General features: G+C 41.9%; 1 protein-coding gene across 1 annotated transcript; it reads left to right on the plus strand.

Moving 5' to 3' along the window:
• The first annotated feature begins 22,640 nt into the window (after positions 1-22,640).
• On the plus strand, positions 22,641-62,348 carry TNFSF11 (TNF superfamily member 11). The gene is made up of 5 exons (XM_082246314.1): positions 22,641-22,869; positions 49,305-49,400; positions 54,761-54,806; positions 54,889-54,975; positions 61,500-62,348. Exons 1-5 carry the CDS (start codon positions 22,714-22,716, stop codon positions 61,925-61,927), a joined length of 813 nt encoding a protein of 270 aa, XP_082102440.1. The 5' UTR covers positions 22,641-22,713; the 3' UTR covers positions 61,928-62,348.
• The last annotated feature ends 81,831 nt before the right edge of the window (positions 62,349-144,179 follow it).

Raw genomic sequence — 144,179 nt, forward strand, 5'->3', positions numbered from 1 at the left:
ATTATCAGGATCAGGCGTAATTTCTCAACTGAAGATTCGTTTGTGAAGGAATGCAAAATCATCACTTCAAGACTAAAAGAGAGACAATATAATGAACAGCGCATCAGTGGACCATTTCCCCTGGCTTCTGAAAGGGATAGAACATCCCTTTTAGGAAGTTCTGGTCGTGACCAACACAGAAAAAAGAAAAAAGACGAGTACTAAACAACTGCCAATGTCAAATGATAAAAGTACTGTCACTTTTGTTACTACTTATTCATTAGAATTTGGTTCAATCAAGAACATCATACTTATGTATTTATTTTGACTTTTTAATAGACCAAGATCTGGCCCTTTTAATCTCAGCAGGTTGCAGATTTTTCAGCCGACGTGCTAAAATATTGGGCAATATATTATCCCCCAATCTATATGACTCTAGACGCCAATATAAAACCTGAGCCAAGTCACAGCTCACTGTGTATATTCAGACATGATCTGGCCCCATCCCCTCTCTCTCCTGATTAGCTGACTGCTTTTTATTGACAGCAGCGGGAGCCTATCACGTCTCTCTGCTGTCTCCACCAATGAGGAGAGGATTCCCAGGTAGCTGAGACACTCCTGCAACATCCCTGGATAGAGATGGGTTCAGGTAATATTAGGGGGCTGAGGGGGGCTGCTGCACAAAGAAGGAAGAATACATAGAATGCATTAAGATAAAAAACCTTCTGCCTTTACAATTCCTTTAGCTAAAATAACAAGACCTGTAGCTTGACCACTACACACCTATAGTAGCACAGACCTAGCTATGTGGCACTGTGCATGAGAGGGAATAGCAATAGAACAGAGATACTTTGTCTGTCATAAGGATTCAGATACACATTCAAGAAGCTATAGACAGCTGCATTTATACTATTAGAACCTGCATAATACTTGCATAATAGTCCCTTCAGGCCTGGAGTTAGCAGCATGGACAGGATATATGGTTAAGACCTTCTTTCTCTCTCCCCCCCCCCCCCCCTTCCTCTCTCTAGGGTTTTTTAACTTCCGTAAGGTTTCACCCCCCCTTCATGGCCAGGGCATTTTTGCTATTCAGCTATGTGCTACTTTAACTGGCAATTGCTTGGTTACGGAACACTGTACACAAATTAAATGTATATACTGTATTCCCCCCCCCCCCTACAAACAGAGCTTTCCTTTGGTGGTATTTGATCACCAGTGGCTTTTTCTATTTTTTATTATATAAACAAAAAATACTGAAAATGTTTGAAACCCCCCCCCCCAAAAAAAAAACAACAACAATATTTTCTACTTTCAAAAACATATCCAGTAAAGTAACATTTAAACTTGCCCTGGAGACCAGCCTAGGTTGGTCTCCAGGCAAGAATTTGCTATTCATCATAGGGGAAACTGCATCCTAGAAAGGGTGACCACAGGACTGGTTGCAAAGAGGCTACCAGGACAATATTGAGTATGGTCACCCATGTAGAATGACTTGTTGAATTGTGATTTTGAATTAAGTTTTAAATGAAAATTTGATCAGTGGAGTAGTTACAGTGGTTCTAAAGCCCAAACATTTTTTACCTTAATGTATTCTTTGCATTAAGGTAGAAAATGTTCAGGCATCAGCCTCTCACTTCCCCCCACTTTTACTTACCTGAGCCCTCATTCGAGCTAGCGCTCTGCACATATGCAGTTCTCTACCCTCACTTCTGGGTCTTACTGGCTTTGCTAGGGGACAGGGAGCCATTGGCTCTTGGTGCTGTCAATCGACGCCAGTGATGAGGAAGCAGGGGGCGGACACAAGTCCCGCTGTCTGTGTCAAGGGACGCAGCAGCGGGGATGGTGAGCCTGCATGTACGACTCAAGTGCCCCATGAGAAGTCGCTTCCCTTGGGGGCACTGGACATAGAGGAGGGGCCAGGAGTGTCGGGGGGGGGGGACCCAAGAAAGGGAGGCTCATTGCCACTCTGTGCAATTCCATTGTTTGGTATTTTAAAAACAATTTAACTTTGCAATCGCTTTAAGTTATATATAAAAAAAAAAGATAAATATCTGTCCTTAAATCACTTATGGTGACTGATGTGAGTATACTATTTGCATTCATAGTTGACCTAATTAATCTTTCAAAATCATGTAGTAGAAAAGGACAGCTTGTTTTATCTTAGTTTCTTGTCAGCCCATAGGAAGTTCAGTTACAGTTTTCACTTGAGACATCCATAATTACAGCTGGCGCTCTGTTTACTTGACCCATTTTTAACAAGGCTGCTACAGGAGGCAATGACGTATCTGTAGGAATTGTTTGAAATTTAGATCATTGTGGTTTATGTAGGAGGACAGTAGTTGACACAGGAAGCTTGTGAAAATAATGTACGTTTACCAATTAATGAGATGAAGAGTGACAAATTAATAATGTTACTTTGAATACCCATTTTATATAGAAGAAATAAAAGACACATTTTGCCGAAGCATGAAAAAGACTGAAGGAAAAAGGTTGAATCATCTCTTATCTGATTGATGCATTTAACATATGTATCCGATAATTATCATAAATAGGAAATATATTTGTATTTTTTTCATTTCATATATTGGTTTTAACAAAAGTTTGAAACTCGCAGAAGTCAAGAGCAAACTCTTAGAAATGTGCAGGATATTTAGGTAGGTTTTAAAGTATCATTACAGATATGATTATGGTGAGTCATATGATGAGCATGGTTAGAATGTGCATCTGATGATAGCAAAATCAAAGGACAACAGGCCTACCAGCTCCTGAGATGAAGAAGCAACACAAAAAGTTTGTGTGCTGATAAGATTCATGCTAATGGGAAAAGAAAGCAGAGTGACAGAGAGATGAGCTCATCACTCTACTGCTTTTCTTTTCACTCACAGGTTAGTGCACATCTTGGATGACCTGGGCTCAGATGAAGTGGGTTGAATGCTAGCTACGCTCATACATAGCACGAAAATAATGAATTCAATAAAAATGTGTTTTTGGTTAACTGACAGTTTTTAATCTATAAGAAAGAGGATAACGGATGAAGCACAAAGTGAGAGAACAAAAAAGCATGACAGAAAAATATTCTTTCCATGGCCTTTGGTGAAGTGGACACTTTGCCAAAGACTGTGGTCACTATTCTTTATAATATATGTATCATGCAAATGGCTTTTTCATGACGCAGGCCAGGACTGGTACTTAGCTTCCAACTTCTATTAGAATATTTATTTTATTATATTTCATGTTTTAGGCTTTTAATGTTATACGATTTGACACATTGAAGGTTGATATAAATCCATATGAATATATTTAAATTAGATGTAGAAATAAGGATTTATATGTGTTTTAACATGGTTGTTGGTCTCAACTTGTACCTGTAAAGTCTGACCTTTAGAAAAAAATAGTTTTTCAACTATGGTTATTTGCAATTTTTTTTGTATTTGGATATGGTACATGGGTAGTTCTCCTCTAGAATTACTAGAAAACAAAAAAAGGAAAAGGAAAAAACATGCAAAGCCATTGAAATGAGTACTAAGCTAAAAGATAAGAGCCAGGGGTAGTTATGTAGGAAAAAGAAAGGTGTACATTAGGCTGGCACCCCTCTAGAGTTTGGTTGCTCCATTACCAATCAGGCCAGATTTTCTAATTTTTGACAATAGTATTTTGTAGTTGTGCTTACAGAAATTCCATAAACTTAACATATTTTCTCTTACCATAAAGTGTTGATTCTGAAGAGGATTTAGGATGCTTTAAAGCTATGAAATACCCTAACATTGTTGGAACATGAACATTTGATATTTCCTTTTGCAAAGATATAGAAGAACCTTAACCCAAGTAGGCAGGGCATTGAAATCCAGTAAAAACAAGTACTAAGATGCACACTTTCAGCAAAGGCTGAGTGTGTTGGGAAATATTACGTGCAATGGCTGTACTCAGTGTATGATACCAATAAAATAAGGGTTGCATTGGTTCTATTCTATATACGTTTTTATTTGCTTGTTAACATAAATATTTCCATTCCAAAATGGAAGATCCTCACCTAAAGTATCCTCTCTAACTGTCACACACTTTGTTCAGGGAGCTTTCTGTAGATAGGAAGTTTAGAACTTTGTATGATTTAGTAACCCTTTTTTTCCAGGATTTGCTATCCCTAAAAACTCTGTCAAAACATATATCAACTTTGAGACCTTATACTTTCGAGTCAGAGCAAAAAAATACACTCAAACAGTTTCTGAAAGAACAAAGTTTTACTAAAATGTAGTTTAAGGAACATTTAAACCTATAATGTAAACAAGCAATTGTAAAAGCAAGAGTTAAACAGTTTATTTAAATATAAATAAAGGTAAAACTTTGCCAAACCTTCTAAAAAAGAAAAAAAAAAGAAACCAAAAACAAAGGGCAAAATAAAGACCTATATAACACTAAGGCCTTATGCACACTGGATGTTTTTATAGCTGCTTCTAGGGGTGTCTGCCGTTTTTTTTCCTGCCTCTAAATGTCCCTCCATGTTAGCCTATGTGTCAATGCAAATGATTTATTCTGGCAAATGAAATTAAATAACGCTCAAGAGCCTGACGCCTGTAAAAGCTGCTAAAAGCTTGTTAAGCGTTTTAGGGCTCTTTCACACGGTCCGCCTCCGTAAGCGGATCCGTGCTGTTCAGCAGGGGATCGTAAACACAGATCCCTGCTGAGCAGGAAGGTGACAGCTCCCTCTCCGCTCTGTGTGCGGAGGTGTCAGAGCCCCATGCATCTCTATGGGGGAATCGGATGAGAGTGGACCGCCTGGATGCGGATGGCAGCGGGCGTCAGTAGACATGTCTCCGCTGACATCCGCTGCCCCATAGGGATGCATGGAGCATCCGATCAGATCCGTCTAAGCAACTGACAGGCGGATCTGATCGGAGCGCTCGTGTGAAAGGACCCTTAGTCACTTTTACAAGCGTCAGGCATTTTTTCTGCAAAAAACGCTGCTGGCTTCTAAGAGAGTTAAGAAAAACATCCTGTGTGCATGAGGGCTTACAATTCTGTTCTGCTCCTGAATGGACATTGCTGGAACCGGCAACAGAGGAGAGCTTTCCTTCTGTAAAGTCTGGAAATCATATGACCATCACATTGCCTCCACCTCCTTCCCTGATAAAACAAGGAAGGAGAAGATCCCATTGGAGGAGTTTTTTGTTTGGCTCGCATCCATCCATCCATCATGCAAAGTATGTTAGTTGTGCTCGTATGGCAGCACACTAATTTTGGTGAGTGTGCACTACATGAGGGGAAGGAACTCTTCACTATTGATGTTTGCTTTTCACCCGCTCATAGATTTACCTCATGAAGTGTGTAAGCTGCATATTCTATGGCAGCACATTCATTTAGGTGAGTGTGTACTGCATGAGGGGGTGGAATTTTGAATCACTAGCCCACTACTTTCTGCAGGGGTGTTTATTGTTATCTTTTTTTTTAAATAAGTATTTTTGCTTTTATGGTAATCTGCATACACAAAGCATGCTTGCTTTTCTCTTAATTGAGACAACATCTATTTCTGGTGAGCTGCCACTTCTCCTAGTAGTTACACGGGAGGAATTTTCAACAAACAACATACTAGAAACATTCATGAACTATTTAGTATCATTCGGACCTTCTTTTCGAGCGCTTTCATTGCAGTTGGCTGCCCTATGTGCATTAGTCGCCCAAAAGATCTTTAAAGGCTCATTTGCGACATTTTTCCACACAGAATCGCACAGGGGTGTCATTAAGAATGAATGGCACCCAAACTTGCAGCGAGCGCTTTACTGCTTGAGCAAAATTCTAGTGATTCTGCCAGCGATGCCAAATTGCCAAGTGTGAATGGGGCCTGAAGATTCAATGGAAAAAAGTAAAGTGTTAATGGTGGTACCATCATATTTTTTAAACAAGCTTATCTCCAATCAATTTTTCTTTTTCATTTTAGATAAAGTGGGAAAGGATTAGCATCTCTGCCAGGTGCTTCTGGCTTGAACTTATGGGGGAGATTTTCCCTCAGTACTTGTCCTGTGCTGTACAGGATATACAATCTTTCCCCATTGGAAAGATTTGCCATTACTTGTCCTTACTCACAGTAAGACAAATCTTCCCAATAGGGAAACATGCAGCAATAGAAACCTGACAAAAAATCTAAACAATCCATGCTACAGTATCTCACAAAAGTGAATACACCCCTCACATTTTTGTAAATATTTTGTTATATCTTTTCATTTGACAACACTGAAGAAATTACACTTTTCTACTATGTAAAATAGTGAGTGTACAGCTTGTATAACAGTGTAAATTTGCTGTCCCCTCAAAATAACTCAACACACAGCCATTAATGTCTAAACCGCAGGCAACAAAAGTGAGCACATCCCTAAGTAAAAATGTCCAAATTGGGTCCAAAGTGTTAATATTTTGTGTGGCCACCATTATTTTCTAGCACTGCCTTAACCCTGGGCATGGAGTTCACCAGAGCTTCACAGGTTGCCACTGGAATCCTTTTCCACTCCTCCATGACGACATCACGGAGCTGATAAATAAATGCTAACATGTACTGTGACATACTGAAGCAGAGCATGATCCCCTCCCTTCAGAGACTGACCCACAGGGCAGTATTCCAACATGATAACGACCCAAACACATCTTGGAGGTGTGTTTGGGGTTGTTATCATGTTGGAATACTGCCCTGTGGCTCAGTCTCTGAAGGGAGGGCATCATGCTCTGCTTCAGTATGTCACAGTACATGTTAGCATTTATGGTTCCCTCAATGAACTGTAGCTCCCCAGTGCCGGCAGCACTCATGCAGCCCCAGACCATGACACTCCCACCACCATTCTTGACTGTAGGCAAGACACACTTGTCTTTGTACTCCTCACCTGGTTGCCGCCACACACGCTTGACACCATCTGAACCAAAAAAGATATTTCTTGATCTCATCAGACCACAGGACATGGTTCCAGTAATCCATGTCCTTAGTCTGCTTGTCTTCAGCAAACTGTTTGCAGGCTTTCTTGTGCATCATCTTTAGAAGAGGCTTCCTTCTGGGACGGCAGCCATGCAGACCAGTTTGATGCAGGGTGTGGCATATGGTCTGAGCACAGACATGCTGACCCCCCACCCATTCAACCTCTGCAGCAATACTGGCAGCACTCATACATCTATTTCCCAAAGACAACCTCTGGATATGAAGCTGAGCACGTGCATTTAACTCCTTTGGTCGACCATGGCGAGGTCTGTTCTGATAGAACCTGTCCTGTTAAACCGTTGCATGGTCTTGGCCACCGTGCTGCAGCTCAGTTTCAGGGACTTGGCAATCTTCTTATAGCCTAGGCTATCTTTATGTAGAGCAAATATTTTTTTTTTCAGATCCTCAGAGAGTTCTTTGCAATGAGGTGCTATGTTGAATTTCCAGTGACCAGTATGAGAGAGTGAGAGCGATAACACCAAACGTAACACACCTGCTCCCCATTCACACCTAAGACCTTGTAACACTAATGAGTCACATGACACCGGGGAGGAACATGGCTAATTTTGCCCAATTTGGACATTTTAACTTAGGAGTGTATTCACTTTTTTATTGACAGCGGTTTAGACCATAATGGCTGTGTGTTTTGTCATATTGAGGGGACAGCAAATTTACACTGTTATACAGCTGTACACTCACTACTTTACATTGTAGCAAAGTGTCATTTCTTTAGTGTTGTCACATGAAAATATATATTAAAATATTTACAAAAATGTGAGGGGCGTACTCACTTTTGTGAGATACTGTATATCCAAAATTAAATACAGTGTTTTAAAAATAAAGTATATTTATGAATGTAGTCTTCATCCCATTTCAGAAAACCCTTTAGATGAGTGGATAAGAGAACAAACAGCTCTCTTAGCATAGAAGATGATCAAATCACATGTATATGTAAGTGTGAAACTGCTAAAGAAATGTGGGAAGGATCACAAAAGGTGCATAAAAGCGCTAATTTCAGCAATAAACTATATGTGATTTGAAAGTTATACCAAACCAAGCTGATGAAAGGCCAGGATATGCAGGTTTAAATAAGGCACACCTTGGAAATGTTTGGATGCCTGGGAGGTATAGGAGATGAAATTAAAAATGTTAATGTTGCAGCACTATTACTCAGTGGCTTACCAGAAAGTTATGAAATGCTTTTCACAGCACTTGATGCACGTCCAGAAGATGAGCTGACATTCTAATATGGTAAGGGCAAGATTGTGAATGAATATAAGCAGACATTAGAAAGCATAAACGGTGCTCCTGTCACAGAGCCTGCTTTAAAGACGAAAAATAGGAGTAAAAACAGTAACATGCAACAAGAAACATGTCAATGTTTTGTGTGCAAGAAACAAGGTCATTTAAAAGCAGATTGAAGAATCTGGAAAGCTAGAATTCAAAAACAAACCAAACTACAAAAGGCCAAAAGTGTGAACGAAGAAACCGATTTTTTTTCAGATAATGAATGTCCTTTTTAATCCAAAAGTGGAACCTCATCTTCGCAGGAGGATGTGTTGATTCAGGAGCTACGAGTTACATGACAAATTACAGAAATTTCCTTACTCACCTTGACCAGAGTAAAACAGAAAAAAATCACCACAGCTCAATGGGCACATAATGGAATCAGAAGGAATATGAGACGGTTTTCTTTACTGTCCTATTTTCTAGAGTGTCACCAGAAAGGTACCTGTGAAAAATATCCCTGCTCTTGAAACTAATCTTTTGTCAGTGAAGAAGCTCACAAAACAAGGTACTGATTGTATTGACCTTCTAAGATGACAGTTGTGCCATCAAAAAAGGGGATATCTTACTTTCAAAGGCTAAAATTACAGATGAACGGTATCAGCTAAACTGCAATGAGGTGGTTTATACTGCCAAGATGAAAAAACATTCAAACTGCATTCACACATGGCGCAGGTGACTTTGGCACAGAAGTCCTGGCATAATAACTTTTAGAATAACTGAGAACGACTATGCAAGTAGAAAAAAAATGAGCCCATGTGATCAAACAATGAAATGCACCAGCTGTATAAAAGGATAATGAGAAGAAATGTCTTTCCCAAAAAAAAGTAACATAAGAGCAAAGAAACCTCTGGACTTAATTCATTCAGATCTCTGCGGTTCAATGTAAAAATTGACTCCAGGAAAGAAGAGATCTTTTCTCACTTTTATAGATGATTACTCCTTGCAGGGCCGCTGATAGGGGGGGACCACCGTTCCTTCTGTAGGGGGCCCCAGGACACAGGGGGGCCCACACAGGGAGGGGGATTAGTGATGGACAACAAATACAGAAATCTTCCTGCAGCAGCTGAAAGCTGATCTCTCTCCTTCTCCCTGCTACAAGCTTTTATCTGCTGAGAAAGGTACAGTTGTCCTACACTAATTCCCCTCTCTGTGCGGGCCACCCCTCCTAGCACTGGCTCTGTTGTTATCTCTGCTACTGAGTTTGTTATCTCTGTCACTTTATCTCCCTCTGTCTCTCTGATCCTGGAGCTCCAACTGCCCAGCCTGTATATTTTTTTCATCTCATCTTCATTTTTATTTATTAACTCTGTTTTTTCTTTTAGATTTAGCAGGAATTATGTGAGTTATGTTGTATTAGTTTCTGCTAATAATGATTTTATCGTAATTTTAGCTAAATATATCTTTAATATTTTCCTGTGGGGGCCCTGTCAGGTAGTCTGTATGGGGCCCCGCGATTTCTATCAGCTGCCCTGACTCCTGGTATACTACACCACGTTTGTTACACAACAAAAGTAAAGTACCAGAGAAGCGTGAACAGTATTTGGCTCAAGTAAGGAATACATTTAGTAAAATGCCAAGTGAACAGACAATGGAACTTAATATACAGGTGATAGCACATAGGCGAATTCTCAGAAAGCATGGCATAATATTTCAAACTACTGTACCATACAACTCAGAACAAAACAAACGGGGTTACAGAAAGAATGAACCGTACTCTATGTGAGAGTAAAAGAGCCATGCTATTTGATGCAAATATGCCAACCACATACTGGGGAGAAGCAATTATGACCGCATGCTATCTCCAAAATTCACTGCCAGGAAAATCAAACTCCATATGAACTGTGGAATGGAAAAGCCCTAAATTTGAACCATCTAAAAACTTTTGAAAGCAAAGCCTATGTGCACATCCCCAAACAAACAAAACTGGATGCTTGCACAAAGGAAGGTGATCTTGTGGGGTACAGTAAATCTCAAAAGGGATACAGAATTCTACACCAAGACACCAAGAGTGAAAAAATTTGATTAGTACTATCTGTGATTAAAATTTTTACACATAAGAGTAATATAATTTCAGCAGTAGTAATATTATACTGGCGGTATCAGTAATAGCATTGTGGTGTAATGTACAAAGAGGGACGTCATAATTCTAGAATGGAGCCATAGTGATAGTAAATATAGGATCTGTGCTATGTTATGGGTGGGAAAATGATTGAATTGTTTTCTCTCATGGCAGGGCTGTCTTACCGAATGGGCGTGCTGGGCAGTTACCCGGGGGCCCCACCTTCCCAGGGGGCCCCACCTGCCCAGTGACCCAGCATTAGTCCCGACTCCCGCCGGCGTACTTAGCAGGTGGCAAGCGCCTGTCGGCCCTGCGCTGCTGTCGGGCCACTTTGGCCGTGGAGGGGGAACCCAGGACTCTAGGAATGCCTGTCGGCCTCCACAGAACAGTTGAGTCTGACTCCCATTCGTGTGTGTGTTCACCGGACCCAGCCGCCGAACTTGGGAGCTGTCATTAGCCTGGCACTGCCGTAGCAATAACTATAGCCTTATCGATAATTTTCATTTTTATTCTCGTGGGTGATTGTGTAGGCGGGGCCCCAGTGCACTGCATTGCCCAGGGGCCTATAATGCTCTTAAGATGACACTGTCTCATGGTTGTGCCTTGTGAGAAGAAAAAAGTGTCAGTTACCCTCCAAGTAAACTAGCTTTTTTGACTGTGAGTTCTGACATTTTTTGCCAAGTTATCATACATCATATTCAAGGCCTGTACTTTATTTCCACTCAAGCGTTTCCGGTATTTGCAGCAGCATCGGTGATACACATTTTCTATGAGTCCTGCACACACTCTGCTATTGTATGTTGCATTAGAAGCCTTCTATAATGGGAAATGCAGTTTTTTCTGTCTCTAAATTGGGGTTGGGGCAAGCGATTATACTGACAGCAGTAATTACAGTGGTCAGCTTTTATCCATATAGTTTAAACTTCTTTTTCAAATGGAAAAAACTGCTGCCATGACTGTTTTAATGTTAGCTGTAAAGAACTCATAAAAAGAAAAAAAAAAAAGATTGGTTGATGTTGGCCTTTGATTTGTTTGTTGCTTTTGTAAAGTCCATCTAACTAAATCTACTATTCCATCAAAACCTACACTGTCAACAGAATGACAATGCTGCAGTTATTTTACTACAGAATATACAGCGTAGTCTCCTCATTATAGGATGTGGATCTACTAGCAGGATCAGCAGGTAATGAAACTATATTACAACAGATTTAAAAAAACATAAACTGCTGTGTTAAAGTGTATGTAAACTCTAGCAATAAATTCCTTTTATTTGCTCCCCTTTGATCTGTTAAATATATATTTTAAAACACTTTTTTTTTATTATATCTGTTTCACAAGTGCAAAAAAAGCCATGTATGTCTGCCCTCATAGCAAACGGCTTACTATGGGGGCAGATGGAGAAGAGAAGGGGGGGGGGGGACTCCAGAAGAGGAGATTCAGGGCCGCTGTGTGCAAAACCATTGCACAGCAGTGTTCATTTTGACGTCAAATTTCCATTTAGTTTTAGTCATAGTCTTTTGATTAAAATGCCATTTTAGTTTTAGTCACATTTTAGTAATCTGCAATGGTTTTAGGTTTAGTCGTATTTAGTCTACTAAAATCTGCAATACATTTTAGCCTACTAAAATATCCACATTTTAGTAGACTTATATATCCAGTACATTTTAGTCGACTAAAATTGAATGGGTTTAGTTAAATTGTAATGCATTTTTTTTCTCTAGAATTTCCAAATTCATTATATACTCCTAGAGTAAAAAAAAAAAAAAAAACCTAATATCATGTTTTTTCTGGTTTTAATGTTTGAACAAACTACACACTCTGGATGGCCTGAGGAGGTTTGTAATGCACAGTGAGTGCTCTGGACGGTCTGAAGAGGCCTGTAATGCACAGTGCTCTGAATGTCTGGATGGCCTGAGGAGGTTTGTAATGCACAGTAAGTGCTCTGGATGGTCTGAAGAGACCTGTAATGCATAGTGCTCTGGATGTCTGGATGGTCTGAGGAGGCTTGTAATGCTGCACAGTGCTCTGGAGGTTGGTCTGAGGAGGCCTGTAATGCTGCACAGTACTTTCAACAGGGCAGGGGGGGGGGGGGTCTGAGGAGGCCTGCAATGCTGCACAGTGCTCTGGACGTTGGTCTGAGAAGGCCTGTAATGCTGCACAGTGCTCTGGACGTTGGTCTTAAGAGGCCTGTAATGCACAGTGCTCTGGATGTCTGGATGGCCTGAGGAGGTTTGTAATGCACAGTAAGTGCTCTGGATGGTCTGAAGAGACCTGTAATGCATAGTGCTCTGGATGTCTGGATGGTCTGAGGAGGCCTGAAATGCTGGGCAGTCCTCTGGAGGTTGGTCTGAGGAGGCCTGTAATGCTGCACAGTGCTCTGGACGTTGGTCTGAAGAGGCCTGTAATGCACAGTGCTCTGGATGTCTGGATGGCCTGAGGAGGTTTGTAATGCACAGTAAGTGCTCTGGATGGTCTGAAGAGACCTGTAATGCATAGTGCTCTGGATGTCTGGATGGTCTGAGGAGGCCTGTAATGCTGGGCAGTGCTCTGGAGGTTGGTCTGAGGAGGCCTGTAATGCTGCACAGTGCTCTGGACGTTGGTCTGAGAAGGCCTGTAATGCTGCACAGTGCTCTGGATGGTGGTCTGAGGAGGCCTGGAATGCACAATGGTCTGAGAGGCCTGTAATGCACACAGTGCTCTTGACGGTCTGAGGAGCAGAGGCCTGTTTGTGCACACGGTGCTCTGGGTGGTCGGGAGGCTTGTAAATGCTGCACAGTGCTCCTTGATAGTGGTCTGAGGAGGCTCATAATGCACACAACGCTCTGGATGTTTGGGAGGCCTGTAAATGCTGCACAGTTCTCTGGAGGGTCATCTGTCTGAGGAGGCCTGTAATACACACAGTGCTCTGGACAGTGGTCTGAGATGGCCTGTAATGCACACAGTGCTCTGGATGGTTGTCTGAGGGGGCCTGTAATGCTGCACTGTGCTAAGCATGCCACACCACTAAGCACGCTACAATCGCTACCATGCTTGCTGGGAGGGGAAACACTTTGCAGACGGAGCTCAGAGGAAAGCTAAAGTTCATGTGGGTAAATGTCCCTCCCTCACATTTTTGTGCGTTTTCATTTGTTGACGAAAACTGAATTGATTTTTGTCATCGTTTTAATCAATTGACAAAAATTTGGGGTAATTTTAGTTTAGTTTTCGTCACTGAGAAAATGCCACTGATGAAAATTATGCCAAAAATGTTTTTGTCTATGCATTTAACACTGTTGCACAGGAAAGTATAACATGTTTGATATTTTATAAAAAAAAATAAAATAAAAAAAATAAAAACTTCCGATCAACTTGGGTTCTGTTGACAGACTGTGGCATATACTGTATGTCATGTTTGCTGTTGCCTGTAGATCTACTTTAATAGAAATTTAGTTTTATTAGGCTAACACTTTTAAGCTGCTATAGTAGCAGTTTTTTTCTTTCCTGAACAAAAGCCATTTTTTAAAGTGGCATATGTCGTTAAGGTGTTAGCCACAAACCAAGGTGTTCGTTTTATGTTTCCAGGAAAAGGAAAATGTGGACAAACTTTTTTTTTTTTTTTATGTATTCAGAGAACAGCATTATTTATGTCAATTACACAGAAACATTGCAAGGCTTAGGACAACACTAGACTGTATAACCCAGCCGTTTCTTCAGGTTACTTCAGGGGTGCTTTAGCAAAATGCCTAAAAGATGCCCCCAAATTGTATACAAGCCAGCAGGTGTATCAAGCCTGTCTTTTAGCTACACAGGTTTTCATTGTACACCATCGCAACCTTCCAGCAACTGTTCCAACATCCTATGACATCATCAGTTGATAAGGAGGACGTTGGGAGCCTGCACAGCATTCTTGTTTGACCCTCCTGCGTCTCTACATCAGCTCTGGGATCACATTATCTGAGTGAGGGAGAGAAACTGTGGTGGGGGGGGGGAGAGAAACATCGGAATACTAGTCAGTACCAGTGTGCAAAGGTGTGTTTGCTTTGGAAGAATAAATCACCTCTACCATTGGGTGTCCCACATGTGTGGATATTGCTGTATTGTGTAAAACTATTAGTTTGGTTTGTTACATTTTAGAATAGGTGGCCTCAACATTGTCCATAATTTTAAAGGGTGCCTTGACTGAAACAAGGTTGAGATACGCTGGAACAATGTTTTACCCTTAAATGTAAAAGCTCGATTCCTGCCAAAATATTTTCAGTTTTAGCATGGAGAAGAGTTTAAACCTCTGTCAAGTTTGATTGCTGCCTATGATCTTATTGTAAAGAATCCTACCCAAATATAAAAAAGTGACACTGTGACATGACCATGGGAGTGATGTCTCTGCTTCCTCTGGGTTTTAGTGCCAGCTGAGGAAGAACAAAGAGCTTGAAGGGAGTGTAGGTGAGTATGAGGGGGGTTGTGGAATGCTCTTTGCAGAGAAATTATTGCTTTGCCCTGTATAGGCAAAATGATTGTGTCTCTTTATATCCACTCAGGAGCTGTTTGGGATAACAAGCTAAGTCACACTTTAGCAGCTTACATTGATGTTAGTGTAACAAGACCCATTGTAACTGAAATGCCCAGGTTTTATAATGCATTGTCATAGTTAACATTCTTGCAAGATGTTCCTTTTTACTACCACAAGATGGAGCTCTGTAGACTCAGACTCATTCTCAGTTAGAGCACTGAACTCTGATAATTGTAGTTTCAGCCAGAAAGGATGCCATTATTAATTCAGACATAGGAGACTACAAAACCCAGAATGCCTGAATTTAGGAGGGATCTGATTTATAAAAAAAATCTGGTAAAGTGCAGAAACTGCACCCAAGGTGTAAGGAGGAGTACTGCTGCAGCTGAGGGAGAACTAAAGAAATCGCTCTCTCCCTCAGCTACATCAGAATCAAGTCCAGAAAGTTCAAGAGTGCAAGAAGGTCTATAGCAGACCTGTCTCTTTGAACAGAGTCAGAGAGTCTCTGCTCGTCGCAGTTTGGTTTTGCACAGAGGCTTGCTGCTGGTAATGTTGGGGAATCCAGAGCGTTGCATGCAGACCTGCTAATCACTGTTGCAGCATTACAGAGTTTAACTAGAGACCCCCTCTGCATTGCAGAACCTGTCATTCAACTGATTATCACAAAGGTACACCTAGAGTCCTCTAAAACTTAAAGGGGACCCCTGTTCATGCAAGAAAGCCTGCTTCTACGAATCAGTGAAGTTGGTGAGTGAGATATTAACCCGTTGTGACACATAATTGACTTTATATCAAATCCACTTGAGGGCAATACTGCCCTACCCCTCTTAAAGTTGCCATTCATCGTCCATCTTCATTCATTAAAAGTCCTGCCACTCACAGTTTATACCTTGGGACATTATAGGAATACCTACTCCTCTAAATTCTTGAGTGTTAATCCCTAACCTAAGACTCCTCATTCAGTCCCCTGAGGGGACCAGTGTTCTGTGAACTAATTCACTGTGTGCAGAAACATTTCTTCTAGCGTGCCAACATCTTCAAGGGCCCCAATGTAGCCGGGAGAAGACTTAACTTAAGGATTGTGTTAGAGTACCTTTTCTGCATAATTAAGAGTTCACTGATATCTTGTAGCCTCAAAATACAGTCTATGCCTTGCTTCTTCCTTCTAAGTGACTCGAGGCAACATAACCAATATGCTATTTTTATTACATTCACGGTTGCCTCAGGCTGCTCATTTGGTGGGGACAGCTACAGCTTATGCTGACTTCATCAGGATTTAAGATAGCACTTCAACTTTGTCATTTGAAGTTTAAAACAGTTTTTTCCACAAAGTGTGTCTCATTGTGATATCTTTTTTTCTGAGTATCAATATTTTCAATATACTTTATTATCCCACTCCAAGATCTTGAGTCTCATTCCAGGGTGACTCTAAGGTACAAAAAGAAAATTATCAGTTTCTTTATCTATTAACGTGTATACCCAAGGTGTCAGTGGTACTGAGGTGAAGGTAAGAACAGAGGACCCAATACAACCAACGGCTTCTGCAGAGGTAGCACTACATTAGCAATAGCAAAATAGCTAGGTACATTTTCTATTGCATAATGAGTTCTGCTAGTATCTCAGGTGCACCCTTTGGGCAAACCCTGCTGTGCACTTAGTTACCAGCAAGAGCAAAGTGTTAGCAGTCTGTTTAGTAAACTTTAACGCTGGCTTCATGCTTATGTTTTGCAATAGTATGCTGAGTTGCATAGCCGTTTATTTGGACTGTTACCCTAATGTACACAAGCAGTATGTTAACGCAGGTGTGTTTTTTCATGCGTAAAGTGCGCTACCTGAGGATGAAACGCGAATAGTCCGCTTGCCGAATACATTAAAATATGTGTGCTAAAGCCAGAGCTTTACGGGATGCACAAGTGTGAAGGGGTCCTTACACCTGCAATTTGTTATGGAATTTGACAAAAAAAATGTGACAGAGGGCATTCAAAATGAGCAATTACCAATTTATGAGTTATCACTTAAAACCAAACACATATATTCTTGGAATAATAACCTATGGCTTTTTGTCTGAGTTTTTTTCTTGTGTTAAAATCTGATTTTTTCCTCTCGTGTTGCACTTATTTTTCTGTGCAGAGCCAAAAAAAGCGTCTTAAAAAAGGAACTTGCACAGAATGTAGAAAATTATTGTTTTTTTCCTCCCTATGTGAACAGAAAAATTGGACTGTTATGTAGAAAAAGAAGGCATCCCTGGCATCCCTTTACATGTGCACACTGCATACTGGTCATTTGCCCTGTTGACCAGTAGGTGGTGCAGTACATTTGCTAATTAGTTTATAGTTACATTGTATCATCAGAGCACTCAGTGTAATAAAATCTTAACAACCCAGACTACAAACCCAGAAAAAAATATATTTTTCCTACTGATATGAAAGTGGAAATCATTATCCCAGGGAATAGAAGGATTCACAGTCACATCTCAAAGGTAAAACTCCCATGACTGCCTAATCTGAAAGCATACTTTTCCTTTGTTTCAGAAAATTAATTATTTATTTGTTTTTTAACTTTTTTTTTTTTTTTTTTTTAATTATACATACTGTTCACTGCATAATTCTAGTAAAGTTACCTGTTGTAAAACCTTATGGGGGATATTTACTAAGACTCTTTTTTTTTGTTAACAACACAAGTGATCACTGCAGTTAAGAATTAAAGTATTTGTTACACCTGGAAATTAAAGAAGAATCATCACTTTCTTTTATTTATTTATTTATTTTTTCTATTTTACATAATCAGTTTCTGATGAGACAAAGTACATGCACTAACTGGTCCTATATTCTAAGTATCCTGGAACGCTAGTTGTGATGTTGGACAGGGAACCCCCATCCCTTGGTGCACAGCAGCTAAGAAGCATATGGGTTCATATATGTTCTAGTGCCTGTCTCTGGCTCCAAGCCCAACACACCTCAACTCCCTCTGCATTTTTCTTGTCTGTGCCCAGGTAAGTGCTGGGAGATAGGTGCTCACTATCAAAACAGCTATCTGCTTGCTAGCTGCTGCATTGGGCTGCCATATGCCAAGGTGGATTGACTGATTATCGGAAAAGCAGGGCATCCTACCTGCACAGCCGCCGGAGAGTAGACCCGATCAAAGCCGCATTCGGCTCTAATCGGGTCTCCATGTAAAAACCCAGAAGTGATGTCATGATATCACTTACGGGTACTGGCACCAGATTAAAAAAAATGACAGAATTCAAAACAGCCAAACTTGGGGGTCTTTTAGAGCCCCAGATCCCTCCACAAGAGTACCTGTCAAGTGTAAAAACAAAAAATAAAACATTTTTTAAATGTACAAAAATATCGGCCAATATCGGCCAATACCTATATTCAATGGCCAAAGTATCGGTATCGGCAACGAAAATCTGATATCGGTTGATCACTAGTGCACACCACAATTTCTAGATGCATTTCTGCATGTGTGTTTTTCATATGTTCCAGATTCGTTCCATACAGAATCTATGTTAAACACTGTCCATGCATTTTTGATGCAGAATAAAAACGCACTGGACTGCATCTGGCAATAAACAGCTCTAAAACTTTACATCCCAAGTCTTGGAATTTGGAAAAAACCTACACTTGCACCCCCCCCCCCCACACTACACTTAAGTTAGAACTATAGGCAAACATTTTTTTCCATTTTGTATAGAGTAAGGGAGGGTTATAACCCATGTCAAATTTTTTGTCCCATTGTGGAGATTTCCCTTCACTTCCTGTCCCATAGTGAAACAGGAAGTGAGAGGAAATCCCTGAAAATAAGGGAATTCCTTGGGGACCCCCGGGTTACCAGAACTAGTGTCCCCATTGGAAGATTTCCCCTCCATTACTTTTGTGTGGACAACCCAAAATTTGGGATTTTCTTTTACTTTCACTTGATAATGGTAAACAGGACACATAGAGAATGAGAATCTCCTGAACTGGGGCACAGACAGCAATAAAAAACTACAAACAAAAACAAAAAGAGGGCGCACTGGCCTAGTGCATTATCCTCAATAGGGCTTTATTAATATCAAGTAAAAATAGAAATACTCACAAACATAAGTTGTAAGCCAGCATATCAGATACATATGACACATTCCATCAAATTACAGTCCACAGTCAAGATAGTTGACTGCTAACGCGTTTCGAGGCTTCACCTCTTCATCAGAGCAATAAAAAACTGACAGGTGTTCTAATCCATCTTCGCTCTATCCAAAACTTAAAAAAAAAATACTTTAAATGTTGGTTCTAAGGGTGCCACAATATGGAATACATACTTACCTTGTTCTGTGCTACAATAGGGTCCTTGGCAGCTTCTTATTGCATGCTTGCCCTCAACACATACAATGTAGAATTAATAGCCCTGAAAGTGATAACGTTGAGGGACCTTCCACAGGTTTTAGGCTTACCAAGCCTAAAGGGAGTTATAGTTATGCTTAAAACCAGACAACACAGTACAATGTCCCTTTCCCTTAAAAAAAAAAATCAATACCTCTTAGTAAGTGTAAAATGTAAAGAAAAGTTAAGATGTATTCTTACCTTAAAGTGGTTATAAAGGCAGAAGGTTTGATGCATTCTATGCATTAAGATAAAAAACCTTCTGTGTGCAGCAGCCCCCCCAATACTTACCATTAGCACAAGGTGCTTCCTACCTGTTCCACCACCATTCTACTTGGAGAACTTTACCTCCATTCCTGCCCTGCAGACAGACGCACAGACTTTGGAATAGGTGTGGGCTCCTTTCAATATTTTTATACTGAATATCTTTTTCGCTTTTTTCAGGTGTCTTATGACATACATATTTTAAGGTATTGTGAGAACGAACCTGGAGCCGTTTGGACTGTATATGTCACGTTTTCCTGCTGGCCCAACTCAAACCTATGCATTTTTTGCTCAATTGTGAGAACAACTGAGCAATAAGGTCTGGTGAGTTACCACTTCTTCTGTTCTTTACCCCTGGCACTTGGTGGTGGATAAGGAGGTGATCCTGATAGAGTGCACGATTTTCATCGGCTGTTTATTTGACTGTCTACTATTCACCTGTGTAAAGATTTATGGGACGTTTTCAGTGATTTTAAGGACTTTTAAATGATTTTACATTTCTCACTGGTCGCTTGCTGATTAATAGTCCTATTTGAGACAACTTCTTGTTGGATCCTGCGCTACTATTATTTATGTTTTATACATATTTTATAGTTGCTCTTAGTACAAATAGCCTTTTATTTTATTCATGTTTATTTCACATTACGTGATTCTGGGTAGTGCACATTCATCTTTTCACAATTTAAATTTTTTATTTCTGTCCATATCCCTTCATATTTCCTTCATTTCCTGTCTGGTGTACTATTATTAGTGCTACTATAAAAAAGAAAAAAAAAAAAAAACGTTTTTGGCTTGTCATACACTTTAACTTGGGAAGCAGACAGTCAGAGGTTATTGCAGTAAAATAAAATGACAAATGCAGATGTTATACCCAATTTTCCCTAAATACGAGCTCCACCCAATTGATAAAGTTTATATTAGTGTCAAAAGCGTTCAATATGTGGTTTTGAAGCCTCACGAACGCCTATCAATGCTGTCAGTTATGTGCATTGCAGCTTACAGTGTTGCTCACACAGTCCTGTATAAGTTGTGTCTCACCAAAATGTATCTAACATGTGGCATTCGGTTAGCTTTAGGCGGGGATCACACATATTCGGCTGCAGTTTGCAGTGCGGTTTTGTTCACTTGTTCAGGTGTGATTCAGGTGCAAAATATTACTTGAATTCGCACCTAAACCGGACTCAAAGACGCACAGGACCCTTTTAAAAAAATGGACCACGGCCACCCCGGACATGTGTGAACTGGCTCTATTGAAAGCTGGTTCGATTCACATGTTATGTGAATCGGATGTGATTAAAAACTCATCCAATTCGCATAAATGTGAACTATGTTAACTGTGTGCCTAACAGTGTTTGGTGCAATCACTGTGGGTTTTTTTTTTATACTAAGGGATGCTTTGCAGGGAAACAAAAACTGAAATGTCCCCGCTGTCAGGACAGAACTCTGTGTTGTTTACATTCACAGAGCTCTGTCCTGCCATCCTCTTCCCCAATTAGCGAGTCCCAGCTGGAAATCAGCTGCTGGTCGGCTTTGCTGTGATTAATCACAGCACAGCCAGGGCAGCGCGCATACCTGTGCTTGCCCCCTATCCAGAAGTGCTGGATCACGTATTGCAGGGGTGTCAAACTCAATTTCATAGTGGGCCGCATCAGCATTATGGTTGCCCTCAAAGGGCCGGTTATATCTGTAAGATTCGATGTCCAGAGCACCCCACGCCCCCTTGCACCCTTATATGAGATGTCAAGAGCCCCCCCCAACATCAGAAGTCAAGAGTCACCCACCCTTCCTGGGATCTGGGAAGAAGAAAATGCAGGGTCTGGAGGAGAACCAGAGGAGGGCTGGAGTCAGCTTCCAGAGCTGCTGAATGCTGACACCAGGGGAAGCAGAGGCAAGGTGGTGTTGCGACTGCACAGAGAGGTGCAGGATCTGTAGGAGGAGTTATGCCCTCCTCTCTGCTGTGGACTGCTCAGAAGGGGGGCAAAGACAAGCCTTTCTGCAGCTGCACAGAGGCAAGCAGAATCTGGCAAATTAGTTCTGTCCTCTCTGCTGCCGACTACAGAGACAAGGCTGGGGCAGAGACAAGGGGGGTGCCGCAGCTGCAGGAGAGGTGCAAGGGCCACATGAAATGGCCTGGGGGGCGTATTGGATGCATGATCCAGCACAGGAGAGCCGCTCTGCCGCCATACTCCTACCTGAGGCGGTCAGCAAGCGGTTAAGGGATGGTTCACACCACAATTTCTGTGTTCCAGGTGCGTTTGTTATGCATTCCGGTGCATTTTTGATGCATTCCAGGAGATTTTCTCTTTTTTTTTTCTTCAACTCAATTGAGGACAATTGAAGATATGTGCGTTCCTGTGTGTATTTGATGCGTTTTGCCACGTTCCAGATGCTTTCAAAGCAGATTCCTTACTTACGGCTCCCCAAATGTCTCCATTCATGTCAATGTAAGCGCGCTGCAAACGCGCCACAAACACCTCACAAACGCCCCTGTGGCATTTACAGCACATTTAAGATGTGTTTAGAAAGTATTACTAGCCGAGATGATAGTACAAAAATCCATACGATAGTAGAACCAACACGGAGGAAGTGCTTGGAAAGTGTTAATTAATGTGACACTGAGGTGTCAAAAGCATACGTAAAATGCATCAATAACGCATTTTGATATTATTGGAGCATTTATAGGTGGCCGTGGTATCTAAAATTTTAAAGCACATCTAAATGAGCCCTTAAAAAGTTTTATATACATTTACATTTTCTTTTCAATAATGGTAGATGTACTAATCCTAAGTAACCACACAAGTCATAAGTAAACCAAATCTTATCTGTACATATAATAAACACATACACACATCAGCTGTCAAAGGGATATTGTTGAGAGGCAAATAAAAATACTTAACAAAATGGGAATTCTGTTGTTAATGATCAGTAAGCATCTTAGATTGTAAGCTCTAATGAGCAGGGCCCTCTGATTCCTACTGTATTAAAGTGTATTGTATTTGTACTGTCTACCCTCAAGTTGTAAAGCGCTGTGTAAACTGTCGATGCTATATAAATCCTGTATAAAATAATAATAATATACTATCCAGTGACCCACAGGGCAAGGAATGAGCTCATCTAAAGGGATGCAGGGGATGCCTTAGTTCATATAAGATTGGTAAAAACTTTCTGCGCTCTGTGTGATTGGTTGCTGCCAAGTCCATCCCACCGCAGGTACTCTTTATCATTGCTGGAGCTAGCCACAACTGTGCTCATCTGGTGACAGCTGTGCGCCCTGCAGAAGTTGTGTAGTGGGTCTCCTCCGGAGAGCGGCGCGGGGATGAGCCCCGGCGGGTACCTGAGGGGGGCAGCGGCACTTGAGGGTCCCCCGGAGATTGCACGACCGCCAAACTATCAAAAGTCTGTCTACGTAGCCCTGACCTTTCTGGCATTGCTGCAAGTTGGTTGTACTTTGGGGCTTTTTCTCTATGTTAAGGTAAGCAACATTGTCATATCTCCATTCACAAAGCTAACACACTAGGATAAGGGTCCTTATTTCCAAAAATTGAGACAGTATATTAGGATTGGAAAATGACACTTGGCTAGAATAATTATGCTACATCTTTGAAAATGGGTCTTATGTCATTGATAGCACTGCAAAGGGGTTTTAAGTTTATGTAAATTTTGGGTTTTACCTGTAGATGCCATTACATGGTAATCTATGAGAATGTATATCTGCCAGGTTTGTTCTCTCTAACATTTTTTATTATAACTTTTATTTTTATAGTGTGACTATAATAATATATAACACCCACAAAAGACAAAGGATTACTATGGTGACACACAGAATATGCCTTTTTATAGTGGGGGGTTAGCTGGGATTTTCCATAGTAATTCTTTGGCCTTTTCCAAAAGGGAAGTAAATGTGACTTTTTAAGTGAATGTGACACTTTTTATGTATAGCATATATTAGACAAGCATATACTATGTATAGGATATATTATACAAACACGTACTACACACATTTATTATACTATTCTCTTTTTTGTATGAGTAAGTCCAATTCAGACTTGGTTGACTATGAAGAATAAAGCAATTAAATAAGCCAAAGTGCAGATGTTCAAGAATAATCCATTCTGAATTTTATTTTAATATTTTGCATTTACAAACCTTGTTGTGGGTTATTGCACTTTTTATATGACTGTTTGACTTATTAAATATTAGCGCAAATACAAAAGTAAAGAGTGAAGTGTAATAATGAACATTTCAGTGATTCAACGTGAGTAATTAATTATGGATTGCTTTAGTGCCATTTGTACTCTTGTGGTGATAAAAAGAAACAATGTGGTAAAAGTACAACAAAATTATTATATAAGGAGTATTTTTTTTTTCTTTTAAGTGGTAACAGGAACACATCAGATTTCTGTTGTAGTCAGACCAATAGTAGTAGTCTAATACAAAATTGATTGGCTGGAATTGGTTACTACATAGTGAATAACGTTGATTTGTTGGTATATAAGTATGTATGTATGTAAGTATATATATATATATATATATATATATATATATATATATATATATATATATTTAATACAATAACCTGTATTTGAATGGACCACAGCATTCTCTTAGGATCCCATTCAGACTAACGCGACTTGTCAGGCGACTTGTCAGCCTGACAAGTCGCGCTCGGTAGCTCGCCATTGATTAGCACAGGACCCGTTCTAATAGGAGCGACACAAGTCGCTCCGACTTATAAAAAGGGTCCTGTACTACTTTGGGGCGACCTGGGAGCGACTTGCATTGACTTCCATTATGTGAAGTCCCTGCAAGTCGCGCCGAAGTCACGGTGCACGCTGTGCACCGCGACTTCACAGGTCGCCCATCGAAGTCGGATCGCGCCAGTCTGAATGGGCTGTAACAGTACTTCTAGTGCCACCTTTTATTATTATTATTATTATTGTTTTTTTTCCACTTACAATAATACTTGGACAAGTGCTGTACGGAGAGTGTCTTTGGCTGATAATTTTTTATTTTTTTTGCTAAAGAAAATTACCTACAGCCCATAATTTTATTATAATAGTGTCTGAGGTTAGGGGTCCTGAGTGCCCCCCTGAAACGCTTCATTGTCTGGCAATGAATGAAAGTCCTGCAGATTGCCTTTTGCTTACAATGGTGTGCTGGTGATACTTTTTACATTTCACAAGAGATCTGACTCATGCAGCAATTCTGCCTCACCGAAAACCATCAGAAGCAAACTTGTTGTGGAAAATGACACTCGGGGAATAAAAAAACTGAAAGCAAGTGCTTTGGAGTGATAAAGACTGTATGAGATAGAACTACTGTATTTCCTTCTCTTTTCTGGGAATTTTATTCTTTTTTTGGAAAGTTTGAAAAAGTACTGTGCTTCCTTGTATATACATGTCAAGCCAGCATGGGGTTTTTAGTAGAATATTGTGACCTATTATATGGGTTTATGCTGGAAATATGCAATAGATAAAAGTCCCCTTCTGTCGTGAATGGAATAAAGCAATACGTTGATTTTACTATGGATCGGGACTCTCATCTAGTGTATATTTCCTAAGCAGGAGCAGAGTTGGTTCATTGGAGTCAGCACCCTTATAGCCATGGATGATAAGTGGAGGAGGTTTGGAATGGTTCTACACATCATGGGTACATTTTGACTATTTGGGTTTTTGCTGATTTATAAAAACTTTTGCAAACAAAGTAGAGTTGTTGCCTATATTAGCAAGTCAGATTGTTTGATGTTACCAGTCAGGTTAGAGATGAAATGGTAAGCAATAGATCTATTCTTCCTTTGATACAGTTTTCATACCAAGGACCTTTGTCCTTAGAAGACATGCTGCTCCAGGTGCGATGTTTAAGCCTGATGGATGCCCAACCCCTGGCTTGCCTCCGTGAACTGTACAATTAATTAAATATTGGCTGCACACCATGGGTACTCCCAAATCTTTTATTGGAATTCCCAGCCTGACACACACAGGACACTGACAGGCTGCAATAGGTTGACGCGTTTCACAAAAAAATTTGCTTAATCATAACCTTGATAAAAAATTATTTAGCTCATTTTTATTGTGTGAAACCCGTCAACCCATTGCAGCCTGTCAGTGTCCTATGTGTGTCACACTAGGAATTCAAATAAAGGATTTGGGGCTAGCTGTGGTGTGCAGTAATTTCTTAATTCATTGTACACACGTGTGCTTTAAATGGACCTGTGTGTTTCTATACTGTTATCATACTGTAGGGACCCTTAGGAGGGTTCAATTAGCTTCCACTTGTACTTCAGTGGTCCCAACCCCCCCCCCCCCCAGGCTTGGAGAAATTTCCTGTATTTATGAATAAGGTGGAACATCTAGATAAAATTCTCTGATCCTAGGTGGTAATCACCAGGTCTGAGTGCTGTCTCAGGCTCAGTTCATACTGCTGCAACGTGGGATCCAACTTGAGACCCGAAGTTGCGTGATATATGAAATCCCATGTTAGTCAATGAGAGCGGTCTTAATTAGCACTACTGAAGTTGATCCAACTTGCGAAAAGGTTCCTGTACTACTTCAAGGCTACTTTGATAACTTCTATTCTATACTTCTATCAAAGTAGCACTCAAGTCATCAGGAATTCGCCTGGCAAAGTTGCACCGTAAGTCATGCGACTTTCAGTTCATGGCAGTGGAAACCCAGCCTTATAGGGGCAAGAGAAGTAACTAGAAACCTACACAGGACTCCAGGACAGCCTACGGTAGTAGTAAAAAAAAAAAAAAAAAAAAAAAGAAGCCACTAAAAGATAAGTAAATCCTCCTATTTCCTGTGTGGGAGAATTTCATTCATTTCCTGACCCATAGACACATCAGGAAGCAAGAGGTAATCCCTGAAGAGTGAAGGAAATCCTCTATAAATTGTCATTGCAACAAGTATTCACATAGAAAGATTTTCCTCTATTCCTGTGCAAGTGACAACTCCAACATTTTATTTTCTCTCATTTTCAATTCAGATGACAGTGGTCACTAGGACAATTAGTGAGGTTGAATCTCCCCAGCAGTAAAAGTAACTTGATAGGGTTTATAACCTTTACCTACTCTATACAAAATAAAATAAAGTTTGCCTTTTAGCTATAACCAGTAGAGCCTGTATAAGTGAATAGAGATGCACCTGTCCCTGTGTACCCGTCAAACTTATCTATGCAGGTGAGTCCGTACAGCCGCTGCATCTCCAATGAGTGATATAGGCCAGGGCTTGACAAATTTGCTTTGAATCTAGAAGCCAGCTAAAAAAGTTAGGAGCCAGCTTTTTTGTCCTGCCTTGTCATAGGGGGTGATCCCAACGCCCACCACAGGGGATTCCCCTGATTCCCCCTGCTCACCATGGGAGAACTCCGCTGATCCCTGCCTCATCATGGGGGTTCTGCTGATCCCTGCACTCTCCATAGGGGTTCTGCTGATACCCACACTCACCATGGCGGTTCTGCTGATCCCCACGCTCACTATGGCAGTTCTGCTGATCCCTGCATTTACATGGGGGTTCCCCTGATCTATGTGCTCACCATGGGGGCTCCGCTGATCCCCATGCTCATCATGGGGGTTGAGGGGATGATCCTGTACATGCCAGTTCCAGTATTCCCACCTGGACCTGCCTACAGCATTTTCTTTCAGCACAGTTTTATGGGGGGGGGGGGAGAATGACAGAGCAGCTGGGGCCCCTGAGCACTATACTGTACACTGTCTGCCCAGACCTCTGTAGTTCCATGGTGTAAATGGGTCCCAACAGAGGATGGGGGAGATGGGCAGAGGGTTCAGCCCTGAATACATGCAGTACAATGCAGAGCCTGAAGGAAGGAGCTCCCTGCACCCCATACAATAGAGGCTGGGCTGAGCTATCCTCACCTCACACAGGAGCCTCGCATTTAATGGCTACCCACGTGTGTCTATGTGCCTCTACTACACACTATACAGGAGACAAGTCACTAAACTGGCAGACGATGGCCACCTCTTTCTTCCTCTGCTGTCTTCCCAGAACCCCCTTTATGTTTCCACTTGCCAGTTTGACGGGCTGGAAGTCTGGCTTCGGAACTGAATAGCCTTGCTAGCTGCACCCGGACCTGAGGTCCAACAGTGCCCGCCCAGAGAAAGAAGGGGGAGCGGCCTGCAATAAACAGAAGTAAGAGAAGAAGAAATTCTTGGCTTTTGGCCTGTGGACGGAGAGATAATGGGCGTGACATTCATGGTGCTGGCATACGATAGGCTGTGGGATAGCGGCTTTAGGAATTACTCGTGCCTAGACCTAACAAGTGAATGGGCTGACTAAAGCTTAGGTGCCAGGAGGCCATTTCTAGTCACAATTGTGACCTGGCACCTGGGATTTGTCTAGCCCTGATTATAGTCTGCCTGCACGTAGCTACATGCCAGTACAAAAAGATAATCATACAGCTCCTCACACTTATGGGTCTCTGCGTCTGTGTGAATAAGCCCTAAGAGACCATATTTAATTGTCCACCATCTTTTAAAAAAACTCAAACACCTGTTTTCATGGTACTGAACCTCACAGCTTACTCTACATTTACATAATAAACATAATGAACTGTATTTAACCCCCGTTCACACTGATGGGACTTGTCATGCGATTTGACAGTTCCAAATTGCATGCAAGCCGCCCCCCCTATTGCTGTCCATGGAACCCTTCATATCGCCGCGACTCATGTCACAACGATTATGCAAAAGGTTCCTGCAATACATTTTGCTGATTAGATTGCAACATGCATAGATACTTCTGTTAAATGAAGTCGCAAGCCGCAATGAAATTGGCAGTACAAATCTCACTGATGTGCGATTTTAAATCATGTGTGAACAGGGGCCTGATGACAGGCGTGACAATCAGAGGAAATACAGGTGCTTGTGCTGATCTTAGCAGCTTGTCAGGTGTCTGTTTCACTTTCTGAGCGCAGTAGAGCAGTAGATTGGCTGGTGACCCTTTCAAACTGGTTTTAATGTTTCAGTTCATCGGGGGTTTTGAAGTTTTGGTTTTGTACATGTGTAGTAGGGAAGTTTAGTCTGACTGTTTTTGCTATTTTCAGTCTGGGGAATTTTTTTTGTTGTACTTGGAGCCAGGAGACTGTCTAGCCCAAGGAATTACAATCTATTAATGCTAATATTATGTATACAGATTATAATTATATAAAACTAGTGAAAATATAAGAATTGCATTCCTATCATTAGCTTTGTTCTATGTTGTATTTTGTCCGAATGGGTCAAAATTGGGCTTAAAGTGACTCTTTATGTAGCCTATGCAAATTCTTCATTTGGCTGTTGGGAGCAAGGAAAAAGCCCTTTGTAAATTTAGAGCTAACCTTGCAAGGATCAATTTTTTTTTATCCCAGATTCTTCTCTCTGTACAGTGCTGCAGCAGCAGCCAGGCACACAGCAACATTTACTCCTGTGGCTCAGTGAATAGTCTAGGTTCTAGTGGGTTGTCTTTTTATTTGTATTTATTGCTGAGTAACCTAGCCAAGGTAATGAGCTGTGGGATACTCCAGATTGCTGAACAGTAACAACAGGACACCTTTATCTTTATAGCTGCTTCCTAGAAAATAACTCTCAATTAGTTCTCAGGGAAATGGACAGCACTGAGGCACCATCGACCATGCCCCAGGCAAGCCTTTGCAACAATGCTCTAAGGCAGTGGTCTCCAAACTGCCGCCCGGGGGCCAGATGGAGGCCCTTTGTTTGCTTTTATCAGACCCTTGGGGCACTATTTCATCCACTGATACCAACAATGGGGCATAGTCTCCCCCCCACTGACACAAATGAACGGGGCACAATTCCTCCCAATGACACCAACGATGGGGCATAATTCCTCCCGATGACACCAACAATGGGGCTCAATGACATCAATGATGGGGCACAATTCCTCTCAGTGGCACCAGTGATGGGGTCCAATGACATCAACGATGGGGCACAATACCTCCCACTTACACTAATAATGAGGCGCAATTACTCTCAGTGAAACAAACAATGGGGCATTATTTTTTCCCACTGACTTTGGGACCTACTCCCACTGGCCACAGTCTGGCCCTCATAAAGTCTGAAGGACAGTAAACTGGCTCTTTGTTTAGAAAGTTTAGACACCCCTGCTCTGAGAGGTTAACAGCAGCACATTCACCCAGGTTCTGCTCTCAGGTCTGTACTCACAGTTCCACAAGTGGTTGCATGCCTCCTTCCTGCATCAGGCAGACATTTGAAAAATGGACCTTCTTAGTGATACCTGGATGAGATTCCACCTTCTTCCCTTCCCTCAGAGATTTCTTGGAATGGAGAAGCCCCCCAGCTTTGCGTCTGCTGGGACCTTGTAACACTTCTTGACAGGTGTCAGCTAAGTGGCCAGGGAGGGCAATAGCCCTCCAGGCTGGGTGTCTCTCCTCCTGGAACAGGAACCCTGCCTGATCCAGCCCCAGACTATTTATGTTCTCTTCAGCCACTCTCTGAGCACACCTCCCCAGGGATTACCTGGGATCTCATAAATTTTCAGACTGCTTACCCTGATTAGACAAAAACAATCAGAAACTGCTCCACTGATTACAGAGGAGCACAATCCAGCCTCAGACTATGTATGATCTCTTCAGCTACCTTCTGAGCATGCCGCCTCAGGGATTGGCTGGGACCTCATAAATATTCAGACTGCTTACCCTGATTAGACAAAAACAATCAGCAGCTGCTCAATTGATTTCAGAGGAGCACAAAAATAACTAAATTGAACTGATAGCCTAGCACCTGTAGGGGGCTATAAATACCCCAAACCAAGTTATTAGAAATGACAGAGGGCTTAAAGTATACATAAACTACATACATAAAAATAACATTTTGAACACCTTTTTTTCTTTTTCAATATGTGATCACATGACCTCTGTTCTCAGCATAAAGGGCTTAGAGAGCTTGACAGGAGGCAGAAAAATAGCATTAGACTGTGTAAGGGGGATGTGTCAGCACAAACCTTGGTCACTGAAGGTCAAGCAGGCTGTGCTCCAAGCACAGCTTGAAAACTGGCTGTGGTAGAATGGATGTGCTTTCATGCCTAGCGTGGTCAGTGTAAAATAGTAAAGCGGGAGGATTAGGATTTTCACACAAAGTAAGCGATGCATTGTTTACAGGATACTTTTTAGCACAAGTACATAGTACAGCAGACACATCAGAAATATGCACAGGTATCACTTTAATTTTCAAACCACCAGAATTGTTATCTCTTATATAAGCGCTGTCAAATCACCTGCCCCCTACTTTCATGCCTTGGAGACTCAATTGGTAAGATTTCCCTGCAGGAGTTTTTCTCTGCTGCTTTGACAAGATCATCACAAAGATGGCCCATTCTACTCTCTGGATTCCCCTTTCATTTATGAGAATCCATTAGGAGGAAGGGGTGTTATCTTATGGCTTTTTGATGGCTGCAGCTTCTATTTGAAATGTTTCTAAATTTACAAACAACATAAAACCAAATGATCGGTTTATGATAGAGGTGTTCTTTTAGTAAGATCAACATGAAGAATATTGATCCTTGAAATAGTAATTTAATTAATAGTAATAGATATTTGTTGTCACAATGTTATCAGGGGATATATTTTCTGAAAAAGTTAAACTGTCTTTTTTTAGAGTTTATAGGGTTCCTCTATGTATTCACCTGCTAATGTCTTTGCTCGCAAAATGTGTGAAGGAATATGAGAAAAGTATTTTTATAGGCTATAGCTTAGTTTGGCTAATTTTATTAATTATTTTTATTTTTGCTTGTTCCATAGCAGTCTGAGGACTGCTAGTAGTCCATAGATCATTTATTTAGCAAGTCCTCCTTAAAGCCAAATACCTGGTGATCCTGGCATGGAGGTCCCCTTTCTGGCACTTCCTGTTATGGAATGACCATGCTATGGTTCCTTCCACTCAATTGTTCTTCTGAATTGTTACCCTCTTTGATGCACTTCTAGAGGAGACTAGAAGCGGCTGTGCCAATGCTTATGGTGCAGGCATATTCCACTATGGTCATTATCAGGGAGCGCATCTTGAACAATGATGTGCAGCTGCTGTTGGAGTGTTTGCATGTAGATAACAACATACATACAACATACACGGCACTTAAAGTGGTTGTAAACCTCAGACATCCCTCTATAGTGTGTACTTGTCTCAATCCAGAGCACTACGTGTCCTTTCTGGCTGTTGCTTTTTTTTATCTTAATGCATTCTATGCATTAGGAGGAAAAACCTTCAGTGTGCAGCAGCCCTCCCCCTCAGCCCCCCTAATGCTTACCTAAGGTCCATCTAGATCCAACAATGTTGAACAAGAGTCTCAGCTGTCTGGGACTCTCCCTCCTGATTGGCTGAGATAAAGCAATGGGCTGCATTGGCTCCTGCTGCTATCAAAGTCAGTGAGCCAATGAGGAGAGAGACAGGGGGTGGGGCCGATCTATGGCTCCGGGTCTGAATGGACACACAGAGCAGCAGCTCGGTTCAGGTGCCCCCATAGCAAGCTGTTTGCTCTGGGGGCACTCAGCAGTAAGGAGGGATCAGGAGGGCTGGCAAGGGACCCAAACAGAGGAGGATCTTGACTGCTCTGTGCAAACTAAACAGAGCAGGTAAGTATAACATGTTTTTTATTTTTAAACAAAACAAAAAAAAAAAAGACTTTAATGCACTGCCCGGCCAAAAAAAAAAGACGCCATCTGGAATTAACTAAGCAACTAACTAAACTAAGCATGCAGTAACTATCCTAATGGATAGCTACTGCATGTGCCCAAAGAATGAGGTCAGCTGACTACCTGAATATACTGAATGACCAGGTTATTCCATCAATGGATTTTTTTTTTCCCTGATGGCACGGGCATATTCCAAGATGACAATGCCAGGATTCATTGGGCTCAAATTGTGAAAGAGTGCTTCAGGGAAGATGAGAAATCATTTTCACACATAGATTGGCCCCCACAGAGTCCAGAACTTAATCCCATTAAGAATCTTTGGGATTTGCTGGAGAAGGCTTTGCACAGTGGTCCGACTCTCCCATCATTTGGTAAAAATTGAATGGAACACTGGACGGAAATAAATCTTGTGACATTGCAGAAGCTTATCGAAACAATGCCACATCGAATACTTGCCGTAATCAAAGCTAAAGGTGGTCGAATGAAATATTAGAGTGTGTGACCTTTTTTTTCTTGGCGACTTTTTTTTTGGCCGGGCAGTGTATCACTTTAATGTCATCTAGTTAGGGCTTAGAGCTACTTTAAAATTACTTTCAGGATTTCATTTCTGTTTGTGGCCTCACTGGGGAGATTCTTCCTAACTTCCTGTCCCAATAATGATCATATAAGAAATTAGGAATGCAGTTGTCACAGGTTTCCAAGTTTAACAGAAAGTAGAAGTAATTCTCCAAATTAGGGACAAAGATGTCAATAAAAACTTTAAGAAAAGTTCCCCACCCTATACAAAATGAAACAAGTTTTTTTTTTTTTTTTATAATTTTAAATTTTAAAACCACCTCTTGTGGTAGAGAATTCCACAATCTTGTAGCCCTAACAGTAAAGAACCCCCCACGTTGCCTGAGGTTAAAACACTTCTCCTCTAATCGCATTGTATGCCCTTGAGTCCTCATGAAATCCCTTCGACTGAACAGCTTTTTTTCTAAGCTGAGATCCCCATTGCGATATTTAAAAATTGCTATCATGTCCCCCCTCAGGCGTCTCTTCTCCAGTGAGAATAAATCAAGCGATTGCAGACGCTCTTCATAATTAAGGTCCTCCAATCCCCTAATTAGTTTAGTTGCCCTTCTCTGGACTCTCTCCAGCTCCAACACATCCCTCCTGAGGACTGGCGACCAGAACTGGACAGAATACTCCAGATGCGTTCGGACCAGAGTATTATAAAGTGGAAGGATTATAGATTTATCTCTGGAATACATCCCCTTCTTTATGCATGCTAATATTCTGCTGGCTTTGGCAGCTGCCGCTTGACATTGCATGCTATTGCCTAGTCTATCATCAACCAAGACTCCCAGATCTTTCTCCATTTTTGATTCCCCCAAGGGTTCCCCTCCTAACGTGTATTGTGCTTTTATGTTTCTAGTCCCCAAGTGCAAAACCTTACACTTCTCCACATTTGATAGTCTCCTCTCTATATGTCTATATAATCATCCATACTGGGACAGAAAGTGATTGATGTAAAATTCACAGTAACCACCAGAACAAAGGTGAGAGGAAATCTTTCAATGGGGACACCTGGTCTGGTGACAACTGTCTGAGCAGATGTCCTCTCACTTCCTGTTGGGTCTCTGAGACAGGGAAAAACCAAAAAGAGATTTTCATTTTCCTAAAAACTATTGTAATTTCCTCCTTAATAAGCAACCATATTTTTATAGATAAAGCTTACCCAAAATCTTTATTTTTAGGTTTTCAATAGAGAAGGGTCAGCACATTTTCAGGCTTGTACTCCTGTCTTTGTCCTCTAAATATAATTTAAGAAATGAGGACAAATCACCCAAATGAGAACACAGGCAGTAAAAGCAACACCACATAGGTCCTAACCCTTCCCAAACCTATACATTTGTGTTTTGGCTGGAGTTGAACTTCAAGCTGGTTTTACTGTGAATATACTGTATTATGTATTATATTTGAAATTGAGGCTCACCACCAAGGCTCATGATACATAGTACTTCTCGTGTTTTCTTTTATGTAACCCTAGAAACCAAGTCTTATTTTTTCAAGCATGTTGATGGAAGAATTACTGTAAGACCAGTTAACACAATACCACTGTAGACTCATTTTTGAAGAGGCGCACGCTGGCTTATTTACTTTTGCATCATAATAAGAATCAATTGCCCTGGATAATCTAGCTGTGATAGCACCTAAGATTTACCCACCTTCCTGACCAGGCCATTTTTTGCGATACTGCACTGCTTTACTTTAACCGAAAATTGCGCGAATGTGCAACGCTGTATCCAAAAAAAACTTATGTCCTTTTTCCCCCACAAATAGAGCTTTTTTTGGTGGTATTTGATCACCATAAAAATACAGACATTTTTGAAAAAAAAAAAACAATATTTTTTACTTTCTGCTATAAAACGTACCCAATAAAAAATGGTAAAAAAATTGAATCTCTTTTTAAATTGTGACCAATGTGTATTCTGCTACATATTTTTTGGTTAAAAAAAAAAAGAAAAAAATTCCAATAAGCATATATTGATGGGTTTGCACAAAAATGATGACGTCTGCAAACTATGAGATATTTTTATTTGTTTTACTAGTAATGGCGACAAACAGTGACTTATAGCGGGACTGCGATACTGTGGTGGACATTCTGACACTAATTTACACTTTTGACACTTTTTGGGGACCAATGACACTAATACAGTGATCAGTGCTAAAAAATATGCACCGTCATTGTACTGATGACACTGGCTGGGAAGGGGTTAACATCAAGGGCGACCAAAGGGTTAACTGTGTGCCTAGCTAGTGTTTCTGTGTACTATGAGAGGTGCTTTTACAAGGAAAAGACATGTCCCTGCTTTGCACAGATACCATACTGTAGCAGTAAAACTGCTATGGGGCAGACAGCAAGTGGTTAAAAACCAGAGGCGTAACTAGAACCTTCAGGGCCCCGGTGCAAGAAACCATGAAGGGCCCCCCGGACCCCTGGCCGGGGCCCTTCCCTTCAAGCCTGGGGGGAGCACAGTGGGGGGGGCAGCACAGTGGGGGGGGGACCAGGGGAGCACGCAGGGGCCCAGAGACAGAAGAATACAAGTGAACTGGATAGGAGGGGCGGCGGGGGCAGCATACAGAGGAACCAATCTCCTCCATTTTCTCCTGCAGCTACAGGAGGAAAAAGGAGGACAGTGATTTCTCGACATGCTGCCCCCGCCACCCCTCCTATCCAGGTGTACAGGGGAGCCACACAGGCCCCCTTGGCCATGGGGCCCGGTAGCAATCGCAACCCCTGCAACCCCTGTAATTACGCCCCTGTTAAAAACAGAAAAGCAGCTGTATTTCTCACCTTTAAACTGGAAGTATCCCCTACGAAAATTCCTGTTTACCTAAAATGTAACTGTAACCAGGCTATGGTATGGAATTTCAAATGATGAGGCTGAATTACTCCACAGTGTTTGCAGCTACGGATGTCAGAGAGGGCTTGTTTTATATCTCATTAACCTAAAATGGAGAATACTTGCCATATACAGTAAGAATAACCTTCTTGATTCTACAAACATATTGACAAATTTCCTCTATCCGGATGTATACAAGCTCTGCTTTTAGATTGTATGGTAACAATATAAGACATTTTAAGATGTTCACATACACAAGGAGATTTAGTAAATGAATAAGTGGAATTCATCCTTAACGTGCACCTGTAAACAGAGTATGGACATTTAATTATTTACAGTGGGTATAGTAAAGAAACATCCCCTTTAAAATACTCACAGTTTGTTGCTTTGCAGCCTAAAATGAAGACTGACACAGTTTTTGTTTTATCCAGCTGTATTTATAACATCCAAGTGAAAGATATACGGTATCTCACAAAGTGAGTACACCCCTCACATTTTTGTAAATATTTTATTATATCTTTTCATGTGACAACACTAAAGAAATGACACTTTGCTGCAATGTAAAGTAGTGAGTGTACAGCTTGTATAACAGTGTAAATTTGCTATCCCCTCAAAATAACTCAACATACAGCCATTAATGTCTAAACCGCTGGCAACAAAAGTGAGAACACCCCTAAGTGAAAATGTCCAAATTGGGACCAATTAGCCATTTTCCCTCCCTGGTGTCATGTGACTCGTTAGTGTTACAAGGTCGCAGGTATGAATGGGGAGCAGGTGTGTTAAATTTGGTGTTATCGCTCTTACGCTCTCATACTGGTCACTGGATATTAAACATGGCACCTCATGGCAAAGAACTCTCTGAGGATCTGAAAAAAAAATTGTTGCTCTACATAAAGATGGCCTAGGCTATAAGATTGGCAAGACCCTGAAACTGAGCTGCAGCACGGTGGCCAAGACCATACAGAAGTCTAACAGGACAGGTTCCACTTAGAACAGACCTCGCCATGGTCGACCAAAGAAGTTGAGTGCACATGCTCAGCGTCATATCCAGAGGTTGTCTTTGGGAAATAGATGTATAAGTGCTGCCAGTATTGCTGTAGAGGTTGAAGGGGTGGGGGGTCAGCCTGTCAGTGATCAGACCATACGCCGCACAATGCATCAAAGTGGTCTGCATGGCTGTTGTCCCAGAAGGAAGCCTCTTCTAAAGATGATGCACAAGAAAGCCCGCAAACAGTTTGCTGAAGACAAGCAGACTAAGGACATGGATTACTGAAACTCTAAAGCCCCGTACACACGATCAGATTATCGAAGGATCTGTCGTCCGTTTTTTGTGGCATGCTAGTCTGATGTGGAAAGTGAAGAGGTTATTTTCATACGAATTTCCCCGTACGACAGAATTCTACTTCAGAAGTGATGTCATGTGTTGGATTGTTTTGTATGTGTTCTTTCGTCTCTGAGCATGCCTAGTCTTGCTCTTAAGATTTTTTTCCGTCGAAATCTGTAATAATGAGACGAAAATCGGACGTTGTTTTGACAGACGACAAAAATTATATAGCCTGCACAGCAGGATTTTGAAAGCACTATACTAACAATCTGAAAATCGGCAGATCTGTCATCAGACGAAATTTCCCTTCAGATTTTCTTATCGTGTGTACGGCCTTTAGTCTGATGAGACTAAGATAAACTTATTTGGTTCAGATGGTGTGAAGCGTGTGTCATGGCAACCAGGTGAGGAGTACAAAGACAAGTGTGTCTTGCCTACTGTCAAGCATGGTTGTTGGAGTGTCATGGTCTGGGGCTGCATGAGTGCTGCCGGCACTGGAGAGCTACATTTTATTGAGGGAACCATGAATGCCAACATGTACTGTGACATACTGAAGCAGAGCATGATCCCCCTCCCTTCAGAGACTGGACCGCAGGGCAGTATTCCAACATGATAATGACCCCCAAACACGCCTCCAAGACAAGGTGTGTTATATGAAAGATATAACACCAACATGTCAGAAAAAGTTAAAGTTAAAGAAATTCAAAACCAGAATCATTAAAGTGGAGTTCAACCTAAAACCAAAAAAAATACATAAAAATACCCCCCGGGACAGTCAGGGCTAGTGCATTCCACAATGGATAGCCTCTGAACTGTCCCGGGTTGCACTTACCTGCAAGAAGAAATACTTACCTTGAAAATGTCTTCTCCAGCGCTGCCATCTCAGGTGTGGGCAGCTTGAAGCCAGCGCGATCCTCTTCCGCGTCCTCTTCCGTCCTCTCCGGTCCCATGATGCACTGCGCCGGCCCCGCTGTCACTTCCAGGGCTGCAGCGTCATCCCTGCACAGCTTCTGGGCATGCCCAGAAGCTGAAAACAAGGTATGACGGCGCCTGCATCAGAACTGACGTCGGGGCCGGTGCAGGCGCATTGATTCCTGGGAGCAATGACGTTCAGCTCCCAGGAATCATTGCAAGCCAGGAAGTGACGACTCGCCGTGGCCGCCAAGGGGAGGAAGAGGAAGTAAGGTAAGTATATTCTCTTCTAAACACGGTGAGTAAAAAAAAAAAAAAATGGCGATTATCCATTTGTTTTTCAGGTGACCCGGAGCAAGAAGATGGACCGAACTTTCAATTTAGGGTGGAACTCCGCTTTAAGCTAGGAAAAGGATCACCCGCCTCCTAAAATGATTTGTAAACTTAATCAGGTGTAGCTAATCATCTTCTCAATGGCACACAAAGCCATTTGATCAGCTGTGGCCATTTTGGATAGCTCAGCATTAAAAGAGCTTTCCTGGAGCATTTAAGTTTCTGGTGCAATAGAAAGAGCAAGAATAAAACTTTTTAAGGGCCAGTTAACACCACATGTAGTACAGTGCGTTTTTTTTGTTGTTGCATCAAACGCATGGAAAGTTGGTTGTATAGTTTTTAATTGCATAGTCCACACCAGTGCTTGCAGTTCCAATGCATTCCAGTTCCAGAAAAAAAAGTAGAACATGCTGCATTTTTCTTGTACTGGACTGTACTGGAATGCTTTAAAACATATCAAAAGCACACTGGAATGCACCTGAACGCACCTAAACGCACATGTCCTTATTTAAGATTAAGAAAAAAGAGGGGGGAAAAATGCACTGGACTGCATCAGAAACGTGGCATAAACACGCATGCATGCAGAAAAGCATCTGGAACGCATCCGGACTGTGTTTCTATGGTGTGAACTGGTCCTCAAAGATTTCACTGCCCCTAAAGTAAATGAAAGTCTGAATAAGGCATAAGGCTACGAATGTGAAAAGGGTTTACTTTAAAATGTTTTACTGCGTGTTTAGAATATGTAAACACTTTAGGCATTATTCACACGCCCATAAAAAAATGCGGTTGCATCGCATACTAGCACATTAAGAAACACTTACCTGAAAATGAAACCCACCAGTGGTGTACCGTCATCGCTGAAAACGCTTCCGTCTTCACCCAGTCTTTCTTTTGGGTTTGCAGGCTTTGGCTATATGAATGGCCGAGCCGGTGATGATGTCACTCCAGTGCATGCGCGTGGAAGTCACCGTTTACAGCACGGCTCTGAAGCAACGGCACGGGTATGCCGTTCCTTCAGAGCGCATGAGCTGGTGACATCACCCACTGCATATAAAGTAAATATCTCCTAAATGGTGCACATTTAGGAGATATTGACTGTACCTATAGGTAAGCCTTTTTATAGACTTACCTGTAGGTAAAAATAATACACAGGAGTTTACTCCCACTTTAAAGTGGAGTTCCACCAAAAAGTGGAACTTCCGCTTTAGGTAGTCCTAAACCCCTGACATGCCACATTTGGCATGTCATTTTTTTGAGGGGGAGCGGGTACCTAGTTTTGACAGGTACCCGCTCCCACTTCTGCTCGGAGCACCACGGCGCCCTGAGCAGAAGTTCTCCTCTCCCCCTCCCTCCCTGCAATCTTCTGGGACATGTCAGAGGTCCCAGAAGATTGCCGGCCAATCAAGACGCGCAGCGCAACTCGCGCATGCGCAGTGCGTACCCGGCTGTGAAGCCGCAAGCTGTCAGACAGGTGCCCACACCAGTGATACCGGCGCCGCCGAGACCAGAGGGAGAGGATCGAGGCTTCGGGCGGCCGCATCGCTGGACCGTGGGACAGGTGGGACACTTTTTGTAGCTGCTGACTTTTAATAAACACAGAAAAGGCTGGAACTCTGCTTTAAGTAAGGGAAACCCGCAGTGAAGTCTTGTGGCTTCACAGCTGGTTTCCTACTGCGCATGTGCGAAGCTTTGTGCATTATCCTGTGATGTCCCAGAAGGAGGAGGGGAAAGGAGGAGGGGCAAAACTTTCGGCTCAGATTGCTGCGGGTGCCTTTGACTGGAAGTGGGAGCGTCTACCTGTGAAAACCAGGTACCCACTCCCCCAACCCCCAAAAAGTGCCAAATGAGTGGAGGGGGGAGGATGCAAACAAGCAGAACTTTCCCTTTTGTGTGAAGTTCCGCTTTAAGGATCTGAATGCAGCTGCATTGTTTCCAATGCAGACATTAACACAAGTGCAAAAACATGCACTACGTTCAGATCCCTAAGCAAAAATCCAGAAATCGCCATGGTACATGTATATTATTGAGAAAAAGAACAGGACAATTTTTACACATTCAAATATTGATCTATTTACTGATCATTTGTGCTAGAAATTTTGTTGCTTCCCTAATGATCAGTAACATTTTCATAGCTGCATTTGGGCCATGTGAATGTAGCCTTTGTATACATAGTCTAGACGCAAGTTCAGTTTAAAAGACAAATTTACTGTTAATTAACTGGTCCTTTAATAAATCTCTCTCCTGGTTAAATACTCACCTTTCTCCCTGTTCCATTGATCTTCATTGTGTGACCCTGCCCGCAATCGCACAGCTTTTCCCACAAAAAAAAGTTCAAAGCAGCTCCTCTTCTTAGTGCACATGTGTACCATGGCTCTATTCATTCCTATGGATGAGCCGTATTCTGCAGAACAGCTGGACTAATGCTGGCCATACACTATACAAAAGATTAACCAAAATTTGGTAATTTGGACAGTAATTTAGTTTTTCGGGCAGTTAATGGGCACAAATTGGTTATCGGTTGTGACTTTTGGAGCCGAAAAAACGAAGGACAAGTTTGGAAATTTTCTCCAGAACAAATGATAAATTGAAAGGTTAATGTGTTTCTCGTCCAAACTGTTTGCATTAGGTATATGTTGAAAACTAACAAAAAACTGAATCCTTTATGTCCATTGAGCGATTTATCTGTCATTATATGAGGCACGATTGTTTGCTCTAACGGCGAGTGTTTGTTTTTCGAAAATTAGTTTGAAGGTATAGTGTATGGCCAGCATAAGGCTCACCCAAAGGAATGAATGGCTTTCGCAGCACACATGCACACTAAGAAGAAGAGTCACTGGGAGGTTTTTGGAAGAAATGACTGTGCCTTATCATGCAGGGCTGCACAATGAAGATTGCTGAAATAGGGATTAAAGTATTTAACTTGACATTCTGCACCCAGGACAGGGGGTGGGGGATTTATTAAACCAAATCATTACTTTTATTGAACTCATCCTTCAAAGATTTCTAATTCATTATTGTTGATAGATGGGGATTCTGCATAAGACCCTGTTTGAAGCCTATAGTCAGGTCCAGATTTTCATTAATGCATTCTGTAGGCAAACTTTGGTACCCAAGTCAACACTTGTCCACTAGGATCACCTCTTATGCTTAGGACATGTTATGTTTTCTTTGTCCTAACTTGGTTTAGGATATTGTGACAGTGTGAAATCCGCTTATATGAAATGATTGTATTTCTACAAATGATGGGAAAAAAATGTGCGACCAAGAACTATACAATGACTTTGAATAAGTTTCAGCTTCTGCAGTATTGTTAAAAACCCATTCTTTGCAGCAAAATACAACGTTTTTTAGATTTTGTTTTCAGATCTTTTGAAAAGAATGCATTGGAAAGCCACAAAGAAATGAAAGAAGAGTGAAAGTTTACAAGATTTTGCAAGCTGCTACTATACTTGCTTATTCTTTTAACCACAAAAATCCGTCACAGGATGTGTGGAGCAGAAAGACTCAATGTTAATCTCAGGTTTTCAAGCTTTATTATTTTTGTATTGCAATTACTTTCATCTTGAGGAAATATTTCATTGTATTACATATGTTTTACAAATACAGTTACCTTTTTCAATATGTAAGGAGTGTGCACTTTACTCTGTGAAGTCGTGGTCATGCTCTTGTCTGAGGCAGGAATTTGCTGATTCCTGACTTCATTGGCTTTGCTTTGGTCCTATGGTTGATCCACTTACTGTTGTCTAATAGTAATGTCAGTGTGCCTCCACCTAGGAAGTAATAAGGCCACTTACCGGATTCCCAGACCCCTATACCATGGAATGCTAAGCGAGCTCTGCATTCCCCAGTTAACTCTAAATGGACAAATGCAACCTTCTATGTGCTCAACACTTCCTCCGACAATGGTTTACAGCAACAACAGAATTGGCACATAACAAAGTCCATAGTGTAGCAAAGTTGTGCCTCCTTTATTTTAAAAGCAGGGTAAAACTACTCACAAGACAGTGTAGGTATAAAGGTTTCAAAAAAACCACCACTCCTATCTCTCTGGCAGATATTATGACTCCTATGCCCGTGGCACACACCCATTAGGATGAAACACGCGTTCATGGTATTGGGGTCTGGGAATCATGTAAGCAGCCTTATTACTTCTTTGGTGGAGGCACACTGGAATTACTATTAAAGCACAGAAGACCCACATCAGGGGTGTCAAACTCCACTTCCATTGCAGGCCGCATCAGCATTATGGTTTCCCTCAAAGGGCCGGTTATATCTGTAAGATTAGATGTCCAGAGCACCCCACACCCCCTTACACCCTTACATCACAATGCACCCCCTTACCAGAGGGTGGATCTGGGAAGAAGTGCAGGGTCTGGAGGAGAACCAGAGAAGGGCTGTAGTCAACTTCCAGAGTCTTCTGAATGCTGAGACCTGGGGAGTCAGAGACAAGGTGGTGTTGCGGCTGCACAGAGAGGTGCAGGTTCTGTAGGAGGAGTTCTGCCCTCCTCGCTGATGCGGACTGCTGAAGAGGAGGGGGGGGCAAAGACAAGCCTTTCTGCAGCTGCACAGAGTACTGCAGGATCTGGCAATGGAGTTCTGCCCTCTCTGCTGCCGACTACAGAGAAATAGTGGGGGCAGAGATAAGGGGGCTGCCACAGCTGCATGAGAGGTGCCAGGGCCACATGAAATGGCCTGGGGGGCCGCATTCGGCCCTCTGGCCTTGTGTTTGACACCTGTGACCTACATGATTACACATCTATGGGACATTATTTGTGTGATTGTTCATCGACCTTAGTTTCATCTGTTGGATTTTCTGTTTCACAAATTTAAATATTTAATTCACATATGAAATATTGTTTTTTTTGTGAGCACTATTTATTGCATAATAATTTGATCTTTAAGGGATAGGATCATTTTTTATAACACATTGAGGCAGCATAACACAGTTTGTTTTACTATTTAAAGTGATTTTAAAGTCTCATTTAAAAAAAATAAAAATAAAATAACAAACATGTTATACTTACCTGCTCTATGCAGTGGTTTTGCACACAGCAGTCTGGATCTTCCTTTTCTCAGGTACCTCTTTGGCTCCTGGCCCCCTCCTCCCATTGAGTGCCCCCTCAGCAAGAAGCTTGCCAGTGTCCATTCAGACATGGAGTCTGAATCAGGAGACTTGCCCCTCTCTCCTGATTGGCTGAATTATTTTGATTGACAGCGGGTGGAGACAGTCGCTCCGTGCTGCTGTTTCAGCCAATGAGGAGGGGAGTTCCAGACAGCTTAGACATCCTGCAACATCGCTGGATAAACACGGGCTCAGGTAAGTAATAGGGGGCTGAGGGGCTGCTGTGCACACAAGGTTTTTATCGACATGCATAGAATACATTAAGATAAAAAACCTTCTGCCTTTACAATCCCTCTAAGTCGCTACACTAGTTTCCAGGTGTTGGTGAGTGCTGCTGTCTCTTTTTATGCAATTGAGTTAATTTGCCCTTTAACAACGTTTTTATTACTTGCTGTATATACTTTGCACACATGTCGCTGTCTTAGTACCTACAAAATACTACCTAAATACTGTGCTACAAGTAAGAGTCCCAGGCAGATAAACATCAACAAAAAGGATCATATGTAAAAAATGAAACTTTTCCATTATATACTGTATGTTTTCTGGCACATGGGCTATTGACATGGAGGTAAAGCTTTGTCTAAGCCTATCTTGGGAAAGAGTCTAAATAAAGTAGTACTTAGCAAACAGCAAATGATGAGACAATAAGCATGTTGTTCAGAATGATGTAACGTTCAACATAACATGTGCAGCAGTTAGGAAAATGCAACATACAACATAGTGTATAGAGTGAAGTGGCCAGGACTGTGTAAAGAAATGAGCATAAAGTGCAGGGGGTCAGAAGTATGTAACATAGTGCATTTACACTACTAGTTCACAGCAGTAGAGAAAATACCACACAAATCATTGGTAGTGAGATCCCCTTTAGAACCAGTATGATCATTGACAATTGGATTCCTTCTCCCAAAACATTATTGGTCAGTGGCAAATAGACCCCTAAAGCATAAGTGGTTAGTGGCAATTCGATTTTCCTCCCTTCAAGTTTTGAATTTTAGTTGATCACCACCCCCAAAGCCATTGATAACTAGTGGATTCTTCCCTTACCAAAGCAGTAGTTGCCTTTGAACCCCCCCCCCCCCCCCCCCAGAATATTAGTGACAAATGCTTACAGTACCTAACTGTGCTAGAGATTCTTGTCCCACCCTCTGCCTGTTTATTAATGCCACAGCAACTGCAGCTACTGTCAGGTTGGGCGTTTCTACACTCATCAATGCTGCTGTAAAGATCTAGAGCTGGGTGCTGAAACAAATGTTCCAGCATTCCAGTCTGGAACATGGGCCAGGGCTACAGGACCCTGGAACATGGGCCAGGGCTACAGGACCCACGGCACTTTAAACTTGGTGCAGTGAGATTCTGCCCTGTCCTTTAAGCATTCAATGGGTTTGTTCAAGAAAAATCCTGAGCTAAAATCCCCATTTACTTACCTACATCTATGTTCACATGGCATGTTGGATCCCAAGTCTTCTGACTTCACTGTAGAGGAGAAGGGTCCTTCTTCAAGTGTCCACATCACTGCCTTGGTGACCTAGACACATCCTATTGGCTGTCCAGTGGCAGGATCCTCTTAGGGTCCAGAATACTGCACAGTGTTATGACCGCACAGACTGCAGCTCTGGTTCACTGATTGTCACCTCTGGAACAAAATTGATGAGAGAGATGGGCGGCATAGTTAGAGGAGTTTTAAAGTGATTTAGAAAGTATTAGATTTTAAAAGGCCACTGAATGGGCAAGAGGTATAAGATGGGGGTTAAGCTCTACCTGGGGTGACAACACTCTGTCTATTACTCATTGGTGCTCTTCCCTTGTCACTCTGTCACATGTGCCTCTGATGGAGACTCTATGGGGGAGATTTACTAAAATTGAAGAGTGCAAAATCTGGTGCAGCTGTGCATGGTAGCCAATCAGCTTCTAACTTCAGCCTGTTCAATTAAAGAAGAGTTCCACCTGGGGAAAAAAAAAAACAATTTAAAAGTCAGCAGCTATAAAAACTGTAACTGCTGACTTTTAATATATAGACACTTATCTGTCCAGGGAGTCCATGATGTTTGCGCCCTAGCCGATTTTCGGATAACCTGTCAGGTACTGGTGCCGCCATTCGTTATAAGGGAAGCTGGCCGTGAATCCTTTCGGCTTTACAGCCGGTTCCCTACTGTGCATGCGCGAAGTGCGGCGCAATTTGTAATTGGCCGGCGGCGGGGGAAGGGGGGGGTTTCTTTTCTAAAGTAAGGGCATCTCGGAGCTGTTTCCCGGTAGTGGGGAAGCATACTTGTCAAAAACAGGTACCTGTTCCCCCATCCCAACTTGAAAGGTGCCAAATGTGTGACTGGAGGGGGGAAGGAAGCAGATCAGTAGAAGCTCCACTTTTGGGGGGAACTCCGCTTTAAGAATTGATAATAAAACTTGGAAGCTGATTGTTTTTTATGCAGAACTGCACAAGATTTTGCAGTTTTACTAAATCTCTCCCTACATGTGGCAATTTCAACTTTTTTCGTAGTTATTGTACACTGTTGTCCCCATGAGGAAAATGGATCTGATAAATACAATATAGCTATCAATGGAGTGCATGCATGTGGACAGGAAGTGGCTGCAAAGAGCTTGTATGACATCAGCAGCTCTGAAATGCAGCAAAGAAAAAATAAAATCTTCTTTTAAATATCCATTTAAATCTTCACTTAAAAATAATTTGTTTCTCTAAAAAATTAGACTGTGAATGACTGTTTTTTTTTTTTGTTTTGTTTTAATCTATTTTCAAACTATTTTTTCTTGTGTGCAGCTCTTCAGTCCTAATTTCCTACTTCTGTTATGTGTATGTACCATTTCAAAAATACGGATTAGGTTCAAACGCAATTTTTAAGAGAGGTTATAGCTTGTATATCTATTACTGTCATGTTTTTTAACATGTTGGGATAAGCTGAAACTTGGGTTGTGCTGATTATTGAAACAATTGAGTACTGTCCATTATACTTTTTTGACACTAACAGCAAGATGGAAGATACTGCTGATTCTTGCAATTCTTCAGTATCACACAATGATCTCTATTTAGAAAAAAATGTATAAACTTAGACAAATTATTATTGGCATGTTGCCGTTGATTTGGGTAGAGGCAACTTTAAGCCATAAACCGATATGACACTTTAATTTGGGGATGCATAAAAATGTTGTGCTTTCTTCTGCCATTGTTTAAGCCGTCATTACTGCTTCAGGATTGTTTGTCCCCCTCTAAAGAACAAAAGTTGGCAATTATCCTAGTCTTTTTTACATTTGTGGATAACACCAGACAATCAATAAGAAAATCATTAAATAAGGAAGAACAGGAGGTCCAAAGAGCAATGATAATGCCCAAGGTGTAGTATGCCATATTTTATTTTGGCATACTAGGCATTTATTCAGATCACGAAAAGGAGATTGATAGATGTAGGGGGTTCCTGCAATTCATACATTGTGGTTTGCCTTAAACAGATTTTAAGCCTCTTGCACACGGCAGTTTTTTGCTGATCCGAGTAGAGGTGCATTGTTGTCTATGGAACAGCTGCGTAAAGGTCAGTAATACAGCATTGAGTACAGAGCCATAAAATAAAAATAGACATTTTGTGCATTTCAGACGTATATTTACACACGTATATTGAAACACTGGCAATTAGAAGCGGATGAAGATTTTTCTGCATGTACAACACATACACATGTTTATGCGCCTTGATGCGCATTTACACAAGGTCTTTTTGGAACTTTTTACGCAGGATCTTTCTGTCAACAGGATCCTGAGTATAAACATAAGTAAATTATTACGTCCTTGTACAACTGTGTTATTCAAATGAAACAAACATTTAACAGCAGAAAGTGTTGTTACACAGGCAGTGGTTGTATTTATAAGTACAACTGAAAGAAAACTGTGCTCGCATCTTACCGGATATTATGGTTCGTGGAAACTCTAAATAGGCAAAACCAGGTTCCCATAGTGGGTTGTGGATTTTGCATCTTTTGGCTGGTTTCCTATGAGTTTATGAGGAGGAAGTGGTAACTTTTCCTTTTAAAGAATGATAACGTGATTCTACTCTTGTTTGAAAGTATAAATAGTATTTATTCATATACTTACTTTATATCTTTCCTCTCTTGTGTTTCTGGTATGTTTAAGGTATACTCTTGCTGATTTTATACAGTATATCAACCTAATCCATTACCTGTTAAGAAGTGATTAAGTATTTACCTCTTCTGCTGTCTGCATCTCTGGTCACTGCTTCGATCAGTAATAATACTTCCTCAAAATTCACTGGGAAAATAGACACTACCAGGAGTGTCAATGTATTAGGTCACCCACAAATGTCACTGGTTCCTTCTGTTCAGTAAAACTGCTTTCTCAAAATTCAATGGAAAAATAGACACTCTCAGGAGTGTCAATGTACTACATCAACCACAGCTTTCACTGGTTCCTCTTGTTCAGTAAAACTGTTTTCTCAAAAATTCAATGGAAAAATAGACACACAGGCGTGTCAATGTACTATGTCAACCACAGCTTTCGTTGGTTCCTCATGCTCAGTAAAAATGCTTTCTCAAAATAATTGTGAAAATAAACACTTCCAGTAGTGTCAATGTCTTGGGTCAACCAAAGTTTTTAATGGTTACTCCTACTGACCTTAAATCCTTGCAGTAGACAGTAGTGATGCAGAGATCAGCAGAAGAAATCAGTGAAAGTTCTGGTGGACTAAGAGATCAATACTCTTGGAAGTGTCAGCAGATTTTGGGGGACCATTTCTACTGGTCTGAGAGGAATAAAGTGCACTGAATTTCACTCTAAGAGTTCTTTGTGAGTTGTAAGCTCCTTGAAGGCAGGGACTAATGGGAATGTAAAATATATACAGTATCTCACAAAAGTGATTACACCCCTCACATTCTTTTAAATATTTTATTATATCTTTTCATATGACAACACTGAAGAAATTACACTTTGCTACAATGTAAAGTAGTGAGTGTACAGCTTGTATAACAGTGTGAATTGGCTGTCCCCTCAAAATAACGCAACACACAGCCATCAATGTCTAAACTGCTGGCAACAAAAGTGAGTACACCCCTAAGTGAAAATGTCCAAATTGGGCCCAAAGTGTCAATATTTTGTGTACCCACCATTATTTTTCTGCACTGCCTTACCCTCTTTGGGCATGGAGTTCACCAGAGCTTCACAGGTTGCCACTGGAGTCCTTTTTCTCTCCTCCATGATGACATCACAGAGCTGGTGGATGTTAGAGATCTTGCGCTTCTCCACCTTCCGTTTGTGGATGCCCCACAGCTGCTCAATAGGGTTTAGGTCTGGAGAGATGCTTGGCCAGTCCATCACCTTTACCCTCAGCTTCTTTAGCAAGGCAGTGGTAGTCTTGGAGGTGTGTACGGGGTCGTTATAATGTTGGAATACTGCTCTGCAGCCCAGTCCAAAACACACCTGCTTCCCATTCACACCTGAGACCTTGTAACACTAACGGGTCACATGACATCAGGAAGGGAAAATGGCTAATTGGCCCCAATTTGGACATTTTCACTTAGGGGTGTACTCACTTTTGTTACCAGCGGTTTAGACATTATTAGCTGTGTGTTGAGTTATTTTGAGGGGACAGCAAATTTACACTGTTATATAAGCTGTTCACTCACTCAAATTTAACACACCTGCTCCCCATTCACACCTGAGACCTTGTAACACTAATGAGTCACATGACACTGGGGAGGGAAAATTGCTAATTGGGCCCAATTTGGACATGTTCACATGTACTCACTTTTGTTGCCAGCGGTTTAGACATTAATGGCTGTGTGTTGAAGGGACAGCAAATTTACACTGTTTTACAAGCTGTACACTCACTACTTTACATTGTAGCGAAGTGTCATTTCTTCAGTGTTGTCACATGAAAAGATATAATGAAATATTTACAGAAATGTGAGGGGTGTACTCACTTTTTTGAGATACTGTATGTAAAGCGCTGAGTAAATTGATGGCGTTATATACGTACTTGTAATAAATAACAATAATAATGCTGTGCATTGCCAGAACTGTAGATTTACAGGCCAGCATATATATATATATGAAAATGAAGATTCATATACTTGATTACAGTCTACATATTTTCAAGCTGGTCAAAAGTATTTCTAATCCTTCTAATAATCTTTTTTTTTTTTTATATATATAGATGGAACCAAGATGTATGTGTGAGAAAGACTGTGATAAGGAAAGGTTAAAATCATGTGAAGAAATGAAAGAGGCATTAAGTGCAGCCGTTCAAAAGGTATTTTCATGTAAAAATGTAATGTATATTTTTACTTAAAGCGGTTGTAAACCCTAAAATAAAAAAAAAAAACCTGCAAGACAAAGGCATAATGAGCTAGTATGCATCGCATACTAGCCCATTATGTGTAACTTACCTTAGAACGAAGCCCGGACACGGACCCCCGGACATCGCTGCGGGCGCTACCATGATCCCTCGCCGTCTCTTCCGGGTTCGGCGGCTCTGGCGCGGTGATTGGCCGGAAGAGATGGCTCCGGCGCGATGATTGGCCTGAGCCGCGATGCGCGCGGGAGTGATTTTCCAGCAAGCTCCCAGCAAATAAATTGAAGGTCTCCCCGGACCTTCAGAGCGCATGCGCCGCTCGCGCGAGCGGCTGCATGCACTGTAAATATCTCCTAAACCATGCCGGTTTAGGAGATATTATTTTTACCTACAGGTAAGCCTTATTATAGGCTTACCTGTAGGTAAAAGTGTCAAAAAGCGGGATACTACCGCTTTAAGTGCTATTGCAATCAAAATAATTTAGTCTAATTCCAGTCAAAGTCAAAAAGCTTAGAAGCATAGTCAGATTGTTATGACCATGTCCCCATAGGGGAGATTTCTGTTTAAATCCTGTTGTGAGACAGCAAAAGAGTAGGGATGATCGAACGGTTCTGGTCGACCTTCGGTTCGACCCGAACATTGACTGTTCGAGGTTCGGCCAAATTTAGAACTTTTTGCTGAAAAAGTTCGGAATTCGGCAACCAGAACCGACCAAAATGCAATGGGACAGGAACTGGGCTTTAAAAGCCTGTGATTGGACCAGAACCATCAGTAAAAGCCAATTGAGGGGGCAGGAGAATGCTAGGAATGTGATTGGAGTGACTAGAGGGTCCAGAGGCCAATCATTAGTGAATACGCCCCCCAGTATATAAGATAGCCCGCCAAATTCCTAGCATTGTAATACAGGGACGTGGAAGAGAGTGGAAGCAGTTCTGTTACTTCTGCTTCAAAAGTGTCATTTAGCAATTATTAGTGTGAGGAAAGGGATATCTAGTGTAGTTAGGGTGCTATTTTCCACTTTAGTTAGATTCAAAAATCTAGTTTCTGTAGGGAAAGTGTTAAGTGCCAGGGTGACCGTAGTGTAGTGTAGGGTGAACTGACACTGATTGCTATGGCAGGGTGACCAAACCCTTCCATTTCAGGGTGACCGCTATAGAGAAAAAATTGTTTCTCTTAGGTGACTTATAGAACAGCGATATGGCTTCTCGCCTGTCAGCCTGCTTTTTGCTGCAGGCGTTTATAGGGTTTTTTTGAAGACATGTTTGGAGTCAGGCATGACATCTGAACTTCTGTGTAGGGGTATATATACACACACATGTCTGTATATATACACATACACATATATAGGTGTGAAAATAGCAGAACACTATGCTTGCGCTAATGAAATAATTAACAGGCATATGGCTCCGCTCCTATCACACCTATATGTGTGTATGCGTATAAATACATATAAGTGTGTGTGTATATATACCCCTATACAGAAGTTCAGATGTTTTGCCTGCCTTCAAAGACCCCAAAAAAATGCCCAAAAAAACGCCTGCGCCAAAAAAAAAACACCCAGGTGTGTTATTGCAGGCGTTTTTTTTGGGCATTTTTTTGGGGTCTTTGGAGGCAGGCAAAACTTTTGAACTTCTGTATAGGGGTATATATACACACACACTTATATGTATTTATACATATACACATATATAGGTGTGATAGGAGCGGAGCCATATGCCTGTTAATTATTTCATTAGCGCAATTATAGTGTTCTGCTACTTTCACACCTATATATGTATATGTGTATATATACATATAAGTGTGTGTGTATATATACCCCTATACAGAAGTTCAGATGTTTTGCCTGCCTCCAAAGACCCTAAAAAAATGCCCCAAAAAAACGCCTGCAATAACACACCTGGGCGTTTTTTTGGCGCAGGCGTTTTTTTGGGCATTTTTTGGGGTCTTTGGAGGCAGGCAAAACATCTGAACTTCTGTATAGGGGTATATATACACACACACTTATATGTATATATACTCATACACATATATAGGTGTGAAAGTAGCAGAACACTATGCTTGCGCTAATGAAATAATTAACAGGCATATGGCTCCGCTCCTATCACACCTATATATGTGTATAAATGCATATAAGTGTGTGATATGCCCCTATACAGAAGTTCAGATGTTTTGCCTGCCTCCAAAGACCCACAAAAAATGCCCAAAAAAACGCCTGCGCCAAAAAAAAAAACGCCCAGGTGTGTTATTGCAGGCGTTTTTTTGGGGCATTTTTTGTGGGTCTTTGGAGGCAGGCAAAACATCTGCACTTCTGTATAGGGGTATATATACACACACACTTATATGTATTTATACACATACACACATATAGGTGTGAAAGGAGAGAAGCCATATGGGTGTTAATTATTTCATTAGCGCAAGTATAGTGTTCTGCTACTTTCACACCTATATATGTGTATGTGTATATATACATATAAGTGTGTGTGTATATATACCCCTACACATAAGTTCTGATGTTATGCCTGCCTCCAATAACCCCCAAAAAATGCCCAAAAGAACGCTTGCTACAAAGCCGGCAAGGTGTGAAAATAGCGGAGCCATATCCCTGTTCTATAAGTGTTCTAATACAAATGATCTTTTTTTTTTCTGGTTCTGGACATGCTACAGAGCTGAAACTTCACAGGTACACTTTTTAGACCCCCCAGACACTAAATCCAAAGAAATCTCATTTTTTTTTCAATAATTTTTTCAATAATTGGCTCTCTATCAAAAATGACAATTTTTAAGAACTTTTTTTTGTGTGATTAATAGTCTCTGGGGCATGACCCAGAACCCTAGGGACTAGGGCTTTAAAATTGTTTTTTTTGATTACCGAAGTTCGGGTCCCATTGATTTCAATGGGGTTCTGAAATCTGGGCCGAACTTTCTGAAAGTTCTGGTGTTCTGGTCGAACCGAACTTTTGAAAAGTTTGATCATCCCTACAAAAGAGGACTCTGCCTCCTGAAGGGATACAGACATCAATAAAAACCTTCTTGGGGAACAGTTAGAACCTCTGTAAGGGTTTTTGTTGGTGTCTTTGTGTCCCCTTTGAGGAGACATCTTTTATATTTTGTCACTGGAACAGGAAGTGGTGGGTAATATTCCTAACAGGAAGACAAACAGCAAAAAAATCAGATATTAGGCCCTGTTCACACCTGAGCGTATTTCAGCTCGTAAAACGCTCATCTCTGAAGTCTAAAAACGCCCAACAAGTAAAATTCCATTCATTTCACTGCCCCCTGCTCACATCTGAGCGTTTTGTCTCCAGAAGAAAAAGGCCTGAAGCTCAAAAAAGTACATGAGCTTCTTTTTTGGCTGATTACAAGCGTTTTTGTTAGATGTCAATGCCTTCCTCCAAACACCTGCAAAAAACGCCTGAAAAAGGCCAGAAAAAATGCCTGTAAAAAAGCCAGAAAAAAACGCCTGTAAAAAAGCCAGAAAAAAACGCCTGTAAAAAAGCCCAAAAAAAGCCTGTAAAAAGCCCAAAAACGCCTGTAAAGAGCCCAGACAAAACACCTGAAAATGATACGTTCAGGTGTGAATGGAGCCTTAAAGACAGACATTGTAACTGTTATCTACCCCAAAAGTTTTGACCTGGATTCTACTTTACTCTTGTTAAACCTAAGGCTCTGTTCACATGTAGGCGTTTTGGGGGCGTTTTTCTGCTCTAGGATCAGCTCTCAAAACGCCCAACAAGACAAATCCTATTCATTTCAATGGCCCTTGTTCACATCTGAGCGTTTTGACGCCATGAGCAAAACACCCAACGCTCAAAAAAGTACATGAGCTTCTTTTTGGGCAGATTGCAGGTTTTCCACTGGTCTCTATTCAATCTAAAAACGCCTGCACAAAAAACGCCTGTAAAACGCCTGCAAAAACGCCCATAAATAACGCCTGAAAAAAACGCCCATAAAAACGCCTGTAATAGCAACGCCAAGATGTGAACGTAGCCTAAAACATGACAATAATAATAACAAATAATCATCCAAGTACAAGTTGTAATGCATTGAGAGCAGAGGCCACAATACAAGTTCTTTGAATCTATGAGGATGTTTTTCTGCCAGATAATTATAACAGCTTCAACTCTTCTGGGAAGGCTGTCCACAAGGTTTAGGAGTGTGTCTATGGGAATGTTTGACCATTCTTCCAGAAGCGCATTTGTGAGGTCAGGCACTGATGTTTTACGGGTAGGCCGGGCTTGCAGTCTCCACTCCAATTCATCCCAAAGATCTTCTGTCAGGGTTGAGATTAGGACTCTGTTCATGTACACATACATGAACTTTAATGGCATCCCAGTCTTAGTTGGTAGGGTTTAATATTGAGTGTGTCTGTGGGAATGTTTGACCATTCTTCCAGAAGTGCATATGAGGTCAGGCACTGATGTTGGACGAGAATACCTGGCTCGCAGTCTCCGCTCTAATTCATCCAAAAGGTGTTCAATTAGGTTGAGGTCAGGTCTCTGTGCAGGCCAGTCAAGTTCCTTCACCCCAAACTCGCTCATCCATTTGTTATGGTGTGGGGTTGTTCTTCAGGGGTTGGGCTTGGCCCTTTAGTTCCAGTAAAGGGAACTTTTAAGGTGTCAGCATACCAGGACATTCTGGACAATTTCATGCTCCCAACTTTGTGGGAACAGTTTGGGAATGGCCCCTTCCTGTTCCAACATGACTGCACACCAGTGCACATAGCAAGATCCATAAAGACATGGAAGAGTGAGTTTGGAATGGGGGAACCTGACTGGCCTGCACAGAGACCTGACCTCAACCTAATTGAACACCTTTTGGATGAATTAGAGCGGAGACTGCGAGCCAGGTATTCTCGTCCAACGTCAGTGCCTGACCTCACATGCACTTCTGGAAGAATGGTCAAACATTCCCACAGACACACTCAATATTAAACCCTACCAACTAAGACTGGGATGCCATTAACGTTCATGTATGTGTAAAGGCAGGCATCCTAATACCTTTGACAATTTGTTTATCTACACACACAGTATATAAACATAATTTTGTCTGCTTGATCACTGTATGGACACTTAGTTTAACCTTAAACAACAATGATTTATAATTATGTATAACTGGCTTAACCCAGTTAACTATGCAGTCATTATTTAGTGAACATTAAGCAGAGTGGATATGTCCTTTAAACTGTGAAATGTCCCAGCCTTTGTCAGTCTCTCCAGTGTTTTTTCTTTTTCCTTTTGATTGTTAGATGCAAATTGACCAGTGGATCAGTCAACTGAAATGTATTTCAAGTGTACATTTGTGTTTTTTTTAAACTTTAGGAGATACAAGCACTAAGTACACAGAAGCAGTTTCATGTAGGGAATGGTAAGTTGGATTCTATTAAAATTATTATTTATTTTTTTAACACATTTGACACTTTACTTATGCAGATTTTGCTCCTTCTAAGCTTTTACAGAGGTCTCAGGTCATCCCAGGAGCCGCAATCATCAGACTTGGCCAGTAGCTCATCTTACATTTGGCAACAGTACAGAGAGTAAGTGTTAAACTCTAGCTCTTGTAAGATATGCCATAGTAATGTGTAATGACCCAAGCTGTGACTTTTTTGATCTATATGTATGAAAAAAGAGAAAAGTCATTTTTTCACAAGAACCGTTGTATTGGTTTCTTTTTTTATTTGCATTACAATAATGAGAAATGTAGAAATTTAATTAATAAAGCAATGCCTCATTTCCCTTATTAGTTTTAAATCTAGTATGATCATTAGGGGCATTTTTCTCTAGTCTGGGGGTAGGGAACCTTGGCTCTCCAGCTGTGCTGAAACTACAAATCCCATCATGCCTCTGCCTTAGGAAGGCATGCCTGTGGCTGTCTGAGTTTTGCAGTGCCTCATGGGATTTGTAGTTTCAGCACAGCTGGAGAGCCAAGGTTCCCTACCCCTGCTCTAGCCCATTACGAGAGTGGTTTAGAATTGATGGCTTGGTGGTTAGCACTTCTGTCTCAGCATTGAGGTCATCGGTTTAAGTTCCCATCAGGACACTATGTCCGCTGAGTTTGTGTGTGCTTGCATGAGTTTTCTCCAACATATCAAAGACATTCAGGCCGGATAATTTGCTCCTCTCTAAAATTGCCTTAGTACAATATTTTACTAAGGGTCGTACACACGATGAGAAGATTGGACAATCACAATCGTCTGTTTTTTTTCCCCGCATGCTAGTCTCCATATCGAAAATGAAGAGGTTACACTATTTACGAAAATTCTCATAGGACAGAATTACATTTCAGAGATTATGTAATGTATCGTATTGTATTGGTATTGTATTTTCGGACAAAAACTGTTCTGATTGAACGAAAATTATACAAGAAAATTTATCGTGTTCGTCCCTTCGAATAATTTCTGATGAACGGTCGTGATTGGCTCGCGGAAGCTGTTTCATAACAATCAGATTATTGTACGATCACTTTGAAAGCAGTATTTTTTGTACTATTTACTGATAGTGTGTACTAGTCTTTATAAGTGTGCTCAAGATAACTGCCTCACTATCCGCATCAACAGCAGATAAAAGTGCTTTAAGTCCACAGGAAAAATAGCACTATAGAAATATAAATTAATGAAAAAAAAAATGTATAGAAAGTCGAGATGTTTTAAAACAGGGGTGCTCAACCTGTGGCCCGTGGAGCCCTCTGACGTGGCTCGTGACCTCATGCTCTGGGATGGCAGGTCAGCAAGCCCTGATCACAGTCAATGAGTTGCTAACCCACCATCCCAGGGCACCAGGGTGTATGGAGCTGGCAATAGCAGGGTTCCTAAACTGATTTCACACTGATCCACGGGTGCATTTCCTGTCTTTGTTTTTTTTCATTTCCTGTCTTTTTTTCTTTTTTTTTGTTTTCTTTTTCTTGAGTGACCTCTTTTTCTGTTTTTCTTCATTTCCTGTCTTTGGTTTTTTTCATTTCCTGTCTTTGTTTCTTTTTTTGTTTTTTCTTTCTTGAGTGACCCCTTTTTCTGTTTTTCTTAATTTCCTGTCTAATTTCCTGTCTTTTGTTTTTTTCATTTCCTGTCTTTAGTTTTTTTTTTTCCTTTCTCCTGTTCTTGTTTTGTTATTTATTATGTTTTTAATATAGAACGCATTTATATTATACATTGTGCATTGTTCCATTTTTGTCACAGGTGCGTTTTTTTTTTTTTTTACATTTTTTGTATACTTTGTACATTTTGTATATTGAAGCATTGCATTGGTGCAATTTGTCTGTGTTCTTTCTACTTGATTATAGGTTATTAAGTGGGGGGATGTATGGGGTGACATATGCGTGATTGTAGTCACCATCCCCGAAGGTTGTTGCTTAAATTTGCATAGATTTATATAGTGATATATTTATATATCGGATTCAGTGACACTTCTAGTGCCAATGCCATAGTTTTTATTTTTTACAAGAGAGGAAACAAAATACATTTTCTCTATCAACTGTTTTTATATGTTATATTGCATGTTTCTTTAACAGATTGGCTGTATATACCAATCTGATCATCTTTGCTGGGATGTTAGTAATTGGTTAATAGTTAACATCATTACTTACTCCCATATTGGGAACATATGTTACCATTACTATTTTAACATCAGATGCAAGGATGTATTGCCAGTTATGATTAAACAATCTTGAATCGTGAAACGCGTCAACTGTCTGTGGCTCGATTGTCATGTTTTGTTGGATTTACATTCTTAATAAAGGATCAGTGTATCTTCATCCACTGGAGTGCGGTCAAACCTCTTTTTGTTTACATTGCAGTGCAGTGCACCTGCGGCTTTCCTTCAGGTTAGCTGCACCTGTACTGAGCCAAAGACTTCTAATATAGCCTGTGGGTTGGGTCCACTTTTTTGATAGCACACCAAAACTTCTGAATGCATACATTTTGGTGCGCTTTTAGAAAGTCTATGGCAAAGCGCAGCTTACCTACAGGAAAATCGCAAGTGCACTGTACTGCACCTACGGTGTGGGTTAACTGCAGTGTATCAGTGTGAAAGCAACCTTAAATGGGGCTAAGGACAGTAGATAGCGACCCGGATCTGTGACCTGATTTCAAATCACTTAAGTGGTCCTTAAGTGATTAAAAGGTTGAGCATCCCTGTTTTAAAGTCTTCTTTTAAAGTAGAACTAAAGGCAAAACTTTTTATTTTTCATTTTATTTCCATCTGTTTCCCTTCACTTCCTGTCCATAACTAAATCTGCCTTGGGTACAGGCAGTCATGGGGGGGTCTCTAGGATGGCATCTTCAGGGCTATCTTACCGAATGGGCACACTGGGCATGTGCCCGAGGGCCCCACTTTCCCAGGGGTCCCCACCTGCTCAGTGACCCAGCCCCAGCCAAGCATTAGTCCCGACTCCCGTGTGCATCCTGCTGCCAAACTTAGCAGATGGCAAGCCCCTGTGGGCCCTGCACTGCTGTCAGGCCACTTGGGCCGTGGAGGGGGAGCCCACAACTGCAGGAATGCCTGTCCGCCTCCACGGGAACAGGCACACACAGGACAGTCCAGTCTGAATCCTGTCCGTGTGTGTGTTCACCAGACCTAGCCACCGAACTTGGAAGCTGTCATTAGCCTTGCACTGCTGTACCAATAAATATTGCTTTATCGATAATTTGTATTTTTATTCTCGTGGGTGATAGGTGTAGGCGGGGCCCCAGTGCACTGCATTGCCCGGCGCCCTTTAATGCTCTTAAGATGGCACTGGGCATCCTCCCTACAAAATGCTGCTTTACCAGACTCAGGAGTTCCTGAACATTTTTGGGTTGTGTTGCCTGCAATTCTGTGGAAACACCTGTATAATAGTAATACCTTTATATCCTGGTTCAGCAGGGACTGACCAAATTTCAATCCCCATCTATGGCTGTTCCCATTCAAGAGTCGTCAATCTAGTATTGACTCCTCTTGAACCGGACTGCTGGAAAATCATGTTTGATCAGCTGCAGCACTGATCAATGTATTCAGACAGCGGAGGAGTCCTGCTATCAGAATACAAAAGCGCAGTGGGGAGGATAATCCCCATCCACCTCAAATTTGTGGATGGGGCAATCTGTTCAGTTTTTTTTTTTTCCAATCAACCTGCTGGCTGAATAAAATCTGCATAATGTATGGCCAGCTTCAGACTCCAGACTGGTGCAGAGCCAAGGAAAGTTTCCCTGTCTCTTCCTTAGTCCTGATGTGCCACATTAGCATTATGTGGGGGTCCTTACAAAGTCAAGAGTTTTTTAGCCTCTTTTTGACTTTATTGGCAGCTGTCATAAACAAAAGCACCACAGAAAAGTTGTATCAGTGTATAGGGGTACTTTGCTTACATACTTTTTTAGCTGCATAGTTTATTTCAAATAAAGCAAGCATATAATATAAAATTTTCCTTTTGTTTTGGTAGTATTTATTTCACAAGAAGTCTATGACCAGGGCAATTAGCAGTATTTTGAGTGACCTCCATTTTACTTTCAGTGGTTCCCTCAGACAAATCCAACATCTTTCTCATCTGACCACCCAGGCATAGGGTCTCTGAATACACACAGTAATGCTTTTGACCATAACTTGGCTAAAATGATTCTGTGATTTTAACCAAACCATAGAACGCCTTGCCAAAAAACTGTTAAGATATTTTTATATTCCTCTTTAAATATATAATTTTTGCTGGATTCCATTCTCCTGTCCTAAAAAAATACAGACCACTCAATGGCCTGTCTAATTACCCAACAAAATATCCCCTAGCCTGATTTTCCTAATTATTTAACATTTCAGCAATGTTTTTTTTTATTATTTCAAAGTTGATTTTGTAAATACAGTGTGTACAGTCATACTGGGTAATTTTTACTGTATTTATGAACTGCTGCAAAAGTAATCATCAAGTTTCAAAATATATACATCCCCCGGACCATTGCTAAGCATGCATGGACTTAACAAATGATACAGAAACCTTGCTATTTTTCTGAGGTTTTAAGATAGAGACTGCTTTTATGTTATTTGTTTTATTAATTCATGGAATAGAGGCTTACCATATATTTTAAGACTTCTGTTGTTGAAATTTTTACATTATTGCAATAGTTTTCCTTGATGTGGGGGTCCTGTTGTAGCACGGATTGCTATCCAGGTATATTGCAGTCTGTGAAATACATGTACAATCTGCATGTTCATGCTGTGGAGGGTAAATCACCTATATGCAGAGACAAGTACAAGTAGGACTACATGTGTCAAAAATTACAACCTTTAAGAGCCCATTCACACTAGCACGACTTGTGAGGCGACTTGTGTAGCCCCAGGTCACTTGACATAACAAAAGCAATGTTAATCAATCAGTGCCGTCTTAATTGGCACTACTGAAGTCGCTCCGACTTCAGAAAAGGGTCCTGTACTACTTTGAGGCGACCTGTGATCCGACTTGTCCCATATACTTCAATGGGAGTCGCCTCCTTATCTTAATTGAAGCGACTTGTTATCAGACTTTCCAGGAAGAGGAAAGAGATTAGCCAGGCATTCCCCACAGACAAAGTCGCCTGTCTCTTCAAAGTAGTGCACAAGTCTCTTCCAAGTCTTTTCCAAGTCTCTAAACAAGTCTCTTCAAGTCACGGGGCGACTTTCTGGTCGTGGTAGTGTGAACCGGCTCTAAGAGGAAAACTACTGAAAATATAAACAACAACTTCTGAGCTGTCATTGCTAGCAATACTAAAGCAGACTGGGTAGGTTCCTTCCAATGTACAGTGTGATTTACCAACTACTTTTTATTGTGATGTTTAAAGCTTGATTTGTAGTTTGAGCAAAAAGTATCTATTTAAATTGAGCATGCTGTTGTCTTCCTTATAATTCAGCACAGCAGAATATTTTATACTTTTATACAATCAAGAAAGAATGCTGCTCCTTGCATGGTAGAACCGTGTCTCTGCATCAGTCTGATATGCCCTCTGCTGAGTCAACACTAAAGTATTGCAATTCACAAAGTTAAAGTGTTACTAAACCCAGAACCTGCATTCACTATATCTGGTCTCCCACAGTACACAGAACATGGAAATGCATGTATTTTAGTAAATATAAAGGGATAAATACTTTTTCTCATCAGCAGTATATAGCAGCCTTGTGACTTCTATCAGTTCATATTAAAGCTTGTAGGAGGAGTTTTCTCCTCTGATCCTCTGTCTAGACAGTGCTGATTAACTCTGTGCCGATCAGATGCACACTCCCAAAAAACAAAACAAAAAAAAAACAACTCCCTAGCAATACGCACCAAACCGAGCATGTGCAGCATGTCCCCTGGCTCTGTAAATATTTGGTTATTTTTTGGAGACCGTGAAAGAAGAGGAGGATCAGAGAAACAGGATCACACAGCCTTTATACACAATGCAAAGTATTAACCCCTTAGGTTCCATAGTGAGTATAACAAACATGCTTTACTGCATACAGACGGATTTTACTGTTGTGAGTTTAGTAACACTTTAATGCTCCCTGCTTATGGGGAGCTCTTGCTCTGACTCATAAGATTTTAATGGAAGGTTAAAATGTTCTTTGTACCAATATTGCAGGGTTAGGCATGTAATAAACAAATAGCGAGCCTACATCCTCTGTGAAAACCCTCTCTAGAAAAATATCTAATAATATTATGGATGACATCACTGGAATTACTTTTGTTCACTTTTTAGGTTTAAACAGGGTCTTAAAAAATGCATCACCTTATGTTGATCTACAAGAATATTGACACATTTGTTAGTTTATCTTTTTCGGCTATCAATAGGTTTTTAATCAATGTTCTAAGGATCATATTCTTGTTCTTTTCCATCCCTGTAAAGAGAATGATGCACCATAGTGCTTATTTTAGAGCACAGTTTCAGGATAAAAAGCAGCTACTTCTGGAGTTACATATGCAATTTGGGGCACAGATACCCATATCTAGGAACCTGCTCTAGACATTTACCCATTACTCTTAGACTCTGAAGGTTTCTATTTTAATGTAATGCTTAGTGTTAATGAGTTCATAAATTTGCCAGTGATTTTGCAGTGTTGCTACTACATATTAACTCATTCCTATTTCTTTCAGCAGGCAGCCAAGGAATAGAGCAGCTTTATTCCTGGAACTATAAAGAAGGTTGGGGCCATCTACAAAATATGAGCTACCACAATGGGACATTGAAAGTCTTACAAGATGGATACTATTTTGTCTATGCTAATATTTGCTTTAGACGACATAGAGCAGCACTGAAGATTTACCAGAGTACCTTGCAACTCATGCTTTATGTTAACAAATTGACTAAGAATGGAGAACAAATAACTTTATTAAAGGGAGGAAAATCTGAAATTTGGCAAAATGAGTCAGTGTATAATTTTTATTCTGTTTACAAAGGAGGTGTCTTCAAACTGGTGGCTGGGGAGGGGATACTTATTAAAGCCAGCAATACAGCCTTAATCGACCTTTCTCAAGAAGCAACCAATTTTGGGGCCTTCAAGATTCTTGACATATACCTCTAAGACTTACTTAATATTCTTCTTAGCAAGTATGAAATGCAGCAGTGACCTTTTCCAAAACTGTTGGTCTGCACTTTCCTGAAATAATGGACATAGGTCTTGAAAGATAATTCTTTTAGTAGAGGTACATGTTATATTTATAGGACAGTAAATATCATATTGTGCCTTATTTATTCATCAAAACATTTTGAACAACCTTCCAAAAGGTATTTTCCTGTAAATATATTGAGGGTCTATGTTCTGAGGAAGTTTTTGTAAATACTCATTATTCTCAGTTCAGACATATAGTAATCATGCTGGCATGAGATTCTACTTTGTTGAGTCATGTTTTTGTTGCAGCTCCAAATGTATGAAGCATATAACCATTTTTTTGTTATTGTTGAATTGTAAATGGTAAATGTTTAGGAGTCATAGGCGCCCTTTCACACAGGCTTTCCAATCCGGTGCCCCTGTCAGTTTTTCAGGCAGACCTGATCTAAAGTTTTATTCAGCTCTATGGGAAGGTGGATATAAAGGGATTGGGTCCAGTTACAACTTCCTATCTCTGAGTTTGTCCAGGTCTGGAAAAAAACAATGGAAAAGGACTGCATTCTTTTCTATTTCTGTGGACTTAAAGGTGACAGATTAGAGGTAGCCTGATGTATACAGACAGCGGAGTACGTTTACACACGGCCTCCCATAAACCTATCATGGGTCCGTCCATGTCCACCGAACACAAACTGAAGGGACACAGATGTAAAAAACTGTCATTCTGTGCTGTTCGGCTCCAATTTAGCAAGGGATCTACACACAGATCACTTGCTGATCAGAGCGGACTAGCACTGTGTGAAAGAGTCCTTATAGTGCTCTATACAAGAATATATATACAAAAGTTTATATTTTAGATTTAAAGTTTATTAGTTAGCATTTTTTATATATTAACTATATAGTCACGCGAAAGGCTGAGTTCCTCACTCAGAGGATTGCTTCAGTCTAAAAGTGGAGACATAAAAGAACAAAGAAGAGCTAAAGCGGGAAATATAACCAAACATAAATAATGATGTTGTGGTACCGTCAGGAACTCAAGTGGTATGGCCATAGCTTTTCATGGAATTAGGACAGAATGATGTAGGGTGGGCTACCCATGTTTTCCTAATATATTGTTTGTTCATGTTTACCAATAATTTGGATATCATTTTAGAAACAACCACATTTTAATGATGTGTTGGCTCTCTTGTTGCAAATTCACCAAATCTTTTTCTGAGAACAATTACATTTTGGTTTGATTTACTTCATGGCTAGACCAGCTTAAAATATTTAGGTAAAGGTGGGTTGCATTTTTTTGCATTTTCCTGAAGGAGCAGATATTGCTTGAATAATAAAAGTAAAATTATTGAGGCCTTTTTTTTTATAAAGAACTTCTAATTTTGTACACCATTTCCTTGTTTGCCACTTTTATCAGCCTGTACACCAGCCATTTACCACTTTGTAAAAAGGATCAAACAAAGATCTAACTGGTATACCATAAAAAAAAAGGAACGGGAATGTTTGAACGAATGTTCTGTATTTTACTGTAAAAAGTGCTGTATTCATGTCCATGTATGTATAATTATAAATTGGACATATTTCAATAAAACATGGCACAAACAACTGGAAAACAGCAAATGGCAAGCTGGAAAATTGTTAAACTGACAAATTCCCCCCAGTGAACAAAAATGCTTTCATAAATAAGACAAAAAAGTTAAAAGAACAAACTTTCAACTAAAACTGACCTATACAGCTTTAAACTCTTATAAAAAGCCCCCAGTATATTGCAAGGAAAGAGGCAATTAGGCTAATATGTGTTCCCAGAACATGTGTGCATAATTAATTTCCCCAGGATTCAGGACTTCCTGGGCAACCTAGATTTAAATTTAGGCTGGATGTAAGTGGCAGAAGGTGCTAATTCTGAAACAAATACAGTCAATTAATAAGTGGACCAACAAAACAAGAAAATGTCTTGTGTAAGAGGATTGATCCTAGCAAAGGGGTAATGCGTTGGGTGGTCTTGTGCTTGCAAGCACCAGTCATGGAAGTCTACTTTTTTTGCCTATTGTTCTATCCAGGGTTGCAAGAATTCTGTAAAATGCGTTAAACACCATGAAAAAAACACAGTTCCTCATGGCCTTAATGTGTGGTAACAGGAGTAAGAAATCTGTGATTTTTTTTAATGCACTGTGATTGCGTGGTGGCCTCAATCCACACATTGTACAGTGTGCTGGTGGTAACATGTGGGTGGCGCGTGTATATGAACCATGCCCATCCATGCATTTCCCACCATCCTAGGGAGGAGGGAGTGGGTTCTTAATTTTGCTCAGGAGTGCCCCAGCTCTTCCCTACCCAGTACAGTCAGACAGCCAGCTGCAACAAAAAGAGCATTGCTGGCCAGGGGCTGAGCAAGTGTCAAAACTTGACTACTTACCTACTTTGCTTACTTGATACTTTTTGTGTCCGCTGTACTGATACTTCTATCCAAAGGCAGGTTGACTTACATCAGCACAAATGATTAAATTGGAAATATACACAGCAAATGTGGTTTAAATATCTTCCCCAGTGCTCTTCCCAAAAAGGCATCTCTTTATCAAAATCACTCATGGGTAGCTTTTCCAGCTGAGAATAGTCCACTTAGCTGCATTCTTAGAATTTGCACTTTTCCCCTGCAGTCTGTCAGTATTAAGCATGCAGTATTTAATATTTAGCACAACATGCTTTGTTCTCTTTGTCGTACGAGCTGACATTTTCGGTGAACAATTTTATCCATTCAGCTTTGCTAGATAAACTTTGTTAAGTATGTGGGTGAGTTTTGACAGGAAGAGCTTTGCTCCCACTTAATTCCTTATAGCAAATGTGTTTGTAGTAGATATGACATTTTAAACAATGCAGCTGTGTGCCAAGTGTATTGAATCAATTAAGAAAATACTCTTTTTTATTGTCGTATTTCAAAGTAATTTCTTTCATTGGCAATATGACTTTTTCCATCCACATTTTCAGTAACATTCAAATAATTGTTTCTAGAAATGTATTATTATTTGTGTTTGCTATCACAGATACACTGCCATTGTTTGGATTCTTAAAAATGTGTAATGTATGTCTAATGCAAGAAGCCTAATTAGAAGGGCTATTCTAAGGTACTCCAAGGCCTATCTGCCTGTCTATCTATCTATCTGGACCTCAGCATTCATTGACATGAGGAATCAAGGCCCTTACAAGCTATGACTTGTTTGAGCAGGCTTCTGGTGATTTTTGCTATGAGTGGGAGGCCCACAAGTAGTATTAAGCCCTCAGTGTTTTTAAGTTGAACATATTGAGCACAGAAAAGTAAATATTACTCAGTAAACTACTTGGTAAAATTCTTACCTCTGCCCTAGCAGTATAAAACTTTCAATGCTGCTCTCTCCTGCTTCCTCAGTTTTGCTTCTCTAAACATCCAGTCTTCATAGAAAAAATTTAACAGTGGGCAGTGCAGTATCCATCAAATTTATTAGCTTTTAGAAGGGAAGGGGAAGAAGGAGAGGAGTGTCTTGCCATCCTAGGCTATGGGGCTGCATGTTTCTTTTGATGACACATCTCTAGTCCATGCATGAAAAGGTGGCTTTATAGCAGAGGTCTCCAAACATTCTAAAGAAAGGGCCAGTTTACTGTCCTTCAGGCTTTAAGGTGGGCCGGACTGTGGCATGTGGGAGTAAACAACAACTTTGTTTATAGGGGGAGAAATAGTTGGTGTTAGTAGTGCAATAGTGCCCCATTTTTGTTGTCAATGGAAGGAATTATGCCCTATTGTTGCTGTTAGCAGCAGGGACATATGCCCTATTGTTGGTGTCAGTGGGAGGAATAGTGCCTCAAGGGGCCGGATAAAGGCAAGCAAAGACCACTACTCTATAAGATTCTACAAGAGAAAGGAGCCACCCTGAATCAAGAAACTTGGGGCAGCAGTCATGCCACCAGCTTAAACTGGAACATAGGCATGGAAGAAAAGATTAAAAAGCTACATACCCATTAAGTTATTACAATTATCTGTTGAGTGAGCTTAAATAAACTGAGAGTTTAATATCACTTTAAGTTACACTGCAAGAAAGATTTTGTCATTTTTATCATTTATAGTTACTTTGCACTGGAGTCTGTACACAGAATGGTACATTCCTGATAGCAGTCACAGAATGTCATATTGAGTAGATTTACTAAAACTGGGGCTCTCAAAATCCATGCAGCTGTGCACGGTAGCTAATTAGCTTCCAATGTTAGCTTTTTTAATTAGGCTTTGGCATTAAAACCTGAAAGCTGATTGGTTTCTATGTAGAGCTGCACCAGATTTCGCACAGTTGTAGTAAATAACCCCCACTAAACCAACAAAAGTTTTATATAAATATGTGCGATCTAATCCACCATGTTTTATCAGAACACGAACACACACACACACACACACACACACACACACACACACATATATATATATATATATATACACATGCAACTATGACACATAGGTGATCCATTTTTTTCAGTTTCTGTGCTAGTTTTCAGCAGGTAGCACTAAACCAATGCACTGGAGCAAAACCATTTGTAGTATCCTATTATTTTAACTGCAAATTGAATATGATAATACAAAGAGTAAGGATGTGCAGTAACCATAAGACACATTTTAGAGTGAATATATTATTGAAATCGAATTTGATCGGGTTACATGCATCAATTTATTAAAATGTATGTAAACCCCAAATATATTTTATCACTATATTTGGCATTATGCCTCATTATATATAGTTTTCCCAAGCAAATTATTTCTTACCTGGACATCCTGCCAGTAACAACAATTCCTATTGCAGACTGACAATTCTAATCACAGGCTCACATCACATGCAGGCTTCAATAAGTGACTGATTTATTTTCCTATAGGAACAATCGATCTGAAGTCAACAACCTGTTCAATAAATATGCCCCAAATGAGGAAGTAGATTTCGGTTGATAGTTAAAATACTGTTGTAATTTATGAGATTACTGTGTAATCTGATCAATCGAAATACAATCTTATTTGTGAACAAAGTATGTCAGTGCTGCGCTGCCAATTTTTTACAAAATGATCAATAATTTTCCACCCTTCCTTGTCAATTGACTCCATTTGATCTAATCCAATCTAAATCAAGTCTAAATTGATTGATTGTTTGCACATTTGTTCATTTTGATTGAATTTCACATTGATCGGAAAGTAAAATAAAAATGTGTGGGGTCACCATAAACCGCTGCCTTGCAATTAGGAGGAACGGTATCCACCTGCCATGCACACTAGTTTGGTTAGGTCTGCAGGAGGACACATAACTTGATAGACTACCCAATAGCAAAGGATTACACAGTACTGTATAGGCTGACAACACTGCCGCTAAGTGAGAGTTATTGGCTCAGTGAGGCCAGCTTGCAACATGAGGTACATACAGTGCACTCGAAATAGACTCATATACAGCAGTGTTCTGTGAAGGAACCCTAGAATCTAAAATAACAGCAATCCAACCTCCAGTTATGTTTCTATGGATTTTAGTCATTCTATTATATTCATAGCCAAAAGTTATGTATTTTTTTTATTTATGAAGGATAATAGACCCATAAACATGTAAAGAAACCAATTGATTGCTGATACAGTTACCAGGAAAAAGTCTTTATCCTAGGATAAACTAGTTTTACAGAATTTACTATCATAATGGTAGAATATATGTTCAAGCGTGTTAATAATCTCAGTTAAAAATTGTAAGTGTCTTTTGTATTTCTACATTCCATACACATACAGTATATACAGTTTATACATTGGTGCATCATAGAATTGTGAATCATCTAGGTGATACATAATGAACATTATAATAATTTCAAAATATGAAGTTTTTATGTTAGTGCTGACAACAAAAGCAATTTATGTCAATATTTAGCTACATTTATTTTGCTAATATTAGTCTTGTTCTGAATATATTTTGTCATATTAATATTTAATTTTTATGTTTATGTGGTTTTATGTTTCACTTTTGGCTGTAAATATATTTAACTCGTGCTCTTTGTACATATCATTTTTGTATTTGCAGCTAAAGAACTGTTCATTAAATTTAATATATTTTGTTAACACGAGTCAGATTCCTTGTTTTGTGAGAGTTCATAGCTTAAACATGTACTGCATACATAAGCACAATATTCCAATGCAGTATATGTTTTATTTTTGATGTACATATAGCTAAATTAAGAATTACCCTATGTATAAAATCTTATATCTTGTATAAAATCTTATAATCTTGTATAAAGATCTTTATAAGTTTGTAGCTGCATCTATGGTTAAACTCTATCTTTTCTCTGTAATAAAGTTCCTGTTTCCTGTCTGCAGTTAAGCAGCAAAGCCCATGTGAACTGTGCACTGTCTGTTCTGAATATACAGCATATACAGTATCTCACAGAAGTGAGTACACCCCTCACATTTTTGTAAATATTTTATTATATCTTTTCATGTAACAACACTGAAGAAATGATACTTTGCTACAATGTAAAGTAGTGAGTGTACAGCTTGTAAAACAGTGTAAATTTGCTGTCCCTTCAACACACAGCCATTAATGTCTAAACAGCTGGCAACAAAAGTGAGTACATGTGAACATGTCCAAATTGGGCCCAATTAGCAATTTTCCCTCCCCAGTGTCATGTGACTCATTAGTGTTACAAGGTCTCAGGTGTGAATGGGGAGCAGGTGTGTTAAATTTGATGTTAACGCTCTCACTCTCTCATACTGGTCACTGGAAGTTCAACATGGCACCTCATGGCAAAGAACTCTCTGAGGATCTGAAAAAAAAGAATTGTTGCTCTACATAAAAATGGCCTAGGCTATAGGAAGATTGCTAAGACCCTGAAACTGAACTGCAGCACCGTGGCCAAGACCATACAGCGATTTAACAGGACAGGTTCCACTCAGAACAGGCCTTGCCATGGTCAACCAAAGAAGTTGAGAGTATGTGCTAAGCACGTATGAGTGCTGTCAGCATTGCTGCAGAGGTGGAAGGGGTGGGGGGTTCAGCCTGCCAGTGTTCAGACCATACGCAGCACATTGCATTAAATTGGTCTGCATGGCTGTCTGTCCCAGAAGGAAGCATTTTTGGTTCAGATGGTGTCAAGTGTGTGTGGCGGCAACCAGGTGAAAAGTATAAAGATGAGTGTGTCTTGCTTACAGTAAAGCATGGTGGTGGGAGTGTCATGGTCTGGGGCTGCATGAGTGATGCCGCCACTGGGGAGCTACAGTCCATTGAGGTAAACATGAATGCCAACTTGTACTGTAACATACTGAAACCGATCATGAACCCCTCCCTTTGGACACTGGGCCGTAGGGCAGTATTCCAACATGATAACCACCCCAAACACACCTCCAAGACGACCACTGCCTTGCTAAAGAAGCTTATTGTAAAGGTAATGGACTGGCCAAGCAGGTCTCCAGACCTAAACCCTATTGAGCATCTGTGGGGCATCCTCAAACGGAAGGTGGAGGAGCGCAAGGTCTCTAACATCCACCAGCTCCATGATGTCTTCATGGAGGGGTGGGAAAGGAACCCAGTGGCAACCTGTAAAGCTCTGGTGAACTCCATGTCCAAGAAGGTTGAGGCGGTGCTGGAAAATAATGGTGGCCACACAAAATATTGACACTTTGGGCGGAGTTTGGACATTTTGCCTTAGGGGTGTACTCACTTTTGTTGCCAGCGGTTTAGACATAAATGTCTGTGTGTTGAGTTTTTTTGAGGGGAAAGCAAATTTACACTATTATACAAGCTGCACACTCACCGCTTTACATTGTAGCAAAGTGTCATTCTTTCTGTGTTGTTACATGAAAAGATGTAATAAAATATTTACAAAAATGTGAGGGGGGTACTCGCTTTTGTGAGATACTGTATATACAGAATTTCTAACAATAACAATTACAATTCTGTAAAACATAGCACTAAACATCAGTTATAACAATAGTGAGTAATGGAATGTGAATATCTGCTCTACTGGGTAAACATTCAATTTTCATGCATAATTAGCAGACTGGTAAAACGTTCATTATTTTGGCAGTGGAGCCATACCCACATATCAGAAAGCTGGGCGCAAGGTGGGATGTAATGAAGTTCCCACTTACTGCTTCTGTGTATAACGGAGCATTAATCCCTGACCTTGTAATCGAAGTGTCCTAATAAAGGATTAACATATTTCGTTACTAAAAAACTAAGGCTTCATGCACACCACTGCTTTTAAAGGCATTTATTTTTTTTAAGTACCTCTATATTACCCAAGGGGGGTTTTTGCTAAAACTGGTGTACACAGAATCTGGTGCAGCTATGCTTAGTAACCAATAAGCTCCTAAGTTTTAGCTCCCGTCTGGCCCATTTGACATGTGATTCCCAAAAGTAATTTCTGCACTACTTTTGGCAACTTCGGGGGTGATTTCAATAGACATCTGTGGCAAGAACCCACACAGATGTTTGTCAAATTGCCCCCCCTCCCCCGAACTCACACTGACATGCGGGTTTGAAACTGTGTGAGTTTAGCTGAACGATTTCAAACCCGTCCTCAGTGTGAAAGAGGGCTTATTGTCAAAGCCTAATTGAGAAAGCTGAAGTTAGAAGCTGATTGACTACTATGCAAAGCTGCGCCACATTCTGTGTGAACCAGTTTCAGTAAGTCTCGACAAATGTGTACATGCACATTGTGATTTAGATTCTTAATTCAGACCTTTGTTTAGGACCATAAAAGAGCACCATTTCTGCATTTAAAAAGGAGCCAAGTGACATAATTTTCGCACACACTCCTGTAACTAGAACAAATAAACAATCACCATATGTAAATATGGACCACAGCAAATATGTTTTACAATGGTTTCCGCCAGCTCCTGGCAGAAAGGTGCAGTGTAGGTGGGTGCATTCCTGTGTGCTTGCAGCCTAAAGGTGGCGTAACACCTCTCTGTTATTATTTCCAAAGTGAAAATGTTACATCAAGATTTTTTTAATATCCTCCCTTGACTAGGGGGGAATTACCTTGTGTGGGCCCATCCCCAGAGTATTTTTTTCTTGTGCCCAGAGCTGGGCTTAAAGTGACCCTCTTACTTTGTCCTGCATAGGTATAGGAAAGGGTCACCTTAAAAAGTGTTTGTAATATGCTGAAATATGAATCCCTGCACTACATTTGGATTGCAAACAAAAGCAACAGTGCTGCTACTCATACAGCTCACCGATGAAAGAGCTCCCAGGTACCCAATCCACAGCCGTTTCACTGAATGCATATATATATACTGTAGAAAGATGATCCGCACACCAGTACAACAGTACACCACTGTAGATAAGATCACTTGACAGGTTTCAGCCTATAAAGCCTTAGTCGTAACTAAATTTAGACACAAAACTTTGAAATATATAGTGGCTCTACATATCACAGGCTCCATCCATTAATTGTCCCAGTTGGTTGTAGACAATTGACAAAAGGCAAAATCAATTATAGCATATACTAGGGAGTCCCATGTGTGTGCCACTAATGTTCACAAACCACACAATAATAGTATACGTAGACAAAAATCGAAAAATTAGAAGTTAGTGAGAGTGATTAAAAAAGTTATACATGGACCAGGAGAGAGGAGAGATACTGGAGAGAGATATTTTTTGTAGGTGCAGATCTAGATCCCATCTCATGTTTAACCCCCGAGGTGATCTTAAATTGAGTCTCAAAATCCACCATGCCTCTCTTCCCAGTAACCTTCTCTCCCTGTCAACTCCTCTCAGTGACTGAGACATCCATTCTATTCCTCTAAAACGAAATGAGGAAAGATCACCCTGATGGCATTTCCTAAAGTGCTGTGTTGCATTAGAAATATTTTTAACATTTGAATTATTTGTGTCACAGTAGTGTTCCTTTATTCGGGTTCTCAAGGGACGTGTGGTGCAGCCCACATATTGTAGGTTGCATGATATACAAATAATCAAAAAATTACAAAACTTGTGCCACAGTTGACATATTGTCGTAAAGTAAACTCCTCACCCGTAGCCGTGGCAACAAAAGTTTTGCCAGGCATGCTCAAATGACAGTACCTACAAGTCTTAATATTACAAGGATAGTTCCCAGGGTATGCCAGTCAGGTGGGCTGGCATTGTTTGGACAAGAAAATATTAGATGATAAAGCATTTCCTAATGTGGGTGCTCTTGGACAGGAAAAGTGACAGCCTGCTTGCAATATCCCATTTAAACCTTTGTCTTTTACTACATTAGAATTGCTTGTGCTTTTCTCAGATACCCTGGTATAGTAACAAATGGGCATGACAAGTTATACGAGTTTAGTTCTATACAAAAAAAGGTATCTTTGCTATAGTTATCTCAGTATTTTAGGTATTTTTGTTACATGTTTTTTTAAATCTATAACTCACAAGGCTCACAGGATCATAGTAAAAGGTTTTCTATATTACATAGTAGATGACATTTGATTACAAAACACAACACAATGCCTTTCTTCTCACTGAATGCATGTGATAACTATTATTAAAGCGCAAAACAATACCAGTTAATATTTTCTTATTTTTCTGGCACACATTCAACACTTTGAGTTTATTCTTGTCTAAAACTTGTTTGCTATTTTTGCCCAGTCATTACAAGCGTCGTGCTTTGCAAAGATAACAGGAGCTGGTCTGACTTTAAAGAGAGTGCAAGTGACAGAAAACATTTTTCACACAGTGATGAGGGTGGTAAGGAAAAAAATAAAAAACTTACAGTAAACTCCACCTTTTAAAAAAAAAATCCTTGTTGAAAGAAGTTAATATTCTGGTGGGGCCAATTTCCTCAAGACAAGTTTGTGGTTTGTGTCACAATGGTTGTGTAAAATGTGCCTTGCATAGTGATGTATATGAAAAGTTGAAAGTGATAATTGTACACTAAATAACTAAAACATCTAAAGCTGATCATAGATGTAACAGGAGGTCTAATAATAATAACTTGAAAACTAGGCCTTTTTCTGACTTTTGTTGTTTATAAGTTTAAATCAGTATTTGTTTGAAATCCACAAACATTATATATTTTTTTTAGCAGAGACCCAAGAGAATAAAATGGCAGTCATTGCAATATTTTATGTCACACTGTATTTGCCCAGCGGTCTTTTAAACACAATTTTGTGGGATAAAATACTACACTTGAATTAAATAAATGAATTAAAAAAAACCAAAACAGTAAAATTAGCCCAATTTATTTGTACAATATGAAAGAGGATGTTATGCCAAGTAAATAAATACCTAACATTTCACGTTTTAAAATTGTGCACGCTTGTGGAATAGCGCCAAACCAGGGAACTTAAAAATCTCCTTAGGCGGTACTTTAAATTTTGTTACAGGTTACCGGTTTAGAGTTACAGAGGAGATCCGGTGCTTAAATTATTGCTCTTGCTCTAACGATTGGGGTGACCCCATATCTCTCATTTACCCTTAAAAGCAAAAGGAAAAAAATGTTTTTCACACTTTGACTTAAAAAAAAAGGGGTATAGAGCCAAGTTGGGGCTATCTTGCCCTCACGCGGCTTCCTGCCTATCCTTTGGCCACTTCGGATCAGTTCTGGGTTTACTGATGGCTCCGGTAGGCTCGGATACATCCAGGAAGCGGCTGGGGGTGGGGGGGGCACCTCTCCGGCCACCTATAAAAGTGATTCCATGGTGAATCGGCCACCAGGATCACTTTTATGTGCCGCCTAAACGAAAAAATGACACCGGGGTTATGGCAGCTAGCTACATTCCCAGGTAGGCGGTCGGAAAGTGGTATAAGTGTAGCTTTAAAAAAAGCACAGTATACTGTCATACTATATATACAGTATCTCAGAGAAGTGAGTACACCCCTCACATTTTTGTAAATATTTTATTATATCTTTTCATGTGACAACACTGAAGAAATAACACTTTGCTACAATGTAAAGCAGTGAGTGTATAGCTTATATAACAGTGTAAATTAGCTGTCCCCTCAAAAATAACTCAACACACAGTCATTATTGTCTAAACCGCTGCCAACAAAAGTGAGTACACCCCTTGGTGAACATGTCAAAATTGGGCCCAATTAGCCATTTTCCATCCCCGCTGTCATGTGACTCATTAGTGTTGCAAGGTCTCAGGTGTGAATGGGGAGCAGGTGTGTTAAATTTGGTGTTATTGCTCTCACTCTCTTATACTGGTCACTGGAAGTTCAACATGTCACCTCATGGCAAAGAACTCTCTGAGGATCTGAAAAAAAGAATTTTTGCTCTACATAAAGATGGCCTAGGCTATAGAAGGATTGCCAAGACCCTGAAACTGAGCTGCAGCACCGTGGCCAAGACAATACAACGGTTTAACAGGACAGGTTCCACTCAGAACAGGCCTTGCCATGGTCAACCAATGAAGTTGAGTGCATGTGCTCAGCATCATCCAGAGGTTGTCTTTAGGAAATAGATGTATGAGTGCTGCCAGCATTGCTACAGAGGTTGAAGGGGTGGGGTAGGTCAGCCTGTCAGTGCTCAGACCATACGCCGCACACTGCATCAAACTGGTCTGCATGGCTGTCGTCCCAGAAGGAAGCCTCTTCTAAAGATGATGCACAAGAAAGCCCGCAAACAGTTTGCTGAAGACAAGCAGACTAAGGACATGAATTACTAGAACCATGTCCTGTTGTCTGATGAGACCAAGATAAACTTATTTGGTTCAGATGGTGTCAAGCGTGTGTCGCGGCAACCAGGTGAGGAGTACAAAGACAAGTGTGTCTTGCCTACAGTCAAGCATGGTGGTGGGCGTGTCATGGTCTGGGGCTGCATGAGTGCTGCTGGCACTGGGGAGCTACAGTTCATTGAGGGAACCATATGGCCAACATGTACTGTGACATACTAAAGCAGAACCTGATCCCCTCTTTTCGGAGACTGGGCTGCAGGGCACTATTCCAACACGATAATGACCCCAAACATACCTCTAAGACAACCACTTCCTTGCTAAAGAAGCTGAGGATAAAGGTGATAGACTGGCCAAGCATGTCTCCAGACCTAAACCCTATTGAGCATCTGTGGGGCATCCACAGGTGGAGGTGGAGGAGCGCAAGGTGTATAACATCCACCAGCTCCGTGAGGTCTTCATGGAGGAATGGAAAGGGACTCCAGTGCCAACCTGTGAAGCTCTGGTGAACTCCATGCCCAAGAGGGTTAAGGCAGCACTGGAAAATAATGGTGGCCACACAAAATATTGACACTTTGGGCCAAATTTTGACATTTTCCCTTAGGGGTGTACTCACTTTTGTTGCCAGGAGTTTAGATAATAATGGCTGTGTTGAGTTATTTTGAGGGGACAGCACATTTACACCATTATACAAGCTGTACACTCAGTACTTTACATTTTAGCAACGCGTCATTTTTTCAGTGTTGTCACATGAAAAGATATAAAGTATTTACAAAAATGTGAGGGGTGTACTCACTTTTGTGAAATGCTGTAGGTGTAGCAGCAGTTGATCAACACCTTTCACCCATCTATCAAACTTAAAATGGATTATTCTAACAGGCATGTCAACTTCCTAAACACCACAGTATACATCAGGGAGGACAAGCTTCATACTTCGATATACAGTAAAACCGGCTGAACGATGCAGCAATCTCCACAATTCCAATTTGCACCCCCAACACACTCAACGGGCCATCATACACAGCCAGGCCATCAGATACCACCGAATATGTTCAGACCCAGAAGACAGAGATAAACATCTCAGAACACTAGCAAACTCCTTCCATAAGAAAGGTTACAAAGACCAAACCATCAACACCAGCATAAACACGGCCTTGAAAACCCAAAGAGTAAATCTTCTCCAATACAAAGAGAAAAAAAACAAATAACCGTGTACCTCTAGTCACCACATACAATCCAGGACTAGAAGGGATAAGAAAGATAATCAAAGATTTACAACCCATCATAACAGAGGATGAAACTCTGAAAGGAATATTCCAACAACCTCCAATACTGGCTTTCAGACAACCACCCAACCTCAGACATAAACTAATCAGCAGGAAACTTCATTCTGATTATGAAGTCACAAATAATGGAAGCAAACCCTGTAATAAAAAACGCTGCAAACTGTGCAACCAGATCAATCTGTCTAAAAGTGTCACACACACAAATGGGACCTTCAATATAACAGGATCATATAACTGCACCTCCAGTAATGTTTTGTACCTCATCCAATGCAAAAGATGTAGCAAAGGATCTTATGTAGGCGAAACAGGACAGAAGTTGCAAGCGAGGATGAATTTGCACAGACATACCATCAAGGAACATAAAGAAGTTAGTTTCTGCACACCTGTGGGACATCAACTGGACCACACTATAGAAGACCTCAATGTGTTAGTTCTTAGAGGGAATTTCAGAACTATCCAGGAAAGGAAAACTTTTGAATTAAGAATGATACCCCCCTCCAGTCTATAGCTCTCCCTCTGTCTTATCTCACTAACTGTGCTAGTTTTATTACCATTGACAGTTACATTTGTTTATGTTTGTTTGGTTTTCTCTTTTTTTTCCTTTGGCTTAGAGATTGTGTTTTTTTTACCATTCTGCAAAATTTTTGTTAATCAGTACTGCTTGGATCTTGATGAAGGGGACATTCCCCCGAAAGCTTGTCCTGAAAAATTGTATGTTAGTGCAAATAGAAAAGTATCACAGACAGTACTCAATTGTCTCTGTCGCAAGTGCACTAATACGGCAACAATCACCTCAAGCATCTACTTTAACATATTAACCACTTTATTTATTTTATTAACAATGGACACAAAAAACTTCCAAGGTCTGCTGTAATGCCATTACATTAAATGTATCTTCTGTAATTTCCTGTGGCTAAACAGCAGATGTGAAAGCAAGATTTTCTGAGCCATATACCATTTTGAATTTTTACTTAAAGTTAGGGTTGGCCCGATACCACTTTTTTTTAACAACGAGTAGGAGTACCGATACTTTCTTTTAAGTACTCGCCAATAACAGTTACTAATACCTATTTCTCATGTCCACACTGTGCCCCCCTGCACTCCTCTTCCCTGCTGTACCACCCTGAATGCCTGTCTTCCCTTTTCCTGCACACGTGTTCCCCACTGTCCCCTCCACACACTTGTTCCCCACTGTCCCCTCCACACACGTGTTCCCCACTGTCCCCTCCACACACATGTTCCCCACTGCCCCCCCACGAGGAGGTGGAGGATTATGATATTAGGGCAAGCAGGACTTCCCTTCCATACAGGGCATCGGTTGCACCTGCTGGTTTCTGTTCTTCCCAGCTCTCTCCTCTCATGCTTGTGCTGCACTGCAGGCTGGGGATGAAGTGGAGACCCAGCAGGAGAGCACTCTGATCCTACAGGAAGTCCTAGCAGCAGCTGCCCCTGGTTTTAATCACATTATTCGTCAGCCCTCTGACGGATAATTAAGTCATCAGTTGTTAAGGACGCGGCAGACCCTCTCCCTAACAACTGATGATTGCTGCATTCTTTAGTGTACATTTCAGTTGTCAGCGGGAGAAACCCGCTGACAGCTGAAAGATCTGAGCCAGTAGGTACTGTGCGTCGCTTTGTAGGAACGCTAGCGGGGGCGTACGCACTAGCAAATTCACCACAGAGGAAGCCAATCAGCGAGTCCGGCGGCCGCGATTGCAGCCGGGCATCCACAATCTCTCCCCGTGGAGACAGAATGACGAACTGCCGTTGTAAACACGGCAGACCGCTGTTCTGTCAGTTATGAGCACGGGGATCCTGTGCTCCTCTTATTTAGGAACACAGGTCTCTGTGTTCATGCAGAAAGCCCACTCCCCCACAATTAGAAAGCACCCCCCAGGGACACATTTAACCCTTTGATCACCCCTACGTTAACCCCTTCCCTGCCAGTGTCATTAGTAAAGTAACAGTGCATATTTTTACCACTGATTACTGTAGTATGTAACTGGTCCCTCCAAAAGTGGCAAAAATGTCAGTTAGGGGTCTGATCTGTCCGCCGCAATGTTGCAGTCCCGCTAAAAATCGATGATTGCCGCCATTACTAGTAAAAAATATAAATAAAAAAAAATGACATAAATCTTTTCCCTAGTTTGTAGATGCGATAACTTTTTTGCAAACCAATCACTATACAATTTTTTAGGATTTTTGTTACCGAAAATATGTGGCAGAATACAAATTGACCTAAAATGATGAAAACATTTTTTTTTTATCTTTATTGGGAATGTTAAATAGCAGAAAGTAAAAAATATTGTTTTTTTTTTTTCAGAATTGTCGCTCTTTTTTTTTTTATAGCTCAAAAATTATGTCGCACAGGTGATCAAATACCACCAAAAAAAAGCTCTACTTGTGGGAAAAAAAGACATCAGTTTTATTTGGGTACAGCATCACACGACTACACAATTGTCAGTTAAAGTAACGCAGTGCCGTAGCCCAAAAAAGGACCTGGTCATTAAGGGGGTAAAACCTTCCGGTCCAGAAGTGGTTGTAAATGATCACCTTGTAAAACAACCCATACAGTTTAAAACAGAAATAAAAGTCAAAGCATTTTTATATAGATAAATATAGATATACTGTATATATATATATATATAAAAACAAACATTATAAATACCTTTTTTCCCTTATTGTGATCACGTTCGCTCGGTTCTCTGCTGCATAAGAGCTGGGGGGGGGGGGGGGGGACAACAGCACACTGAGCTTCCCAGTGAATGGCTGTGCAGTGTGGGCATGCCAGGACAAGTCTGATTATTGGAGGAGAGCAGGCTGAGCCCCAAGCACAGCTAGAGAACTGACCACAATGTGCTCTCATGCTTAATGTGGTCAGTTTTTAATAGGAAAGCAGACAGATTTTACACAAAGGAAGCAATACAAAGAGAACAGGATACTTTGTCATACAAGTACATGGTACAGCAGGCACATATCAGGAATATGAAATGCTGGGGTAACAAACACTTTCAGCCACCATTTATTCTAACCTGTATGAATATTTATTTTATTTTATTTTTTATTTATTTATCTCAGGTACTTACTGTATATAGCTCAGTCAATTTACACAGTGCTTTACATATACATTGTACATTCATATCTGTCCCAACCCTCAAGGAGCTTACAATCTAAGGTCCCTAACTCATATTCATACATACACATACTAGAGCCAATTTATATAGAAACCAATTAACCTACCAACATGTCTTTGGAATGTGGAAGGAAACTAGAGTACTCCACGCAGGCACAGGGGTAAAATGCAAATTCCAGGCAGGTAGTGTCAATACATTGAATTTATTTACCACTAAGCGGTCTTATGTCTATTTCCTTGTGCTATTTCCCAATCGAGTAAGGCCCCTTTCACACTTATGCGACGCGATTTTACCACGATTTTGCCGCAAATCGCGGCGCGATTTTGACGTGATTTTGACACGATTTTGAGCAATGGCTCAGGGCTATATACCTCAAAACGCATTAAAATCGTGCCAAAGTAGTGCAGGAACTACTTTGAAGTCGGTGCGACTTCAAAACGCACTGATATGAATGGGGCTCATTGAAAATAATGGAAAACGACTTGTCATGCGATTTTGCGGTCCAAAATCGCGGGACAAGTCACACTAGTGTGAAAGGGGCCTTAAAGGTATTTATACTAGTGTTCTCATAAGTGCTTGCAGTAACTTTCATTCAACCAAGTATCAGAAGGGCTAAGGTTGGTTTTCACAGAAAAGAGAACCCAAATTTCCAAGCAGCTCCTTCTGGAGTGCTTTCTAATTAGAAATCCCAGTTCTGTTTAAATCTTGTGTTTTGGTGTAGAATTTTCTTTTGAAAAGCGCCAACCTATAGTCTGCCAGTGGCTGCCAGTGGCCGTTCACACTAAAGACAGCTGATACCAGCACCCCACTACTTCCTGGCTACCCAGCATGCATGTCAATAACTTGCACATGCTCAGTACTTGTACAGTGCTGCAAACCAGGTTGTTGACAGAGATGTCCAAAGACTCCTGGAACTGGATGCTGATATCCCAGGAATCAATGGGAGAAGAATAATGATGTCCATCGCCCAGACGGATGAACTTTTTAAAAAGGTACCTAGCAAGAAAAAAGTTAAAGTATGCTATCCATACATGAAATTAGAGTGCCTGACCATTGTAATGAGAGTTGGTTTAAAAACAGGGTGAAGACCCGCTTTAATTTCTATTTCACTTTACTTACTTGCTTCACTTCATTTTTACTCAGGTTTGAACAGAGTGACCTGGGTGTCGGTCAGCCTGGGATACATGGTTTTTGTTGTGTATCTGGACTGAGTTGTATTTCTGGCTGACGTAGACCTCCCAACCGCAGTTTGTTGCTTTGTCTGGAGGTTTGGGTGTTTCTGGCCTCAGCACAAGGGAATGCACTCGAGGAACCACAAACTTGACTCCCACACATTCCCATGGGTCACAGTGAGCATGCAAACCATGAACAAAAATAATATACTTAGGATGATTTGTCACCATTCTAAGACAATTAAGTACATGAACTGTGTATACTTAAAAATAAAAAAATAACCTTAACTATTTATCATTCCATGACTCTGTATTGCTTGAAAATGTAATTTATTAGGGTTTTACTGTCTCATATAATGAACCAAGGGATGATCATATGGATGACCACCTCCCAGTGTTTATAATGTTCTTGTTGTTCTATATCCATGTTATCACACAACACATGCTAATCCTGTTCACTTCCTTTGGTGGCCAGATGCTCACCTGTTATCTTAGAGAAGACCTAACTCAATTGTCAAGGTTTTGTATCATTCCACTTGCACTGTGTAGAGCACTGAACAATCCTTGCATGCTCTGTTTAGACAATAAGAAATGATACATAGGTGGGGAATGTATCATTTCTTATTGTCTAAACAGAGCATGCAAGGATTGTTCAGTGCTCTACACAGTGCTCCTGTTACTTTTATTCTTTCAAAATATTATAAAAAATGATTGAAACAGAAAATGTTATTTATTAGGAATACAGGTAGAGCCAAAAATTTATTTTTTGAGCCAGAGAGTTTTTTTTTTTCTGGGCATAGTTTTGAGACCCATTGGGCATGGTTTACTATACTACGTGGCCAGATGTATTTGGCCACACCTTGCAGATATTGTTGGACATCTCATTCCAAAACAATGGAAATGAATATGGACTTTTCAGCTATAACAGCCTCCACCCTTCTGGGAAGGCTTTCCACAAGACCTTGGTGTGTGTCTGTGGAAATCTGTGCCCATTCAGTCAAAGATCATTGGTGAGGGGAAGTATCGTTGCTGTACAAAAAGATATGGCTTTCAAATGACATTACAATTCATCCCAAATGTGTTTAATAGGATAAAGGTCAGGGATCTGTGCTGGACACTTTCCTTCGCATTTATCAAACCATTGTCTTTAAGGGCCTGGTTTTGTTTACAGGGACACAGTCAGGCTGAAACAGAAAAGGAGTTTCCCAAAAATTCTTGCCACGTGGTTGGAGGTGCATAATTATCTATATCCAAAAATGTTGCATGCTGTAGCATTATCATTACCCTTCACTGGAAACACCTAAACTCAATCATTCGGAAGATGTCCACAAATATTTGACCACATAGTATGCAGTATATATAAATTGTATATGCCATATAAATGTTAATTGATCATATTATACTATAACATAATAAAGATAGGGCTAAAAGTGAATGTACACTCAAATGTTACTGGGAATGAAAATTAGTAATAGAAGTAATACCATTCCTTAAGAAAATGCTGCTTCATGTTCCCTTCAGCGTAGGCAATATGTCTAAACTGTTAAGCACTTGATCACATGATTTTCTGCTGAAGAGAGAACCAACCAATTCAATTTCTCAATTTTAGCTGAGATTTTAGCTGAGATCACATGATCAAGTGCCAAGGCCTGCAGAGATGCTGTCTGAATGTAAGCAGCAAAATATTATAAGTATTTCACTTTTTATTTCTTATTTGTCCAAATCAGCATAACTATAAATACAGTTTTTTGTTAGTAATTGCAAATGGGTCATCTTAAATGTGTACATCTTATGCAAGACTGTCAAAATCTTTTTTTTTCTGGATTGGATAAAGGAAGGTAGGAGCTCTGTCATTTTTTAAAAAATTTTTTATTACAGAGTCTAAATTATGAGCTTTCGCCATTACTTTCTGTATGAAATCACTAGGTTATTTTTTTGGAACTTAAGAATTATAAAAATGTCTGTGCTTGGAGTTCTGCTTTAATCAGAAAGCTTGGTTTGCTTGCTTTTTTTGTGTTTCAGGGTACTTTTAGTGTAAGGCAATTCCAGTATGGTAACTGGCACATAGATATAGCATCCGTCATAGAAATGAGCATTGGTGCATTGCTAGTAGAAATTAATATGATGGGCTATTTAAGGGATGCTCTTGCCCACTGTCAGAGCTGACTGGTCTTCAACTTTCCCTGAGTCCTCAGTGTATCCTTTGGTCTGACTTCTGTTGAGGACCCGGCTTATTGCTGACCTTATCCTGGATTGTGCTTGTACCTCTGCCCACCTGTTCCTGACTTTGGCTTTGTTCCTGACCGCGCTTCCGCCTACACTTCTGTACCTCGATGCCTGCCTACTACTGACCTTGGCTACCTCCATGACCTCGCTCCTGCTTCCAACTTGACTTCAAACCACTTCTGAGTGCTTGCTTCAGCTGTCCATCGTAACCACTCCAGTCATCGCAGTGTGTTCCTGTCTAAAGCCTGCCGAGAGCTTCAACAAGCCACACCTCCAGAACCTGCAGTACATGCCCTTTAGCCTCGGCTGGTCCACCATGCATCACATAGTCTCCTGGCCTGATGTCCTACCTGACATCTCAATCTCTGCTATCAACACCAGCTGGCATTCATATTCCTCCTGTCCCTTGCCACCATCTGTTTCACCATTAGTGGAGCCTGGGCTGGATATACAAAAGAGGCCAACCTAGTCAATGCAGTATCCTACCGGGTACGTGACACTAAGAGAGAGAAGCATTTTTAAAGGAAATGATTACTGAAAGAGACATGGAGGCTGTCATTGGTGACTTCTGCACATGCTAGTTGGCTAGCTGTCATGTTGACATATTTTCTTTTTTTTTAATTCAGATTTTATTTATACATTTTTGTTTCCATTTTACAGACAAAAGTAACAAAAACAAAATAACTGATCACCTCACAGGGCGGAACAAACAATCCAACAACACAACACACACACACAAAAAAAAGGGAGGGGGAAAGAAATAAAAACCCCATACATTTTCTTTAATAGTCTGAGCAACTAGCCACCAACAATCAGGCAGATATGGGCTTCTGACTTGTATGCATTCTTGTTTTCCGAGCCGGAGGCTCAGCAGAACAGGCAGGAGACAAGCTTTTTCAGAAGAAGGTTAGCAATAGCAAGCTCTATAGTACTCTTGGGATAGGTTCACTCTAATGGTCACTGGCTCTTTGGGAGTATAATATTGGCTTGAGATGGGAATGACGAGGATGCATGTAAAAAGAACTCATAGGGAGGCTGTGAGAAATGACAACAGTGTGCACTGTCACCGGCTATTGTGTACATGGTGTTGTACCAGGAGTAGGTGCATAGTACAGTCTGTACAAAAGTATAAAACTGATCTGTTTTGGAAAATCCTAAACGAGAGGTCACAAATATAAATAATATAATATAACATAATATATCATATAATAATAATAATAATAATAATAATAATAATAAACATATATAATAATAATAATAATTACATATTATTATAATATTCATATAATAATAATAATAATAATAATAATAATAATAATAATAATAAAGTAAATATGATAAAGTAAGTATGTATGAAGTAATTCAGACAGAGAGGCATACATTGCCAAAAAGGAATGTGTTTCTGTCCCTGGGAGTATTTGTGTACAGTGCTAGCAAGGAACCTGTATAAATTAATTATCTGGGCAGTGACATGCTTACAGGGAGGGATGAGTGGCCCTGGATGCAGACAGTTTTCAACCCTGTACACACGTAACTACTTGGATGTGTGGTTACATGTATACAGCTTCGGTGTCTGTCAACCTATCATTGATTTGTACAGGCTGATGACCACAGCTGTACACAAATTCCTGTGACTCCCTGGGGAAGGCATGTACTTCTTCTTGATGGTGTATGGCCCTCAGCAGCTGTGTGAATGAGGTCTAATGGCTTCAGGTATTGTAATTTACAAATTTCTACCTTAGCTAGTCACAACAACCACACAAAAAAAGTCAAATTTTATAGAAGCCTACATGCAATTGTGAGACTTATCAGCTAAGTGTTGATGAACATATTTAAGTGCCTATTAGTATAAAGTCTTAAATGTGCCTCATTGACCATTTGAAAGGTTGGGAAGTAAGAGTTCACATCTTTCACAGCCCATAACAGTTTTCTCTAAGCACCAGGAAAAACATAGCAGATTTGACCCCAAACCAACAATTGAGCTGTTTTCCCGAGTAAGCAGATTCACAGGGCTGCATTCTTAAAAATAGTTAGGAATAAATCTTCTTACAGATAACTAGGCAAATGCAATAGTTACCATACTCTAAAAAGGATGCAACTTAGTAATACATAATAAGGAATTTGAGGATTTTCCCAACAGATTTGACATTCATAACTTTACAGTCTGTTTTATATTGATTTAAAATATATGCACATATTCAGCCAATCAGGGCCATTACCAATATCCCTCCATCAACATCTTTCCAAGATAATCAACATCTAAGAATATCACTTTGTTATATAGTTTTTGCAGGTTAGTGCCTCCAAGACACTGTAATCTGTGTATTGTGGTAATCTGTGTAAAACTGGTCCCATTTAAGTTTTTTTGTTGCTGGGTAAAATAGCTCCAAATAATTTGTTTTGGGCTTTATATCTTGAACTAGTTTTACTTTTTACAATTGGACTATGGGCCAGGAGGATGCATCTTATAATATAACTAAACTAATACTATAAATAAAAACCAACACAAATTAATTTTTTGGCATAAGTAAATGGCCGCGGCACTTTATTGGTCATAAATAAATTAAATAATTATTTATTCAAAATTCCATCAAATAAATTTCAAATCCAACAAAATTATAAAACATACATCTGTATCGCTCAGTCCCAGAACTCGAGTGAAAATAAAACATATTTAAAACCACCAAAGTCCCCCCTTGATTCAAGGGTGACTCTACCACATAAAGTGCCAGCGACGGGTGGGGGGGTGGGGAGCTCGCCAGGCAGTCACATCCCAACTGAGGGGGTTACCTCAGGGACCCCCTATATAAAGCCTTGGGTCAGAAGGTTCTAGAGGGGCGCGCACTGCTGTGAAGCCCGCCAAAACTGTGAGGGGCTACCTTATTACATTTAAAGGGCCAGTGTCCTATAAATTAAATAAAATTCTGACTCAAAATTTTTTTTCTTTTTTATTTAACATCCCCTGTCCCATTGCGAGGGCACCTATTACTTGTGCCCTCTTACCATTCTATTGGTACGCCAACAATGAAAGATGTTGTAGTTTAGCCAACCTTTCACAATTAATACGGGGGTGTCATGCTTGCTCCTAGACTTTTCAGGTAAAATATATAATAGAGAATACCTGGAAGCCTATTGCTAAATGGTGGGAAGAACTCCTCAAGAAATAACAGAAACTGGTGAAATATTCAACCAGTAGTCTGAAATTAGTTTTGGTCAGAAATTATATTTTATCTTTCCTAAACTATATCGACAACATTATTTAGCTCAGTATGAAATAAAAGAGAACAAAAATATATCTGCAGCTCAAAAATGAAATATTCCAATATATAAGGCAGTCTTTATAGATAAATGCAATTGCAAAGTACTATCAGACATGAAAAGGATGTGATCCATTTTATTTAGTGTTCATTCAAAGTACAATGATCCTATGGGATGTACATAGACATTGTATGGAATCACACTGAGGGTTTTGCTGTGTGAATCCAAATGTATTTCATCTAAAACAATTACGACATGTTGGTTCCAGTTTCATCTGTGTATATTTTATCTATTCCATAAAATACTGAACAAAATCCAATGACCTGCACGGCATTTGCACCATGCTGAGCTAGGTTTACCACTGGTCCTCATAATGATTTCATAACATACTGACCTCTGAGAATAACAATCAGGCAGACCACGCGCTCTTGCTTACTAGTGTATGAATTTGGTTCTGTATGACACAATGTGATATTTTTTTCTAAAATTGAGCCTTTAACTTGTTAACATTGCTTCTATAAATAGGACAAACAAATGGGAACTATTGTTAGTGCAAACCGTCTGACCCTTCAGCCAGCAGAAGAAACTAGTTGACTGGAAGCAACAATAAACTGGGCCCCTTGTTGGTCAGGAAATTGACATTGTAACTGGCCTACTTGGCTCTGCATGGTGGAATATTCCTGTGGTTTAAAACAGTGTTTACAAGAAAATGGTGTCCTTGTACACTTTATTTTTATGTCTTAATATTCTAAACTCATTGATCCAAACCAGCACTTTAGGTAAATATAGTGAACTTGCTACAAAAATTACAGTTTTAGTTCTAGGCACTAGGTAGGCAAATTTAGCACTAAATTCTGTGAGTGCATAAATCCTTAAAGTGAATCTATTCAGTGCTTAAAGGTGTCTAAACTAACAAAAAAAGGTGATGTTCAAATAGTTGTGGTGTTTGCAAGTGCCTGTCATGGTCTTTAAAACAATAACCCCCTTGCTCATATTTGGAACAAATATAGGCTTGGTTAGTGATGTCACAGGGAACCCTGGGGAGACCATTCTCCAAAGTTCCCTGCGCGCTGATGCCCACCTAAGTGCTGTGATTTCCCTTACTTTTAAACCAGAGGTTGAAAAGTGGGGTAGGAAAAAGCCTGCCCCCCCCCCCCCATACACACACACACAAACACACGCACACTCTTTGGATTGAAAGCAGACAAAGCCCACCAGGAAATGCCAATGGAATCTACTGTAAAAGGTATGTGTTAGTAAAATTACTAAACCAAAAATATTTTTTTACTGTCTCTGTTTTTCTTTAAGACTGGTAAGCTGCATCCACTGTGAACTGATTAGGAGTCTCAAACACTCCTAAACCAGCTCAGGGGTGACCACCTACATGTCCCCCATGGGGAAAGGTAGCTAGCACATAAGGCCTGGCTGCCACCATTTCTTGTCCTTCAGAGGGTGTCAAAGAGCCCAGTTGCCTGTAAGTACTGAACACCAGTGCTTTTAGAGATGGTCAGAGAGCGGAGCCCCTTTCAAAACACCTTTCCAATGATGAAGAGGGTATAGGCCAGTATCCAGTCAAGATACAGGACTCACTGCAAGGCTCAAAAAGATCAACTGCTGGCCACAGGTAGCTCCAGTCCCTGCCCCCTGCCAGACCTTTGACTTAAGCTGATTTTTACCATCATCATGTAAGTGCAATTACCTGAGTTCATTAAAGTGACTTTTATACAAATGCATTTGGCCTCTTCACTTGGTGCTTTGTTCTATTATTGCTTCATATAAATTGTGCAAGGTCAGTGCTTCCTTTTAAAGACATAACAATTCATAATGAAAAAGGGATTTCTATACCAATACACCTGATAGCACAAGTTGTGAAATTTTCTCATTTTTTTTTCTTGAGTGTCAAGAATGTTACCTAAGTGTTTGGAACATGTACTGTATATTAAAAAAGTAGTAAGATAGTCATGAAGCATCCAATGTTTTTTTGTAAGAACTTCCAAAGCAACTGGGGAGAGTTAGGTGGGCGTCTAAGAGAAGAATGAGGGGGGTGGGTGGCTATGGACGAGAGGGGGCATAAAAAAGTGGGGTAGAAACTGAAGGAAGGGATGAAAGTGTAATGGGGAGGAGGGCAGGAAAGATAGGGGGGGGCGGCCCACAAATACTAATGAATTGCAGATGGAAAGGGGGGTGCATTGGGGTTATTGCCACATCTGTCTCAAGATAATCACTCATGGAATATTTCTGGAAGGCAACATAGATCAGAAGATGTACTTAAACAGGAAGTACATCACTATTCAGGACATGTGCAGGAGCCCTCTATGTTCTGCTGTCTGCAGGGTTTGAGACACTGGGGGACATTGTGGCTTTATATGTATTACAGAAAATAAACTCTAACCATGGATACTAGATGTGTCTGAACTTCTCTCATGTATTGTGGAGTTTGGCCTTGATGTCCACAATCCTTATTATGTTGTGTACTTTGGCAATCAGTGGGGTAGGGTTGGATTTGTGGTTTGCTTCCAGATACCAGGGATGTATGAGCAGGTCACATTTAATATGTAAATAGTCAAGGATAGTTTGTATTGTTTCATACCTACCTACCCCCTTTTCTACCCCAGATGGACTGAAGTCAGCTGAATAACTAACTTGTGAACTTCAGTCCAGAATGGGTAAATCATGGGGCAGCTCCACAAGGTAAGAAGGTTCCTGCTTTTTGACATTGCCAGCACATGGTGGGAACAAGCGGGTATATCTTATATAAAAGAGCCAGGACTCAATGCTAGAGGGAAAGCAGTTTAAAACCCTGCTCTTGGAACCAGTTGGGTATAGATGATATGTCAGCAAAGTGAATTGCTCCCATCCTGGAGAAGCCTTCAGATCGAGAGTCGACAAGATGTCCAAGAGTGGAGATATCAGCTTTTGAAGTTCTTCTTGACTAAGCCAATTGTTTGGGGTTTGAAAATGAAGACGGCAGAATTTACCTGCATGCATATGTTTTTTTTTAGATGTTTGTTTTTGGTGTCAAAGGGGTTTCCTAAAAGGAGGGTCATGGGTGAAGGGTGGGATGAGGTCAAAAGAAGGAGGGTGGCCTGGGTGTCTGATGTGATTTACAGATTTGGTGTGGCAGGAGGATAGCTCCGGGAGGCATGAGTGGGGTAGAAGGGGGCTATCTTGTTTGACCTGGACTATCGAAGTAGATTTATTAAAAGTTTAGGCTGTTGTCTTTGACAACTGAATTTTCATTTAGCTTAGCAAATGTGGTAACATTTCACTTTGCAACTAATATCTAATTACATGAAAAGATATCTTAAAAAATAACAGAATTTTGGCTGCACATCTTTGTATTGTTGAAGTAAGCAAAGCTTTGCCTTGTTCACCAAGCTGAGTGAAAATCACCTTGCAAAGTGAAAGATTACTTTGCTAAGTGAACATCCTATACTCCTTTTGTTGAGCAGTCCCACTCTTTGATAGCGGACACCAGGTCCACACGAGGCACCTTTGTCGGCGATATGAAGGACTTTATAGTATTTCGATAAGTCTTGGAGGCCTGGACAAACACAGTGCTTGTGAAAAGTAAGTAGAGAATAATGTTTTCAGGAGGGTTTTGGGTTGCACATAAAGGGCAATAGCAGGGAGAGTAAATGGGCAAAGTGAGACTATGGGATAAAGAGAGGTATCATTTGGATTAGCTAAAGAATGAAGGCAGGGTGGTCAGTGGTCATTTAAACACATTTCTTCTCCCAAACCATGTAAGAGTCAGCATTTGCAATTGTTGGAGGCTCTTGCGAGTCTTTGAGAAGAGAGTTTACTTGGGTCTGATGTGATCTAGGATCCCAGGTATTCAAAGCTGGAGTTTAGTGATTTAACACTAGGGACGGTACATGCATGAATCATGAGTGTCCCATTTGCTGGTGGCTGCTTTGTTTCTTATAAACCTTCATTCCTCTGCCCTCTAGATAACTCCACAGCTGTAATATTTCAGTGCTGCAGTGGTTAATACAAGTGACTCCACCTGTCACAGGCACTCATCAAAATTGCCGGCTATGGTAGTCCTTTCCACTCTCCTGCTCAAAATGCAAAAAGCACTCTATGAGTGAAGGATGAACGAATTTCAATGCTGGGGTATGCAGGGGACAGAGGACTGAAGATTTTAGGTAACCAAAATGGGAACACTTGTCATCCATGTAATTCATTATCCCTGATTCTGATTAAAAAATAAATAAATAAATCACTAAACCTCAACTTTCAGCTGTGCACTCAATGGAAGGGAAAGTCTTGTTGAAAGATGATTAGTTTGCCTGGGGCAGAGAGATGTCGAGAGTCTCTGATTTGGTGTAACTTATCATGAAATTTAAAAGATAACTTTATTGTGAGTTGGAGACAAAAAAAGAGAAGGTTGTTAGCGTTTGCTATGATAGTACAGATGTTTTATCAATAGAACAAAAATGAGAGGGGATAATACTACCATTAGAGAAAGTGAATACTATAATACTTCTGTAAACAGTGTGAAGGCGCTTAGTCCTACAAAAAGTGAAAAGGCTAAAAAATATTATGTCTGCTGCCCCAGAATTTTAAAAGTATAAAACTAATAAAAATGATTGTAGATGACAGATTTGAGAAGCGCTGATATAAAAACTGTTATATAACTTTACTGTAAATATTAAAAATATATACTTAAAAAAATGATGAAGTGTATATGATAAACAGTGTTACATATAAGCATGAAGCGGATACAGTGCTCTATATTAACATGAATCGGATGAACATCAATATCAAAAAGTTGATTCATGTGTAATTGTGCAATAAGTGCAAATGACGCAATAAATAAATATATAAATTGTATATAAGACTAATAAAGTGCTATGGTGTGACACTAATAGTCAAAAAAAATTATGACTCAAAGTGACAAAGTGTGAATCACTCAAAAGTGATGGTTAACCTTGCAAATAATGTGCTCTTATGAACAATGGTAAAGTCCATATAGTGGTATTAAAGGTGGACAAGAAGTGTCTTGTAAGGTGAACTAAAATCATCCAGGTATACTCAATCTGTCATTCAGTGATCCAGTGATCAAGGAGTGGATAGTATAATGCGCTCACCAGAAAGATGTGGGTCTCACAGACCCTGCAGGCATTTGGATTTATATAAATCGCTCTTTAATCCTTCTCCATCAATCCCTTTCAATAGGCGGTACGGTCATCACCAGATATTCACCAGGGGGATACGGTATTCACCAGGGGTTCACCAGGCTTCAAGGAATACACTGCTCCACTTATCTCCCAGCAATACTAATCCAACAAAAACAGTATGGGATCTCTAGATAGAGGACTCAATGGGGGAATGCAGGAGACAGGAGGCCAGGGATAGTGTGATACCGTTTTAATGACAAAAAAATCACAAATAGAATAATAGAATGGGTGCTTACATTGTAAGGTGCCTTCCTAGCACCAGAAAGAAAGCTCTAAGGGGTTCTGAAACGCCGCTGTTCCTGTCTTCCGGCAGGTGAGTTCAGGGCTGACAGGAGTGGATTGCGGTGATGGCGTGCGTTCCGCCGTGCGTTCCACCGCTTAGGAAGTGACGTGTGAAGGTCAATAGTTCGGCTTTAGACCACAATACATTTCGCAATCTGTGTGTCTTCAGGAAAGTCTATACTATACTATAATACTATTAGAGTAATTGAAAAAGTCTGAGTGAGTTTCAGTAATGCAGAATGCAGCCTGGGGAGTACGGTAAACCTTCTTTCACACCGGTGAAATTTCCCATGTGATTTGCCATTTCCAAATTGCATGACAAGTCGCACCCCATTGCCAGCAATGAAACCATTCATATTGCCGCAACTCAAGTCTCTGCAATTATGAAAAAGGTTCCTACTTGGATTTCGCTAAGGCGTTTGATACAGTTCCCCACAAGCGCTTAATTTATAAAATAAGGTCTGCAGGTATCGACAGCAGGGTTTGCTCGTGGATACGGAACTGGCTAAAAGGGCGTGTCCAAAGGGTGGTAATAAACAGCGCATACTCAGACTGGTCTGAGGTAGTAAGCGGGGTCCCCCAAGGCTCAGTCCTGGGACCAACCTTGTTCAATTTATTCATAAACAGCATTGAGGTCGGGATAAGTAGTTTCGATATCAGTTTTTGCAGATGACAAAAAATTGGCCAGGGCAATAACTGCACAGCATGAAGCAGATATCCTACAGAATGACCTGGACAAAATAACGGAGTGGGCAACGACATGGCAAATGAGGTTTAATGTGGAGAAGTGTAAGGTTTTTCACTTGGGGACTAAAAACACAATACACGTTAGGAGGGGAACCCTTGGGGGAATCAAAAATGGAGAAAGATCTGGGAGTCTTGGTTGATGATAGATTAGGCAATAGCATGCAATGTCAAGCGGCAGCTGCCAAAGCCAGCAGAATATTAGCATGCATAAAGAAAGGGATGTATTCCAGAGATAAGACTATAATCCTTCCACTTTATAAAACTCTGGTCCGACCGCATCTGGAGTATTCTGTCCAGTTCTGGTCGCCAGTCCTCAGGAGGGATGTGTTGGAGCTGGAGAGAGTCCAGAGAAGGGCAACTAAACTCATTAGGGGATTGGAGGACCTTAATTATGAAGAGCGTCTGCAATCGCTTGATTTATTCTCCCTGGAGAAGAGACGCCTGAGGGGGGACATGATAGCAATTTATAAATATCTCAATGGGGATCTCAGCTTAGAAAAAAATCTGTTCAGTCGAAGGGATTGCATGAGGACTCAAGGTCATACAATGCGTTTAGAGGAGAAACGTTTTAACCTCAGGCAACGTGGGGGGTTCTTTACTGTTAGGGCTACAAGATTGTGGAATTCTCTACCACAAGAGGTGGTTTCTGCGGGAAGTATGGTGGCTTTCAAACGACTCTTAGACATACATCTCAAGGATCAGAACATTCAGGGCTATGTGAGATGATTACAGCCACACACACCTACACAGGTTGAACTGGATGGACTATTGTCTTTATTCAACCTAACCTACTATGTAACTATGTAACTATGCACTATTGTTTTCTGATTTCATTGCAACTTGCATAGACTTCTGTTAAATTAGGTTGCAAGCCGCAATTAAATTGGTGGTGCAAATCACACTGATCTGCGGCTTTGAAATTGCGCTGAAGTAGCGTGATTTCAAAGTCGCAACAGTGTGAATCAGGGCTTAAGGGCAGTCCAAAACATCCATGACATCATGTGGAATCTCAGATCAAAGTATGACAAAGATGCCTCTAAGAATTTCCACCCGTTCGGTGGAAGGCTTGCTCTCTCTCCTTATACAAAAGCATCTTCGACTGGATGGAGTGGATGAGGTTAATTACCCTGGTGGTTTTGTTTCTGGCCTCAGGTTGCAGAATTAGGTCAACCTGGTTAGTATGACCAGAAGTTTGCAAGGGATGGACTCAATAATTTGTTGGTATGAAGAGTTTTGCATAGACCCAATATATATTGTATAAATTCTGTTAAGAGGACCTGCATTCACAAGCAATAGCTGCAGAGGTAGTGACCTTAAATCCTAGTTCCTAATGGTGAAGTGATTTGAACAATAACATGTTTGCTTTACGGGCCCCTCAGAGCTGCTGGGTGTCAAGTTATGTGTGTCATGTCATAATCTGAAAGTAAGTAGCAAGGTCTTTTGCAACTTCTGCCATTGTCATCTGGTCTTGGAGGTGGGGCTCATTCAATCTTCAAGAGTTTATAGTGAGAAGCTCTAGAGATATATAAATCATGCATTATCAGATAACGAGAGTGGAAAACATAGATGTTTTGATCACTCTGTTTGTAGGGACCTAAAAAAAAAGACAAGATGAGGGTACAATAAGTGTATTGGAGAATAAAATTGGTATTCCCACTTGCTGGGGTGGTGGGGGAAGCACCTGCTATCGAACCAGATGTGCTAAATGGAGTTTCGTTTTTAGTTTCTTTAGATAAGGATATGAGAGATAGGAGGGGCCCCTGGAGACATCTGAATAAAAGTATAAAATTAAAGTCACCCCCTAGAATCAGAAGACCCTTGCTGTGTACCAAAATGACTTGCAAAAAGTGTTATACAAAAAGAGAGTTGGAAGTGAAAGTCTAGATTCCAGGAAAGAGGGAATGGGAGAAGGCATGGGTAGCCAACAAAGAGCAGAGGGCTAATATCCCTGGTTTGGTGGTTACATCCTCTCAAGCTAGCCCATTACTGAAACTACTAACCTACACTATATTACCAAAAGTATTGGGACACCTGCCTTTACATGCACATGAATTTTAATGGCATCCCAGTCTTAGTCTGTAGGGTTCAATATTGAGTTGGCCCACCTTTTGCAGCTATAACAGCCTAATCTCTTCCGGGAAGGCTGTCCACAAGGTTTAGGTGTGTTTAGTGTGTCTATGGGAATGTTTGACCATTCTTCCAAAAGCGCATTTGTGAGGTCAGGCACTAATGTGTACAAGAAGGCCTGGCTGTCAGTCTCCGCTCTAATTCATCCCAAGGTATTTTATTGGGTTGAGGTCAGGACTCTGTGCAGGCCAGTCAACTTCCTCCACCCTAAAATCGCTCATCCATGTCTTTATGGACCTTGCTTTGTGCACGGTTCCAAATCATTTGGTGGTTTTTCAGGGGTTGAGCTTGGCCCAGTAGTTCCAGTGAAGGGAACTCTTAAGGCGTCAGCATACCAAGACATTTTAGACAATTTCATGCTCCAAACTTTATGGGAACAGTTTGGGGATGGCCCCTTCCTGTTCCAACATGACTGCATACCAGTGAACAAACAAAAGTCCATAAAGACATGGATGAGTTTGGCGTTGAAGAACTTGATTGGCCTGCACCTCAACCTGACCCCAACCTGACCTCAACCTGATAGAACACCTTGGGATGAATTAGAGCGAAGACTGCAGGCCAGGCCTTTGTGTCCAACATCAGTTCCTGACCTCACAAATGCGCTTCTGGAAGAATGGTCAAACATTCCCATAGACACACTCCTAAACCTTGTAGACAGCCCTTATACCTAAAAAGGGTGGGGCACTTCAATATTGAACCCTACGGACTAAGACTGGGATGCCATGAAAGTTCATGAGCGTGTAAAGGTAGGTGTCCCAATACTTTTTTGTAATATAGTGTATGTGCGGATGGAAAGGTGAGATGGAGGATGTTGAAGGTACACCGTTAAGACCAGTTAAACACATTATGACTTAGGGTACATGATTGGATAGCCAGTCAGAGAGTGAGAGTGGCACTGCAGGATTAGTGTAATCCTTCAGCAAAGAAGATAGTTAGAGAGATATGAAACCATATACAATACCAGTAACAAAACTGACAGCATAAAACATGATGGAATTGTACAATAGGGATGTAGCATTATAGTGGAAAGAAAGTTAACAGTGTTATCTGGTCTGGGACTAAGCTCTCCACCATGCAAAAACAGGGTGGCAATCTTAGTGTAGGAACCTACGAGTGGCTGGGCTACTGGTTTGTGTCTCTCCTCCCAGGAAATGTAAATACTATCCTATGTCTGGCTGCACAGTACATCGTTTGAAGGTAATATATATATTGGCAATGAAAATTAAAGCCAGGGGCATGTTTCTCAGTGAAAGCTGCACAAATCTGTCTGACCACTGTTGAGACACAATTCCCTCAGAACGTATACTGTCACAGAACCCTAAAATTGATACATGTGGGAGTATAGTACACTCAGGATCCATGTGGGCACATTGGACACTCTGCCTGATCAGATAACAGTGCAAAAAAACATGTAAACCTGCATGATTAGATAACAGTGCAAGTAAATATGAAAATCTGCAGTACATAATAAATAGTAGTGTTAACTCAAATAAGACACATATAGTATCTACATATATAAATTATTGTCATGGGTTCGTCCCACGGAACTCTTGTGTGCGAAGCAAGTTCCCTCCACTTCATGAAGTGATGGAGCAGCATATCAGAGGGGTGTATATCCAGAAAGACAGTTTATGCAGCGGTCAAATGAAAGTGTGACAGTATCCGGGTCTCTGAGAGGACAGGTCATGTAGGGTTAGATATGGATTCATATCATGTACCCATTTTTAAGGTGCTCTGAAGGTCTCTGTGGTATGTCTTAGACAGGTTAGGCTGCACATAAGGGGGTATAAATAGTCACATACCCAAACTGGAACATCTGTGGGTGAAAAAATTCAGAGGAACATCAAACCTTATTGGCATCTGGAGGCTGGTAATGTGAAATTGGTTGTACTATGCGGGTCTCTCTCATTTTTTCCCATTGGTGTCTAGGAAGTAAGTCAGGTGTTTGTTGGTGTTCATCAGGAGGTCCAGCCAGTTGGGAACTGAATTTGCTTCTGTTTACATAAATAGGAACAGTGCAGGCAGCTGTGGGGAGAATTGCAGAAAGAATGTCTTGTTTTCCTTTCTCACATGCAGATGAAGAGGCTGTCCCTATTGGTAGGTGGCTCCAGACATTCTAATTAAGTGTATGAATGGATGCAGCAGACTTAGCATCTGAAGCATATTGTTAAAGAGATCTGCGATAAAGTAAATAGGGGCCAATTAAACGCAAAGTGCCCTGTCCCCTGCAGTGTATTTGCAACCCAACCTATCTGTTTTGTTTTCTGGGCAGCCAACTGCGACAGGTTTGCAAGGACTGCAACACATTTGTTATTAAAGATGGGACATCCTAAATAGATGCAAAAAGGAAGTGGTCAGGGTCAGGCTTGATTTGGTTCCAGTGTGAATTTAGAGTTGCCAAAGGTAGAATTTATGTAACCTTGTAAAAAAATCTGTTCCACAATCTGTCACACAGCTCTTCTTTAACACTGCTTTACTGTGTGACAGAACTGATAAATGCTTCCCTTATTTTCCATATATGCAATATCAGGGCTTTTTTTCTCAGAGAAAAGGTGCAAGATCTCACCCTCCTTGCCCAACTCTCTGCCCCCAACCAAGCCCAAACCCCCACCTCCAGCCACACCTTAGTTAGAGGAGAGAAAAAATGTGGCACCAAATAACTGTTATAAGACAAGACTTAGAACTGTATATCACATACGGTGTATGGTTCAGCAATGTATAAAACACAAAATACAGGACTCAGGTGTTCGTAACACACAGGGCTCAGGAGTGTGTATTGTGCAGTTGTGAGAAGTGTGTATCACACAGGGTGCAGAAAAAAAATCAGTAAAAGGGATAGTACTTACATTCAATGCAAAGCGCCCCTTGTGCTCAGGAATATGCAGCATATAGCCCTGTGTACAGAGTTCAGGGGTCAGGAATGTGTAGTATAGGGGGTATCACACAGAGTGCAGTGGTAAAGCATATGTAATATGCAGACCAGCATACAGAATGCAGGGCAAATTTCCCTGGTCTTCCCCAAGCAAAAATTCCCCTTCCCTCATGTATCCTACCCCCCCCCCCAAGAAACCTTTAAATCCTCACCTCTGCACACCTCTTTGCTTACCTCTGTGTTCCCCTTCCACAGCTCACCTCAGTAACCCTCATCCACAGCTCACCTCTTCTTTGCCCTGTCCACAGTTCCACTCTGCACCCCTATCCACATCTCATTTCTGCACCTCTTCAACCACAGCTTACACCCCCAGTCCACAACTCTCCTCTGCACCCTATCCACATTATCTCTGCCCCCTCCTGCGCCCCCATCTAAAGTTTACCCCAATGCACAGCTCTCGCCTTTGCCACCCCCCCCCCCATGTTTCACATCTGAACCCCCAGCTTCCCTCAAAGCTCTCACCTCTGCACAACCTGCCCCACCCTTAACAGCTCTCATGTTGCCGTCTGCAGATCTCCCCTTCCCAGTTATCCTCTCCCTCTCTGCACAAATTTCCATCCCCAGCTCTCCTCTCAGCCCAACCCCCCCTCCATACTTTCCCAGTTATCCTCTCTGCACAAATCCCTTCCAGTTCTCCTCTCTGCACACATATCCCCCAGCTCTCCTTTGTGCACACATTCCTCCACGCTCTCCTCTCTGCACACATCCCCCCAGGTCTCCTCTTTGCACCCATCCCCCCCAGCTCTCCTCTCTGCACATATCTCCCCCACACTCTCTTCTCTACACAAACATACCCTCCCAGCTCTCCTCTCTGCACACACACACCCCCAGTTTTCCTCTCTGCACACATACCCTCAAGTTTTCCTCTCTGCACACATCCCCCCCCAGTTCTCCTCTCTGTGCACACCCCCCCCCCAGCTTTCCTCTCTGTGCACATCCCCCCAGGTCTCCTCTTTGCACACATCTCCCCCAGCTCTTCTCTCTGCACACATCTCCCCCAGCTCTTCTCTCTGCACACATTCCCCCCTAGTTCTCCTCTCTGCACACATCCCCCCTAGTTCTCCTACCTGCACACCCCCTTCTGTTCTCCTCTCTGCACACATCCCCCCCAGTTCTCCTCTCTGCACAAATCCACCCCGGCTCTCCTCCCTGCACACATCCCCCCTAGCTCTCCTCTCTGCACACCCCCCCCCCAGCTCTCCTCTCCTACCACACCCCCCCAGTTTCCTCTCTGCACACATCACCCCAGTTCTCCTCCCTGCATATATCCAGCCCCCAATTCTCCTCTCTGCTACCGCCCCACCCCCAAAGTTCTCTCTTCACAAATCTTTCCCCCAGCTCTCCACTTTATACAAATCCCCCTCCCTTTTCAGATGTCTCTCTACACAACTCCCTCCAGCTCTCCTCTCTGCTGACCCCCTTTCACTGTTCTCTCTGCACAAATTCCTGCTGGCTCTCCTCTCAGCACATACCCCCCCCCCCTCCCCACACTCTTTTACAGTGCACTACTCGATGCACAACTTCAGTCTCTGGAAACTCCTCACCTCTTCCGCCGCCATCTTTGTTTTTGTTAATTCAGCAGTCCAGAGAGCTCCGCCTTCTGTACCACAGAGCTGAGGAGGAGTTTCAGGGCTCCTCGGCTCCGTGCTACAGTGTCTCAGTAGTGGCAGTAAGCGGGAACGGAAGCAGCCTCTGGAATCACTGCAGCTGTAGGTTGCTGTGCTGGGAGAAGAAGCACTTTGGAGGGCTCAGGGGCAGCAGCCCTGGGTGCCCAGCACTAACACAGAAGTCAGTAGGGTAAGTGAGCTTTGCAGAAAACGTTCTCTTCTGGCTTCTGTGTTACATGACAGGTCCGAGAGGAGAGGGCTACCAGAGGTTCCGGAACGTCATTCTGGCAAGTTCCGGCTGAAAAAAAGCCGTGTGTAATATTCTCAGAGTAAAAAATAAATTTTTAGATTTTGCAAGCAAATATGAAATGTACTGGTATCTATGGGTGTGATTCCAAAAAGCTTTTGTTAGTCGGTTTAGCCAACATCCCTAAGAAATGTCTAGAAATGGAAGTCTATGCAAGTCGCTCCGAGGTCACCCCGAAGTACGTAGTACAGCAGTGGTCCTCAACTCCAGTCCTCGGGGCCCACTAACAGGTCAGATTTTAGGTATTACCTTGGGGAGATGCAGACTAGAATACTGCAATCACTGAGAAGCAAATGAGATCACCTGTGATGTAATTTAGTTATCTTGCAAACCTGGCCTGTTAGTGGGCCTTGAGGACCGGAGTTGAGGACCACTGTAGTACAAGACCCTTTTTCTAAGTCGGAGCAACTTGTGTCGCTCCTATTAGAAGGGGTCCTGTAGCAGTCAATGGACTGCAAGGGCGCGCAACTTGTCAGGCTGACAAGTCGCTTGACAAGTCGCGCTAGTGTGAATCGACTCTAAGACAATATCGTGTAAAAAATAAATAACCATTTATTGCAAGTAAACATATAGAATAATAACAACGCTTGGTCATGTGTATGGGTTATAGACCCATGAGTAATGGTGGTGAATAGAATAAAGAAGTTGGTGACAGCTATATTTTATTTTTGAGAGATATATTTTCATTGTCACTATATCACTGTGTCACCAACTTCTTTATTCTATTCACCATCACTCATGGGTCTATAACCCATACAAATGACCAAGCGTTGTTATTATTCTATATGTTTACTTGCAATAAATGGTTATATATTTTTTACACAATATTGTCTTACTAAGCCCATAAAATCCCACCCCCTTGGTCTGAGGCACCAAACCTTTTTCTAAATATGAAATGTACAGCCAGCAGGTGGAGAATGCAAGGCTGATACTTCAGGATTTAGCTGGTTTACCACAGTTTTGCGAATACAGACAAAAATATCAGATAACACAAACACACACCTGAATGACTGAGAGGAAGCACACACCCCTCTTATCCTAGAAGCTGTCGCTGCCTCAATCTTTAGATTTCAGTAGCAGTCAACAAGTTCAGAGCTAGTACTGGTCTTTCCCATTAGACAGCCCAGCATGCACTACACATTCTGAGGCATGGATGCACACAACATTAAATGTTTATTTGCAAACAAGGAATGTATATAAATAATACAATTATGTGTATAAAATGTAACTAGGAAGCATACAAAAAATTTAACAAAGATTACAATAGTTTATCTTACAACCTTTACAACATGGGACTCTATATTGCTGAATTTAAAATAAACCATTTTGTGCTGCTTTCAGTTTTGATTTTTTTATCTAACCTTAAAGTATAACTAAAGGCAAAACGATTTTTAAGTGGAGTTGGACTAGAACACCTATTAGGTTTTATTGCTGTCTGTGCCTTCATTAGGGAGATTCAACCTCTCTGTGCTGTTTACCATTATCATCAAATGTGAAAGTAAAAGAAAATCCCAAATTTTGGGTTGCCCCCCAGAAAAGTAATAGAGGGCAAATCTTCCAATGGGAATACTAGTTCTGGTGACCTGAGGGGCCCCAAGAAATTCCCTTAAATTGCAGTTATTTTCTCTCAATACCCGTTTTGGCTATGGGACAGGAAGTAAAGGTAAATCTTCCACAATGGGACACAGATGGCAAAAAAACAAACAGGGGTTATAACCTTCCCTTAAGCCCCGTACACAAGGGCCAGAAGTATGTGTGTATGCCAGCCAGCCCGAAAGAAGCCGAACATTTGGCTGGCTTCTGTCAGATGAGCATTCTGGAAATCTGGCCGACTCCTGATCAGCACTCTCAGCCAATGGCTGTTCTGGCAATGGTCTCATTGCCAGAACACAACGGCTCAGTGGGGGAGATCGCTATAACATCAAATCATTAGTACAGTGGCTCTGACTGGAGCTGGGTTGAAAAAAACTCATAGTGTGTACCAGGTTTAACTCCAAAGAAAGTATCCAATTTCTAGTAAAAAAAATGTTTTGTCTTTAGTTCTATTGTAACAACTTTACGACCAGTCACTGTGCCTCTACTACATCGCTGGACTCCTCCCCTTTTGGGCGGCGCTCGCGCGCCGCCGGAGGCTCGCTCCCGCTGTATTAATTCACAGCGGGAGTCGGGCCAGGGGAGGAGCAGCGGCGATCGGCCACCAAAAGAAAGCTCTGTTTGTGGGAAAAAAAGGACATCAATTTTGTTTGGGTACGGCGTTGCACGACTGCGCAATTGTCAGTTAAATTCGCACAGTGCCGAATTGCAAAAAGTGGCCTGGACGTAAGACAGCAAAATCCTCCGGTGGTTAAGTTGTTAAAGGGGAACTTTCTTTTTTGGGCAAAGTTCTAATAGGATTAAAAGCAAAAGTCCTTCTGCCATACTCCTCTACCACATTTGGCATGTACATTATTTTTTGGGGGGGGGGGGGGCAGGCACCTGAATTTGACAGGCACCCGCTCCCACTTCCACTTGGATCGACTAGGCGATCCGAGCAGAAGTTCGCCCCCCACCTTCCCCTTCACCCACAGCTTTCTAGGACATGTCACAGGTCCCGGAAGGCTGCGGGGACCATTCACAAAGTGCAGCACAGCTCGTGCATGTGCAGTAGGAAGCCGGCTCTGAAACTGCAAGCTGTTACAGTCAGCTTCCCACGCTGAAGATGCTGGCCTAGGGAACCCAGAGACAAGTAAATAGCTAACCCCGGTGAGGATGGTGCTGAGTCCTTGGACAAGTAAGTGTTCTTTTATTAAAAGTCAGCAGCTATAGTATTTTTTCCAGAGTGAAGAACCTCTTTAACCTCTTGCCGACCGCCCACTGTACTATTACTGTGGCCGGGCGGCTTGGCTGCGCAAAATCACGTAGTACTATGTGATTCTGTGCACGAGGTCTCAACGGCGGCAGGAGGCAGGCAACAGGATGAGCCGCGATTGTCAGAGAAACTGACAGAAGACCCGCCTGTTTATGTAAACAAAGCAGGCGAGTCTTCTGTCACACAGGCAGGGAGAGATCAGGAGTTTCAGTTAATCTGAAAATTCGATCTCTCTGTGCCTGTCACAGAACCTTCCCCCACACAGTTAGCAAGCATATTTAGGCATACATTAACCCCTTTGATCACCCCCAGTGTTAGCCCCTTCCCTGCCAATGTCATTTATACATTAACAGTGCATAATATTCAGCACTGATTACTGTATTAATGTCACTGGTCCCCAAAAAGTGTCAAAAATGTCCGTTAGGGGCCCGATCTGTCCGCCGCAATGTCGCAGTTCCACTAAAAAACAATGATCGCCGCCATTACTAATGAAAAAAAAAATTCCAAAAATCTATCCCGTAGTTTGTAAACACTATAACTTTTGCGCAAACCAATTAAAATACGCTTTGGGGTTTTTTTTTTACCAAAAATATGTAGCAGAATACAAATTGGCCTAAACTGATAAAAAAAATAGATTTTTTACATTTTTTTATTGGGAATGTTTCATAGCAGAAAGTAAAAAATATTGTGTTTTTTTTTTTCAAAATTGTCGCTCTTTTTTTGTTTATAGCGCAAAATCTAAAAACCGCAGAGGTGATCAAATACCACCAAAATAAAGCTCTATTTGTGGGAAAAAAAGGACATCAATTGTATTTGGGTACAGCGTCGAACGACCGCGCCATTTTTAGTTAGAGTAACGCAGTGCCGAATCGCAAAAAATGGCCTGGTCATTAAGGGGGTATAACCTTCCGGGGCTGAAGTGGTTAAAGCAGACTTTTCTACACAAACATATGCAGGTGTTTTCAACAGCTTATAAATGTAAGGTGCAGAGATTGTATCTGCTTTTTTCATTAAAACATGCTGGAGAAAAGCTGTGATTATTACTATCCCAAATGTTATCTGTGCTAGTAATTGGCAGGTTTTTATATTAAGTATTTTTTTTTTTTTTTAGATAATTACATGTCAGTATCCAGTAGTAAAAGCATAATCTCCATGACCATTGTTTACATGTGTAAATGGTTACAATGTCATACTGAGCATTTCCTGTCCTCTACTTTAAGATAGCAGTACAGTAGAAAGGGGAAGTGGGCTACACCCTGTCATGCAATTTAATACTTCTGGGAGCGGCAGTCTCTAACACAGATTTATGTAGATTCAAATACATCTCATGGACTACGTCAGGCAATCCATGGTCAGGTAATTTACACTTGATGTGATTTCCAAAGTTAACACAAAATACTATTTCACTGCTACGTATATCATTCCTCTTTCTTCCAGGGTTGGTCATCTCACAAAGGACAGGATTCCCAAAGAGGGAGAGAAAGAGAACTGCCCCCAGAGAATCCATCAATATCTGAAATATCAGTTTTAAATAAATTGATCTCAACACTGCATAATTAAGCAAGGACCACACAGAAGACCTTTTTAGGCCCCTTTTACACTGCCCTGCTGGTCTGGCCACTCCCTGGGTACAGCACAGTGTACCCGCACGTTTCCATAGACTCTCTATTAGATTATGCGTTTTTTGTGTGTTTTCTGAAAAAATCTTGCAGCATGCGGGACTTTTTGTGCATTTTCAAAAAAAGGAACAAAAGAACTCCCAATCTAGTATAAGTCTATGCGGTTCGGCCACAGTATGGGTGCAACTGAGTTGTGGGTGCAACTGTGATACACCTGCGCTGTGGCCAAACCACAGTGTGAAACCCATAGGGATATGTGCATATGATTGGCTCTCATTAAACACTACTATATAAAAGCTTTTGCTGGTAAAGATCAAGCACTAGCCAGCATACAAGATAATATATATGCTGCTGCCAGCATTAAGATGCTAATGATAAAACCTGTTATTACTGACTTGATATATGGTATGTATTTTTATTTCTATTTTTAACATAACGTTAAGTTTGACACAAGCACATAATAATGGTTATCAAGCTGGTCACTTTATTTATTTAAGATTGCAATGTACCATTTGATTTGAACATCATTGTACTATGATTATTATTATTATACAGTATAGTATTTATATAGCGCCGACAGTTTACGCAGCATTTTACAACTTGAGGGTAGACAGTACAAATACAATACACTTTAATACAGTAGGAATCAGAGGGCCCTGCTTGTTAGAGACAATCTAATCAGCTAAAGGTAATTTGTGTGTGACTGTCCTCACACATTTTTTTTATTTTTTTTTGTAAATTAAGCCTAAAATAATTTACTTTATTTAAACCTCTATCTGCACAGCAAGCAGAGTAAAAAGTGCAACTTCCCTTGCAAAGTAAATAGTCTATGACTGCATACTGTGCAGGCAAAGCCAGTGTTAAACAGAAAAGCAGAAAGACGTCCTGTCTTGTGTACAGTTGAGGACTGACTGTGATCTTTCTTAATAAAAAAAAAAAAAAACACTAATTAGGCCATAAAAAGGAGTAACAAATGTCCCTTAGCGCAAAGAAAAATTACAAGCCTTAATTCAGTACAAAAAATTAATAAGAAATGAGTAAATCCACTTTCTGTATAGCCGCTGCACTTCATCAATGAGAATATTGGATGCCACCAAAAAACTGCAAATGGAGAGAGAAAAGAAACACTAATACAACTTTTCACCACTGGAGAGAAAAAGGCGATAAAAGCGATTCTGCAAAAATCAGGCCATTACCATTAATCCAGCAGATGAAGGGGGTGCAGTAGTTGTGATGGACACTGTGAGCCCACATACCCTTTAATTTTATTTTTAATTGTATCTCTACTCAGTAGATTGTATGATGAGAATATATAAGGGGGCACAGTATGTGGCCACTTGTGTGGAATTGTGGCCGACCCACCTGTAAGCAGTTAAGGTTTAGATTCATAGGGTTGCTGTGGTTATTATTAGGCATTTATGTGGTTAAATTATACCTGGCTAGAGGTAACAGGTAATGGCCAATCAGTTATCAAGGAATATTCCAGTGGCTGGAGCAGAGGCTATTTAAGTTTGGTGCAGTCTGGAGTTCTTCCCTTTGCACCGAAGAGCACACCGAGGAAAGTTGTGTCTGCTTACCTGACAGCATGGAGTCCCTTTTGAGGCAGCTCATAGAAAAGGCGGAGAGTGAAGGTGGAGAGGCCTGGCTGAGGCATTGCCTTAATATGCCTGAAGAGGTTCCGCAGCAGGAGCTGGCCACAGCTGTGAATACAGTTTCCCCTACAGTGATGGAGGCTAGAGCTGAGCCGCCTGTGGACGCTCCGGGATGCCTGACCAGAGCTAGAAGAAGCCGGGCCCTGGAGAGGGAGAAGACGCAGGAGAAGCACGTCAGTGAAGCGGCGGGCGGGCCGCCATGCGGCGTCATGGCGGCGAAGACGGCGCAAGGGCGCATGCGCCGAGCATCAAGGAAAAGAAGACGAGCCTCCCTGTCTCCTAGAAGGGGCGGGGGAGGGCGGACTGAGATTGTAACAGCGAACCATGAGGTGGCAAGAGGGCGGCTGCCATCACCACCACAAGCTATCCCTGTGAATGTCAGGTTGACACCTGCTGCTGGCTTGGCTGCAGTACAACAATGGCCAAATGGAACACCTGCTACAGCGCTGCTGGGAGAGGTGGGACAGCAAGCTGTCTCGCCCCCAGCAGTGGGTGAGTTATCAGAAATGCATAATTTGTCTGCTTTAATTAACTCTTTGTCGTCCATTGTGAAGTCCTTTTCCCATGTTGCTCCTTCTGCTCCTCCTATGTCTGCACAGCAGCTGGCAAACTGTGAACCTGTGTTTTCGCCTGCTGTGTCCACTGTCTCTATTCCCCCTGTTAACCGTTTGTGTTCGCATGTTGACCATAATGTTGCTAATGACTCTAATATGTTTTCTGTGCAGACACCATTACAGGCGGGTTGTAGTGTACCAGAGGCTTGCATGAAGGATGTGATGCCTTGTGAAATGTCGCCTCTGGGTTACCACCTGAGCTTGGGGGTCAAGGAAAAAATATGGAAGGGGGAATTTGTCGACATATTATCACTTTTGCCTACGCATAAGTATTTGTCGATTAAGTCGGATAAGAGGGAAGAAAAACAGGAGGAGGAGAGGCGCAGGGGGGCCCCCAGGTCATTTCATAACTGGTTGCAAGCATTTTGCATTTTTTCCGGGGTAATGGCGGAAAGGCACCCTGAAAGGTGCGGGGGCTTATTTCAACACCTTGATCATGTACTGGAAGCCTATAAGGGTTTTGGGGGATTGGGCTGGTACTACTATGACGAGTCGTTTCGTCAGAAGCTATCTGTCCACCCCTCTCTAAGGTGGGGTATGAAGGACGTGGGCCTTTGGTTGAATTTGATTTCCCCTCAGAGGCAGGCTGTGACTAGACAACCACTACCTAGTAATCAGGCAGTAGCATATCGCAAGGGATGCTGTTTTGCGTTCAACGACAGTCAGTGCCGTTGGAACGCGTCCTGTCGCTATAAGCACGAATGTTCTTTTTGTGCGGGCCCGCATCCAGTAGTTAAATGCTTCAGGAAAAATGCTGCTTCAGGGTCGCAATCACAAAAGGATATTTTTCCAAAAAGCCTGCACGCCTGTGAGGCTGGAAAGAATGCGGCCATGGTTGGACAGTTACCCAAACAGGGAGAAGGCGCGTTTCCTCACTGATGGCTTTGAGAATGGCTTTCCTTTGCCTTCCTTTTCAGGGGAAGGGTGTTTGGAAGTGAGCAATTTGAAGTCTGTTGAGAATTTCCCACAGGTGGTCCGGGATAAAATTGGTAAGGAAATTGAATTGGGTAGGGTGGCAGGCCCTTTTGAGCATCCACCATTTGATAATTTTCGGATTTCCCCCTTGGGAGTAGTCCCTAAGAAAGAGCCGAACGAGTTTCGGGTTATTCATCATCTCTCTTACCCGTTGGGAAGTTCGCTTAACGACGATATTGATGAGAATTTGTGTTCCGTATCGTATGCTACATTTGAGGAAGCTGTGGCGAAAATTAAAACTTTTGGCCGAGGGGCGTTGCTAGCAAAAGCGGACGTGAAGTCCGCTTTTCGGCTGTTACCAGTGTCACCATTGGCATTTAATTCCCTGGGTTTTCAGTTGGACGGTTTGTACTATTTCGATAAAAGCCTTCCGATGGGATGCTCGCTGTCCTGTGCGTATTTTGAGGCGTTTTCTTCTTTCTTACACTGGGTGGTGTCCTGTAGGTCGGGTAGCGCGGGAGTGATGCACTATTTAGACGACTTTTTGTTTGTCGGTCCGCCTGGAACGGAGGATTGTTTAAAATTGTTGCAGAATTTCCGGGAGATTGCGGAGGAATTTGGGGTTCCGTTGGCGGAAGAAAAGACTTGCTTGCCTGCCACGGAGATGGTCTTTCTAGGTATCCATATTGATACCAATTGTATGGAGTTTCGTTTGCCAATGGATAAGCTGAAAAGATTGAGATCTCTTACTAGGCTGTTTTTGGCTAGGAAAAAGGTACTGTTGAAGGAAATGCAGTCCTTTCTAGGCCTGCTGGCGTTTGCATGCAGGATTATGCCTATGGGCCGGGTTTTTTCACGGCGTCTCTACTTTTCTATGTCAGGCTTGAAATCCCCGTTTGCCCATATCAGGATGAATGGAGCCTTGAAGGAGGACCTATTGGTCTGGGCTGAATTTTTTGACAAATATAATGGTCGTTCGTTTTTTCAAGCAGATTTTGTTTTTGCTCCGGAATTTCACTTGTTCACGGACGCGGCGGGCTCTAAAGGTTTTGGGGCTATATGGCAGACACATTGGTGTTGTGCTGAGTGGCCTGACTCATGGAAACGAGAAGGTTTGACGAAAACGGTGGTTTTGTTGGAACTGTTTCCGATACTGGTGGCTTTAGAGTTATGGGGTGAGTTTTTTGCGAATAGACGACTTTTAGTTGAGACGGATAACAAAGGGGTCTTGTTCGCAGTAAACTGTTTATCCTCAAAATCCGTCTTTGTGATCAAAGTGCTTAGGAGAATTGTTCTTTTATGTTTACAACTTAACATATGGCTGAAGGCTAAGTACACACCGGGAGTGCTGAATAATCTGGCCGGCGCATTATCTCGGTTTCAGATGGACCGTTTTCGCCAGCTGTTGCCGGAGGCGGACGTGAGGGGTACCGAATGCCCAAGCCATGTATGGGAGATTGTTGGGATTTGATCAGGAGAGCGATTGAGGGATCGGTGGCTCCTAAAACCTGGGCGAGCTATTCTGCTGCCTGGAGGAACTGGTTGACCTTCACGGAAGCAAGGGGTCGGATGGATGGTTGCCCAGAGGAGGTTTTGGTTCTTGAGTTTGTAGCATCATTGATTCAGCAGGAATACTCTTACAGTTATGTGAGGAAAACGCTGGCGGGCATTTCTTTTTTCTGCCGCCTGAAGGGTTTCCGAGCTTGCACAGCATATTTTTCAGTACAACAGGCACTGAAGGGGTATAGGAAAGCAGAAGCTGTGGTGGATACCAGGCGTCCTATTTCAATTGAGCTACTGGCGGATATTTGTAGGGCAACCTCTGCGGTTTGTGTATCGGATTATGAAGCATTGCTTTTCAGAACGGCCTTCGCCTTGGCCTTTTTTGGGGCGCTCCGTATTTCTGAGCTACTACCTTTATCAAAGAAGGCTGATGGCGGCCTGTTATTTGACCAGGTGGTGGTTGGCCACGCAATGATTCATATTTGGTTACACCGCTCGAAGACGGATGCTACGGGGAGAGGAGTGGGAGTTACGCTTAAGACCCAGCATAACGGGGGAGTGTGCCCCGTGGCATTGGTCAAGCAATATTTGTGAGTACGGCCGGGAGGTAGTAGGCAACTTTTGATTCATGTGGACTCTGTCCCGCTCACGAAGTACCAATTTGATTTCATACTGCATAAATGTTTAATGTATTTGGGTTTGAAAGATTTTAAGTTCTCTTCACACTCTTTCCGGATAGGAGCAGCCTCCGAGGCGGCCAGGAAAGGGTTTTCAGATGGGGTAATAAAGAATATGGGAAGGTGGAGGTCGAATTGTTTTAAATTATATGTGAGACCTAATTTGTTTATTTAATCCTCAGGTTTGCAGCGCACAGTTTGGATTATAGGACACTCCTTCATTTATTGGGCAAGGAAGAGAGCAGCGCAACGTATTTACAGTACGAATTTAGCAATGCCTCCGGAATTTAAGTTATATTGGAGAGGAATTAGAGGCCTACAGTGGTACCAGCTTTATTTTCACCTGTCCAGGTTGTTTCAGATATGGCCTCGCCCATCCATATTGATAGTTCACGCTGGGGGTAATGATTTAGGTAGTGTTAAGACTCTGGATTTATTATTTAAAATTAAGCAGGACTTGCATTTATTTTCTCTTTCGTCCCCAGGAACTGTGGTGGTTTTCTCAGAAATAGTTCCTCGTCTTCCCTGGCTGTCCTCGTCACAGAGGAAAGTTATGGAGAAGATGAGGAAAAGGGTTAATAGGGCCATGGAAAAGTTCATGCCGTCTATTGGCGGGCTATCATACCGACATGTCGATTTGGAGGGAGGTATTCAAGGTCTTTATCGCCAGGATGGAGTTCACCTGTCGGATGTCGGTATTGACATTTTTAATGTGGGACTACAGTCTTGCATAGAGAGGGCCGCGGTGGTGGGGCAGGGCCGTCCTTGATTCTCAAGCCCGGCTGGTGGGGACGTTGTTTTCAGATGGTTATTGATGTTTATTTTGCTTGAGTTGTGTAGAACTGAGCAATTACAAGTTTATTTGGTATTTGAGTATTTATACAAGCAATTAAATGTTTATGATTTCAATTATATTAAACCAATAAAGAGTGCCGCGGCCTTTTCTTGCCAAAGAACTGAGAGTCATGGTTATTATTTAATAAGGTTAATAAGTTTTATGTGAGAATGTGGCCTACAATTCCATATATAAGGGGGCACAGTATGTGGCCACTTGTGTGGAATTGTGGCCACCCCACCTGTAAGCAGTTAAGGTTTAGATTCATAGGGTTGCTGTGGTTATTATTAGGCATTTATGTGGTTAAATTATACCTGGCTAGAGGTAACAGGTAATGGCCAATCAGTTATCAAGGAATATTCCAGTGGCTGAAGCAGAGGCTATTTAAGTTTGGTGCAGTCTGGAGTTCTTCCCTTTGCACCGAAGAGCACACCGAGGAAAGTTCCCGCCCCCCCTCCCTTGTCGCGTGCACCTTTATGTGGTCAGGTCACCCTGGTATCTCAGGGGGGACGTTGTTTTCAGATGGTTATTGATGTTTATTTTGCTTGAGTTGTGTAGAACTGAGCAATTACAAGTTTATTTGGTATTTGAGTATTTATACAAGCAATTAAATGTTTATGATTTCAATTATATTAAACCAATAAAGAGTGCCGCAGCCTTTTCTTGCCAAAGAACTGAGAGTCATGGTTATTATTTAATAAGGTTAATAAGTTTTATGTGAGAATGTGGCCTACAATTCCAATGGAACATGTGACAAATTGTCTTGAACTTGACCACAACTCCTAAAGCTGAAGTTTAACTAAAACTTTCTCTACAGCTTTAGTGTGCCATACTCTTTCCATTTTCAGATGATGGATTAAACAGTGCTCCATGAGATGTTCAAAGCTTGGGATATTTTTTATAATCTAACCCTATTTTAAACTTCTCCACAACTTTATCCATGACTTGTCTGATGTGTTCCTTGGCCATCATGATGCTGTTTGTTCACTATGGCTCCTTTCACAAGGTCCGCTGTCCAGGGCGGACCGTTCTCTGCTCAGCGAGGATCGATCTGCAGATCCCGGCTGAGCAGGCGGATGACAGCTCCATCTCCGCACTGTGTGTGTGTCAGAGCCCCGCTGTTCTCTATGGGGGAATCGGATGAGAGCGGACCGCCTGTCCGCTCTCATCCTATCCCATCTGATCTGATCCCCAGGACGGATGGAAAATAGGGGTTCCATCCATCTGGATTTCACGGACAGGATCGGATGTGGATGGCAGCGGGTGTCAGCAGACATATCTCCGCTGAAGTCCACTGCCCCCTAGGGATGCATGGAGGATCCGATCAGATCCGCCTAAAAAACTGACAGGCGGATCTGATCGGATCGTTCGTGTGAAAGGAGCCTAAGGTTCTCCAACAAACCCCCCATGGCTTTACAGAACAGCTGTATTTATACTGAGATTCAATAACACACAGGTGGACTATTTATTAATTAGATAACTTCTGAAAGCAATTGGTTCCCTTAGATTTAAATTAGGCGTATCAGAGCAAAGGGGCTGAATACAAGTGCACGCCACACATTTTTGACACGTTTTTGGTGAATGGGTAGGGGTACTATGTACCCCATACTCAGTCACATGGAGGGCAGGATCTGGGGCCCCCCTCTTGTCAAAGGAGGCTTCCCGATCCTGCCCAGGGTTTTGGGAAAGAGGTCCTTGTCCCCATCAATATGGAGACAAGGTACTTTGAGGTAAGGGGCAGAGCCCTCCATGTTGAGGGCATGTGGCCTGGTATTGTTCAGGAGGGGGGGCTGCTCACTCATCCTCCCCTTTCCTGGCCTGCTGGACTGCAATCAGGGCTTAGAATGCACTGTGCAGTACACAGTGCATTGCAGGGCACTCAACAGGAGGAACACCCATTGAACGCCCTGCAAGTTCAGGTGTTGGACAAACAGGCGATGTTCAGGCTGAACTTTTGCTTGATACGATCTGTAGCCCAACTTTAATTATAAGTAAGTTAACCAGCCACTAAAGCTATAGATAAAGCATTTTTTGGCTAAACTTCAGCTTTAAAACCAGAATTTTGGCATTGATATTGACTGATATGTGACTGATCTTGCAACAAAACTGTCTTTTATTTAAGGATAGTGATCATATGAAGCCATTTATTATCACGTAGTTGTTTGTCTCCTTTTTAAATTATAACAATAATAGAAATCAACCAAATGGCCCTGGTCAAAAGTTTACATACCCTGAAATGTTTGGCCTTGGTACAGACACACAAATTGACACACACACGGGTTAAAATGGCAAGTAAGAGTTAATTTCACACATATGTGGCTTTTTAAATTGCAATTAGTGTCTGTGTATTAATAATCAATGAGCTTGTTATCTCTCATGTGGATGCACTGAACAGCCAAAGACCTGCGTAACAAGGTAATGGAACTTTTTAACCACTTAAGCCCCGGAAGATTTTACCCCCATTCCGACCAGGGGGTATTTTGCGATTCGGCACTGCGTGACTTTAACGGACAATTGCGCGGTCGTGCGACGCTGTACCTAAACGAATTTGGCGTCCTTTTTTTCCCACAAACAGAGCTTTCTTTTGGTGGTATTTTATCACCTGTGCGATTTTTTGATCACGCGCTATAAACAAAAAAAGAGCGTCAATTTTGCAAAAATAACAATATTTTTCACATTTTTTATATGAAATTCCCCCCAAAAAAAATGTAAAAATCAAAATTTTTTAACATTTTCGGCCAATTTGTTTTATGCTACATATGTTTGGTAAAAAAAATCGCAAAAAGCGTATTTTGATTGGTTTGCGCAAAAGTTATCGCGTTTACTAACAAAGGGAAAGATTTTTGTCATTTTTGTTGTTTTTTTTTAACGCGTAATGGTGGCGATCTGCGATTTTTTTTGCGGTACTGCTACATTGCGGCGGACAGATCGGACCCTTGACTGACATTTTTGACACTTTTGGGGTTACCAGTGACATTTCTACAGTAATCAGTGCTATATATATGCACTGTTACTGTAAAAATACACTGGTAGTGAAGGGGTTAACTTTATTTGGGAGGGAGGGGCTGTGTGTGTCCCTAGGGGCGTGCTTTCTACTGTGATTGGCTGTGGCTTCAGCTGTAAGGACACTGATCAACGGATCTACATAGTAGATCCATGTGATCAGTGTCTTTGCAGCGAGGAGAATGACAGGCAGCTTGTTTACACAAGCTGCCTGACATTCTCCCTCTCCCCCGCCGATCGCCGAGTGGCCGGCGGACATCGGGTCCGCTGGTCACACGCGCGGGGGGGTCCGTGACCACGCGGGAGCGGGAGCGCGCCTCCGGGGGCGCGCGCTCGCTCCCTAGACCCTCACAAGCAAGCAACGTAGCCCTACGTTAGTTTGCCTGTGAGGGGCTGACCGCCGACGTAGATAGTCGTGCGGCGGTCGGCAAGTGGTTAAAGCTGGAAGAGCATAAAAACGATATCCAAAGCCTTGAATATGCCAGGCAGTACTGTTCAATCACTTAATAAGAAGTTCAAATTTTGAGGATATCTTGATACCAAGCCAGGGATAGATAGACCAAGAAAGATTGCAGCCACAACTGCCAGAGGAATTGTTCAGGATACAAAGAAAAACCCACAGGTAACCTCAGGAAAAATACAGGCTGCTCTGGAAAAAGATGGTGTAGTTGTTTCAAGGAGCACAATACGACGATACTTGAACAAAAATTAGCTGCATGGTCAAGTTGCCAGAAAGAAGCCTTTACTGCACCAATGCCATGAAAAAGCCCGGCTACAATTTGCTCAACAGCACCTTGACATTCCTTTACAGCTTCTGGCACACTGTAATCTGGAGTGAAGGCTTCACGATTTTTAGCAAAACTGCACATTAAAATTTGAGGTAACGTGTTGCTTGCCAATGTTTTAAATGACCCATTCAAGGAAATCACCTATTTAGAGAGTTGGCACATGTGACCATTTCTCTTGGACATGACCACAGCTCTTGAGACCAGATCTCAAAAATGAAACCTAAATCCAAATGTAGGTTAGCGTGTTGTTTACCAATGCAATTCAAGTTACCCATTTAATTGACAAAATTTATTTGTATATGTGATGGTATCACTGTATCTCACCGCCTTGTAATTCCTTAATCCCCAATAGTTGAAGAATCCCCCATTCGCCAAATAAGAAATCGCTGGTATCGCTGAATAATTCCACACATGAGCCAAAGCTGAATGCTGGAACGCCTTTACTGGAAGCAACCACAGGCATTTAAAACTACAATTTCTTTTATCCCCTGCCCCCATGCAAGGGAGACACCCACAACAAATACACATTAACCAATAACACAAAGGTTACAATCCACATAAAATCCTCCCTTCTGTCTGGGATGTAATTATAGTAAACAATGGTTAACATAATTATCACAGGCAGGAAAAATGCAGTTTTACCCGCATGCTGTAACTTTAAAACTATACATCCAATCTTTATACAAATACATATTCACAATCAATCCATTTTGGGGGAACAACCTATTAAAAAATGGCACAAATCGGACCAGGGGTTCCAACGTTAGTACCAGTCTCTTTGGCCTGGCTGTACACATGGCTTGACTGCCCAAAACCAGTTCTACACAGTCTTTCCTCCTGGAGACAATTGAGAAGTGATCCACTTATCTCCCAAGGACAGAGGCTGACAAGTAGTCCTCTCCAAGTACTCGTGGCAACTTAGAAGAGGGGAGTTTGTCACAAACATATAAACGAATCCTCAATATAGTCTTTTAAGCAGGGAGAGGAAACATGCGGACAGACATAGAAGGGCATCCTTCACAGTACATGTGTAGTATTTTTTATATAATTTCCTGTTTCTATGTTTATTTTCTGTTGTGGTGTATGACCAACACTCTTGAATAAATTGACATATTCCCACAGAAGACTCTTCTATATTTTATTTTGAAGTGTTTATACTTTTTAATATCGTTGCTAGCTGTGATGTTTGCCATATACAGGTTTATGAAATAAAAGTGATGTAAATTCTCAATAATAAAGATATGAGAACCTTCTTGCAGGTTGGCACATTTCCTCTAAGATGAGATCTTGTGTAATATCACATGTGCATCCTGCTTTATAGAAATTGGTTGCGAACAAGCAAGCAATTGTGGTTCACCTCCAGCCATAAACATGTTCAAAGGTTAACAGGAAACCACAAAAACATAAATCAATACAAATACAGAAAGTGATGCTGTTTCTTTTACTTCAGTTGTGTTCACTTGGTCAAGTGTAAGACATACATGTGGAAAAACACGGGAGGAATATGTAAGCAATTCACACACATTTTACCATGTTCTTATTTTAGTTATCATATCTATAAAAACATATCAACATAACTAAAACACTGAGAACTGTTAATGAGAACATATTGTAGATTTGATCTACCACTCTGGAGGTTAATTGCATATATCATGGCCAGACTCTGCAGTAATGTATAGTTTAACTCAAAGCTTTTAGCTAGAAGAAACTCACTCCTAGTCTCCTTTCCTGAATACTCATTTTTTGGTTTATTTTCTGATAACAGTAAGGACAAATTGCACACCAGGACCTGTGCACAGCTTCTGACTTTCACTCAAGCGAAACTTGATGCATGGAAGGCACCCAATATTCTTAAGTGGTGTCCTAATACAGTATATAGGTGCGTTTGGCTGATTGTGCTAATTGTCAGACTGTTATAATCAGGGCTGCTGTTAGAAATCGCAGGGCCCCGTACAGACTATCTGGCAGGGCTCCCTGAAGAAAATATTAAAAATATATTTAGCAAAAATTACAACAAAATCACTATTATCAGACACAAATATAACATAACTCGCATAATTCCTGCTAAATCTAAAAAAAAAACTATGTTAAATAAAAAAGAAGATGAGATGAGAAAAAATATACAGGCTGGGCAGTTGGAGCTCAGTGATCAGAGAGACAGAGAGAGAGAAACAAAGTTACAATTTACAAATAAACACATGGTTAGATTTGTATTCAATTTCATATTTTCCCACCAAATAGAAAATGAAAAATTTTAAACAAAATTCTAGTGGTGTATGTCTAGTTTATTTTTTTAACTGGAAGGAGGCCAAGAAGCGAAGTGCAGGTGATTTCAGGGCAGAGCTGTGCTGGCAAGATACTTTGGGTAGGTATAGATTGCCACGACGAATACAGGTAGATGGTTTCCTTCAACCAAGAAATTATTTTAATGGTAACAGAATTCTAAAACAATCAGAAAATGATCCACAGTCCTTTGGTAACAACATCGTTGCTTCTTATTTATCCTGCAACATATGTGTAGAAGACTGCCACTCTATGGTGTATTAGCAATACAATGAATAGGGGTATCTCCACGCAGTATACTTTATGCCCTATTTCATTCAATTGTGTTTATTCCTTGTTGCCAGGTGTGACAGCAGCATGCTGTTTAGAAACGCGTTGTATACTGGTGACGTCAAGTTCCCGTGCCGCTGGAGCCATTCGTGTCCAAAGACTCGTTCTGAAGATCCTTCTACCGCCTAGTCAGATTGCAGACGGTGACCTAGCAAAGCTACTCAGGTCTTCCTTTTGTTGTTTTCTCTCTCATTTAGGCCTTGCGTCGGGTCAGTCTGATTGCTTAATAAACAAGCAAAAAGTTGCTACCTGACCAGAGACCAGAACAAGTATTTATGACATAAAAATAACCAGCCTGAGTCCAGCATCTGTGTAATGACTGAAAGAGGATAGAGAACATTGGTGCGCTAACAAGTGTTAAATAATAATATTAACAACACCAAAGGTATAGTTGCCGACATTAGATGTGTCCTCACATGTGAAAGATAATTTAAATGAAATGTAAATTGTGGCGCTAAATCCCCTAATAATCAAACTAATATGAAGTATTAAGAAGAATAAAGAATAACAAAGATAATCTAAAGTGATGTATAAAATCAAGTGAACACTGTTGCCTTATGAGTTTATGTGTAATCTCCATTACGGTGTTGTGATGATGAGGAGTTTATGGATAAAACTCCATCAGTAATTGTAAGTATTAATGTAAATAAAAGTACACATTTTTGATTGCAAACTCATACTTGGAATATATGGTACATGTGTAATTTGCGTAAACCAGACGGACCGGCTTTAGCAATCTATGAATCCAGTTTAACAAGTCCATTTGAAATGCCAGTTCTATTTGCACTAGTAAACAAACTGATATGCAGAATAGTACCATTCTGTACTTAAGTTACTGTTAGCCAGACATTACGGGGCCAGAAAATAACTGACATTTGTCCATGACAGGTCATTCCTTTATCTCACCCTCTAATTCAAAGACTCAGTCTTTAGATATGCAATGTAGGTGATCTTTGGTTCAGGGATGGGCAATTTGCCCAATCCTGAATAATATACGCAAAAGGGAGGAGAAGGGTAAGATTGCTACACCAATCAGAATGGCCATGAGCAAGGCGAGATGGGTCTATATTAATATAGGTGAGGAGAGAGATCACTCTTCTTGCAAGCAGACTAGGATGAAGCTACTGGGGATGGTAAATATAGACTATTCCTCTCACAGTTAGAATGTATACATGCTTTTTCTCTTTAGTGTTTGAATACACACGGCAGGCACCATGCCTGAAGTGAAAAGGTAACTTAACTCCATGCTCAATACGTACATGGTATTGTAAATAGGGCTATTGTGGGTGATTTGTAAATAACATTGAAAGCCAAGGGATCTGTACTAACAATGTGTTGTAAATACTGTTTAGGGTGTAATTTGTATATATATATATTATGTAACCCTTTCAATAAATGTGTATTGCTGATTGAACTACCTCTTTTGTGTAAAGATCTCTCTGGATCTAGATGTGTATAGGTGTACGCTACTACAATAATTGGGGTGTATGCACAGGTACAAATAACAAAATGGCAACAACACAATCAATTATACTGCCAGCAATTGGAAAAATAAATCCAAAGAACATTTCTAAAGATAAAACAAATCATTTCAGAATTCAATAAACCTATGAGTGAAATCTTCAATCAACGTGCTACAAGTATTAAAATAGTGATCTGCTAACAATCAGATGCCCTTCTGGGTAGTGAACCCAATCACCAGTGCAGTAAATAATGTAACAACTCATTTAAAAAATGTATTAAAATATAAAGTCCCATATGATCAAGTGTTTAAAATGGTGCAGTAACAATTCCTTGCATATGTGACTCTGCTCCATGAAAAGTTCTGAGCTCCACCACTGTTCTATGTAGCAGCTTACCTGAGAAATAGACCCATAGGGGTTGATTTACTAAAACTGGAGAGGGCAATATCTGGTGCAGCTGTGCATAGTAGCCAATCAGCTTCTCATTTCGGCTTGTTCAATTAAGCTTTGACAAAAAAACTGGAATGTGATTGGTTTCTATGCAGAAATGCATCAGATTTTTCTCTCCAGTTTTAATAAGGCAACCCCATTTTGTCATATAGATCACAATGCGCTTTAAATAGTCAACAACCAATCTTCATTCCCAGGCACACGGTGTTGTGCTCAAACTCCTCCTTTCCATTCACCATTATATGCAATAATGATAAAGATCCATATAGTGTAGTATTTTCTAAAACATTTATTTAAAGTAGCAAAAACTCACATTAAAAACACACCCATCTGCGAGCGTAGCAAGATATCGGAAATCCTCCAAGACAGACTCGTTCCAATTCCAAACTTCTAGTCTTGGCCGCAGCTGGAATTGACGTCACCCGATTCCTCCTTGCGTCACAAAACATGTGACTTTCTTAAGGACAAATCAATTGGTTGTCTTCACTACAAGCCATGATAAAGGGGGACAACTGAGCCCCTAAGACATGTTAGCTATTGCTTCTGTCACTTCTTATTATGACCAGTAAAGATTTGCTGAACCTCTTCTACATTTGTTTCACTCTCCTCCTTTATTGATAACTAGACATTAAGACCGTTAAATTAACAGGCGCTAGAACATATGCGGTCAAACATTTATAAAAACAGAAAACTTTGCACGATAAGCTTGTGTTAAATAATGCTCATTCCCCACATAACCAGCATGCTTTATAACATAAGCTCTATTAACACATCTGCTTCTGGAGGTGGACATTTGTAAAAACATACTTGTTCCAGTTAAGCGAGGGCCACTGTCAGCTCTGCGTCCCTGTTGCCCTAGCAACGTCGGGGACATGACTGAGCGGCTCTCGCTTATCTCGTTCTTTCTTTCTAACAACGCGAGAGCTGATTGACGTAGCCAGCTCTGCGCATAGCGTCCCTGTAGCCCTAGCATCATTGGGGACACGCGCAGAGCTGACCAAGCGGCTCTCGCGTGCGAGCGCGCACCCGCCGCGTGCCCGCGCACACCTGCTGCTTCAAAAGTTTCGCCCGGTGTTCTATTCGATTTCCCTACCCCATCAGATTTCCCTACCTATGTCATTTCCGGTTGAGATCAGCTGTGGATTCGTCATGCAGCAGCTTGTAGCCGCGTCACACTTCCTATTGGGCATGCGCAGAATAGGTAGGGAATTATGATAGCATCGTAAGGGGTCAGACAAAACTCCTAGTGTGCATGCGCTGCCGCATGTGCACCAACGTGTCAGGCAGCGGGATCTCTTATAACAAACATCCATCCAATCTCCATGGCACACACTGCGCTGACCCAACACTGCACCGACCTAACAATCCGATCTCCATGCCCCACACTGCGCCGACCCGACAATGAGACAGTGGGCGTGCGCGTGTGTGTAGGGAATAGGATTGTTGGATCAGCGCAGTGTGTGCCATGGAGATCGGATGTATGTTTGTTATATGAGATGCCGCTGCCCGATCCGTTGGAGGGCATGCGCCTACTCATGCGCATTAGGACTTGTGCCTCAGCCCTTACGATGTTATCAAAATTCCCTACCTATGCTGCGCATGCGCAGTAATACGTGTGACGAGGCTACAGCTGGTGCATGACGAACCTGCACCGGAAATTACGTAGATAGGTAAATCTGATGGGGTAGGGTTTTCTGACAGAACACCGGCCGCCCGAAGTCTCTGCGCTCCAAGTCCCAACGGCTGTCCGTGGGGCACATGCGCAGTAGCGCAATCCCACGGACACAGGGACTGGACGCAGAGGCACTTGTACTTTATATGTATAGATATTCGACCCCCCTCCTATATAAATAGGGATTATAGTAAATATTGGGCCCCTCTCATATATAAATAGTAATGTATGGTATATACTGGGCCCCTCTACTGACTTCAGTCCATATACAGTATATACTGGGCTCTTCTCGTATATAAATATATGGTATATACATGATCCCCATCATATAACATGGAGATATAATACATGATCCCCTCCCCATCATATAACATGGAGATATAATACATGATCCCCTCCCCATCATATAACATGGAGATATATGATGGGGGGAGTGGATCATGTATTATATCTCCATATTATATGATGGGGGGGGGGGGGGATCATGTAATATATCTCCATGTTATATGATTAGGGGGGGGAGGGGATCATGTATTATATCTCCATGTTATATGATTGGGGGGGGGGATCATGTATTATAACATGGAGATATAATACATGATCCCCTCCCTCCCCCCATCATATAACATGGAGATATAATACATATTGGAGGAGCCTTGTGATAGGAGGCACACTGCTGTGGGGGGGTGGGGGTCACCCATAGGACCAGCCTATGTCCTGGAACTGTACACAGACATAAGGAGAAGAGGGGGGGGTGCTGAGGAGGATTGGTTACCACAGGTAACAACCCCACTCCCCTCCCCCAGGCCTACACACTCCGAGCTGTTGTGGTGTAGGCTGGTGTGGCATGCTGGGAGTTGTAGTCCCTCAGGTGACGGGAAGAGTCAGGCAGGGTTTCCTCGGCTTCCCCAGGGCCCAGTCCACCAGGTGCACGCACAGCCCGAGCACCCCCCTCAGCCGCCTCTGCAATGCAGCCCTGACATGCTCACCATGGTGTCCGGTGGTCGGTTTGTCTGGTAAGAATGAGGGGTGAGCTGCCTTGGCTGGTCCGCTGGCTACAGACTCTGGCTGGAAGGAGGACGCTCCAACACTGACCCCCTGCAGCCGGCCGCCCGAAGTCTGTGAATGAGGGGTGAGCATCCTTGGCTGGTCCGCTGGCTACAGACTCTGGCTGGAAGGAGGACGCTCCAACACTGACCCGCTGCAGCCGACCGCCCGAAGTCTCTGCGTCCCAACGGCTGTCCGTGGGGCACATGCGCAGTAGCGCAATCCCACGGACACAGGGACTAGACGCAGAGACACTTGGACTTTATTAATATAGATGCTGGCATTTCAGGGATTACTCTGGGCATCCTGATTTACAAGAGAGCTGTCTCCATACTAAAATTAAGGCTCACCTTCTGATGTGGACCCAGTGCTCGCCCATACATATATTACTCAAGCAGTAACAGATGGTCATTAATTACTTTTTACTTTCTTAGGTTACACCTCTTTATATAAGGTTAGGTTGTTCTGATGTCTGAATGCCTGATGACACCTAAGTGGTAAGACATCACTCTAAGGCTTAGTTGACACTTTCTACTTTGATGGCAAAAGCAGGAAATTGAGCCACTTTCCCCCCCAATCGCTGCCCCTAAGCTACAAAGGCAGCAGGAAGGGGGCATACACGTGCCACAGGTGCAATGTCCTCACTAAACACAACCCATGTGAGTGAATAGAGCTGCACCACGACTGCCCCACAAAGGCAATCAAGTATTTATATGTGTGGCTTTACCACTATATTTAATACCAACAGAAAACCACCCAAAGCCACCCCTGATGAAGAAGCAGTCACTTCGAAACGCATCGGGCATCGACTTTGGACTGTGTGGTTGGTTCTGACACAATGCATATGTTCTTTGCTTGCTTCTGTTTTTAACGTTCATCATGTGTATTTTGTATATTAATAAAATTTTAATATTTTTTCAATTTTTTGTTAAAACCTTTTTTCTCTTCTGTGCCTTAAAAATCCCACCCCAGGGGAAACCCCACACATTTTGCCCACAAAGGAAATCAATGACCATGGCTGCATCACTGTTGTGATTATATTACTGCCTTGCCACCTGTCAATCACCCTCAGCGATCCTATGTAGCTTGCTCTTCAGGGGGCAAAGCAAAAAAAAAGCCCTAATAATGGACTTCAATAAATGATCATTTTTTCCACCATTTGGATTGAATCACACGTAGATCAAATAATAAAATTGAAGTATGTATAGTTACCATAAGGAAAATACAAAATATAAGTTGTGTATTATTTAGGTGTTTGGTCTATTCCTTTTTTTCCATTAGATTCTTGGATGTTAACTACTCTACTTGCCAGAGCCTTTACCAGAGACTTCTTGCCTTTTTTCATTATAAAATGCACAAGATACCTAATTACCTGATATGTTCTACATTGACTAAAAAGGAAATTATATGAACAAAAAAAGATTTCAATCTCTATTGCATGGCATTTGCAATGAAAGTCACAAAACCACCTAATTCATAAAAAAAAAAAAATGCAGAAGTTAGTGAAATTGATGCACTCATACCTGAAAATACTGTATTTGAATACATTGTCAAGGGACATGCATAAGGGTGTTACTAGAAATGATGGGCCTCTGAAGCAAACCTAGAACTTCCCCTGGAGAATTGTTAGCTTCTACATCAGATCACACCCACTACACCTTACAAAATCTGACACACGCTACACATGCTACCTAATATAGCAATATTATAAACATAGGTGCCTTGTTCTATAGATATTCCTTTTATAGTCAGTACTTTCTGCCTCAATGAATCAGGATGAAGTAATTATAACTCCTAACTGGATGACACCGTATTCCAAAGAAATGTGTATAAATGTAACCCATAAACAATCACAATTTAAAAAAAATATAAAATACTTTAAATGATAATTACTCATTAAGCAACACTGTACCCATATAAAATTTTTATAATTTTGTTCACACAATGAGCTTTCATTTGGTGGTATTTAATCACCACCAGATTGTTTATTTTTTATACTTTAAATGGCAAAAGACTGAAAATTTTGAAAAAAAAATGCATTTTTCTTTTGCAAATGAGTAATTTTTCTTCATAAATTTTAACTAAAATTTATACTTCTGCATTTCTTTGGTAAAAATAACCTAAATCAGTGTATATTATTTAGTCTGTGTGAAATTATTTAGTCTGTGTGGCAAAGGTATACTTGCAACTACACCCCAAAACACATTCTGCTACTTGTCCTGAGCATAGTGATACCACATGTTCACATGAGTTTTGAAAGCCTGACCACATAGAGAGGTGCAACATCCAAGGAGTACCTTCAGGCATTATCCACTTTAAGACCAGGCCTTCTTCTTACACTTTTTGTTTAAATCAGTATTTTAGCTAGAAAATTACTTGGAACCCCCAAACAGTATATATTTTTGTAGCAGAGGCCCTAGAGAAAAAAATGGTGTGTTTTTCAAATTTTTATGTTACATTTGCGCAGTGGTTTTTCAAATGTAATTTTACACACTAATGCATAAATACACTTTAATGAATATTAATGCTCACAAAGACAAAATAACATCCTAATTCTTGGTAAAATATAAAATATGGTGTTGCACCAGGTAAATAGATACCAAACATGTCACACTTTAAAACTACACACGCTTATGAAACGGCACCAAGCTTTGGTTTTTAAAAATTCCCATAGGCGACATTTTATAAGCCTTTACTGGTTACCATTTTAGAGTTACACAGAAGGTCTGGTGTTAGAATTATTTCTCCCACTCTGACATTCGTGGTGATATCTTACATGTGTGGTGCAATCGCCGTTTACGTATGCGTACGAGACCAACACGTGCATTTGCCTTTGCAAGCGAGAACAGGGGGACTGGGCGCTTTACATTTTTTATTTATTTATTGAAGGGACATTCAGATGTTTTTGTGCACTTGTACACTGTGATAGATGCTGATTTTCAGGCAGTACAGTGTACTGTTTTTCCACAAGGAGGGGCTATGATATTGCTTGGTCACACTGAGATCCCCAATTATCCCTGCAGATATCCGGCTGGCAGTGGAAAATAGTTCCAGGAGGCTTACAGATGAGACAACCTGAAAGAAAACACTTACTTTTCCCTCTTTAACAGGTACCTCTCTCTAATACAGTACCTTCTCTCTCCCTATCTAGCTGTGCTCTGCCCCAAACAGCAGGCACACTGAATGACCCAACATTTCACTATGTATGAAAATCCTCAGCTAAACTGGCTGCCTAAATCTCATGGGATTTCATTATCCAAAAGGATTGCTGTCCTCCTCAAAATGGCTAACTGTAGCCCATAGAAGAAGACAACTAGTCTTTAATAGGCTCCTGCAAGCCTGAGAAACAGCACAGTGCCACCTTCAGGTTGGAGGACATTCTGCAGTCTCCATCTGCCAACCTGATGACGAATCTCTTTCCCTTATATTGGAAAGATATTCTCTCACTTCCTGTTTAGTCTACAGAACACAAAGTGATACAAATGGCAAAAAAACTGACAGCATTTTTAATCCTCCCTACTCTAACTAAAAAGAAAAATATGTTTGTTTTAGTACTGATAATATGTAAAGTGATTTTTATTTTTCATTGGTCAATGAATAGTTGGTAATGCTTTAATCTACGATCACATTTGAGCAGAGCTGAGGGGAGAAGTTCTAGAGAAGGAGTTCTCTAGGTGTCACAAAGGCCACTGATGATCAGTGCCCTGATTACCTTTCCTAGACTCCCCTTTGACTGGCTGTGATTGGACACAGTCGATCACATGGGTAAAGAGCCACGTCATTGGCTCTTTACCAAGATTGGGGTCGCGCAGTGTCCTAGCAACATGGCGCAGCCGTGATCACCGTGGGCGCGTGAGAGAGGCCGTTCTGGGGCGCCGTCATATGACGTTGTCCCAGAACGAGACCCGCCACTCCGCCATCATTTGACAGTGGGCAGACGGCAAGTGGTTAAAGACCCAGCAGCTTACAGCTTACATGATCAGGCTCTTTCATAGAGATATTTTGAGGTATATAGTTTAAAAAGAAAGCAGAATCCACATAGCGTAAATCCATAAAACTGTATCACTTTATTTAAAATACCAACGATAACACTAACAATTCAAAAGTGTCAGCCCGCCACTAAGAAACAAATGCTTTTGGTTATGTGTATCTGTATCGCCTCCGGCTGTCAATCCAAAGCCGCGAGCATGATTTTGACATGCGCGATGGTGTCCAAGGTCCTAGCCCCGCTGACTAGTTTCGTCATTTGACATCCTCACGGAGCCTGATTATAAAGACGGGAAAACCAACTATAGGGTGTAGGGTTAGGGAGCCGGTCTGCTGGATATTTTATAACAAGGTATTGAAGCGTTTATAATTTTACCAGCCACTCCATCTGGTGAGTCAGTTTGGGGTGCTTGGTGGAAGGATCAAACTGCTCGTTTTTGCACACTGTCATATGCACTCTTTTGGCTGTTTGTCTGGGACTTTATGAAATATTAGATAATTTTTGTGGTTTTTGATTTTTGGATCACTTTTCAACGATATTTGATTTTGTATCCACAGTATGTTTGTTATGTATCATTTGAATGTGCAGTTTTATAATTGTATTTTTTAAACGTTTTATTTATTTTTCATATAGCACAAATGTATCACATTCATGAGAGAATAATTGTTTACAACAATTGTACTAGCACTTTAGGGATTAAACACAGTTTTTTTTTATTTAATAGGGGATAATTCACTTAACTTTTCCCAGCTCATTAGCTAGGGGGGTGTAGATCTGCGCAGACTGATTTTCTATTATTCTGATGCTTGGTATACCTGCAGATAATAAGCAGCAGTCAAAATGTATAAAAAAAAACCCTCTTTTTTTTTCTGTTTGCTTGTAACCATTGATAATCTGGGTGCCAGATCCCTCTTTTTGTGTAGAGTACAGATTGCAAGGTTTTTTCCTCTTTCTAATTGTTAAGAAGCGTCTTTTTCTCTACTTGTGGCCTCTGTATATCCTCTGGGGGTTTTCTGATTCAAGGTGTTTCTGCCCCTGTTGTGGTGGCACACAGTTCACTATCCAAAAGCCCATGGTGGCATTACCTCATACACATCTTAAAGCTTTAAGAGGCTGGGTTCAGATGCAAGTTTTTCATAGAAAAATACAAAAATGCATTGCCTTCCTTTGCCTAATACATTTTGTGGCTTTGGTGGGCATCAAAGATAATATATGTTATTCTCCCTTAAGCAATTTCTGTGTCTTGCTATTGGACGCATTCTGGGATCCTTTCCACCTCATCCATTGGTCAACACCTTGGATATTAGGATGCTGGACCCAGTACTAGCGTTATTGCCTTCCTGAAATATTCTCATAGGGAGATCCTTAGATTGGCAATAATTGGTGCTATATTGAGAAACCTGACATGGTCCTCCAGATATTAAAGTAATTTGGATAGGTTCAGAGCCTTCAGAGATCATCAGTTGAACCAACTCACCATTAGGATTGTCTGGATGGCCCTACTCACAGCTCAGGACAGAGTGCTTTTCCACATTGATAACTTTTCACACTCTCTGGTCTCAGATTCAAGCTATCTTGACCAGGAGTGATCTGGATCTCCACTTTTACATGAGGGGGCCTAGAATTGAGGGTAGCCTCATGTGAGGCAATTCCTTTGGCCTGGTTTCACCCCAGGCCTTTACATGCCTTTGCTCTTCGAGGGACAAGTTGACTGATTCTTTGGTAAGGTGATTTCCCTATTGCTGAGGGGTCTGGCTCTCTAGCAAGGAAGTCTTCTCTTCCTCTTTTAAGGAATCACCATGAAAAGACACCTCAGACAGTGGATCGTTCTGGGGAAAAGGCCTAGACGCCCTTGATATTAAGAGGCTTGGTTGTCTTTGGGACCTTGTTTCCCAAAGTAACATCCAGAAGTTCTGGGCTGTTTTATGCAATCTGGATCCACACATACAATGCCATGAAGGTGGCATACTTCAATTTTCAGGTGGACTCAGAGTTTTGCAGTAGCAAAAGAAAGACTGGTATCCTTGGCAAAAGGTCAGTCTCCAGCCTTATCAGGCATGAGCATTCCAGTTATACATAGTGGCAGACAGGCTTCATCTGACCACAGCGCCTAAACCTGTGAGACTGATTCTTACTCATGGACCTATTCCTGGAGGTGTGTCTCAGGTAGGCAACTTCAGAGGTCGGCTACAGGGCTCCTGAGGTCAAACTAAAGGCTAGGCAATTTTGGCTCAGGTGCAGTGGTCCCCTGGTAGGATGCTCCTGTGACTCTCAGTACTTTCTTCCATTGTTTATCTCACATTTTCAGAATGGAAAGCATTCTGGTGTTTCTCATTGTTTCGGGCTGATCCAGGCAGATGTGGTACTCAAACCTATTAGAGATGCTGGACAGTTGCTCCGAGGGATCTACTGGATCAGGATCATCTGTTCCCAAGGAATGTGTTTTGCCATTCAGCTTCAATTTGCCTTTGACAGATTGATGATTGAAGCTCACATTCTGATAGATAGGGCATTGTGGAGTCTAGGAATGCCTTGATGCTAAGCAAGTAGGTCTATGTCTTCATGTTAAATCTATCGCTGGACGTGTGATGCATGCTTACCTTGGTGTAAGCCTCAGGACTTTCTTCCCAGGAGTTTCTTCACTGGACAAGTCCTCTCCTGCAGCTAGGCCTAGGTCAGCATTTAGCTCCTAATTTTGCTGTCCATGTGACTTTTGTCTTAAGTAGGGTTGAGCGGACACCTAGATGTCCGTGTTCGACGGGTTCGGCCGAACTTTAAAAAAAAGTCCGGGTCCGTGTCCCGGACTTTTACCGAACTTTTCCCGGACACCGAACCCCATTGAAGTCAATGGGGACCCGAACTTTAAGGCACTAAAATGGCTCTAAAACACCAAAGGAAAGGGCTAGAGTGCTGCAAATGGCAGCAAAACGTAATTAAGAGCATGGCAAGTGCTCTGCAAACAAATGTGGATAGGGAAATAACTTAAAACAACAAAAAAAAACAGAAAAATAAAACAATGTTCTTCTTCATCTCTGAAGGACGAGGCCCATATGGAGTAGGAGGGAGGTTGAGGTGGTGGTGGATGTGGCGGTGACATAGGCGTGCGCACAGGGTGTGCTGGGTGTGCCTGGGCACACCCTAATCACCTAGGGCACATAGCATTGCCAGTGTGGAGATGGGAAAGATCTCCCTGGGACCTGCTCTGCTCTATTTCTCCTTGCCTACAGGTACATGGCCCCGATACATTACTCTCCCTGCTGGCAAACACATGCATGTGTATTTCAACTTTGGGGTGCACACCTTAATGCAATAGGCTGCGCACACCTATGGGCGGTGTAGGTGGAAGCGGCGGTGGAGGAGGACCAGGGCCGGATTAACAGCATCATGGGCTTGGTGCTGAGGATTTTGAAGGGCCTTAGGGCCGTGCCTTGCCATGCACCCAGAGGAGGAAGGGTGCAGCCATGCATGCCTAATTCAACATGGGATGCTGTCTCTGAAGCCCATAAACACATCCATGCATCGCCAACTGTCCCTCCTTGTCCGGCCTTCACGCTGTGTGGGGAGGTTCTGAGGGTGCTGCCTGGGGAAGCGAGCATAGAAGCCAGACTTCTGTGTTTACAAGTGACAGAAGAGCGGTAACAGTGAATATGGCCAACCCGGGGCCTATATAAAAGGTAGGGGCCTGGAGCTGCAGCTCCAATAGCCCCTACATTAATCTGGCCCTGAGGAGGAGGACGAGGTAGCCAACACTGCTTCTTTTCACAAATTTTAAATGAGGGTACACCCCAAAAGAGTGAGAAAGAGCAAAAATGGAACAATGGGTGGGTAAGGTCGGTATCCATTGCTATTCTGCATAAGGTACGGAAAAGTCCCGTGGGATCCATGCCTGGTTCATTTTAATGAACGTGAGCTTGTCCACATTGTCTCTGGACAGGCGGCTGCGCTTGTCTGTTATAACGCCCCCAGCCGTGCTAAATACCCGTTCAGATAATACACTGGCTGCAGGGCACGCCAGCACCTCCAAGGCGTAAAGGGCAAGCTCAGGCCATGTGCCCAATTTGGAGACCCAGAAGTTGAAGGGGGCAGACCCGTCATTCACTACATGTAGGCGTGTGCACACATACTGCTCCACCATGTTGGTAAAATGCTGCCTCCTGCTAAGACGTTCCATCTGAGCTGCTGGTGCTGCTGTTTGTTGTGGCGTGCTGACAAAGCTTTTCCACATTTCGGCCATGCTAACCCTGCCTTCTGAGGTGCTGGCGGTGCCCTGGTTGCGTTGGCGACCTCCTCCTCCTCCTCCTCTGCCTTGTGCTTCCACTGTGGCCCCGCTGTCAGATGGGAATGCCAGCAGCATGGCGTCTACCAGCGTGCGCTTGTACTCGCGCATCTTGCGATCGCGCTCCAGTGAGTGAATTAAGGACGGTACGTTGTCCTTGTAACGGGGATCCAGCAGCGTGGCCACCCAGTAATCAGCACAAGTTAGAATGTGGGCAACTCGGCGGTCGTTGTGGAGACACTGCAGCATGTAATCGCTCATGTGTGCCAGGCTGCCCAGAGGCAACGAAAGGCTGTCCTCTGTGGGAGGTGTATCGTCCGTGTCCTCTGTATCCCCCCAGCCACGCACCAGTGATGGCCATGAGCTGGCCTGGGTGCCACCCTGCTGTGAACATGGTTCCATCTCCTCCTCCAGCTCCTCCTCCTCCTCATCCTCCTCATCCTCCAGAACTGTGCCCCTGCTGGACAATTGCGTCCCTGGCGTTTGCGTGTGCAGGAACCCACCCTCGGAGCCCCTTGCGAATGACTGCCCTGAAAGCCTTGGAAATGTTACCTCTTCATCCTCCTCCTCCTCCTCATCCTGTGCCACATCCTCTTCCATCATCGCCCGAATTGTTTTTTCAAGGAGGCATAGAAGTGGGATAGTTAAGCTGAGAACGGCGTCATTGCCACTGGCCATGTTGGTGGAGTACTCAAAACAGCGCAACAAGGCACACAGGTCTCGCATGGAGGCCCAGTTATTGGTGGTGAAGTGGTGCTGTTCCGCAGAGCGACTCACGCGTGCGTGCTGCAGCTGAAACTCCACTATGGCCTGCTGCTGCTCGCACAGTCTTTCCAGCATGTGCAAGGTGGAGTTCCACCTTGTGGGCACGTCACATATGAGGCGGTGAGCGGGAAGGCCGAAGTTACGCTGCAGCGCTGCCAGGCGAGCAGCAGCAGGGTGAGAACGCCGAAAGTGCGCACAAACGGCCCGCACTTTCTGCAGCAGCTCTGACATATCGGGGTAGTTTTTAAGGAACCTCTGCACCACCAAATTCAGCACATGCGCCAGGCAAGGGATGTGCGTCAAACCGGCTAGGCCCAGAGCTGCTATGAGATTTCGCCCGTTATCGCACACCACCAGGCCGGGCTTGAGGCTCGCTGGCAGCAACCACTCATTTGTCTGCTGTTCCATGCTCCTCCACAACTCCTGCGCGGTGTGTGGTTTGTCCCCCAAACAGGCAAGTTGTAAAACTGCCTGCTGTCGTTTACCCCTGGCCGTGCTGAAGTTGGTGGTGAAGGTGTTACGCTGTCCGGATGAGGAGGCGGTAGAGGATGAGGAAGCGGAGTAGGAGGAGTTAGGAACAGGAGGCAAACTGAAGCGCCCTGCAATCCTCGGTGGTGGAAGGACATGCGCCAAATTGCTATCCGCCTCAGGCCCATCCGCCACTGCATTTACCCAGTGTGCCGTTAGGGAGATATAACGCCCCTGACCGTGCTTACTGGTCCACGTATCCGTAGTTAGGTGGACCTTGGCACAGATGGCGTTGCGCAGTGCACACCTGATTTTTTCCCCCACTTGGTTGTGCAGGGAAGGGATGGCTTGCCTGGAAAAGTAGTGGCGGCTGGGCACGACGTACTGTGGGACAGCCACCGACATAAGGTTTTTAAAACTGTGCGTCTCCACCAGACGGAATGACAGCATTTCAAAGGCCAATAATTTTGAAATGCTGGCATTCAGGGCCAGGGATTGCGGGTGGGTAGGGGGGTACTTCCTCTTCCTCTCAAGTGTTTGGGAGATGGAAAGCTGAACGCTTCCACGGGACATTGTGGAGATGGTTGTTGGTGACCCAGGTGGTGGTGTTGCTGACAGATCGTCTGTTTGCGGGGTGGCAGGTGCCGGTATCACTACAGATGTGGCTGGAGCGGCCGAGACTGCAGCAGAAGAGGAAGCAGGATGAGCCAGAGACGTTTCTTGGTTTTGAAGGTGTGTACTCCACTGCAGCTCGTGCTTTGCACTTAGATGCCTGATCATGCAGGTTGTGCTCAGGTTGAGAAGGTTCATGCCTCGCTTCAAGCTCTGATTGCACAGGGTGCAAACCACTCGTGTCCTGTCATCAGCACATTTTCTAAAGAACTTCCACGCTAGAGAACTCCTTTGAGCTGACTTTGGTGCGCTCGTTCCCTTGCTGCGTTGGGCAGTAGCGGGCGTAGTGTCTAGGGCACGGCCGCTCCGCTTCTGCACCCTGCTCCCTCTTCTGCTGTGCTGGTGGCTCTGTGCGACCACCGCCTCTTCCTCCAAACTACTCAGTTCACCTGCATGACGTTCATTCCATGTGGGGTCGAGGACCTCATCGTCCTCCACATCATCTTCCACCCAGTCTTCACCCCTGCCCTCCTTGTCGGTCTCCACAATGCTGAACGCCGCAGCAGTTGGCACCTGCGTTTCGTCATCATCGGAGACGTGCTGCGATGATCCTTGCATGTACTCATCTTGAGAAATAAGTGGTTGGGCATCGCTGCACTCAATCTCTTCCACTTCTGGGGCAGGGCTAGGTGGATGGCCCTGGGAAACCCTGCTGACAGAGTCCTCAAAAAGAATAAGAGACTGCTGTATGGCTTGGGGCTCAGACTGCTGGCCTGATTTGCAAGGGGGTGAGGTGAAAGACGGTTGGACATTGGCTGCAGGTGCCAACTCTGACCTTTCTGCAGTAGACTGGGTGGGAGACAATGTGAAGGAACTGGAGGCACTGTCAGCAGCAAACCAATCTACTATCGCCTCAACTTGTTCTGGCCTCATCACTTCTAGGGGCGTTTGATGCCCTACCAAATACTGATGCAGGTTCTGTCGCCTACTCACACTTGAGGAAGGTGTTTCACTTGTGCGTGTAGCTGGCACAGATCGACCATGTCCTCTCCTTGCAACAGGAGCTCTACCAGCAGCACCACGACCCAGGCCACGGCCCTTATTTGACGGTCTCCTCATATTTCTGTAATTTAAGATCTTGCCCTAGAAAGGTTTTTATTGAATAGCGGAATAGAAAATATGATCCAAAAAAAGTGTATGTATATCACACGTACACAACCACACTAGGCCCCAATTACTATTGTTTGTACCCCTAAAAGGCTAGATGAGGAGTAGGGGGAGTATGGAACAGGCAGCACCCTCAAACCTTCAGAAGTATGAGATGAACCCCAACAACTTGGAAAGGTGGATCTCTCTCACACGTACCAACACAGACTATCCCCCAATTTAACTGATCCCCAAAGGTTTTTGATTAAATAGCGGAATAGAAAATATGATCCCAAAAAAGTGTATGTATATCACACGTACACAACCACACTAGGCCCCAATTACTATTGTTTGTACCCCTAAAAGGCTAGGAGTAGGGGGAGTATGGAACAGGCAGCACCCTCAAACCTTCAGAAGTATGAGATGAACCTCAACAACTTGGAAAGGTGGATCTCTCTCACACGTACCAACACAGACTATCCCCCAATTTAACTGATCCCCAAAGGTTTTTGATTAAATAGCGGAATAGAAAATATGATCCCAAAAAAGTGTATGTATATCACACGTACACAACCACACTAGGCCCCAATTACTATTGTTTGTACCCCTAAAAGGCTAGGAGTAGGGGGAGTATGGAACAGGCAGCACCCTCAAACCTTCAGAAGTATGAGATGAACCCCAACAACTTGGAAAGGTGGATCTCTCTCACACGTACCAACACAGACTATCCCCCAATTTAACTGATCCCCAAAGGTTTTTGATTAAATAGCGGAATAGAAAATATGATCCCAAAAAAGTGTATGTATATCACACGTACACAACCACACTGGGCCCCAATTACTATTGTTTGTACCCCTAAAAGGCTAGATGAGGAGTAGGGGGAGTATGGAACAGGCAGCACCCTCAAACCTTCAGAAGTATGAGATGAACCCCAACAACTTAGAAAGGTGGATCTCTCTCACACGTACCAACACAGACTATCCCCCAATTTAACTGATCCCCAAAGGTTTTTGATTAAATAGCGGAATAGAAAATATGATCCCAAAAAAGTGTATGTATATCACACGTACACAACCACACTAGGCCCCAATTACTATTGTTTGTACCCCTAAAAGGCTAGGAGTAGGGGGAGTATGGAACAGGCAGCACCCTCAAACCTTCAGAAGTATGAGATGAACCCCAACAACTTGGAAAGGTGGATCTCTCTCACACGTACCAACACAGACTATCCCCCAATTTAACTGATCCCCAAAGGTTTTTGATTAAATAGCGGAATAGAAAATATGATCCCAAAAAAGTGTATGTATATCACACGTACACAACCACACTAGGCCCCAATTACTATTGTTTGTACCCCTAAAAGGCTAGGAGTAGGGGGAGTATGGAACAGGCAGCACCCTCAAACCTTCAGAAGTATGAGATGAACCTCAACAACTTGGAAAGGTGGATCTCTCTCACACGTACCAACACAGACTATCCCCCAATTTAACTGATCCCCAAAGGTTTTTGATTAAATAGCGGAATAGAAAATATGATCCCAAAAAAGTGTATGTATATCACACGTACACAACCACACTAGGCCCCAATTACTATTGTTTGTACCCCTAAAAGGCTAGGAGTAGGGGGAGTATGGAACAGGCAGCACCCTCAAACCTTCAGAAGTATGAGATGAACCCCAACAACTTGGAAAGGTGGATCTCTCTCACACGTACCAACACAGACTATCCCCCAATTTAACTGATCCCCAAAGGTTTTTGATTAAATAGCGGAATAGAAAATATGATCCCAAAAAAGTGTATGTATATCACACGTACACAACCACACTAGGCCCCAATTACTATTGTTTGTACCCCTAAAAGGCTAGGAGTAGGGGGAGTATGGAACAGGCAGCACCCTCAAACCTTCAGAAGTATGAGATGAACCCCAACAACTTGGAAAGGTGGATCTCTCTCACACGTACCAACACAGACTATCCCCCAATTTAACTGATCCCCAAAGGTTTTTGATTAAATAGCGGAATAGAAAATATGATCCCAAAAAAGTGTATGTATATCACACGTACACAACCACACTAGGCCCCAATTACTATTGTTTGTACCCCTAAAAGGCTAGGAGTAGGGGGAGTATGGAACAGGCAGCACCCTCAAACCTTCAGAAGTATGAGATGAACCTCAACAACTTGGAAAGGTGGATCTCTCTCACACGTACCAACACAGACTATCCCCCAATTTAACTGATCCCCAAAGGTTTTTGATTAAATAGCGGAATAGAAAATATGATCCCAAAAAAGTGTATGTATATCACACGTACACAACCACACTAGGCCCCAATTACTATTGTTTGTACCCCTAAAAGGCTAGGAGTAGGGGGAGTATGGAACAGGCAGCACCCTCAAACCTTCAGAAGTATGAGATGAACCCCAACAACTTGGAAAGGTGGATCTCTCTCACACGTACCAACACAGACTATCCCCCAATTTAACTGATCCCCAAAGGTTTTTGATTAAATAGCGGAATAGAAAATATGATCCCAAAAAAGTGTATGTATATCACACGTACACAACCACACTAGGCCCCAATTACTATTGTTTGTACCCCTAAAAGGCTAGGAGTAGGGGGAGTATGGAACAGGCAGCACCCTCAAACCTTCAGAAGTATGAGATGAACCCCAACAACTTGGAAAGGTGGATCTCTCTCACACGTACCAACACAGACTATCCCCCAATTTAACTGATCCCCAAAGGTTTTTGATTAAATAGCGGAATAGAAAATATGATCCCAAAAAAGTGTATGTATATCACACGTACACAACCACACTAGGCCCCAATTACTATTGTTTGTACCCCTAAAAGGCTAGATGAGGAGTAGGGGGAGTATGGAACAGGCAGCACCCTCAAACCTTCAGTATGAGATTGTGTTCACTGTACCCCACAAAGATTGAGTTCACTGCACCCCACAATGATTGTGTTCACTGCACCCCACAAAGATTGTGTTCACTGCACCTCACAAAGATTGTGTTCACTGTACCCCCCAAAGATTGTGTTCACTGCACCCCACAAAGATTCTGTTCACTGTACCCCACAAAGATTGTGTTCACTGCACCCCAAAAAGATTGTGTTCACTGCACCCCAAAAAGGATGTTGTTCACTGCACCCCAAAAAGGATGTTGTTCACTCCACCCCAAAAAAGATTGTGTTCACTGCACCCCACAAAGATTGTGTTCACTGCACCCCAAAAAGATTGTGTTCACTGCACCCCAAAAATGATTTTGTTCACTGCACCCCAAAAAGGATTTTGTTCACTGCACCCCAAAAAGGATGTTGTTCACTCCACCCCAAAAAGATTGTGTTCACTGCACCCCAAAAAGATTGTGTTCACTGCACCCCACAAAGGATTTTGTTCACTGCACCCCAAAAAGATTGTGTTCACTGCACCCCAAAAAGGATGTTGTTCACTGCACCCCAAAAAGGATTTTGTTCACTGCACCCCAAAAAGATTGTGTTCACTGCACCCCACAAAGGATTTTGTTCACTGCACCCCACAAAGATTGTGTTCACTGCACACCAAAAAGGATTGTGTTCACTGCACCCCAAAAAGATTTTGTTCACTGCACCCCACAAAGATTGTGTTCACTGCAGCCCAAAAAGATTGTGTTCACTGCAGCCCAAAAAGATTGTGTTCACTGCAGCCCAAAAAGATTGTGTTCACTGCAGCCCAAAAAGATTGTGTTCACTGCAGCTCACACACAGAAAAATGGATGTGGATCACTGACACCTGCCTATCTCCAATCCCACACCACACAGCAATATCGATTGTAGTTTGTAGAACACAGTTTCCCTAAAATTCAGCAGACTCTGTCCCTAACAGGATTGAGAAGAGATCGTAGATCAGGATTGAGTGCAGACCCCACCCCCCACACAGCAATATCGATTGTAGTTTGTAGAAGACACTGACCCTATATAATTCAGCAGACTCTATCCCTAAAATGCCTACAACTCGCCCTGCCTAAACACTCCGACCTGTCCCTCAATTCTATCCGGACACAAATGGTTTTTTCCTGCCTATCTTTCCCTAATCAGCAGCCAGCACGTTGATGTGTGCTCTGTCCCTGAATCTAAGCAGCATAATGACGCCGCTGCGGCTGCCTCGAACTTATAAAGACTTGGTCACATGCTTCAGACGGCCAATCACAGCTACTGAGACATTTGCAGGCATGGCTGGGATGGCTTAAGGCACACCAGTTAAACGATTGTTGATTGGCTGTTGAAAGCCCGCCATGAAAAGAGCGCCAAAGCATGCAAAACCCGGAAATAAAACGACCGAACACGGATTTTTACCCGAACATACAGTAAAGTGTCCGTGTCCGTGTTCGGGTATAAAAAAATCCAATTATTCGGTACGAACGCGAATAATACAGTCCGTGTTCGCTCAACACTAAGTAGTTTACTTGTAGCCTTCACTTGGGAAGGTGACTGTTCAAGACTGGTTGCCTTGTCTGGGTATAAAAGCCACGAGCACATGAGGCAGGGGTCTTTGGACGAGAAGTCATGTCCCCGAAGGAGGGTGACAGCTGTCTCCTCTTCTGAAGCTGTGGAAGGTGGTCACAGGCAGTCCGCCTGGTGTACCAGAAAGTGGGGCTGAACCCAGAGGTCCAGTGAAGGATGACTGGTGGAGTTTGGAGGCAACGATGACTCTGAAAAAACAGTGTCCGTGAGTACAGTGGAACTTGCCCAGGGTTCTGCCAGGAAGGGGACCACTCCAGAGGCTAGAGTTAGCAGATGGGTGTCAGCACACAGGCAGTGAGAGTAAAGGGGTGCCAAGTTTAGAACCCTGAAGAGAATATTCAAGCAGGAACATTTAAAGCAACTTCACTTTAGTGGCAGAGTGAAGCATCAGCCTTGCCGCATTCTACAGTTAGTTGTCCTCAAGACAGTGAATAGTTAATAGTTGGAGGATCCCACTCATCCCTTCTCCTATCCAAGTTCTCAATAAAAACACAAAACCCAACATCCCCTGGATTGATTATTGACCGAGCCAAGAACTATCATTGCCGTTTATCTGCTGTCAGTTGCTAAGGGTAACCCAGGGGAATCCAGAAAGTGTAATTCTCAGCGGTTCTCTAGGGGGCAGTGCTACACAAGGTTGTTCAACCCAGTTATCCATCTTACTTGGGGTAGTTTCTATCTGTCTCCTCAAACAGGACATCCTTATTCAGTAATTTGGTCTGCATCCAGTTCACCCAAAGAAAGTTTCCGTCTCTTGGTTGGATGAGATTGGGATGGAAAGTTTATCTCTCAGCCTTTACTTTCTGCTTTTTTTTCAAGATGGACCCTGTACTGATGCTCCATCATGTCAAGTCAACTCAGAAGATCATCAACCAACTCCATGGTCTAAGCTTAACGTTCCAACCTGTCCTGACAAGATGCAACTAAATCTGTGAGTGCGTCCTGAGCTTTTGGGTGCAGACTACAGTTTCTTATCTTATCGAGTTTATCCTCGCTTTCCTTGTGTTCTACCGGGGGCTTGAGGTGATTGTAGCCCAATTAGAGCACTTGCTACGGGAGCATCTGTGTGCTGTCCGTTGTCCTCTTTCCATCTGCGCTGCCATTTTTGGGGTAGGCTTTCTGGGTGTGTCCACTTTAGGGGGGGGGGGTGCACCTTGGGGGCATGACCTGTGGATTTGGATGTTGGTGCGGATGGGGAGGGTATCGCAGATGGTGCTCATATGTTTTTCTACCAGGTGGACATTCGCACCTATCTGAAGCCAGCTTCTGGTATAAGAATTCTTGGGAAGGCTCTTTGAGCTGTAGGCAGTTCACAGCTTTGCTGTTGTCATGACATCAAGAGCCTGTGGGCGTTTATTTGCCTATCCCATAATGGGAATGCTTTGACCGACTTAGGTGAAGTATTCCTTCATTGCATCCAGATCAATGATGGCACACTTGCAAACAGTCAATTGTAGAAGGCTCCAGCGCACAATCACCTTGCGGCTCCTAAAGTTAATTCTAAGTTCCCGCTAAATGGCTGGACTGTAACCACCAAAAGTAATTGCTGTATGTTCCTTCAACAGCATCTGGACATCGTGGGCACCTTATGCAGAGATGTCAGCCAACACCACAGGCAGGAGAACCAATCAGGTTCTATTATGGCACATTCTTTCAGCACTACTGATGGGTTTAGTAGTCCTCACCACAGCAGTCTTTGGCAAGAAGCCAGTAGCGTACTCACTTTTAAATTATAGGTTTTGCTGAACCTTCCCATCCTGGTAGCTAGTTACTGATCTATCACATGTATGCTGCCGTGGAGGCACCAGGAAAACAGAAAATTGTATCATAGTTACCGTAATTTTCTTTTCCTGGTGCCTATCAATGGCAGCATACTGAACCCACCCAGGTCGTTCCTAGCGATGTACAGGGGATGGGCTGTTGTGTGGGTGTTAACTTTTTATAGCTATGCACTGGTCATGTGGGCGTAGGTAGGCAGGGCTACTATCACATGTATGCTGCCATGGATAGGAACCAGGAAAAGAAAATTACGGTAAGTATGTTACAATTTTCTTTTTTTTTTAATTTTGGATAGAGTAAGGGAGTGTATTAACCCCTTTTAGGTTTTATTTTTGCCATCTTAAGGCTAAAAAGCACAGGCACACTGTCCAAGACTTTTGTTTTGATGCACCTGAAATGTAAAACAGATTTGAACTGAAAGTTTGATTGCTTTTGCTTTAAAAAATTAAAGAAATATTTTGAATAGGGCAATATTATTATGGGCAATTATGGGCAATATTGTATTTCCCATAATATTATGGGCAATATTGTTATGGGCAATAAGAAATGTTCTTGTTAGCACTTTTTTTTATACATTAGCACCTTTATGATAATTTCTCCATAATTAGCTTGTTTCCTATCAAGCTTATTATTGTGTCACTTTTGGAAAGATGCAGTTGTTAAATACAGTTTAAGAATGTAGTAATCATTTCTTGTAGCAAGAATGAGCAGAATGTTCCCTGGGAGGTCCCAGCACTTGACTTCCTCAATGTGTAAAGCTTCTAACCTCCTAAGATGTGGAGTGTTCTCATAACACGCTGAAAACAAACAAACCTGTATGGGAATTGCAAAAGCATTGTCCCTGTGAGGTGACTGAAATCAGCCTGGAGATTGCTAGATCATGTAACTGGAAATAATGACATCACAATTAATGTAAACACAAAGTGCTGTTTATAGTATTAAGAAGGCATGATATCAATTTTCCAAGACAATACAATCTGAGTTTGTTAGTTATTCTTTAACCACTTCTGGACTGGAAGGTTTTACCCCCTTAATGACCAGGCTTTTTTTTTGCAATTTGGCACTGCGTGGCTTTAACTGGTAATTGCGCAGTCATGCAATGCTGTACCCAAACTAAATTTATGTCCTTTTTTTCCCACAAATAGAGCTTTCTTTTGGTGGTATTTGATCGCCTCTGCGTTCCTTTTTTTGTTGTGATATAAACGAAAAAACACCAAAACTTTCTTTGTATTTTTTGTCATACATTTAGGCCAAAATGTATTTCTCAATAAGCGTATATTTATTGGATTGTGCAAAAGTTATAGCGTCTACAAACTATGGTGTATATACTGGAGTTTACGCAGCTTTTACTTTCTGACGGCCTATCTAATTTCTTGAAGTGCTAAAAGGGCAGGGCAGTACAACCCCCCTCCTCTTCCCCCGAAATTACCCCTTTTTGGAAAGTAGATACCCTAAGAAAGTTGGATATTTAATTTTCTTGTCACAGGTGCCATGGGTATATGTGGAATTACACCCCAAAATACATTCTGCTGCTTCTCCTGAGTATGGGGATACCCCAGGTTTGAGACTTTTTGGCAGTCTAGCCACATACAGGACCCCGAAAACCAATCACTGCCTTCACTCTTTCTAAGGGCGTAAATTATTGATTCACTCCTCACTACCTATCACAGTTTTGGAGGCCATGAAATGCCAAGATAACACAAAATCCCCCCAAATGTCCCCTTTTCGGAAAGTAGACACCCTAAGCTATTTGCTGAGAGGCATGTTGAGACCATGTAATATTTTATATTTTGCCACAAGTTTTGGGAAAATTAATTTTTTTTTTTACACAAAGTTGTCACTTAAATGAAATATTGCTCAAACATGCCATAGGTATATCTGAAAAAGACACCCCAAAATACATTCTGCTGCTTCTCCTGAGTACGGAGATTCCACATGTGCATAGATGTGCGCACAGGGTGTGCCAGGTGTGCCTAGGCACACCCTAATCACCCTGGTCTGAGTAGATTCACCCTGCAGCTTGGCTGCAGAGAAAAGGACTGGGGAATCTCTGTCCTCGGTCCCTTTCTCTCTCTCAAAAGTGAGACATCAGGGGTGATATTTCCCCAAAGCCCAAATATTTCACCAAATGGGGCTCCTAAAAAATACTGTAAAAAAAAAAATATAAATATAAAAAATAAACTACTGCCATAAACCTCTTCTGTACTGACATCGTCTGCTGCTCTACCAACACTGTCTACTGTCTATTGCCATATATACAGGTCCCTCTCAAAAAATTAGCATATTGTGATAAAGTTCATTATTTTCTGTAAAGTACTGATAAACATTAGACTTTCATATATTTTAGATTGGTTACACACAACTGAAGTAGTGCAAGCCTTTTATTCTTTTAATATTGATGATTTTGGCATACAGCTCATGAAAACTCCAAATTCCTATCTCAAAAAATTAGCATATCATGAAAAGGTTCTCTAAACGAGCTATTAACCTAATCATCTGAATCAACTAATTAACTCTAAACACCTGCAAAAGATTCCTGAGGCTTTTAAAAACTCCCAGCCTGGTTCATTACTCAAAACCGCAATCATGGGTAAGACTGCCGACCTGACTGCTGTCCAGAAGGCCATCATTGACACCCCCAAGCAAGAGGGTAAGACACAGAAAGAAATTTCTGAATGAATAGGCTGTTCCCAGAGTGCTGTATCAAGGCACCTCAGTGGGAAGTCTGTGGGAAGGAAAAAGTGTGGCAGAAAACGCTGCACAACGAGAAGAGGTGACCGGACCCTGAGGAAGACTGGGGAGAGGGAAATGCCAAAATGCCTGAAGTCCAGTGTCAAGTACCCACAGTCAGTGATGGTCTGGGGTGCCATGTCAGCTGCTGGTGTTGGTCCACTGTGTTTTATCAAGGGCAGGGTCAATGCAGCTAGCTATCAGGATATTTTGGAGCACTTCATGCTTCCATCTGCTGAAAAGCTTTATGGAGATGAATATTTAATTTTTCAGCACGACCTGGCACCTGCTCACAGTGCCAAAACCACTGGTAAATGGTTTACTGACCATGGTATTACTGTGCTCAATTGGCCTGCCAACTCTCCTGACCTGAACCCCATAGAGAATCTGTGGGATGTTGTGAAGAGAAAGTTGAGAGACGCAAGACCCAACACTCTGGATGAGCTCAAGGCCGCTATCGAAGCATCCTGGGCCTCCATAACACTTCAGCAGTGCCACAGGCTGATTGCCTCCATGCCACGCCGCATTGAAGCAGTCATTTCTGCAAAAGGATTCCCGACCAAGTATTGAGTGCATAACTGAACATAATTTTTTGAAGGTTGACTTTTTTTGTATTAAAAACACTTTTCTTTTATTGGTCAGATGAAATATGCAAATTTTTTGAGATAGGAATTTTGGGTTTTCATGAGCTGTATGCCAAAATCATCAATATTAAAACAATAAAAGGCTTGCACTACTTCAGTTGTGTGTAATGAATCTAAAATATATGAAAGTCTAATGTTTATCAGTACATTACAGAAAATAATGAACTTTATCACAATATGCTACTTTTTTGAGAGGGACCTGTATATATATATATATATATATATATATACGCACACACATACACACGCACGCATGTTTGAGCTTTGGAGTGCACACTCTAATGCATTAGGCTGCGCACACCTATGCACATGTGTGAGACTTTTTGGCAGTCTAGCCCCTTACAGGACCCCGAAAACCAATCATAGTATTATAGCATACAGTACAGTAGAATGGTGGTATCTGCAAAAAAAACTATGGTTAATAATGAAAAACATATAAAGTACAGTAAAAGTAGAAAGAGTAGAAAAGTAGAGTAAGAACAGAAAATTAATTCAATAAAACAACAACTATTTTTGGCTTTTTTATTTATTTTTTTTTAATTTTTTACACTTTTTTTTACACTTTTTTGTAACTGTAAAAAAACTGTCCCAGGCTAGGGTCTCTCAAAATGCGAAAGCCATCTAACATCTTTTGAGACCCTGTGTGAAAGTGTGCCCTAGACTGTGCTGTGCTGTACCCTATACTAATACTCTACTAGTGTGTGGTAGTGACAGAAACAGTCCCAGATGCAGAGACCAGGTTAACCAGGACAGGAGGGACAAAAATAGCGGGTGTCACGCCTATATCCCCATTTTCTACTGACATGACATCTTCTTTGGGGTGGTCTTTGGGTAGGGGTACCAGGGGGGATATCCGGAAAATGCCTCTCAGGGAGCCGGTTTACTGCATCTGGATTGTGAATTTGGGCCACAGCACCTTCTGGATACAGAAGGGCTGTGATGATCTCTTCCTGGAATTTTAGGAAGGATCCACTTCTTCCTGATACTTTGTATAGCACATAAGCGTTCAGCAGAGCCATTTGGCATAGGTATACAGACACTTTTTTGTACCAGCATTTGGCCTTACAGGCAATTAAGTACGGCGCCATCATCTGGTCATTGAAGTCCACCCCTCCTATGCCAAGGTTGTATTCGTGGACACAGAGGGGCTTCTCAACATCACCAGATGCCATTGCAATTTGGACTGTCAGATCTGCTTGAATGGAGGACAGAAGGAAAACATTCCGTGTGTCCCTCCAATTCACTGCAAGCAATTAATTACACTTCAAGCAAGCTCTCTCCCCCTGTCTAAGTCGGAAATCTACAAGCCGTTGGAGAAAACCCCGGCGATTAGGTCACACGGTACCAAATGCGCCAATTCCAAAATCAAAAAGGTGACCAAAAAGTGGCAAGCTCGTGTAATAATTGTTCATGTATAAATGGTACCCCTTTCCGAATTGCCACTGCTCCCCGTGTAGTCTGGGCAGTTGGGGGGCTCCACATCTTTTCCCTCGTAAATCCGGAAACTTCATGTATAGCCTGTTGCCCTGTCACAGAGCTTACACATCTTGACCCCATATCTGGCACGCATACTGGGGAGAAACTGTTTGAAAGCAAGGCGGCCAGAAAATGTAATCAGGGACTCATCAACGCAGACAGCTTGTTGGAGCATATACAAGGCTGCAAACTTCTGGTTGAAGTGATTTACGAGGGACCAAATTTTATGGAGCCCATCATTTCCAGCAGTGCCGGGACAAAGCCCTGATTAAGAAAGAGTCAGTATAATTTCAAAACAAGAAAATACCTAAAACTATACAAATTAAATTAGGTTTAATACAATAGAAACCGTGTTCGCTCACACATTTTAAATTTATGCATTTCACTTTTCTTATTGTACTTAAAGTGCTTTGAAATAATGCAGCTTTGCTTCCCCGCCGACAGGACAGAGCTCTGCCTTGTTTACATAGGAAGAGGTCTGTCCTGTGTGTTTTCTCAATGATCAGTAGGTACCGATGGTCATCCATTGGCCAGCACCCACTGATCGGCATCTGCTAGGTCGCCGGTGGCGTGCGTGTGTGCCCCCTACTTAGGAGTGCTGGATTACGTACCTAGTACGTGATCCAGTGCAGCAGAGCCACCGTAGATGCGATACTGTCGGCAAGCAGTAAGCGGATAATAATGCAGCATGAAGGGGGTTAATGTATTACCACTGGTCACTAATGCATTATAATGCAAATTAACCCTTTTGTGCCGTATTAGTGGCAGCGGTGTCAGTGTTTATAAACCCCTACATGCTGCAGCATAAAGGGGTTAATGAACACTGATACTGGTGCTACTGATGCAGCACAAAAGGGTTAATTTGCTGACACTGGTCACTAATGCGTTAGTGACCAGTGGTAATACATTAACCCCCTTCATGCTGTATATTACAAATAGTAGTATATTAAGTTAACCCCCTAGTAAGCTGATTCGACTATAGATGCAAACCTGCTTACCTTTTGGCTGATTACCACTTTAGGTCGCACTCACTGCGCCTTGCGGCTCTCTATGGTCCTCTTTCATCCTGCTTCATGGCTAGCCTCTCAGTGACTCGGAAGCGCCTGTCAGGTGGAGATTACCCCGCTGCTCCGCCTGACAAGGAAGTGAAGGCCGCCGGGTACTAATCTTGTGCCAGGTGCAGGAGCGCGCTCGGCACATCATTACAGGCTCAGCTCTGCAGTATTGTAGCGCGGCCGGGAGCCGC

Source organism: Pelophylax lessonae (genome assembly GCF_965119305.1).
Source record: "Pelophylax lessonae genome assembly, chromosome: 2".
Taxonomy (NCBI): Eukaryota; Metazoa; Chordata; class Amphibia; order Anura; family Ranidae; genus Pelophylax; species Pelophylax lessonae.

Excerpts from the sequence above, each read along its gene's own strand:
- TNFSF11 (XM_082246314.1), top strand. The coding sequence starts at position 22,714 with ATGAGCCCCGGCGGGTACCTGAGGGGGGCAGCGGCACTTGAGGGTCCC. Across the intron at positions 49,401-54,760 it reads TAAGTGCAGCCGTTCAAAAG|GAGATACAAGCACTAAGTAC; the intron begins GTATTTTCATGT and ends TTTAAACTTTAG. Across the intron at positions 54,807-54,888 it reads GCAGTTTCATGTAGGGAATG|CTTTTACAGAGGTCTCAGGT; the intron begins GTAAGTTGGATT and ends GCTCCTTCTAAG.